Source organism: Plecotus auritus (genome assembly GCF_963455305.1).
Source record: "Plecotus auritus genome assembly, chromosome: 4".
NCBI classification, from domain to species: Eukaryota; Metazoa; Chordata; class Mammalia; order Chiroptera; family Vespertilionidae; genus Plecotus; species Plecotus auritus.
The window spans coordinates 103,684,304-103,828,482 of NC_137775.1; the positions used below are offsets into that span (position 1 = coordinate 103,684,304).

The window sequence follows — 144,179 nt, forward strand, 5'->3', positions numbered from 1 at the left end:
GTGCATGTAATTGAGTAGATTAGAAACCCATGAGAACCTTGTATCCACACCCTTACTTTGTCTCATGGAATTTGGCTATAAAATAGACTCGGCTTGCAGGGCGTGGTGCTGTCTCTCCATCAGAGAAGCAGCGTCCCACCTAGCCCCAGCTTTATTCCCTTGTCTGTCTTCTCCATCCTTCACCACCCCCATCAGGTTCACCCATGGCTGTGCCAGTTCAACACATATGGCACCCAATGTAGGGCAGGGAATAGGGACCTGGGCTTGGCACACATTGGTGATAGACTAGAGAGGTGGGACAAAGCAAAGGTGGAGGGGAGGGGAGGAAACCCCTGAGATTGGATAAAAAGCAAAATGATAGACACATACTTAGGTGGGTGCAGGAACAATTAACATAATAACAGTGAAGGAATTTGTGGTAAATTCCTGGTGCCCAGGCACATTAGGTTGTGCCCCAAGGGGTCCAGAAAAAGAGAAGTTACAAGTTACCCAGACATTTCAAGGGTATGTTATCATAGCTGCAAAAAGACAGATAGGCTCAGTTAAGGTAAAGGTTGACCTTGTCAGTGAAGATATCGACCTAGGATGTAACTGCCCACCATAACAGCTTTTAGTTAAAATTTAATTTCAGACCATCCTTTGTGGTGACTTTAGGTCTCTGAGTTTGCAAGACTGCCATGCAGGCCTCCCCTGAGCTTGTCAGGTCAGTATGTGGCCCCTTTCATCCACAGTTGGAGGAGGCAACCACTCAATGTGTTTCTCTCACATTGATTTTTCTCTCTGTCTTTCCCTCCATCTTCCACTCTCTCTAAAAACAAAATCAATGGAAAAATATCCTCTGCTGAGGATTAAAAAATAATAATTATTGCCCTGGCCGGTTTGGGTCAGTGGATAGAGTGTCGGCCTGCGAACTGAAGGGTCCCAGGTTCAATTCTAGTCAGGGGCACATGCCTGGATTGTGGGCTCGATCCCCAGTGGGGGACTTGTAGGAGGCAGCTGATTAATGATTCTCTCTCATCATGGATGTTTCTATCTCTCCCTCTCCCTTCCTCTCTGGAATCAATAAAAATATATTTTAAAAAGTTATTATTATTAATTGGGAAACTGAAGGAGAGAAAATTGAAAAGATAAAAAGAAAAAGACTCAAAACTACAGCAGCCATTGGCTATCTCATCAGAGAGACCTCTGCTGACCACCCAATATAAAAACACTAGAGGCCCGGTGCACAAAATTTGTGCATGGGGGGGCCCCCTCAGCCCAGCCTACACCCTCTCCAATCCAGGACCTCTCAGAGGATTTTCGACTGCCACTCACAATCCGGGACCACTGACTTTTAACGGCTCACCTGCCTGCCTGCCTGATCACACCCTAACCCCTCTGCCTGCCTGCCTCGCCCCTAACCACCTCTGCCTGCCTGCCTGATTGCCCCTAACTGCTCTCCTGCTGGCCTGATCACCCCTAACTACTCCCCTGCTGGCCTGATCACCCCTAACCGCCTGCCTCAGCCCCCACACCTGGGACCCAGGCTTCCCTCCTCTGGCCTGCTACAGACACCTGGGACCTGAGCCAGCTTCTCCCAGGCTGGCCACAGCCGCAGGTGCCCAGGACTGCTGCCAGCTTTGCCTGGGCCAGCCACAGGCTCCTGGGACTGTGGGTGGCTTTGCCTGGGCTGGCTGCGGGCTCCTGGGAACCCAGGTGGCTTTGTCAGGCCCAGCTTGGTCAGGAAGGCTGTCTGGAAGGTCATCTGGAAGATGTCCAGTCTAATTAGCATATTACCCTTTTATTAGTATAGATACCCCAATTACTCTCCATCAATAACCGGATAATCAATGGATCCAGGCTGCCTGTCTCTACTTGAGCCAATTCAGCAGAGCAGTGTGGAAGAGCAGGGCATCCACTAAAATCTGCCTGCAGCCCCCGATAAGAGCCCCCCCATAAGCCATCCGGCTTATATAGGGTAGGACAAGGATTACATGGGGAATAGGAAGTTGGGGTGGGACCCCATTGTTTGGGCAACAAGGTTGTTAATCTTTCCATGTTAATAGGCAGTTCTTGAATGAGAATGGACCATATTCCAAGATTGACTCCCAGGTTCCAGGGATGTACAACTCCCAGCCAGGTTACAATATCCTTTCTTTAACCAACACAAGGCAATCATAGTTAACAGAGCATGATTAATATTTTCCATAACCATAACTAGTCCCCGATAGTCTATTTTTCCCCCTAACACATCCTCCATATTTTGATTCATTTTTTTTCATGGCATCTTTCATATTATGTATTTACTAAAGGCCTAGTGCACAAAATTCGTGCATGGGTAGGGTTCCTAGGCCTGGCCAGTGATCAGGGCCAATCAAGGCCTTCCTGCTGCCAGGTGGGGCCTTCCTTCGTTCCACACTTCCCCCTGGTGGTCAGCACACGTCATAGCAAGCAGTTGAATTCCCAGTCAGTTGAACTCTGGATCAGTCGAACTCCCAAGGGGACAATTTGCATATTAGCCTTTTACTATATAGGATTTCTTGGTTTGCTTATTGTCCATCTTCCCCTTTAGAAAGCAACTTTTTTAGCCCAGGAACTTTTTTGTTCTAAAGCCTAAAGAGAGCCTGGCACATAGTGGACACTCAACAAACACATGTTCAATGAATGAATGAATCCCACACATCTTTCAATATTAGTACACATGGACCTACTTCCTTCTTTTTGGTACCTGCAAAGTATTCCACCTTATGCCCACATAGCATTTTCATTAACATGTCCCCTATAGAAGCATATTTATGTTAGTTTCAGTACTTTACAAATCTAAACAATGCTATAATGACATGCCTTATATAATCAACTAGGAGCCCAGTGCACAAATTCCCACACCTTGAAAGGAACTGTGGGCTGCGAGGCTGTGATGGGCACAGGGACAGGTCTCGGCCCATCCTCCACACCCCTGCCCGGCCCCTCCCATTGCGGCCCCCAGTCCCCTGTCTGCCAGCAGCCCTGCTCCCACCACCGCCACTCCCATATGCCGATGGCACCGGCCCCTCTCACACTTGATGACGCCATGGAGTGATTGGGGCCAGCGCCAGCAGCAGATGCAAGCAGGGTCAGCACCGTCAGTGGGTGCAAGTGGCAGCTGCTGCCCTGATTGCCCCTCAGAAGCAGGGGGAGGTGGAGAAGCCCTCAGGGGTGATCAGGCATGGCAGCCACCACTTGCACCCACTGACGGCGCCAAGCAATTGGGACTGGCGCCAGGCACCGACAGCGGGTGTGGCGCTGGGTGGGACTGCAGTGCACGGGAGCAAAGAATTTTCAGTAACCACCAGAGGCTCGCCCCAATGACAATGACTGGTGCTCCACCTTGGTCTGGTGCCCCCACTTACGTGCTCCACCATCCTGCTGCAGCCAATGCCCACCATGTTCTGCACTCACCTCCTGGTGGTCAGTGAACGTCATAGTGACTGGTTGTTCAGTTGTTCCGCTGTTCAGTCTATTTGCATATTAGGGTTTTATATATATAGATTATCTTTGTGCAGATGGAAGAGAAGTGGAGTAAATGGTTTAAAGAGTTTGTGCATTTTTAAAAAATTAGCTATTGCCATATTGCTCTTAATAATGCTCTCCCAATTTACATTTCTACACTGTACTGAAATACCTATTTTCTCACATTCTCACCAATACTATTCTTAAGCTTTTTACTCTTTATTGATCTCATAAATTAAAAGCAACATCACATTATTTTATTTTATTAATAGTGAATTGAAGCCCTGGCCAGGTAGCTCCGTTGGTTAGAGTACTGTCTAAATATACCAAGGTTGTGGGTTCAATCTATGGTCAGGGCACATACAAGAAGCAACCAATGAATCCATAAATAAGTGGACCAACAAATTGATGGTTCTCTCTCTCTCTCTCTCTCTCTCTCTCTCTCTCTCTCTCTCTTCAATAAATCAATAAAAGATAGTGAGTTGAACCTCTTTTCATATGTCTATGAACCACTTGTTCTTTTCCCGTTTTTTGTTCAAATTTTTTGCACTCTTTCTCTTTGTTTGCTTTTTACTTAGATTTGTGAAAGAATTTTGTCTAAGAAATTCATCCTTTGTCTTATTTGCTAAAAATAACTTTTTTTATTTTTCCTTTATTACTTAGAAGTCATTTAATTTTTAATTTTATGTAATCGAATTTATCTATTTGTGGCTTCAGGGTTTGGGGTCACATTTAGAAAGAATTTCCAAACAAGATTTTAAAAAATAAATCAGATTTTTAAAAGAGCTTTTATGGATTCATTTTTTAAAATTTAAATCTTTCATTGATGTAGACTATATTTTGGTGTAAGAAGTGAATAGGGGATCTTTTTATCTTTCCCCCGCGCAGCTAGCCTGTTGTAGCATCATTTAGGCCATCAACCTGCAATTTCTCCTTCATCTTGTATTAAATTCTTACATTTGGGCCTCCTTCTCAGTTGATCTATCAGCTTATTCTTACTAGTGGCTTTGTGACTACTCTTAATTTTTATTTTTCCAGACTAACTTTAGTATCACTTGGTGAAGGCAGAGAAGAGGGGATAGAGGAAGCAGAGATCCATTAGGTCTAATCAGGGCCTCTCAGCTTAGTGCCTGGAAGTGAAACAATCTGAGGAGGTAGGGTCAACGGTGTCAAATGCCTTGGAAACATTAAGAGGAAGATGGAAAAGTATCCTCTGGACTTAGTCAACACTATTAGAAACCACTGGTACTCTTCGGGTACACAGGTTGTGTAGAGACAGTAGGTAGGAATTTATTTTAAAATAAAAAATGTTAATAAAATTGTATTTTATCAGATAGGTTTGGCTTCTATTACATATGGAGACAATCCAAATAAGTGCTTACACAAGACAGCGGCTTTCATCTCCCTCATATCGATGAAGTTGGGATGCAGTCATTCTGCAGCGAATAAGGACCCAGAATTATTACCTTTCACACACATCTTAGTGCTGGTTCCATGTTCAAAATTGTCTCATGGTAAAGGACAGCTGCTTGAGGTCCTGCCATCACGTGCATATTCCAGGCTGGAATAATCAAGAAGGGGAAGGTGCAAAGGGCATACATCCCAGCTGAGTAGGCTTTTAGAAGCTTTCTCAGAATTCCCATCCCAAAAAGTTCCACAGAGATATCATTGGCCATCCACAAGCTCAGGACAGTGTTGAGGTGAAAGAAGTGCTAGGTGAGTTGAGGGTGTTCCTGGGAACACCCATAACCAGCTGGACAAGCTTTCATATTGTAGCATTGCCTTCATGAGTTTACTATAACACTGGCAGCAGACAGGCCTTTAAGGTACCTTGTAGTTGGATATATCACTATCTGGAATAAAATTTTAAGGAAGGAGTAGAGATTGGCTATAAAATAGTAAACAACAGTCCATATATAAGCATATAAGCATATCCTATATAATAAAGAGGTAATATGAAAATTGACCATCACGCTCTCACAAGATGGCTGCATATGACCAGCTGGCAGGGGGGTTACTGAGGGATGACCAAACGACTGAACAAGCAGGCTGCATGGGGTGACCAGGGCAGTGGGGGAGTTAGTGAGGGACAACCAAACGACTGAACAAGCAGGCTGCATGGGGCGACTAGGCCGGCGGAGGGGCCATGAGGGATAACCAGGCTGGCATGGGGGACATTCAGGGGCAACCAGGCCAGCAAAGGGGGCAGTGAGGGGCAATCAGGCTGGCAGGGGGGGCAGTGAGGGGCAACTAGGCTGGCAGGGGGGGCAGTTGGGGGCGACCAAGCAGACAGGCAGTGATTAGGAGCCAGCAGTCCAGGATTGTGAGAGGGATGTCCAACTGCTGGTTTAGGCCCGATCCTGGGATCCCAGATTGGAGAGGGTGCAGGCTGGGCTGAGGGAACCCTCCCCCCCCTGCCCCGGTGCATGAATTTCATGCACCAGGCCTCTAGTATTAAAATAAACAGCTGTACCAGAAGTCTCAAACTGGAGGTCAGGAGGCCAATTTCATTTTGAAGAGATAATTTTACAATTTTTAGTTAGTTTTTAATAGTTAAAAGTTAATATATTTCTCAATGCCTGAGCTGGTTTGGCTCAGTGGATAGAGCATTGGCCTGTGGACTGAATGGTCCAGGGTCTGATTCTGGTCAAGGGAATATGTCCAGGTTGCGGGCTCGATCCCCAGGGAGGGGCATGCAGGAGGCAGCTGATCAAAGATTCTCTCTCATCATTGATGTTTCTCTCCTTTCCTCTCTGAAATCAAAAAAAATATATTAATATATATATATATATATATATATATATATATATATATATATTTCTCATAAAACTCCAGATTTTTTGCCTTCTCTTGAAAAATCGAACAATTTGGCTATATTCTGGGGCCACATTCTCAATGGTCATCTTCAGCTAAAGATGAGAAATAGCTGCCTCCCCGCTTCCAGGAGGGACACCATCCCCCAGTCACTGTCCCCATCGTTTCTTCCTGGCCTGGCCCGCTCACTCAGGTTACCTTCTTATCTCCAACAGGCATTTGTTGCTGGAGGCTAAAGCAAACAGCAATTAGCATAAAAGTGCAAAAGAGACATTGGAAGGCCAATGGACTTTGATATTCAGCACGACTGCCCTGCTGTGATTGCAATGGCTCGAGGCAGTTTCCTGACCTGATAATCTTTACATTGTTTACCAAACTTTACCTTTGATCTGCCTGTATGCATTGCTAAAGGGCAGATGTGTATTCAAAGTGAAAAAAAAGGAGACAGACTGGTCTCAGTGTGCCTCTTCACAAGAGGTTTCCACTGGCCCCCCAATGCCTTCCAAATTCACATTTCTTGTATTTTCCTTTGTGTGTTGGCCCCTCCTGCAGATCCTGAACCCCACAGCAATTTGTGTCTGCACCTGTCAAATATAAAACTGAATAAATGATAATGGTTATAAAGAATACTAGAGGCCCAGTGCATGAAAATTCATGCACTGGAGGGGCAGTCCCTCAGCCCAGCCTGCCCCCGCTCACAGTCCAGGAGCCCTCAGGGGTGGGAGGTGACCCAGCAATCAGAGGAAGGCAATGCCTCCATCACACCTCTGCTGCTGCCACTGCTGGCAGTGCAAGCCTTGACCAGCTCTGGTTACCTGAGCCTCAGGTGGCCCTGGGAGGCTGTGCAGCTGCCATCTGAGGCTTTCCTGTGCATCGGGCCAGCCCTGGGCGGCTGGGAGGCTGAGGGGGCTGGGGGACTCCAGAGGCAGGCTCGCGGTGGAGCTGAGGGGACTGGGCGCCGCCTTCTTGTGGCTGTGGGTGTCGCCATCTTTGAGGGCATGGCAGTCAATTAACATATTCCCTCCTTATTGGCTGTGGGCACTGCCATCTTTGAGGTTGGGGCAGTCAATTAGCATATTCTCTCCTTATTGGCTGTGGGCACCACCATCTTTGCGACGGTGTGAGGGTCAATTAGCATATTCCCTCTTTATTAGATAGGATATTATTTATTTATATATATACATATATATACTGTATATGATGTGACAGTGAAATCACTAAGTTAATTAGATATTAGTCTAATAATTCAACAAGTATTTAATTCCCACCACTATGATCAGAGCTATGTGAAAGGCATAATGGAGAACATAGGTTTGCAGAGGAGCTCCTGTCCTCACAGAGTTACTTAAGGCCCTGACCTCAGGTAAGAGTTCCACACAGAGCCAAGTCAAAGAAAGTCTTAAGACAGAAAATAACCAGAATATGGAACCGGATAATCAATGGGTCCGGCTGCCTGTCACTACTTGAACCAATTAAGCAGAGACAGGGTTGAATATATATATGAGCATTTATTCCAATCCTGCTGGCAGCAGGTCAACCACAGAAATCTGCTCTGTCCCCACCACAAACCAGCTGCTGATAAAGGGTGGGAGGGAGATTACATGGGGAAGTAGGGGTTACAGGCATGGGCTATGCAGGTTGGGGTGGGACTCCATTGTTTGGGTAACAAGGTTGTTCATCTTTCCATGTTAATAGGCAGTTCTTGAATGAGAATGGACCACATTCAAAGGTTGGCTCCTAGGTCCTGGGGGCGTACAACTCCCAGCCAGGTTAGAATGTCCTTTCTTTAGCCAACACAAGGCAATCATGGTTAACAGAGCACAGTTAATATTACCCTTAACCATAGCTAGTCCCCAGTATTCTATTTCTGCCTCTAACAGTATCAAAATCAGATTGATGTGGCCTGCTTGTTGAGGTTCAGAGCCAGGAAGGGACAGGCTTGGTGAGCAGGCCCAGAGGATTGTGTGTGGGGAGCCATGAGCAGGCCCTGTAGAGTAAGCATGTCAAACTCGCGGCCCGTGGGCTGCATGTGGCCCACAACGAATATTTTTGTGGCCTAGCCAATATAAGGTATGTAAGAAATGTTTTAATAAAAATTTCATAACTTAAATTTTATAATATCCTGTTATACATCATTATTAATAACAAACTACAATGTTCACTAATGACTGAATACTATAATCGTGTTGCATTCATTTCCCTTACGTGCCTTACACACAGGTACACCATTTCTCTCCACTAATACTAGCAGCAAATATTTTAGCAGCCAATGGCCACAACATTAGTCTTGGACTGACTTGTTTGGTGTGTGCAATAGGAAATATTTCACTTTCGGAGAACAAGAAAAATAGGTTTACTTGCGTTATGCTTATTAATTTGTGCAGTTTTTCAGTGTCTGGTAAGTTAATGTTCAAGAAAAATATTTTTATTAAAATGTTCTATTATTTTATGTTAACGATTATTCATTTATTTCAACCCTTTGTATTCAGCATGTCTCTATCAAAATAAACTGACATTTCTATGAAAATTAAAGCTTTTGTTTTTGCGGCCCACATAAACTTATACCTTGTTTATTTGGCCCGTGTTAGCCTTTCAGTTTGACATGCTTGCTGTGTGGAGGACTGTGTGTGGGGCTTGGTGAGCAGGCCCTGTGGAGGACTGTGTGTGGGGAGCACAGCCGAGCCACCCTGGCTGGCAGTGGTGTGAGAAGACGGTGAGGATGGCAACTGATGTTGGAGGCCAGAGCTCAGACTGAACCCCTTGCTCAAGGGTAGGGACAGTGTTCTGGAAGAAAAAAAAAAAAAGGAAGCTTTGAAGATTTCTGAGTGAAAAGTGACAGGATGAAAGAAGCATTTTAGGGGGATTTTAGGATGATTCTCTCCCTTGAGGTTATGTATATAAATAGGTTATGGGGAAAGACTAGAAATAGGGAATCTAGCAGAACTGGTTGTATTGATCCATTTACTAATTTACTTTAAAAACTAGAGGCCCGGTACATGACATTTGTGTACTGGGCAGGGGGCGGGGGGGCCTCCCTCAGCCAGGCCTGCAGCCTGTGCCCTCTTGCAGTCCGGGACAGGGAGCGGGCCTAAGCCGACAGGTGGGCATTCCCCCAAGGGGTCCTTAGCGCTGCAACGGAGGCGGGAGAGGCCCCTACCACTGCCACTGTGCTCACCAGCCATGAGCACAGCTTCTGGCTGAGTGGCACTTCCCCTGTGGGCACGCACTGACCACCAGGGGGCAGCTCCTGCATTGAGCGTCTGCCCCCTGGTGGTCAGTGTGCATCATAGTGCGTGGTAGTTCTGCCTAGGTTGATTTGTATATGTATTAGGGTTTTATTATCCTATCTAATAAAGAGGGGAATATGCTAATTGACCATCACAAAGATGGCGGTGCCCAAGCCAATAAGGAGGGAATATGCTAATTGACTGCCACACCCTCAAAGATGGTGGCGCCCACAGGCACAAGATGGTGGCACCCAGTCCCCTCAGCCTCACCGGGGCGGCAGGCACCCAGCATGGCCGGGCCTGCCCTCAGGCAGGTCTGGCTGCTCCGTGCGCCTGCCTCCAGAGTCCCCCAGTCCCCTCTGCCCCCCAGCCGACAGGGCCGGCCCTAGGCACAGGCAAGCCTCTGATGTCGGCTGCCCAGACACCCAGGGCCGCCTAAGGCTTGTGCTGCTGGCAGTGGCAGCAGCAGAGGTGTGATGGGGGTGTCACCTTCCCCTGATCACCAGGTCACCTCCCGCCCCTGAGGGCTCCAGGACTGTGAGAGGAGGCAGGCCGGGCTGAGGGACCCCCCGCCTCCAGTGCATGAATTTTCATGCACCGGGCCTCTAGTAAACTGCGGCCCGCAAGCCACATGCGGCTCTTAGGCCCCTTGAGTTTTTAGCAAAGGCCAGCTTAGGAGTACCCTAATCTATATAAATAAAATGTAAATGTTCGTTTGTTCAAAATCTTAAATCTCCGAAAGTTCTTCACTGATTGCTTTGAAATTTTGACACAATGTTGCATTCGAATACACGCGTGTTTCTGTGTACCTTATACCTACTATTATATAGATGTCACACCTGTGACAGGTAAAAACATGCTTTTTTTGAAAAACAGCGCCATCTGTTGGACGTAAAAGCAACACACGCTATACTAAATATTTTACGATTCCATTTCAATGTTTCCGATTGCACTGTTAAATTGAATTTTCATAGATTTCGATTTATTTTCATTTAGATTTAATTATTTGGTGTGACATTGCGTTGGAATTGAGCTATGTCGTTCACCATAGTGTTCATTTCGTGAGTATCCAAATAATGCCTCGCAGAAGATCAAACCTAGGTTGTCGTACTCGTGGAGTGGAAGCAGTGCGACGAGTAATTGCAAATCAAACTGAGGAAGAACGGGCATCAGCGAACGAGCGAAACAGACAAAGAATGGCTCAAATACGTGCCGAGGAAGCAGCAGAGCAATGTGCAGCCGGACTTGAGGATGCACGGTTGCGAGCACGGCGATCGAGTTCTGCAGCTTCAGATCTGCTTCGTTCTCAACAGAATGAACGCGACAGGCTGAGAGTGGCTGAAAGACGTCAACGAGAAACAGCAGATCAGCGTCAAACACGACTCCGTGCTCAGTACCATCACGTGATTACAGTCGCCTTGCATTCCGGTACAACCCAGCTGATGATTATAGTTTGAGCTGGCATGTTCTCATCGGCACTATGACTGAAGTGTGTCCTTATTGCAAGGCTCTGAAATTTAATGGAGAAACGAAAGGAATGTGTTGCGTCTCAGGAAAAATTAAACTCTCAACTTGGAGAACCGCCAGAGCCATTAAAAACTTTGCTTGCAGGATATACCGCCGAATCAAAGTATTTCCTATTTAACATCAGGAAATACACATCAATTGCTGGAAATTGGGAACGGAAAGGTGCTGGTTGATCTGACCTCAGGACGAATTTCATTGCCTCATAACTTCTGCAATTTAGTGACGTCAAAAGAAGAATTGGTTGAAAAAGTATTTCCCAATATTCAAACCAATTATAAGAATCACGATTGGCTGAGTGAACGAGCTATTCTTGCGGCCAAGAACAAAGATGTCTACGAACTTAACAATATTATTCAGTCTAACATTCAAAGCGAGGCAGTCACATACAAGTCCGTCGACACTGTGGTGGAAGCAGATGACGCGGTTAATTATCCAACAGAATTTTTGAATTCACTTGATCTGCCAGGGATGCCACCGCACGTACTGCAATTGAAAATCGGCGTGCCAATTATCATGTTGTGAAATATCAACCAGCCAAAGCTTTGCAACGGCACACCGCTTGCAGTAAAAAAATTAATAAGCAACATCGTAGAAGCAACAATCTTGATAAGACCTTTCAAAGGTGAAGATGTCCTCATTCCTCGCATTCCTATGATTCCAACGGATATGCCATTTCAATTTAAGAGACTGCAATTCCCAGTTCGATTGGCATTTGCAATCACCATCAACAAAGCTCAGGGCCAATCTTTAGAATTGTGCGGTTCAGATCTAGACACAGATTGCTTCTCACATGGACAATTATATGTTGCGTGTTCTAGAGTCAGCAAACCAGACAATCTCTATATCTGCACAGACAATGGAACAACAAAAAATATTGTATACCCACAAGCATTGTGAAATTAAACATACTAGAAACGTGCGCTTTCTCTTTTCTTTCTTTTCCATTTAACCAGACTGAGCCACAGCAACTCGTGGCCGGGTACAGCTAGTTAAGTTAGTAACAATGTACCTACCTATATAGTTTAAGTTTAAAAAATTTGGCTCTCAAAAGAAATTTTAATCGTTGTACTGTTGATATTTGGCTCTGTTGACTAATTAGTTTGCCGACCACTGGAATAGGACATTTGCAAACTGACAGTGTTGAGATAATTTAGGTTGGCCTAGCCCCGTGGTCGGCAAATTGCGGCTCGCGAGCCACATGCAGCTCTTTGGCCCCTTCAGTGTGGCTCTTCCACAAAATACCACGACCTGGGCGAGTCTATTTTGAAGAAGTGGCATTAGAAGAAGTTTAAGTTTAAAAAATTGGGCTCTCAAAAGAAATTTCAATCGTTGTACTGTTGATATTTGGCTCTGTTGACTAATGAGTTTGCCAACCACTGGCCTAGCCAGTTTGTCTCAGTGGATAGAGTGTGGGCCTGCAGACTAAAAGGTCCCAGGTTTGATCATGGCCAAGGGCACATGCCCAGTTGGGGGCGTGCCAGAGGCAGCTGATGAATGATCTCTCTCATCATTGATGTTTCTATCTCTCTATCTCTCTCCCTTCCTCTTTGAAATCAATTTTTTAAAATTTAGGTCTAAGTGTAGTAATGGAAATTAAAATGAACAGAGGCAAGTTGAGGGATAAGCAAGGCAAGGCTGCCCCAGATTAAATCTAAAGGATAAAGGACAATACTGAGAAAATAGCAAAGGAAACTAAGAAACGGTAGGGATGAGGGAGCACCCCAAAAGATAAAAAGATTTGTAAATCTACTGGATAATGGAAAGAACCCAAAACCCAAGTCAGTACTTCCGGAAGGAGCAAGCACGAGCAGGCCCTATTCAGCATAACTCTATGTAGCTGTTTTTTTTTTTTTTTTTTTAATTGATTTTAGAAAGGGGGAGAAATCATTGCCCATCGGGAGGACGCTTTTTTTTTTTTTTTTTTTTTTAAATAAATACCCTTATGGTTAAAGAATGTAATGAGGTTTCCTTATTAACCGCGTCTCACTGTTCCCGTTTGGCCAGATAGGAGACGGAGGCTCAGGAGGTCAAGTCTGCGCCGGCACCGCGGGAACGGCCGGCCGGTCTCGGTCCCATAGGTAAGCCTTTCTTTTTTTGAAACAAAATGGCAAGTGCCTGTGAATGGCGTTTAATAAAGCGCCGCACGGGCCCGGTGGGCTGGGTCTCCCCGTCCCCCACGGGGAGCCAGAGCCCACCCTTCCCACCCTGGCGCGGAGCCGGCATCCTCTCAGCCGAGTCCCGGGCGCACAGGACCCGACCGAGCCAGCGCCAGGCCTGAGGCCGCGCGCCCCGCAGGCAGCGCTCAGGTCCCGCGGCCACGAAACCCCGCGGCGGCGGGAGGCCCGGCCCCTTCCCGCTCCCGGAGCCGCCCCTTCCGCTCTCGCCGGGTGGGGCCCTCGCCGCCCGGACCGCTCCGTCGCGGCCACGTCGCCCTGCGATCTCCGCCGCGTGAGGCCCACGGGAGCGCCCCCCTGGCGTGGCCGCGGGCTCGGTGGGCCACGCTGTTCCCGAGCCCGCTCAGCGCGGCGCCACGGCGCGGGCAGCGGCCCGGCCTCCCCGCGGGCCTAGGGCGCGGGCGCGGCTGGGACCTGGGCCCGCTCGGCGCCGCTCGGCGCGGGCCATGGCCTCGGGGGGCGCGGCCGAGCGCCTGCAGCAGGAGACCACCTGCCCCGCGTGCCTGCAGTACTTCGTGGAGCCCGTGATGCTCGACTGCGGCCACAACTTCTGCGGCGCCTGCCTCGCCCGCTGCTGGGGCGCCGCGGAGGCCGGCGTGTCGTGCCCGCAGTGCCGGGAGCCCTTCCCGCGGCCGCACCTGCGGCCCAACCGGCACCTGGCCCACGTGACCCAGCTGGTGCGGCAGCTGCGTGCGGAGCGGCCGCCGGCGCCCGGGGCCGAGGTGGGCGTGTGCGAGCGGCACCGGGAGCCCCTGAAGCTGTACTGCGAGGAGGACAGGACGCCCATCTGCGTGGTGTGCGACCGCTCCCGCGAGCACCGCGGCCACGGCGTGCTGCCGCTGGAGGAGGCGGTGCAGGGCTTCCAGGTGAGGGGGGCGGGGCGCGCGGCGAGGCGGGCAGAGGGCGGAGAGCCTCCGAGGTCTCCCTTTTTCCTCCTGGAAAATGGCTGAACGGAGCAGATTGGGGTAAACCTGTGGATGGTGAGGGAGCCGCAAGTCCCCCGCCCCCTCTCTCCTTTCTTAGCGCCTCTGTGTTCACCGCCCACGGGCACCCCCTGACATACACGATTTCCATAAAAAGGTCTCCACACCTGTTGGCTCCCAGCGGATCCCAGATCCCACGCGGTGACGGGCATGTGCACACCAGCAGACACCCGCCAGGCCTGCAAGCGCCTCCCAGGGCTTTCTTCTGTTCTAGAAGCGCAAGGAAAAGAACACAACTATTTACCGCTTAAGTTATTTAACCACTTAGACTTGTAGGAGGTAACAGTTACTATGAAGATGAAGTGAAATGCAGTGATGTGGGGAGCGCTTTGTGACCTGTGGGTCCTGCAGACAGACAGCTTGGGAGCTGTCACTTCCTCATGGGGGAGGGGCCGCTGCAGCGGAGCTCAGGCCTGGGCCAGGCGGCCCCACTAGCAAGCAACTGTCAACCCTGCGCTGCGCACAAGAAGTTTTAAAACTTGCAGTACCTGACTATTTAGTCAGAGGCACTGACCTCTTTCCCCGCAGGTTGTCAAATTGAAAAATGACAGCAGCCAACACAGCAATAGCCATCAGATGTGACAAATCAAAATCATACCTATTCTTTCTGTCAGATAGACAAAAAATACAATATATTTTTTGGGGTTTCGTAGAATGTTAGTATTTAGTTTATGCGTGCCAGGAGACGGAAAAGGTTGAAAATGGCTGCCCCGGGCCATGCAGAATCCCCAGGGGCAGGTGGCTGCCTCCTGTGAGTCACACTGGCTGCCCCAGGAGAGGCGTGGCCACCCCTGAGCCTGGAGGGCAGAGTGGCCGAGGACAGGTCTAACCCTGGCTTTGGCATCAGAGATTTGGAATCAGAGACAGTTGCATGTGTGATGAGCAGAATAGCCATGCTGACATTAAGATCTGCCGAATCTTGGAAGGCCCAACTGATTCTGCTTTTCTTAGGAGCAAATCCAGAACCAGCTGGACCACCTAAAACGAGTGAAAGACTTAAAGAAGAGGCGTCGGGCACAGGGGGAGCAGGCGCGAGCTGAACTCTTGGTAAGGCTCTTTGGAGTTCACAGAGACTATTGTTACCAGATGGGGACCTGGCCCTGAGCAGGTCTGCCTAAGGCCAGCTGGTAGCATGTCAGTTCTTGACTTCATGCAGGAAGGATTTCACATGAGTCCAGGTGATTTTGAGGGTACGTTTATTAAAGATGGGGACAGCCCAACAGCTGTGCCCAGTGGTTGAGCGTTGACCTATGAACCAGGAGTTCACAGTTCAATTCCAGTCAGGGCACATGCCTGGGTTGCTGGCTCGGTCCATCAATTCTCTCATCACTGATGTTTCTATCTCTCCCTTCCTCTCTGAAATAAATAAAAATATTTTTAAAAAACAAACCTAGGGACAGTGGAGTAAGGAAGGGTTTAGCATAGCAGAAGCAACAGGAGAGCCCAGGTGGGGCTGCTCTGGCTCACTGGGACGTCAGAGAAAAAGGGGCCTTCGGGACAAGGTCAGGGGGTTAGCCACTGCCCATTGCTTCCCTGATTGCCTGTGGATGAAGGAGGGGAAGGTAAGGTGAGGTTGTGTTCTCCAGAGGGAGAGCATGTGCTGGGCCCTTTGCCTTGAGGGTTTTTAATTATCATATTACACTTTTATTATTATAGACTAGAAGGCCAGTGCACAAAATTCGCTCATGGAAGGGGGGGTCCCCTCACCCCGGCCTGCACCCTCTCACAATGTGGGACTGCTGGTTCCTAACCGCTGGCCTGCGTGCCTGTCTGAACTCCCCTAACCACTCTGCCTGCCTTCCTGATTGCCCCTAACCGCCTCTGCCTGCCTGCCTGATCCCCCTAACCACTCTGCCTGCCTGCCTGATGGCCCCTAAACGCCTCTGCCTGCCTGCCTGATCACCCCTAACCACCTCTGCCTGCCTGCCTGATCACCCCTAACCACCTCGGCCTCAGCCTCTGCACCTGGGACCCAGGCTTTCCTCCACCTTCTGGCCGCAGGCAAATGGGACCCTGGCTTCCCTCCCTCTGGCCAGCCACAGGCACCAGGGACGCAGGCTTCCCCTCCCTCTGGCTGGCCGCAGGCACCCAGGACCGCGACCTCAGGCTGCTTCCCCCAGGGCAGGCCCTGGCTTTAGGCCCTGGCTTTATCTGGAAGGACATAGGACATCTGGCGATCCGGTCTAATTAGCATATTACCCTTTTATTATTATAGATACTTACAAATCCACCATCTAGGTTTTTAAGCATTTTTTTAACAATAAATGTTAAAAATTCCCACCCATTACAGGTATTTGCATGTGAGAAGCAAACTGTTACTAATTAGTGTCTAACGCCATCTTGTGAGAAATGTTGTCAGTCCTGGCCAGGGTGTAGTGAGAACTTTTGGACAGGGAACTGATTCCCATGTGCCCTTAGATGCCACCACACAATCCTCTGAGACCTCAGCTCCCTTTGCTTGAAAATAGGTCTGATGGATGGAGAATGTTCTAGTGAGCCTGAGTGGAGTCAGATTACACACATCTTGTCCTCTGTGGGAGGGTTGTCAGAGGGGAGACAGCCCTTCTCTGATAGGGTATCTGGGACTTGCTTCTTGGTTCTGACACTAGCCAATTGGCTAGTTGGAGAGAGTAATACAATTTCTTGAGGCCTCGGTTTTCTCATATGTGAAATGGGTAGGCTAGGCTAGACTTGTTCTTCAGCAATGCCCCCCTCTCTTTCCTCCCAAGGTGTGTTTCTTTGGTTGTCACTGCCTTTGTGATTGGGAGGGTGGGGCAGGGACGCGGAGTGTCCTGCAACGTAGAAACAGTTCCAGGCCAAGCAGAATTGCCCCCCACACACCAGAGCGCCAAACGCATCCCCTTTGAGAAGCACCAAGTTAGCTGATCTTTAAGGTCTCTTAATTTCCCATTTCTAAGGTTATGTTATTTTGTTTGTCTTGGGAAGATTTATCTAGCTGAGGAGAATTCTGAGCTTAAAATGGACTTACAAACCAGGGTGTTGGTGCATCACGGTGTTGCTTAGTGAGTGCTTAGGCAGGGTGGTCGTGGGATGGTTAGGGAGGGAGGGTTCTCAGGAGTTGGGTTTAAATGGTCAACAAGCTTTCTGTAAGGACCGGGCAGTAAACAGTTCTGGCTTTGTGGGCCATGTCATCTGGTACAAGTATTCGATTCTGCAGCTGTAGCTCAAAAGCTGCTAAAGATAATATGTAAGTGATGGGTGTGGCTATGTCCCAATAAAACTTTACTGCACTGGAGTAAACAAAGGGAGTTTGCTCCCACCCTTTGTTTGGGTGGGAGGTGGGGTACAGAGGAAGGGCAGGGGAACTTGGGCAGACAAACAGGCACCAGTGACCTCGAAGCTCAGATAGAGGGTGCAGATGACAGTGGAGGGCCTCCGGAGCCTGACAGTTGATGTGAGGGTTGCTGCAGAAATAGGGTTTTGCATGTTCCAGACCATCCTCCACAGGGCACACATCTGCCCGAGTCGCTTCCTGCAACCCCTCGGCCCGTTGCAGCATAGTCCTTGCCCTTAGCCCTCCAGGAAGGGGGGGCTGGCCTCCACCTGCAATGCACAGGTTGCTGCATCCACACAGACCAGTAGCTCTCTCTCCACTCCTACGCCTGTGCCATGTCTTCTGCCTAGAAAGCTCCCTGGTCTTTGACCACATGGTGAGCTCCCATTCACCCTGCAGGAAGCTGTGAGCACTGCTTTTGTGGCGAGTATACAACTTCTCCCGCCACGGCTCTCACCCAGAGTTATGGATCATCCATGACTGGTACATCACATGAACCCCACTCTCTTCTGACTGAGTTCCCTGAGGGCAGTGACTGTCTTATTGTCACTGTGGTAATTCAGTCCGTAGAGATTGGGGAAAAAACTGAGTGAACAAGATACTTGTTTTATTTTATGTATTTATTTTTTAAACCATTTTATTTAATAATTTTTAGAGAGAAAGACGCGCATTTGTTGTTCCACTTGTTGATGCACTCATTGCTTGAATCTTGTATGTGCCCTGACCAGAGATCAAACCCACAACCTTGGCTATCGGGGTCAAGGCTCTCACCCACTGAGCTACTCGGCCAGGCCAAGCTGCTTGTTCCGGCAACGATGAGGCCTCGGAGTGGGGAAGGCGGGGGGACGGGGACGGGAGGGTTGTGGAAATGAACCTTCCCGCCTCACCACCCCTCCCTGTGTGTGCAGAGCCTGACCCAGATGGAGCGGGAGAAGATCATTTGGGAGTTTGAGCAGCTGTATCACTCCTTGAAGGAGCAGGAGTACCGCCTGTTGGCCCGCCTGGAGGAGCTGGACTTGGCCATCTATAACAGCATCAATGGTGCCATCACCCAGTTCTCCTGCAACATCTCTCAGCTCAGCAGCCTGATTGCCCAGCTGGAGGAGAAGCAGCAGCAGCCCACCCGCGAGCTCTTGCAGGTACACTAGGCAGCGCCAGGGCACCCGCGGAGCAGTCACAGGGCAGCAGGAAGTGGTGGGCCTACCCCGCATGACCAGGGCCGGCGTGGTGCCTGTCTCATCTGCAGGCAGCATGCGGTGGTCTGCTCGGTGTCAGGCCCTGCTCTGGGCTCTGGGATTTTGTGGGGAACAGGCTCTCCTGGGATTTATGTTCTGATGTTGAAATCAGACCATAAAAGAGCGAGTGAACACGCATCATAGGTGTTGACAAATGCCATTAAAAGCGGTGTCCCACCACCTGTTTCTGTATGTCCTGTGAGGTAGGTAGGGTTTTACATCTTAAAGTGGTAGGGGAAATCAGAACAACGTTATTTCACGTACGTGAAATTATATAAAATTCAAATTTCATCCATATGTTATATCAGAACATACCCATGTGCATCTATTTAGTATCTATTGTTACTTTTCTATAACCACAGAGTTGAGTAGTTGGGACAGACTGGCCTTTAAACAAAAAAATAGTTTACCAACACCCACTCTAGGATACCAGGAGGGGCTCCCCGAGACTCTGGGCATGTGTTTCCTCGCGGGGAGCAGGTGGCCAGAGGCAAGGTGTCAGAAGGAGGGCATGGGCAGCGGAGTTGAGGGGAGATAGTAGGAGGGTGAAAGCCCAGAGTGTGATGACCACTGTGGAGCCACTGCAGGGATAGTTGGGCAGGGGGTGGGGAATGGCACGGCGAGGAGACGGCAAAAAGAGGTGACTGTTTCAAGAAGCCAGACCTGAGGAGACCCTGGGAGACGAGGTGGGCTGGGGCTTAAGGAAGCTACATGCTTTAAAGGCACGTGCCTGCTGGCAAGTGGGTGAGGAACAGATGAGGATGAGGAGCAGGAGAAGGGTGCCTGGGCTGTCACGTGAGGGACTAATCACCATCACTGGGTGGTTCCTGGGAAGGCAGCAGGGTGGGGAGGAATGTGTGTGGGAGTTGGTTTGGGGAAGAAAGGAGGGTCGGTGGGAGGTAGTGCAGGCTGGTGTGAGGTTTCATAAAACCTGGTGGCCTTCGTTCTCTGTTGAGGTTGGAAAGAAGGGTCATCTCTGAGCAGGAGTTAGGAAACACGAGCTTTGAAGAATGTGGGAAAGTTCTGAAATTACCATTTCAAACTAAAGCCTGCTGGTTTCTGAAACACATTACCTGTCAGTGGCTGTGGGCAGAGGGAACGCAGGCCTGGGCTCCCCCAGGATTAGGCTTTGAAAGGTGGGATAAAATACACTTAATATACATTCACTGTTTCAGCCAGTTCAAAGTGCACAGCTCAGTAGCATTTAGTCAATTCCCAGTGTGGTGCAGTCATCACAGCTCTAGTTCCAGAGCACCCACGCTCAGCACCTCCAAAGGCCACCCCGCAGCCTCTGGGCTGCCAGGTGCTGGTGGGTGGCCTGCTCTGGATACTTGATGTGAGTGGTTGCCTGTGCAGTGGGATGTAAGGAGCTGAGAAGAAGAGTGAGGACGGCACCTGTGAAACAATCACTTGCAGGATGTAGTCCTAAGTGAAGAAAGCAAGTGGAAAATGCAGAGTATGTTACTCTTTGTGTAACAAACGAGATTGTTGGAAAATACGTGTATTGGCATCTATTTGCAAAGGAAATACTAAGGCTAAAGCAGAAAATATGGGGATAGAGAGAATGGGATGGGAGAAAGGTGATTCAGACTTTTTGAGCACCAAATAATTAAGAACAATGATGGATTATAACTCATTGAATAATGTAATAATCTATCAGTCCACACTAATCCTAATATATAAAAACCCTGGGTCCGTCACATCTGCAACGACCAGGAGGCTTGACCAACCGGAAGTCAGTCCTGCAGTCAGCACTGGGTTGCCGTGGCAACCCAGCACTGAACTTGCTACAGCTGCAGGCACAGTGACCCAGCACTGACTGTTGAGGGGGCTGCGAATCAGGCCCACAGAGAAGCCTGAAGAGAGAAGCAGGGTCTGATCCGTAGCCTCTGTGGCAGCTGTTGATCAGCACTTGCCTCTCTCTTTCTGGGCCTGGTCAGCAGCCGCGCCTCCATTTCTCTCCAGGCCTTCACCAGGGCTGCTGATCAGCCCCACCTTTCTGATCAGGCCCAGTTGATAGGCCCAGAGATGCTGACTGGCATAGAAACTAACCAATCAGAACCAAATCTGGGTCAACTGTGAGGAGCCAATGGCTGCCTAGGAGGCGGAACTTTTGATGCTGACTGGCATAGAAACCGACCAATCAGAACCAAATTGGCTGGCAGAGGAGGGCAGTTGGGGGTGAAATCAGGCCAGCAAGGGAGGGCAATTGGGGGTGAGATCAGGCTGGCAGGGAAGGGCAGTTGGGGGCGATCAGGCCAGCAGGGGAGCAGTTAGGGGTTGATCAGGCTGGCAGACAGAAGCAGTTAGGGGCAATCAGGCAGGCAGGCAGGAGAGCGGTTAGGAGCCAGCAGTCCTGGATTGTGAGAGGGATGTCCGAATGCCGTTTTAGGGATAGGTCCTAAACCGGCAGTCGGACATCCCCCCGAGAGGTCCCAGATTGGAGAGGATGCAGGCTGGGCTGAGGGATACCACCCCCCCCCCCCCGCCCCAGTGCACAAATTTCATTCACTGGGCCTCTAGTAATAAATAAGAAGGGAAAATTCTTCTTTCCAGAAGAATGACTAAGTAATATAGAAGGAATTTTGAAGTTATAAAATGACCAATTGCAACCATTATAATAAAAGTTAATTCAGACTGTTATCCTATATAATAAAAGTCTAATATGCTAAGTGTACGATCAACCATTTGACTATTTGAACAGTTGCTAGGATGCACACTGACTACCAGGGGGCAGACACTCGACCGGTAGCTTAGTTTGCTGCTGGGGTCCGGCCGATCAGGACTGGGTGAGAGGGCCGGACATGACTTGGAACCCTCCCACGGTCCCTCCCTGGCCCCGATCGTGCACCTGTGGGGTCCTTTGGCCTGGCCTGTGGGAATCGGGCTGAAACCAGCTCTCCGACATCTGCCAAGGGGTCCCGGATTGCAAGAGGGTGCAGGCTAGGCCGAGGGACCCCACCAGTGCACAAATCCATGCACCAGGCCTCTAGTTATTATTATAATTATTTTGATTTTTTTTAAAGAATCGTTATTGTTGGAAGTATTACATGTCACCTTTTCCCCCCATTGACTTCTTCTAGTTCTGCCTCACCCCCTGCCCCAGGCCTTCACTACCCTATTGTCTGTGTCCATGGGATGTGTTCCTTGGTTGGTCACTTCCCACCCAGCGACCCTCCCCCGCTGTCCCTGTGAGATTCCACAGTCTGTTCCATGCTTCTGTCTCTGGATCTATTTTGTTCATCATTTTATTTTGTGACTTAGATTCCACATATGAGTGAGATCATGTGATACTTGTCTTTCTCTGACTGACTTATTTCACTTAGCATGATACTCCCCAGGTCCCTCCATGCTGTCTCAAAGGGTAAAAAATTCTTTTTTACTGCTGCATAGTATTCCATTGTGTACATGTACCACAGCTTTTTATCCACTCATCTACTGATGGTCACTTGGGCTGTTTCCAGATCTTAGCTATTGTAAACTGTGCTGCTATGAACATAAGGGTGCATTCTTTCTGATTGGTATTTAGGGTTTCTTAGGGTATATTGCTAGAAGTGGGGTCACTGGGTCAAATGGCAGTTCCATATTTAACTTTTTAAGGAACTTCCATACTGTTTTCCATAATGGCTGCCAGTCCTACCAGCAGTGCACTAGGGTTCCCTTTTCCCACGTCCTCACCAGCACTTGTCATTTGTTGATTTGTTGATGAGAGCCATTCTGACAGATGTGAGGTGATACCTCATTTTTGTTTTAATTTGCATCTTTCTGATGATCAGTGACTTTGAGCATCCTATATAATAAAGAGCTAATATGCAAATGGTCATCACACCCTCACGCCATCACGGCTCAGACTCTCAACACGTGGGAGAGAGGAATGCAGACCAGCCAGCCTGCAGCCCGAGAGAGGGACAAGCTGTCCTCCCTGTGGTCCCAGGCACCAGCGGCTGTGTCTTCACCTGCGTCCCGGGAGAGGGACAAGCCGCCTGCCCCGCGGTCCTGGGCGCCTGTGGCTGCAGCCTGAGCAAAGCCGGCCCGGGTCCTGGGTGCCTGAGGCTGGTCAGAGGGAGGGAAGCCTGGGTCCCAGGTGCCTGTAACTGGCTGGAGGAGAGAATCCTGGGTCCCAGGTGCGGGTGAGGCAGAGGCGGTTTAGGGTGATCAGGCCAGCAGGGGAGCAGTTAGGAGCCAGCAGTCCTGGATAGCAAGAGGCAGTCGGATATCCCCTGAGGGGTTTCGGATTGGAGAGGGTGCAGGCCGGGCTGAGGGACCCACCCCTACCCCCCACCCCATGCATGAATTTCGTGCACCAGGCCTCTAGTTTTTTCATATGTCTCTTGGCCTTCTGTATGTCCACTTTAGAGAAGTATCTATTTAGGTCCTTGCACATTTTTTAATTGGATTGTTTGTCTTCCTTTTGTTAAGTTGTATGAATTCCTTATGTATTTTGGATATTAGCCCTTTATTAGATGTGTCATTGCAGATATGTTCTCCCATACATTTTGTTGATGGTTTCTTTTGCTGTGTAGAAGCTTTTTTATTTTGATGTAATCCCATTTGTTTATTTTATCCTTAGTTTTCTTTGCCCTAGGAGATGTATCCATAAAGATATTGCTATGAGAAATGTCTCAGATGTTGTTGCCTGTGGTTTCTTTTAGATTTTTATGGTTTCCCGACTTAATTTAAGTCTTTTATCCATTTTGAGTTTATTTTTGTGTATGGTGTAAGTTGGTGGTCTAGTTTCATTTTTTTGCATGTATCTGTCCAGTTTTCCCAGCATCATTTATTGAAGAGACTGTCCTGACTCCATTATGTTCTTGCCTCCTTTGTCAAATATTAATTGAGTGTGGCTTGGGTTGATTTTGGGGGTCTGTGTTCTGTCCAATTGATCTATATGCCTGTCCTTGTGCCAGTACCAGGCTGTTTTGATTACGGGGCTTTGTAGTATAATTTGATATCTGGTATTGTGATTTCTCCAACTTTGTTTTTCTTTCTCAAGACTGCCGTGGCTATTGGGGGTCTTTTTTTTTTAGTTCCATATAAGGTTTTGGAATGTTTGTTCTAGCACTGTGAAATATGCTGTTGGAGCCGAAACCGGTTTGGCTCAGTGGATAGAGCGTCAGCCTGTGGACTGAAGGGTCCCGGGCTCGATTCCGGTCAAGGGCATGTACCTTGGTTGCGGGCACATCCCCAGTGGGAGGTGTGCAGGAGGCAGCTGATCGATGTTTCTCTCTCATCGATGTTTCTAGCTCTCTATCCCTCTCCCTTCCTCTCTGTAAAAAATCAATAAAATATATTTAAAAAAAAAAAAAAGAAATATGCTGTTGGTATTTTAATATGATTGCATTGAATCTATAGATTGCTTTAGGTAGTATGGACATTTTTTAAAAAAAATATTTTAATATTTTATTGATTTTTTACAGAGAGGAAGGGAGAGGAATAGAGAGTTAGAAACATCGATGAGAAAGAGAGAGAAACATCGATGAGAAAGAGAGAGAAACATCGATCAGCTGCCTCCTGCACACCCCCTACTGGGGATGTACCTGCAACCAAGGTACATGCCCTTGACCGGAATCGAACCTGGGGCCTTTCAGTCCGCAGACCAATGCTCTATCCACTGAGCCAAACCAGTCAGGGTGGTAGTATGGACATTTTAATGATGTCAATTCTACCAATCCATGAAGATGGTATTTCTTCCACTTGTTTATATCTTCCTCTATCTCTTTTTTGAACATCCTGTAGTTTTCTGAGCATAAGACATTTAACTCCTTGGTTAAGTTTATTCTTAAGCATCTTAATTTTTTTGTTGCAGTGGTAAATGGGATTGTTTAATTTCTCTTTCTGAGAATTCATTATTGGTGTATAAAAACTGCCATCAAGCCCCAGCTGGTTTGGCTCAGTGAATAGAGCGTCAGTCTGCGGACTGAAGGGTACCAGGTTCGATTCTGGTCAAGGGTACATGCACACGTTGTGGGCTTGATCCCAGTAGAGGGCATGCAGGAGGCAGCCGATCAATGATTCTCTCTCATCATTGATTTTTTCTATCTTTGTCTCCCTCTTCCTACCTCTCTGAAATCAACAAAAATAAAATATCTTTTTTTTTAAAAAGCCATCAATATCTGGGTGTTAATTTTGTATCCTGCTACAAAATTCATTGATTAAATCTAGTAGTTTCCTGGTGGAGTTTTTAGGGTTTTTTATGTACAGTATCTTGTCATCTGCGAATAAGGACAGTTTTTATTTCCTCCTTTCCAATATGGATGCCTTTTATTTCTTCTTATTTGATCTTTGTGTCTAGGACTCTATATCAAATAAGAGTGGTGAAAGCAGATATCCCTGTCTTGTTCCTATTAGGGGAAATGGTTTTAGTTTTTGCCTAATGAGTATGATGTTTGGTGTAGGCTTATCATTTATGGTCTTTATCATGTTGAGATATGTTCTCTCTATTACACTTTTTGAGAGTTTTTGCAAAAAAATGGGTGTTGGATTTTTTTTATTGCTTTTTCTACATCTATTGATATGATCATTGATTTTTGTCTTTCAGTTTCATTATGTGGTGTATCATGTTTATTGATTTGCAAATATTGTACCAACCTTGTATCCCTTGAATAAATCCCACTTGGTCATGGTGTATGATCTTTTTAAGATATTACTGGATTGATTTGCTAATATTGTGCTGAGAATTGTAGCATCTATGTTAATCAGGGATATTGGCTTATAATTCACTTTCTTTGTAGTGTCTTTACTTGGTTTTGGAATTAGGATAATGATGGCCTCATAAAAAGAGCTCACAAGTGTTCCTTCCTCTTGGATTTTATGGAATAATCTGAGGAGTATAGGTGTTAGTTTTTCACTGAAGGTTTGGTAAAATTCCCCTGTGAAGCTGTCCAGGCCTGGGCTTTTGTTTGCTGGGAGTTTTTTTTTTATTTATTAGAGGCTCGATGCATGAAAATTCATGCACTAAACGGGGGTCTCTCAGCCCGGCCTGCTCCCTCTCACAGTCCGGGAGCCCTCCGAGGAGGGAGGTGACACGGCAGTCAGGGGAAGGCGACAGCCCATCACACCTCTGCTGCTGCCATTGCCGGTAGCGCAAGCCTCGGCTGACCCTGGTTACCTGAGCCTCAGGCTGCCCTGGGCGGCTGGGCAGCCACCATCCAAGGCTTTTCTGCGCCTCGGGCTGGCTCTGGGCGGCTGGGCAGCCGCCATCTGAGGCTTGCCTGTGCCTTGGGCTGGCCCTGGGCAGCTGGGCAGCCGCCATCTGAGGCTTGCCTTCACCTTGGGCCGGCCCTGTGTGGCTGGGGGGCTGAGAGGACTGGACGCCGCCATCTTGTGTCTGTGGGCGCTGACATTTGAGGGCGTGTCAGTCAATTAGCATATTCCCTCCTTATTGCCTGTGGGTGCCACCATCTTTGTGACGGCGTGAGGGTCAATTAGCGTATTCCCTCTTTATTAGCTAGGATTACTGTTTCAATTTCCTCAATTGTTATTGGCCTATTCAGGTTTTCTGATTTTTCCTGATTCAGTTTGGGAAGATTGTATTTTTCTAGGAATTTGTCCATTTCATCCACATTGTCCAGCTTGCTGGCATATAGTTGTTCATAGTATTTTCTTACAATCCTTTTTATTTCTTTGCTGTCAGTTGTTACTTCACCGCTTTCCTTTCTGATTTTAATTATTTGGGTCCTCTCTCTTTGTTTCTTAATGAATGTTGCTTAAAGGTTCATCAATCTTGTTTATCTTTTCAAAGAAGCAGCTCTTGGTTCATTGATTTTTCTTGTGTCTCTATGTCATTTATTTATTACTAGAGGCCTGGTGCATGGATTTGTGCACATTGAAAGGAAGTTAATTGGAAGAAATATTTTAATATCACTACTCGCCCTTTCTCTAAAATAGAAGTGTCAACCAAATTCATAATCAACAATGACAGATGGAAACACACGGGTGCGATTGGTGCCAGAGAGAGCTTTATATATATAGATAAACTTGCTTAATTAGACCTGCTTTCTGATTTAGCTAAACTTTTTACAGCCCAGTGAAGCACCCCAACTTCTCTTTCAGGTAATTGTCAGCAACATAGCAGTAAATATCAACACAAAACAGATTATTATTGTAGATCACGCAGGGAGAACAAAGGGTAAAATATTGAACTGCAGCAGTGTTTGATTATATTCTGTGCAGTGAGAAAACCTGAAGTCATTTTCAAGGTCCACCATTTCTTCTTTTCAGTTGGGTCAAGTTTCTAAGCTTTCTAAATCTCTGTTTTCTGGCTAACAAAAAGAAAATAGGATTCTACCGAGTTTCCTATCTACCTACTCCAGGACTTCTGTGAGGATCAAATGAGATGAGGCACGGGAAAAAGATTCACAGACATTTAGTTAATGTGTAAAATGTTTACACCTGGCTATAAAGCAAGTCGTGTTCCTGGGCTGAAGAAACTCCAAGGAGGCTAGTTGCTAGGGAGAGGAAGCCAGGCGTTGCTATGTGATGTCATTACCCACAGCCACTGTTTCTGGGTGGGGCTGGACTGTGGGCTGCATTTTGTGCCATCGGATCTTGGCAGCGTTGGCTGCAATTTGGTGGGCTGTCACTCTGGGGTAGTGGCAGGGCCTGTGTCCCACTTGGGAGAAGCCGATTGTTTGTTGGTGCCAGATCCACAGTGCCATTTCTTTGTAAATGGCCAGTGCACGTCATGGCAGCTCCTGCGTTGAGCGTCTGTTCCTGGGTGGTCAATGTGCACCATAGCTACCAGTCATATGGTTGAACAGACACTTAGGCTTTTATATATACTAGAGGCCTGGTGCACGAAATTTGTGCATGAATAGGGTCCCTAGGCCTGGCCGGTGATCAGGACCAATCAGGTTCGCTGCCTCCCAGCCTCGCTGCCTCCTCCTTCCCTCACCCCCTCAGTGTCCCGCTGCTGCCGCTAGTTGCCCGCCATGTTCCACGCTGCCCCCTGGTTGTCAGTGCACCTCATAGCGAGCAAACTCCCAGCCTCTGGGTCGAACTCCTGAGGGAACAATTTACATATTAGCCTTTTATTTTATAGGATAGAAACTAGAGGTCCGTTGTACAAACTCATGCACAGCTGGGGTCACTTGGCCTGGCTGGAGCCGATCAGAATATCTGTCCTCTGGTTGGCTGGCCATGGGATGTTGGCTGTGGGAGCACACTGACTACCAGGGGGCAGCTCCTGTGTTGAGCGTCTGCTCCCTGGTGGTTAGTGTGTGTCTAGCTACTGGCCGGTCGTCCGGTCGTAATGGTCACTTAGAGTTTAATATATATAGACTTAGAGGTCCGGTGTATGAAAATTCTTGCACTTGGAGGGGTGTCCCTCAGCCAGGCCTGCACCCTCTCGCAGTCCAGGACACCCCAGGGGATGTCCACCTACTGGCTTAGGCCTGCTCCCCAGTGGATCGGGCCTAAGCTGGCAGTGAGACATCCCTCTGGGAGCCCTTGGGGGATGTCCAACTAAAGGCTTAGGCTCACTCTATGGGGAGCGGGCCTAAGCCTTTAGTTGGACATCCTTAGTGCTGCCGCAGAGGTGGGAGAGGCTCCTGCCACCGCCACTGCGCTAGCCAGCCATGAGCTGGCTTCTGGCTGAGCAGCACTCACCCTGTGGAAGTGCACTGACCACCAGGAGGCAGTTCCTGCATTGAGCATCTGACCCCTGGTGGTCAGTGTGCATCATAGCAACCAGTCATTCCCAGTTGTTCCATCGTTAGGGTCAAATTGCTTATTACCCTTTTATTATATAGGATAAATAGATTTCCCTCCTCCTACTTACTTTGGGCTTTTCTTGTTGCTTTCTTTCTAATTCTTTAAGTTGTAGTGTTAAATAGTTTATTATTAATTTTTCTTGTTTTTGAAGGTAGGCCTGTAGTGTTATGAACTTCTCTCTCAGGACTGTTTTTGCTGTGTTCCAGAGATTTTAGGATGTTGTGTTCAATTTCATTTATTTACAGGGAGTTTTTGATTCTTTCTTGAGCTCATTGTTAACCCACTCATTGTTTAATAACATGCTACTTAACACGACTTGCTTTATAGCCAGGTGTAAACATTTTACACATTAACTAAATGTTTAAATAGTTTTTAGTACTTTTACTGCAGTTGATTTTCAGTTTCATGCCATTGTGATCTGAGAAGATGCTTGATATGATTTCAGTCTTCTTTCTTTTTTTTTTTTTTTTTAATATATTTTATTGATTTTTACAGAGAGGAAGGGAGAGGGATAGAGAGCCAGAAACATCAATGAGAGAGAAACATCGATCAGCTGCCTCCTGCACACCCCCCACTGGAGATGTGCCCGCAACCAAGGTACATGCCCTTGACCGGAATCGAACCCGGGACCCCTTAGTCCGCAGGCCGACGCTCTATCCACTGAGCCAAACTGGTTAGGGCAAATGATTTCAGTCTTCTTGAACTAGTAGAGAATTAGTTTGTTTCCTAACCTCTGGTCTGTCTTTGAGAATGACCCATGTGCACTTGAGAAGAATGTATATTCTGTAGCTTTGGGGTGAAATGTTCTTTAAATGTCAATTAAATCCATCTGATCCAGTGTGTCCTTTAGAGTCACTGTTTCTGTGGTAATTTTTTTTGTCTGAAATATCTATCCAGTGTAGTCAGCAGGGTGTAAAGTCCCCTACTAAGACTGTATTGTTGTCCGTCTCTCTCTTAAAGTCCTCTAGAAGCTTTTTTTATATATTTAGGTGTTCCTATATTGGATGCATATATGTTTGCAAGTGTTAGAAACTCTTGTTGGATCAATCCCTTTAGTATTATGTAGTGACCTTTGTTTTCTCTTGTGATGGCCTTTATTTATTTACTAGAGGCCCAGTGCACAAATTCGTGCACCAGTGGGGTCCCTCTGCCTGGCCTGCAGGATTGGGCTGAAACTAGCCCTCCGACATCCCCTGAAGGGTCCCGGATTGCGAGAGGGCACAGGCCAGGCTGAGGGACCCCGCTGGTGCCCGATCAGAGGCGGGGAGGGATGTGGGAAGTTGGCCAGCTGCAGAGGGACTGTGGGAGGGCTCTAGGGCATGTCCGGCCCATCTCGCTCAGTCCCTATCGGCCGGACTCCAGCAGCAAGCTAACCTACCAGTCAGAGCGTCTGCCCCCTGGTGGTCAGTGCACATCATAGTGACTAGTCGACCAGTCGACTATCTGCCCCCTGGTGTTCAGTACACATCATAGAGAGCGGTTGAGCGGCCTTAGCATATCATTCGCATATTACACTTTGATTGGTTGAATGGCCGACAGGTCGACTGGACACTTAGCATATTAGGCTTTTATTATATAGGATTTTTAAAAGTTATATTTTTATTGATTTCAGAGAGGAAGAGAAAGGGAGAGAGAGGTAGAAACATCAATGATGAGAGTGAATCATTGATTGGCTGCCTTCTGTATGCCCCATACTGAGGATCCAGCTCGTAACCCAGGCATGTGCCCCTGACCAGAATCGAACCTGGGACCCTTCATCCACAGGCTGATGCTCTATCCACTGAGCCAGACCAGCTAGGGCAATGGCCTTTATTTTGAAGTCTAATTTGTCAGATATCAGTATTGCTGCCCAGCTTTCTTACTTTCATTTCCATTTTCATGGAAAATTTTTTTCTATCACTTCATGCATCCGGTGTGAATCCTTTGTTCTGAGGTGGGTCTCTTGTAGACAGTATACAGTATAGTTGGGTCATGTTTTATATCTATTCAGCTACCCTATATCTTTTGATTGGAGCATTTAATCCATTTACATTTAAGATTATTATTGATAGGTCCTTATTTATTGCCATTTTAATTCTGTATGCCTATGTTTCTCTATTTCTTCTCTTTATAGCAGTTTCTTTAGCATTTCTTATATTGCTGATTTGGTGGTGATAACCTATTTTAGCCTTTTTTTTTTTTTTTTTTTTTTTTGTCTGTGAAGCTCCTTATTTCACTTGCAATTTTGATTGATAGCTGTGCTAGAAAGAGTAATCTTGGTTTCAGGTCTTTGCTTTCCATTACCTTGAGTATTTTGTGCCATTCCTTTCTAGCCTGTAGAGTTTCTAATGAGAAATCAGGTGTCAGCCTTATGGGAGCTCCTTTATAGGTAACAGTTTGCTTTACTCTTACTGCCTTTAAGATTCTCTCTTTTAGCCCAACCGGCAGGCTCAGTGGTTGAGCGTAGACCTATATGAACTAGGAGGTCACGGTTCAATTCCCGGTCAGGGCACATGCCTGGGTTGTGGGCTTGATCCCCAGTGTGGGGCATGCAGAAGGCAGCCAATCAGTGATTCTCTCTCATCATTGATGTTTCTGATCACTCTCTCCCTTCCTCTCTGAAATCAATAAAAAAATATTAAAAAAGAAAAATATTCTTTTTGTCTTTAATTTTTGGCATTTTATTTATGATGTGTGTGGGCATCATCCTGTTTGGGTTCTTTATGCTTGGGGTTCTCTGTGCCTCCTGGACTTGTGTGACATTTTCCTTTACTAGGTTAGGGAAGTTTTCTGTGATTGGTTCTCCCTTCCTTGCTCATTTTCTTCACCGTCTGGTTTGCCTACAATGCAAATATTGTTACATTTCATGTTGTCACACAGCTCCCTTAGTTTGTCCTCCTGGTTTGTTTGTTTTTAATATATTTTTATTGCTTTCAGAGAGGAAGAGAGAGGGAGAGAGAGATAGAAACATCAATGATGAGAGAGAACTATCGATTGGCTGCCTCCTGCACGCCCCCCACTGGGGATCAAGCCCACAACCCGGGCATGTGCCCTGGACCAGAATCGAACCTGGGACCTTTCAGTCTACAGGCCAACGCTCTATCCACTGAGCCAAACCGGCCAGGGCTGTCCTTCTGTTTTTTAACTTTTTTCTTTTTGGTTCTCTGATTGCATGATTTTTTTCTGTCCTATCTTCTAATTCGCTGGTCTGATGTTTGGCTTCTCCTAATCTGTGTTCCTTCCACTGTGTTCTTTTTTAGTGCTATGTCATTCTTTATCATTACTGTTTCTTTTCTCATGCTGTTGAGCATCCTTGCCATCATTATTCTGAACTCTGTTTGATAAGTTTCTTACCTCCATTTCATTTTCTCTTCTGGAGAATTCTCTTATTCTTTCGTTTGGTGCTTGTTTTTTTTGTCTCCCCGTTTTGGCTGCCTGTTTGGGTTTGTGACGGTGTATTAGGTAGATCTGCTACGCCTTTCAATTTCTAGTGCAGGACAGTGTCAAACACTGTTTCTAATTAAGTTGGGCAAAGACTCAAAGCCTCCAGAGACACACCTCTGCCTGCAGACTGATTAGATTCAGTCTTTTTTTTTTAAAAAAAATACATTTTATTGATATTTTACAAAGAGGAAGGGAGAGGGATAGAGAGCTAGAAACATTGATGAGAGAGAAACATCGATCAGCTGCCTCCTGCACACCTCCCACTGGGGATGTGCCTGCAACCAAGGTACATGCCCTTGACCGGAATCGAACCCGGAACCCTTCAGTCCGCAGGCTGACGCTCTATCCACTGAGCCAAACCGGTTTTGGCTAGATTCAGTCTTGAATCTAATTGTCCACAGTTGGGGTGAGAGGTGGGGCAATGGCTTCTGCCTGGAGGCTATTTGTTATTTTCAGTGTCTTTTAAAATATATTTTGTTGATTTTTTTACAGAGAGGAAGGGAGAGGGATAGAGAGTTAGAAACTGATGAGAAAGAAACATCGATGAACTGCCTCCTGCACACCCCCCACAGGGGACCAAGCCCACAACCAAGCTACATGCCATTGACTGGAATCGAACCTGGGATCCTTCAGTCCGCAGGCTGACGCTCTATCCATGGAGCCAAACCAGTTAGGGCTATTCTCCGTGTCTTAATGTGCCTCAGAAACTCCACACCATGGGGGCAAGGTATTTTCCAATGGGAGGGGTCAGCTGTCTTCCTCCCTAGCAATCCTTGCCTGGAAAGCAATGTCTTTGTGAAAAAGATGACCTCCACAATGTGAGGGAATAACTCAGCACAGGAAAACCAGGTGTCTTGCAAGCTCTAACCCCAGAGCCCCAACCCTGGCTTCTGCTCACACAGCTCCAGTCCACTCTGCCCTCCCTCTGCCGGAGCACAAGGTGGGTGGCTCCACGGGGAATTGTGTGCCTTGGCTCTTTAAGGGAATTGTGTACCTGCATTTCCAGCAGTCTCTCCCTGTCAGACAGCACCCCACTGCTTTTCACAGCCAGATGGGCATCTTTCTCAGTTCTGGTGCTCTGGGCTGGGGGCTCCTGTTTGGAGTTTAGACCCCAGAATTCTCAGTGGGAACCCCCAAAGATAACTTTCTGGAACTTCACTTGCCGTCTGTGGGAGTCCGGCCAGCCCTTTCACGCTTCGCCCCTCCTACGAGTCTCTATGCCATCTCCACTCTCCTTCCTTCGTCAGTTGATTTTTCAGGATGGTGTTTTTTTGTATTTCAGTTGTAATTTCAGTTTGGTCCTCGGAGCATGTCTGTGTAGCATCCTTGTACTCCACAACAATTTAATCTCAGACCATAATGATTGATGGATGCTAAATCAAAGGAGGGAACGTTTAATAAGAACCAAATTATTAACATAATTTCAAAGTACATTTATTTATTATTTTCTTAAATTCTCGCCAGAGGATATTTCTTTCCATTGAGTTTTTTTCAGAGTGGAAGAGAGGGAGCAGGGGGAGACAGCCAGAGAGAAATGTCGCTGTGAGAGAAACACATTGGTTGCCTTGCATGTGCACACCCACTGGGTTTGGGGATCAAACCTGTAACTGAAATAGGTGCCTTTGACCAGGAATCAGTCCATGGCCTGGTGCTCTAACCACTGTGCAGTCAGCCAGGGCTTTTTGATTACTTATTAATTACACCAGGGAAAAATAGTAGCTATATAGTGATGAAAATATCACTAGTGAGGAGAAACCAAGATGGCGGCATAGGTAAGCACCTAAACTGCTGCCTCGCACAACAATTTCAAAACTACAACTAAAAGACAGAACGGACACCATCCAGAACCACAGGAAAGCTGGCTGAGTGAAAATTTTACAACTAGAAGGAAAGAGAAAAGCTCACAGAGAATTGGAGGTACGGCAAAGGGTCTTTGTGCGCGCAGAGAGGAAGGGCGTCTGAGAGCCTGGCTGACTTTCTGTGGCGGAACGGGGAAGGAAGCCCCCGACCGCACTGAACCCCAGTTCTGACTGCACTGAACCCCAGTTCCGGGCGAGCCCCTGGGGACCCACGCTCTTGTGGGGGGAGTCTGGACTCTCGGGCGGAGACTCGGGAGCCAGGGAAGGTGGAGGTCTGAAGGCGCGCACGTGCGCGCAAGCGTAAGGCTGATAGGAAGCCAAGACTGAGACTCCACCCCATCCAAGCTGAGCACAGAGGCTATTGCAATTTGGCAAGTCTAATCCTATAAGGCTGTCTCCAGCACCGAACTTCCCCCAGCATAGACACAGCTGATCCTTACAGCCAACTGGCCTGGAGGTCAATTCTTCCCAGTGATACCAACAACAATAAAGACTTAATTACAAAAAGGCTGTACACACAGTCCACAAAGGGGTGCACCAAGGGTGTCCACCTCAGGTTAACTGGGGAGGCAGACCCACTGGGCCATATTGGAAACCTAGCACACAAATCTACCTTACCAACTCAGGGAAACAGTGAAAATGCGGCATCAAAGAATCAGATCACAAACGAAAGAAATGGAGGAAAACAAACGACTGGATATAGAATTCAAAACCACGGTTATAAGGCTTTTTAAGAATATCCTAGAAAAGGCCGATAAATATAACGAGACCCTCGAAGATATGAAAAAGGACCAACTAGAAATTAAACATACACTGACTGAAATAAAAATATTATACAGCGACCCAAAAACAGACAAGAGAAATACAAAAATCAAGTCAAAGAATTGAAATACAAAGAAGCAAAAAACACTCAACCGAAAAAGCAAAAAGCAAAAAAAAAAAAAATCCAAAAAGTTGAAGATAGTGTAAAAAGACTCTGGGACAACTTCAAGCATACCAACATCAGAATTATGAGGGTGCCAGAAGAAGAGAGAGAGCAAGATACTGAAAACCTATTTGAAGGAATAATGACCGAAAACTTCCCCCACCTGGTGAAAGAAATAGACTTACAAGTCCAGAAAGTGCACAGAACCCCAAACAAAAGGAATCCAAAGAGGACCACACCAAGACACATCATAATTAAAATGCCAAGAGCAAAAGACAAAGAGAGAATATTAAAAGCAGCAAGAGAAAAACAGTTAATTACCTACAAGGGAGCACCCATACGACTGTCAGCTGATTTCTCAACAGAAACTATGCAGGCCAGATGGGAGTGGCAAGAAATTTTCAATGTGATGAATAGCAAGAACCTACAACCAAGATTACTCTACCCAGCAAAGCTATCATTCAGAATTGAAGGGCAGATAAAGAGCTTCACAGATAAGAAAAAGCTGAAGGAGTTCATCACCACCAAACCAGTATTATATGAAATGCTGAAAGGTATTCTTAAAGAAGAAGAAGAAGAAAAAAGTAAAGAGAAAAATTATGAACAACAAATACATATCTATCAACAAGTGAACCTAAAAATCAAGTGAATTAAAAACCTGAGGAACAGAATAATCTGGTGAATATAATAGAATTAGGGGCATAGAAAGGGAGTGGACTGATAATTCTCAGGGGGAAAGGGGTATGGGGGGGTTCATGAAGGGACTGGACAAAAATCATACACCTATGGATGAGGACAGTGGGGGGGAGGTAAGGGCAGAAGGTGGGGTGGGAACTGGGTGGAGGGGAGCTATGGGGGGAAAAAGGAGAAATAATTGTAGTAATCTGAATAAATATTTATTTAAAAAAAAAAAAAGAAAATATCACTAGTGAGGGACAATCAAAGATTGTGCACCTTTAGTACACAATATACAGCCAAGGTTATACAGCCTGAATTTAATCGTGGGAATATCTGACAAACCCAAAAGGAAGGACATTACTAGGTGTACTGGTTAATAATGTGGATTTTTTTCAATAGATAGATTTGCACATATGTTGATATATATGCGATTTAATATGTATGCTATTTTGTTGTATTGACAGCAAGCTTCAAAACTTTATATGTCAAATTTTCTGAAGGTGTTAACATCATAGATATTTTTACACTTAAAAATGTTGAATTTTGTGCCAAAAGAAGAGCATTTGCGGGAAGTGTTAATTCATTATTTTGAAGAAAAAGTTATCGTATACTTTGGGAAGCTTATGGTGAACATGCTCCATCTTAAGATACTTGTGAACGCTGGTTTAAAAGTGATTTCAATGTGAAAGACAGAATGTCCAGGTCAACTGAAAAAGTTTGAAAACCAACAATTACAAGCATTATTGGATGAAGATGCGTGTCAAACTCAAAAACAACTTGCAGAAAGTTTAAACATTGCTCAGCAAACAGTTTTCGATCATTTTACAAGCAATGGGAAAGATTTTAAAGGAAGGAAAGTGGGTGCCACATCAACTGAACGAAAGACAAATGGAAACCGAAAAGTCTTCAGTAAAATGTTGCTTCAACGGCACGAAAGAAAGTCTTTTTTGCATCAAATTGTGACTGGCGATGAAAAGTGGATTTGTTTTGAGAATCCCAAATGCACAAAATCATGGGTTGATCCAGGTCAGCCATCAACATCGACTGCAAGGCCATATCGCTTCGGAAAGAAGACAATGCTCTGTGTTTGGTGGGATCAGGAAGGTGTTGTGTATTATGAGCTTCTAAAACCAGGTGAAACCGTTAATATTGATCACTACCAACAACATGGTTATGCATTTTTGAAGGACATAGATCGTGAAAAGACGAGAATGGGCCAGAAGACATGGCAAAGTAATTTTGCTTCATGATGACGCACCATCACACACTTCAAAACCAGTTAAAGACACATTAAAAGATCTTGCCTGGGAAGTATTAACCCACCCGCCATATTCACCAGACCTTGCTCCTTCAGATGACCACTTGTTCTGATCGATGGCACACGCACTTTCTGAGCAGCACTTCGAAACATATGAAGAAGTGGAAAATTTGGTCTCTGAATGGTTTGCCTCAAAACAAGAAAAGTTCTATTGTGACAGTATCCACAAATTACCTGAAAGATGGGGAAATATGTAGCTAGCGATGGACATTACTTTGAATAAAACACTTTTGATGTTTCTCTTGAAATTATCGTGTTTTCTTTGATTACAAAATTCACATTATTTTTTTTTAATTAAAAAAAAATTTTATTGTCTGAAGTTTTACATGTCTCCTTTTTCCCCACTTGATACCGCCCCCACCCCCACACCCAACCATTCCCACCCTGGGCAAGCCCCCACCGCCCCAGTGTCTGTGTCCATTGGTTATGCTAACATGCATGCATACAAGTCCTTTGGTTGCTCCCCAACCGCCCTCCTCCCCTACCATTTGTCTCTAGATTGATCTATTCTTGTTCATTAAATTATGTTGATCATTATATCCCACATATGAGTGAGATCGTGTGATATTTATCTTTGTCTGACTGGCTTATTTCCCTTAGCATAATGCTCTCCAGTTCCATCCATGTTGTTGCAAATGTTAAAAGTTCCTTCTTTTTTATAGTGGCATAGTATTCCATTGTGTAGATGTACACCAGTTTTTTAATCCATTCATCTGCTGATGGGCACTTAGGCTGTTTCCAAATCTTAGCTATGGTAAATTGTGTTGCTGTGAACATAGGGGTGCATATACCCTTTCTGATAGGCGTTTCTGGTTTCTTGGGATATAGTCCTAGGAGTGGGATTACTGGGTCAAATGGGAGTTCCATTTTTAACTTTTTGAGGAAACTCCGCACCATACTGTTTTCCACAGTGCTGGAGGGTTCCTTTTTCTCCACACCCTTGCCAGCATTGGCGTTTATTGATTTGTTGATGATAGCCATTCTGACAGGTGTGAGATGGTATCTCATTGTTGTTTTGATTTGCATCTCTCAGATGATTAGTGACTTTGAGCATGTTTTCATACGTCTCTCGGCTTTCCGTATGTCCTCTTTCGAAAAGTGTCTATATATATTCTTTGTCCATTTTTTGATTGGATCGTTTATCTTCCTTTTGTTAAGTTGTATGAGTTCTCTGTAAATTTTGGAGGTTAAGCCCTTAGTGGAAATGTCATTGGCAAATATGTTCTCCCATGCAGTGGGCTTTCTTGTTGTTTTGTTGATGGTTTCTTTTGCTGTGCAGAAGCTTTTTATTTTGATGTGGTCCCATTTGTTTATTTTCTCCTTAGTCTCCATTGCCCTAGGACAGCCGTGGGCAAACTACGGCCCGCGGGCCAGATCCGGCCCGTTCGGCTGTTCAGTCTGGCCCGCGGAGCCGAAAGAGCGGAGGGTTCTCTTGCTCTCCCCTCCGCTCCTTTATTTTGAATTTATATTAGTTCACACAAACACTCCATCCATGCTTTTGTTCCGGCCCTCCGGTCCAGTTTAAGAACCCGTTGTGGCCCTTGAGTCAGAAAGTTTGCCCACCCCTGCCCTAGGATCTGTGTCTGTAAAGATATTGCTATGACATATGTCTGCTATTTTGCTGCCTATGGAGTCTTGTGGGATCTTTCTCGTCTTACATTCAAGTCCTCTATCCATTTTGAGTTTGTTTTTATGTATGGTGTAAGTTGGTGATCTAGTTTCATTTTTTTTTGCATGTATCTGTCCAATTTTCCCAGCACAACTTATTAAAGAAACTGTTTTGACTCCTGTGTATGCTCTTGCCTCCTTTGTCAAATATTAATTGAGCATAATGGCGTGGGTCGATTTCTGGGTTCTCTGTTCTGTTCCATTGATCTATATGTCTGTTCTTGTGCATGGCTTGGTAATATAGCTTTACATCTGGTAATGTGATCCCTCCAACTTTGTTCTTCTTTCTCAGGATTGCTGTGGCTATTCGGGGTGTTTTTTGATTCCAGATAAATTTTTGGAGAGTTTGTTCTAGATCTTTGAAACATGCCATTGGTATTTTAATGGGGATGGCATTGAATCTGTAGATTGCTTTGGGTAGTATGGACATTTTAATGATGTGGATTCTACCAATCCATGAACATGGTATGTTCTTTCATTTGTTTATTTCTCCCTCTATCTCTTTTTTCAATGTCTTGTAGTTTTCCGAGTACAGGTCTTTTATGTCCTTAGATAAGTTTATTCCTATGTATCTTAAATTTTTTGGTGCAGTGGTAAATGGGATTGGGTTTTTGTTGTTGTTGTTGTTGTTTCTCTTTTTGTGAGTTCATTATTGGTGTATAAAAAGGCCATAGATTTCTGGGTGTTAATTTTGTATCCTGCTACATTGCCAAATTCATTTATTAGGTCTAGTAGTTTTTTGATGGAGTCTTTGGAGTTTTCTATGTATAGAATCATGTCATCTGCGAACGAGGGGAGTTTTACTTCTTTTCCAATTTGGATGCCTTTTATTTCTTCATATTGTCTGATCGCTATGGCTAGTACTTCCAGTACTATATTGAACAGGAGTGGTGAAAGTGGGCATCCCTGTCTTGTTCCTGTTCTTAGGGGAAATGAGTTTAGTTTTTGCCCACTGAGTATTATGTTGGCTGTATGTTTGTCATATAAGGCTTTTATTATGTTGAGGTATGATCCATCTATTCCCCCTTTGCTAAGAGTTTTTATTGAGAAAGGATGTTGGATACAAAATTCTTATTATTAACCAGTACACCTAGTATATAAAATAAACCTGTGTCAGTGTCATGGGAGGTAAATCAATGCTAAGTAACTTCGATATTGAAGACACATGTCATTATAAATGAATGCAGTGGGGGACCCTGAATTACTTAGGGGGAGGAGTAGCTCTAAAAATATCATTAAGACAGTTGGTTGCAGTAGATGTGGACTATGGGTTAGACCAGGGGTGGGCAAACTTTTTGACTCGAGGGCCACAATGGGTTCTTAAACTGGACCGGAGGGCCAGAACAAAAGCATGGATGGAGTGTTTGTGTGAACTAATATAAATTAAAAGTAAAGGAGCGGAGGGGAGAGCAAGAGAACCCTCCGCTCTTCGGCTCCGCGGGCCGGATAGAATAGCCGAACGGGCCGGATCCGGCCCGCGGGCCGTAGTTTGCCCACGGCTGGGTTAGACAAACCTCACTGTTCAGTTTTCTGCATGTGATAACTATCCTGGACATATATAAGAACACTAGAGGCCCGGTGAACTAAATTTGTGCACTGGCAGGGGTCCCTTAGCCCAGCCTGCACCCTCTCCAATCTGGGACCCCTCGGGGGTGTTTAGGTGGGATCGGGCCTAAACTGGCAGTTGGACATCCCTTTCACAATCCTGGACTGCTGGCTTCCAACCGCTTGCCTGCCTGCCTGCCAACCTGATCACACCCTAACCCAGGGGTGGGCAAACTTTTTGACTCAAGGGCCACAATGGGTTCTTAAACTGTACTGGAGGGCCGGAACAAAAGCATGGATGGAGTGTTTGTGTGAACTAATATAAATTCAAAGTAAAGGAGCAGAGGGGAGAGCAAGAGCACCCTCCGCTCTTTCGGCTCCGCGGGCCGGTTAGAACAGCTGAACGGGCCGGATCTGGCCCGCGGGCTGTAGTTTGCCCACGGCTGCCCTAACCACTCCCCTGCCAGCCTGATCGATGCCTAACTGCTCCCCTGCCAGCCTGATTGCCCCCAACTGCCCTCCCCTGCAGGCCTGGTCTCCCCCCCCCCCCGCCCTCCCCTGCTGGCCCAGTCCCCCCTAACTGCCCTCCCCTGCTGGCCCGGTTGCCCCTAACAGCCCTCCCCTTCCGGCCCGGTCGCCCCCAACTGCCCTCCCCTGCTGACCTGATTGCCCCCAACTGCCTTCCCCTGCCAGCCCTGTTCCCCCTAACGGCCCTCCCCTGCCAGCCTGGTTGACCCCAACTGCCCTTCCCTTCAGGCCTGGTCCCCTTGAACTGCCCTCCCCTACAGGCCTGGTTCTCCCCCCACCAACTGCCCTCCCCTGCAGGCCTGGTCACCCCCAACTGCCCTCCCTTCCCTGCAGGCCTGGTCACCCCCAACTGCCCTCCCTCCCCTGCAGGCCTGGTCACCCCCAACTGCCTTCCCTGCCGGCCTGGTCCCCCCCAACTGCACTCCCTTGTAGGCCTGGTCACCTCCAACTGCACTCCCCTGCAGGCCTGGTCCTCCCAACTGCCTTCCCTGCCAGCCTGGTCGCCCCCAACTGCCCTCCCCTGTTAGCCATCTTATGGCGGCCATCTTTGACCACATGGGGGCAGCCATCTTGTGAGAGGGTGTGAGGGTCAATTTGCATATTACATCTTTATTATATAGGATGCACTTAGGAAATGCACACAGAAAGGATAAAGGGTCAAAGGGTATAATGTACTCAGTGGCCTCTCAAATGGTCCAAAGGATAAATATGTTTGTAATAATCTGGTAAGTCTGGGTAAAGAGTATACAGGAGCTTTTTGTACTCAGCTTTTCTGAGTATTTTAAATTATTTCACAATAGAAAGTAAAGGAAGCAAGCTTCACGTTTGTGGTGAAGGGTGGGGAGTGTGGGTTAGCACGTGTGGTGCCGAGGTCTGTGGGCAGTGCTGCCGCCGGGGGAAGCTGTGTGGCCAGTGGTGTATTCCCAGCTCCTCTGGCCGCCCGGCCCCTGGCTGAGCACATGCCTGTCTCCCGGATTCTCCAGGCGGGCTGGCCTCCGGTTGGGTTTTCAGGAACATCTGTGAGAGAACAGTGGGATCTGAGTGACTTCATGGCTGTCCTTTTCCTTTCTCTTACAGGACGTCGGGGACACACTGAGCAGGTACGCCTCTCCTCAGTGCTAAGTCCACAGGGAGACTGTCTCCTTCCTGCTTAGAATCTCTGGAAGGAGCCGATGCCGGAGGTGGCACCTTCCCAGGGGTCCCCTGCGCTGCCATCCCTGAAAGTGGGTGACCACAGCTCTTCTTTAAAACTCAGAAATTAGTGACGGATTGTGGGGGTGAGGGGTGAACTTGGGGCTCCATTGGGCGGGCGCTAGTGGTTTTTTAGGACATTTCCATGGAGAGGGTGGAGTTGGACCTCGACTTGGGCAAAGTGCAAGGGGAGTTTATGATTGTTGCTCCCTAAACATTTCAGAATCCTCTCTCTCATTCTTTCTTCTCCCTTTTCCTGTAATGGGGGGAATATGGCCCAAGGAAGTGACCAGCTTAGTTCTAGAAATAGTGACAAGACACCTGGACTCTGGCTCTGGCTCTGATTCTGTCTGTATTCTAGCATCAGATGGACAGGTGAGTGAGAAGGAGCTCCCTGGTGTGAGAATATGACCGACAGGGAGAGCTGGGGGCCTTGTTCGCGGCAGATGGTGAGCGCAAGCCCCCTAGGCCAAGGCCTGTGGTCGGCAAACTGCGGCTTGCGAGCCACATGCGGCTCTTTGGCCCCTTGAGTGTGGCTCTTCCACAAAATACCACGGCCTGGGCGAGTCCATTTTGAAGAAGTGGCGTTAGAAGAAGTTTAAGTTTAAAAAATTTGGCTCTCAAAAGAAATTTCAATTGTTGTACTGTTGATATTTGGCTTTGCTGACTAATGAGTTTGCCGACCACTGCCCTACGCGCATCAGGTCTGGTGGGTGCTCTCAGGGTGGAAACTGCCTGAGGGAGCTGAGGTTTGAAGCTGATGAAAACCCTGAACAGAGAGCACCTCCTAGAGGAAATGCCGCTGATTCCGTGGGAACATTGAGGAGATGGTGGAGGGCCTCACAGACGCAGTGGTGGGCGGGCTCTGTGTGTGGACTGGATCATGGTGGGCTTGGTCTTTCTTTTCTTTTTTTTAAATTTGACATGTTACATTTTTTTTATTTTAGGAAAAAATTGGCGTATTCTACATAATTTTAAAGTTACATTTCACACTATATAGCTGACTTAATGAACTTTTTTTTCTAATTTGAGAGAGAGAGAGAATCACCAATTTGTTGTTCCACTTCTTAATGCATCATTGGTTGCCTCTTGTACGTATCCTTACCGGGGATCAAACCCACATCCCTGGTGTGTCGGGACGATGCTCTAACCAACCGAGCCACCATCCAGGGTGACAGACTTGCTTCTTGAGGGCCCTGGAGGGAGATGAATTGGTGCTTGTAACTGTCCCAGCCAGCTGACCCCTGCAAATACTATCTTCTTTTTTTTTTTTTTTTTAATATATTTTTATTGATTTCAGAGAGAAAGGGAGAGGGAGAGATAGAAACTCAATGATGAGAGAGAATCATTGATCAGTTGCCTTCTGCAAGCCCCTCTTGGGGATCGAGCCCGCAGCTTGCAACCTGGGCATATGCCCTTAACCATAATCGAACCCAGGACCCTTCAGTCTGCAGGCCGATGCGCTATTCACTGAGCAACACTGACTAGGGCCAGGTTACCGTCATGCTGCTTGGATGCCATTCTAGCTCTGACCCAGCATACGACCCTCCTGTCTGTGCCATTAGGTTTGGATTTGGCTGTATGGGATAGGAAAACCAATTTTTTTTGTTTGTTTTGTGAATAAAAACATTTATTTTGCATTTTATACCAAACAACCTGAAGTCTGCATCACTTCTGGACAAGTTACCCAGGAGTTTATAGACAGTGTGTCCATCTGAACAGCATGGTTCTGGGGATGAGGGACCCACACAAACACGGGCAGGAGTTGTGAGGGAGAAAGGAGGCCCGCAGGAGTGTGTTTCAGCCCTTTCTTAAAGAAAAGGCAGTAGAGCATCTGAGTCCCTGGAAACCTGTGCAGATGGGGCTTCTGAAGCCAGCACTATCCCCTGAGCTCGTAGGGAGGGGCAGGCAAGATGAGGGCCTTGACAAGTAAAGGGATGCTTTCCTGTGGCAGGGGATGAGGAGGGAGGCTTACCGTTCCTAATGCCCTCAGCCCTCGGACTGAAATTCAAAGGAGACATGTCCAAACTTAAGTCATTTTCCTGCTCAGGACCATGAGGGTGTCATGCTGGTCACGCCTATGTCCCTATGCTGTGGCCCACGGCATATGAAAACAAAGGGGCAAAGGTCAGAGGGTGATGGCCAAAAACTTAGCTCATTTCAAGCATTGACTGGGCAATACCCTAAGCCTGTGGTTTCTACAACCCTCAGAAAGGTCTCTAGTAGGGAGTAGGGGGGTCCAGAGCATCCTCCGCTGGAGGTGCAGCACATACAGAACATCTCAGGACGTATTCGAGTAGTGGAGGACAGAACACTCCCAGATCTTCATTTTTATGGGATAATTTTAGAAAGAAATATCAAACACTGGGTACCAGTAACAACAAATGCCTTGGGCTTTATGGCCCTGGCCTTTATGGTCACCTGGTAGCGTGAAAAAAAAAAAAATTACCCAGAGCCTGTCCAGCTAGCCAGTCAGTTTTGTTAGGAAGCGTCTAGTGCAGCTGATAGTCTATCGCGGTTCCTGTGGAGACAGAAGGGGCAGGGGCCAGTTGCTGGCCTACTGAGGACTGGACACAGTACACAACAGCAGGTTTTCTGCAGTCCGCTTTGGCCAGGGAAAGAGGAGCCAGATTCTCACTCCAGAGATGGCGTGGGGGCCAGACCTCACTCACACCACATGCATTAGTCCTGGTCATCCTGCAGCTGATGGGCAACTCCTGCCAGTCAGGGGAAAGGAGCTGGTTAGGGAAAAGGGTCCACTTTTCATTTTTTAAAGTCTTAATTTATATTTTAACCTCAAACTTATTATCAGTGTCTCAGATACAACTTAATCTTAAGTCTTTAACAGCCCCCTGAAACAAAACAAAAGTATACTTTTTTTTAAAGCGCCCTCACTTCTGGTAGTCAGTCCCCCGCAGCCCACCCTCACCCCCAGTCTCCAGTTTTACCCTTAGAGTCCACAATCTTCATCAGACCACCCATGCTCATGGACTTGGCCTCTCCAGAGGGAAGCCTAGGGCTCGGCTCCAGATGAGCTGTGCCAGTACATCCAATGCCTGTGCCACCCCAAACAGCACTGTGGAGGCATTCTTCCCTGACATGCCACAGCACTGGAGCAGTACCCACTGTGAGCATCCACATTGGGCCAAGGATTCTTGGCCTTGCCCTGCTCTAAGAGGACATTGGGCACAATCTTGTACAATTGAGCAACTCGCTTAAACATGGGGTCATGAGGCAGATGTTTCAGAACAAACTCTTGCTGACACATATACCGTGGATCAGTCCTCAGCACTGCGTGGCCACAACCTGGGACACCCGCCCTGAGCGGAGTGTGTTCCAGATGTAGTCTCGTAACCTCTCATCTGACACACCTTTGCCAACTTCCTTCTGAGGATGTGTCAGCCAGACAAGCACTGTCTGATTTGCCAGTCCATGTAGGGGCCCTGCCAGCCTGTTTGTAGCTGCTGCCAAGGACAAGCAGGGTTCAGAAAGGGCACTGCTGACCAAGCGGCTGGTATGGGCACTGACATTGCCACCTTCCTGGTCTCTGTGAATAGTGACGTACAAGTGCATAAGCTGAGTAAACTGAGCATCAGTATAGCCTAACATGTTGGTGAAATTGTGGGACCAGTCCAGCTTAGAGTCAGTAATCCAATACTGGCTGCACTGAGTTGAGACATGGGTGTAGATGGTGGGAAAGTTGTCCAGCGGGTGACCACCTGGGAAGGTAAAGGCCACTCCTGTGAGAGCCAAGATACCTGTTCCTCTTTTGGGATTTTATCAGTTACCAGCAGCCAAAATAAGCCCTCCGGCAGGGGTTCTTCCCCACCCTTAGCCTTGGGCAGCAGTTTCTGACATTCAGGGATACCATAGCCATGGAAACAGGTGCTCTTGAAGGAGAAGAGTAAGAATGTTGTACAACTCATCAGGATCAAGAACTGATGTTTCGTGTACCAATGCCTCTCATGCCACCATACATCCTGTCCGCAGTGATGTGGCCCACCACTGTCTTTCCATGCTGCTGCCTGAAGTCTTAACCCTGGTCTGCTCCTTAGGCATCAGGTCAGCCAACACGTCTTTCAAATTCGCAGAGGAAGCACTAGCTTGCCCGGCAGCAAGCACAAGACAGGATGCATTCAGATAAGCTGCAGGGTAATCAGGCAGGTGCTAGCCGTGCGGAAAGGCTTAGTATCCTGGTCTTTCTGCTTAGATATCAGGAAATTTTCAGTTCTGAGTCGTTAAGTTTTGCTAGTTTTAAGGGTCAAAAGCCTTCTAATGGCTTCCTATTTACACGTTTCTGGGATCCTCAAGTCCATCTTGGCTCCGATGAGCTGGTGGCGCAATGAGTAAAGCCACTGGCGGGAGAACTCTGGGATCTGATGAGGAGGCAGAGAGGGGAGCGAGCTGCTGCAGGAACGAGAGCCTCCACCACTGCACCAGATGCCGCGCTGACAGGTGAACAAGGTTGAAAGGGGAAACCCAAAATTTCATTGGCTTCAGGCTTAAACATAATTAAAAATTTCCACCTTATGAGAAATGTGCCCAGGACCGGTGTGGTGGCTCCAGTGTGCATCAGATTCTCGAGTTGCTTTCTGTTCGCCTTTGTGCCATCTCGAAGGTGTGGTCCTGAGTCTCCTAGTCCAGGAAAGCTGGAATGCCAGCCATCAGGAAGAAGAGTTGCATCATATTTCTTCTTCAGCAGACTTAATTATGTTAACACAAGATACTTCTTAACCTCTCGGCTGGAACTCTGTCTCAGGGTCACATCCAGACTGGGCAGCCAGGAACCCAGCAGCATCTGGGAGATGGAGGCGAAGGGGTAGCTGTGGTAGGCAGTCAGCAGTCAGCTTGGCCACAGACCCTGGAAGGTGTGCTAATTGGGCAGAGAGCCCCATCTGTCCGAGTGTCATTCTCACCGTATTTGGGAACCTGAGATTCTGGGTCATTGCTACGGTGAATGTCTAGGTCTTGGTCATGGACTCCAGTGATTTCTGGCCTTCAGTCTTATCCAATAACCCTTTTGAAAAGCCCTGGGCTTTATGCTTTGGGGCAGTGGTTGGCAAACTCATTAGTCAACAGAGCCAAATATCAACAGTACAATGATTGAAATTTCTTTTGAGAGCCAAATTTTTTAAACTTAAACTATATACGTAGGTACATTATTATTAACTTAATTAGGGTACTCCTAAGCTGGCCTTTGCTAAAAACTCAAGGGGCCAAAGAGCCGCATGTGGCTCTCGAGCCGCAGTTTGCTGACCACTACTTTGGGGGATAAAAAATGAATAAGGCATCTCCCTTCTCTGGTCCCGCAGTCGTCATCCTGGAGGGACTACGAAAGGCAGCTGTGGACCCCTGTGAGCCAGTCCAGCCCAGGCCCTGTCCTGTCCCTAGAAGGCCATGGAGTTGGGAAAGGGATTCACTCTTTTTTTTTTTTAACAGGGCTGAAAGAATTAGGATCCCTGAACCTTGGATCACACCTCCAGATCTGCAAGAGAAAATCGATATTTTTGCCCAAAAATGTCTGTTCCTGATGGAGAGTCTGAAGCAGTTCACAGGTGATGTGCAGTGGCCTGCGAGGGGAGGGTGCTGTGGTCTGGGTATCTGTTCCCTGGCAGGTCCCTTTTCCAGCCCGATAGTGGGATGCAAACTGATTATCTTCTTTTTTCCCCTTAGAAAAAATGCAGTCAGACATGGAGAAGATCCAAGGTAAATTTTACACCTACTGGCATTGATGAGAAGTTTCCTGGGAAAATGAACACCTGCATTGAAAGTGTGGGGAAATGGGGTAGGGGCCATAGATACTCACTGGCCAGCCAGCTGGCCTGATATTTTGTACCTTCCTTTTTGCTGTGTTAATTTTTTTCAGTTACTATCCTCTTGTTTCACTTTGAAGTCTTTTAACAATATTCACTTGGTTCCCAATCTATACAGATGGAGGAGAAAAATAGGCAATCCAAAATTAATCCAGAATTAGTGTGATTGGTTTAGAGTGAACAGAAACTATCCTCGTTGACATTTCACCTGGCCTGGTAGTTGTAATTACAGAGCCTATTGTGCCAGGGTTCTTGTTCTGGCATTAAGAAGGGTTCAGCAATCTGGAGAAAGGCTGTGTGTATATTAAATAGGAGTACAGAGACAAAAGATAATTTTGAAAGGCATTGGGGGTCAGAGGAGCTTTAGCTAAAGGGGCTAAGTTCTCCTTGTCTCAGGACCCCTTGCTTTTTATTAACACAAATTGTCCTAAGGCAAGATATATATACACTTCAAAGGTCAGGGTTTGCTACACAGAATCCATTGTCAGATTGGTGAATTACCTCCGGCTGTTCAGGTGTTTGGCCAGTAGGAGGCAATTGTTGTAGTGTAACCCCCATCTTACAAAGGACGCCTCAAAAAAAAGGTCGAATTATGGAGTCATTTATTAAAAGCCGGCGGCATACGAGGGAGCAAAAGGGCTCCAAACCTCGCAGCCCCGAACAGCTTGCCACATCTGGCTTATATTGACAGAATATCACAAAGGTATTGATTACATCGTTGGGTCTGGAATGAGGAACCTGTTTCGCGAAAAAGCATTTTTACAGAAGAGCAACTTAGTTATCTAAAGTATCTACGAATCACTGAGTCAACAGAAACGCATTATCTGGGACCACCTGGACGATTTAGAATAATTGTGCTGTCCAGATTCCGGGACCACTGAGTCAACCGGAATTCAGTTATCTGTAGCTACTGAGACAATTTAGGATCACTATCTGTCCTGGGTCCCAGAGGAATGTGCTTTGATGACCAGTGAGATCACAATCAATGGGATATTCAAACCGCCATCAAGGGAGTATTCAATCATACATAAGTTCAGAAAATCAAAATAACTTTTAAATGAGTACAGAACCCAAAACAGCAAGGTTAAAATATTAAACAGCAGTTTTTACCCAAGTATGGTTGCTACCATACTTCATTCCCCACTGGTTTTATGCGCATGAGTCAAATCTTGGACTCATCCTTATTAGTTAGGGGATTGTACTGCCCCCTGACTTCAAGTAGTTTGACTGCATTAATTTTTCTAAACTGCCTGCTTGGCACAATTAGTTTTCTATTTACTCACCCCACCTCCTTTAAGGGCATTCTCTGTTCTGTTCCTGCTCTCCTGTCCCCTAGCACATCTAGCCCTACTTGGCCCTGGACTTTTTCACTGGCTAGCAAAAATGTTCTTACAGTTACCAAGGCCCCTAGTACCACGGTCAGTACTGTCCTCACTGAAGTCCAGTTCCCCTCCTGCAGGCGTCGAGTCTCCTCCTGGCCTTCGTGGAGCCCAGGCTAGGGATCTCACAGGTGAGGCTGCTGGTTGCCAGGATCCAGGCTGTTTCCTGGTGCAGGAGCTGGGAGTGGTGTAGCCAGGTTTGGACGCCATCTACTTCAACAGCTGTGGGTGTGCTCAGGATAACAGTGTAGCGTCCCTTTCAGGTTGGGGTGAGTCCTTGGGCGGTGAACTTCTTTACCCACACCAAGTCCCCGGGCTGGAAGGGATATACAGGGTTCGCGCTGGGCACTGGCAGTGCGTTTCAAACAAGCTTATGGGTGGCTCTCTGGGTATACTGCAGAGCCTGTAAGGACTTGAGCAAGGAATGGTTATGAATTCCAGCTTTCAGTTTCTCCCTGACCCTGGGAAGGATGGGGGAGGTCTACCATACATGATCTCAAAAAGGGGGGGGGAATCCCCTCCCAGTAGGGGGTACACCTGGCCCATAACAGGGCGAAGGGCAGGAGGTTGGTCCAGTTTTCACCGGTTTCTAGGACAAATTTAATTAAACTCCTTTTTAGAGTCCTGCTCATGCCTGTCCTGAACTTTGTGGCTGGTATGCACAATGGAGTTTCTAATTTATGCCTAAGGCTTGAGCTATGCTTTGAGATACCTTGGCTACAAAGGCGGGGCCATTATCTGATCCTATGACTACTGGCAGCCCGAATCCAGGTATAACCTCCTGGAGTAATTTCTTGACTACTATAGAGGCAGTTTCTGTCCTAGTGGGGTATGCTTCAACCCAACCCGAGAAGATGTCTGTAAGAACTAGTAGGTACTTGTACCCTGACGCTGGTGGCTTGATCTCTGTGAAATCCACCTCCCAATGCTCTCCTAGGGAATTTCCACGGGGCCCGAATTCCCAGGGGGCCCCTCTTACCTTGCTTAGCATTTACCTGTGCACAGACAGCACCTTTAGTGACTATGTTTTTAATTATCTTATCTAAGCTTGGTATATAGTACCTGCCTCGCAGAAGTCCAGAAGTCTTGGCAACGCCTAGGTGGGTAGCCTGGTGTAACTGGGCAACTAATGTCTGACCTAGAGCCGCTGGGACCAACAGTCTGTCACCTGGTAGGGTCCACCAACCATGTGGTCCTTTGATGGCTTGCTTCTGTTCTGTCAATTCCTCCTCTTGTTTGGTGTAGGAGGGGTCTGCCGTAGGTCGGGGTCTGGCAGGGTTACTAAGACTTGTAAAGGCCCCACTGGTTTTTGGGTGGCTTCCTTGGCAGTTCGGTCTGCGGCTCTATTTCCTCCGGCTTCAGTTGTCTCCCCTTTCTGATGTCCTGTGCAGTGCACTATTGCAACTGCCCTTGGGAGCCAGATGGCCTCTAATAAGGCTAAAACCTCTTCCCTATTTTTAATGTCCTTTCCGGCTGAAGTTGGTAACCCTCTTTCCCGGGGGATGGCACTGTGTCCCCATCGAAGGGCCTGGATCAAGGCCAAAAGTTTAGCTTTTTGTGCTGATGTCCCCCTGTTCAGGGACTGTGCCCAAATGGTGTGGTCCAGGGTGACTACCGCTGCCCCTGCATATCGGATCCCATCCTGAACATAACTGCTCCCATCCATGAACAGTACCTTGTCTGGTGATGATAGTGGGACATCTGTCAGGTCTGGGCGAGCTGTTTGTACTGCGTCTGTTACCTCTATGCAGTCATGAATGGGTTCCTCCGGATCATCATCTGGGAGCAGGCTGGCAGGGCTGATGTCCAGTGTCTTATGGAACCGGATACGGGGCTGGTCCAGAAGAAGAGCTTGGCACTGGGTGATCCTGGTGTTTGACATCCATCTCTCCGGAGCAGCTCGAAGGAGGGCCTCCACAGCATGGGGTGTCTTCAGGGCTAGTTCCTGGCCCAGAGTCAGCTTATCTGCCTCCTTTACCAGCAATGCTGTGGCGGCCACTGCCCGGAGGCACGCTGGCCACCCTGCTGCCACGGGGTCTAGTCTCTTAGACAGATAGGCTATAGGTCTCTTCCAGGGACCTAGAGTCTGAGTGAGAACCCCTTTGGCAATGCCCCTTACCTCACTCACGGAGAGGTGGAAGGGCTTCATGACGTCTGGCAAGGCTAGGGCAGGTGCTGAGACAAGAGCCTTCTTTAGCTCCTCAAAGGCCTGTTGTTCCACTTCGGTCTAGTTCAGTGGCTGAGCTGGAGTGGCGGTGGCTTGCAATTGGACTACTACAGGAGCTTGATGACTTGCCAACCCTGGGGGGTGTTTTCTGCCCAGACCATGGGATAGAGACACTGTAACTCCCCCAAGTAGGTGGAAGGCTTATGCTCTTCCCCTGGCACCGCTTTTTCCATTTCCTGCAAGAGATATTCCTCTGAGAGAGGACAGGTTAAAAGAATACACGCGGGGGAGGATGTAACCGAACCTGGCTTCCTTGGATCCACGGTGAGGTGTGCTCCGTCCCCCTCAGAGGATATGGTGGCTTGTAGCTTCTGTAGGAGGTCACGTCCAAGCAGGGTATGGGCATTCTGGCATGACCAGAAATGAATGCGTTACCGTGTTCCTTCCGATGTCCACAGTCCTTTTTGATGTCCAAGGAAAACAGGCAGTTTGTCCAGTGGCTCCCTGGACTGGTGTCTTAGAGGTTACCGGTCCCATCGGCTCTGTCAAGTCTGAATAGACTGCCCCAGTGTCCACCAGGAAACTAACAGGTTTGCCCCCCACTTGTAATGTTACCCTGGGCTCCTGGGGGCTTAATGGAAAGGTGCCCCGGGCCCGTCAGTCCTCTTCCTCTAAGTTAAAGACCCTTGGAGTCTGAGTCTCCCCTTTTGCTTCCCTGGCTAACCTGCCAGGACATTCTCTCTTTCAGTGCCCCTGCTTCCTGCAATAGGCATACTAATTCCTTCCTATTTGCTACTGTCCTTTTCTTTCTTTCTACGTTCTCTTTTCCTTCTCCTCACATACACAAACCTTCACAGATGTCACAATTTCAAATTAGCCTTCAAACCTTCTTTCTATGTCCTTCAAAAATGCATAACCATGCCTCAAACCTTCCATTAAGTATTTCTAAACATGTCTAGCAAAGAAAAGGCAGGGGGGAGGAGGGAGCAGGCCCAGCAGCATGTTCTCAGGCCTCTAGCCGCTAGAATTTTTCCTAGAGATAAAGATCTCAGTTTCTGATAAGCCTGAAAAGGGGAATGGGGGAATTTCTAGCTGCCGCCTTTAAGCCCCCTAACAGAACACGGTGAAAAGTGTCCAAGGAGTCGCCGGGGGTTCTTGGGTCTCATTGGGGAGCAGGGAGTCACAAGGGAATTTCCCTCCTCGCCACTGCCTCCAGCTACTCAAAACAACCCCTGGAGGGGATGGGTGCCCGGTGGGCAGAGGCAGGGAGCACTGCGCAGATCCCAGGTGGCGAATAGAGGTGCTCCCACTGAGGCGTTTTCATCTGGCAGACCTCTCTCTGTTCCCACTGGGAAAAGCGCTTGCCTCCTGCCAACGAAGGTGGCATGGGGGAACCGGTGACCCCTACACTGCAATCAGATTCCCTGACCTCTCTGAAAAGCCCCTCTGCTTGAGTGTGTTTCCATTAAAAGGTACTGATTTTAAAAACTAATAACTTAAGAGCTGCCACACACTCACACAAAGGACAAGTGGCCCACAAAATATTTCCCTTTTCTTCTAAAGGTTTTACAATGTATTGTAATCATTAACCATATTAAACTCAAATGGCCAATTGCGACAAACAGTTCTGAGACCGTTCCTCCACCACTGATTTAAGACTGGGTGGCGACAGGTGTCAGAAATAAGATTCATTTAGTTTTTGAGCTTTCTGGGCAGACTTGGTGACTTTGCCAGCTCCGGCTTCCTTCTTATAAATAGTTAACTTTAGAATTTGGTCCCTGCTTTAAACCTCTTCGGACCACAACTGTTACAACTTCATACCTTCAGATTAATAAACATAGACAGAAATGTTATTAGTTAGGTGGGCCGATTCCCCCTCTGACAGAGAGCAAGCACCCCTGGGAAAAAGGAATCCCAGTGGCCACTCGGGGCGGTTTGCTATGTGTCAGAGCACTCAGCCTTAAATAAATTAAATGTTCTTTCTTTTTTTTCTCACAGACTTCCACACTTACATGAACAAATAATTATACCCAGGCAGACAAACAAAATATCAAACAAACATCTGTACTTACACCCTATCAGTGAACAAGTACTCTTACAGTCTTGGGATCTGAACAGATAACAGGAACACTGCCCAAGTCCCCTGATGGGGGCCTAACAAGAACAGTTGTGGGGCCTCCCTTTCCCACATCCCAGGACAGGATTCTCCACCCATGTTTCAGCAAAACAGAAATGGCACTCATGTTGGACAAAGGAAACAAGACTAATAGACGCAACAAGCAGATAAATGCCCCATCCTGCAACCTAGGGAGTTTCTCAGGAGCTCTTTCTGTCTCCCATAATGAGGGTGGGACCAGGAGGGAGGGGCGGCACAGGGAGACCGAGGGCTCAGGAAGCGAACACCCTGAAGGGGGGGAGGGTGTGCAAATGCCGCTGCCGCTTTTTCTGGCTCCACTGCCACCGCCTCAGGCCAGTGGGTGGGACCAGTGTGTGTGGAGGGAAAAAAGAGGTTAAAACCACTCCTGTAGTCTGCCAGGGACTGTGAGGGGAAAGTCATCCTGCACTCCGGCGTTGACCTGGGAAAAAGAGTGCTTATTCGGGCAGGGGCAGGTTACACAGAAGGTTAAAAAGATCAGTAATCCAGTCACACAGTCAAAGGTTAAACAGGAAGGGAAGAATCACTCAATGTCCTCCAAGAAGATTTCAACAACCTGACAAAACCTTTACAAATCAAAACTCAACAAATTCTACACATAGGGCCCAAGTACGTCAAACACGAGACAAAAAGACAAAAAACAACAATCCAGAAACCAGGAGTGACCACTGACGTCTCAGGGCACTTCTGGGATGGGGAAGTCCCGGCTGCGTCCAGCCCTTCCCGCCATCCCCAGATGACCGGTCCACCAGTAAACCAGGACTCACCTCCAGGAGGGTTTCCAGGACTCCGAGACAAATTTTTTAGGGATGTGCCAATGTTCCCTGTCCGCTCGCTGGATCCGAAGGGAAGTTCTCCGGGGCCCTGGGACGTCTCAGGTTGCGAATCCCCTAGAGAACCCTCAGTCTCCACGACCGGCCCAGGGGAGATTGGCCTCCCTTGGCGTCCAGACCAGCGCCCCCTAGTGGCGGATCTCGCTGGGGCCTCCAAATGTTGTAGTGTACCCCCATCTTACAAAGGACGCCTCAAAAAAAGGTTGAATTATGGAGTCATTTATTAAAAGCTGGCGGCATACAAGGGAGCAAAAGGGCTCCAGACCTCGCAGCCCCGAACAGCTTGCCACATCTGGCTTATATTGACAGAATATCACAAAGGTATTGATTACATTGTTGGGTCTGGATTGAGGAACCTGTTTCGCGAAAAAGCATTTTTACAGAAGAGCAACTTAGTTATCTAAAGTATCTATGAACCACTGAGTCAACAGAAATGCATTATCTGGGACCACCTGGACGATTTAGAATAATTGTGCTGTCCAGATTCCGGGACCACTGAGTCAACCGGAATTCAGTTATCTGTAGCTACTGAGACAATTTAGGATCACTATCTGTCCTGGGTCCCAGAGGAATGTGCTTTGATGACCAGTGAGATCACAATCAATGGGATATTCAAACCGCCATCAAGGGAGTATTCAATCATACATAAGTTCAGAAAATCAAAATAACTTTTAAATGAGTACAGAACCCAAAACAGCAAGGTTAAAATATTAAACAGCAATTTTTACCCAAGTATGGTTGCTACCGTACTTCACAATAACATGTAGATTAAGATGCCCTGAGCTGTCTGGCAGCAAAAATCAATTTAATGCATCCCTTTCAAGTTTGGGGAAAAGCATTTAGCCATTCCCAACAGGTGATAACATATGTGACTCAGCCCTTGTTGAGTCTCCAAGTTCCATCAACCTTTTGATGAAACTCTTGCAATTATGACATGCTGGAATTGGCTTCCGGCACTACTGCTGTGGGCCTAGCTGTGGACCATTGTGTTGCAGGGACAGCACCTTAAGGGAAGTGGTGAGGAGTGAGTCAGAGGTGGTGGTACCTGGGCCCTGGCCCCACGCGCCTTTAGGATCTGCACTCACCATATGGGCATAGCTCAGAGGTATTGCAGATTCCAGTCCACCACAAAAAAGTTAGGCACACGAGGATTTTGGTTTCCCAGTGCATATGAAAGTTATTTTACATGATACTGTCTATGAAGTGTATAATTGCATTATGTCTAAAAAACAAAGCAAAACCAAAAAAGCCAGTTCATATACCTTACTTAATTTAAAAATACTTTATTGTTAAAAAATGCTCACCATCATCCAGCTGGTGTGGATCAGTGGTTGAGCATCGACCTATGAACCAGGGAGTCACAGTTCAAATCTCGGTCAGGGTATATGCCCAGGTTGGGGCTCAACCCCCAATAGGGGGCGTGCAGGAGGCAGCTGATCAGTGATTCTCTCTCATCTTTGATGTTTCTATCTCCCTCTCCCTTCCTCTATGAAATCAATAAAAATATATATGTATTTTTAAAAATACCATCATCTGAGCCCTCAGGCAGTCGTAATCCTTTTGCTGGTGGAGGGTCTTACCTTCAGTTCGTAGAGAAGCCACAATATCTGCAAAGCGCGGTAAATCATGGTGTATTTGTAATCTCCTCATCTGTAAGGAAAACAATAGTTCTTGCCTCACAAGGTTGTAAAGATTAGATCGCCATTTGTAAAGCCTTTAGAATGAAGCCTGACGCATAATAAACCCTATATTTATGTTTATTAGATAAAATAAAGTGTTCTAGATATTCAAGGAAAACTTTCAAGTATAAAATTTTTCCTCACATTCAGGAGCTGGCTATATATACAGGGTGTCCCCCAAAAAATGTATATACACTTTAATAGCTGATAGTTCAATTTTGAAAATGAACTGTATTTTAATAAACACTGCCTTGATAATTATTCAAAGTGTGTATATATATTTTGGGGACACCCTATATTAAATGGCAGAATTCCTAGGCAATCTGGTGAAATCTGAAATCCTTATATACAGGTAAACTTTTTATTTATTGCAAATTACAATCCCCCATAATCTCTAATAATTTCCTGTTATGTATGTTGACTATTCATTTGCATTGTATCTTTTCAGATACATACTCTTGGTATCTGCCAACAGAGATTTGGGGGAAAGTTACATGTTCAAAGCAAAACAAATGGAGAGGAATTTCACTTAACGCAGTGGACACCACCAGAGCCATCAGTTCAGACATGACCTTCCTCTCTGGCTTTCATTTACTTCTCTTGCCACTTGAAAAGCTTCGTGTGCACATAACTGTGTAAACACTTTGTCAACTCTAAAGTGCCTTTATTTTCTTTTTTTAGATATATTTTTTTGACTTCAGAGAGAGGGGGAGAGACAGAAACATCAACGAAGAGAGAGTCATTGATCAGCTGCCTCCTGCACACCCTACACTGGGAATCAAGCCTGAAACCTGGGCATGTGCCCTGACCGGGAATTGAACCATGACCTCCTGGTTCATAGGTCGATGCTCAACCTCTGAGCCATGCTGGTTGGGCTGAAGTGCCTTTTAAGTGAATGGTCTCATTTGTCCCAGTGTGGTCCTAGGTGTCTCAGGCCACCAGCCCCTAGAATAGCTGTGGCTCCGGGAAGCCCCAGTGTGTATGCTGTGGGCTCCGCTGTACCCCCTTGCAAGCCAAGCTGCACGCTGTGGTGGGATCTATGATTGGATCGTGGCTCGGTTTGACCCAGTAGGCTACCATTGCCTGGCACGTGGGCATCCGGTCCCTCTCCCCTGAACGCTGGATGGCAGAATCATGTATGGAAAAATCAGTGCATGACCGACAACAGCGTTTCTTGGGGAAACGCTGCTTTCCGCAGCTCTAACCAAAGTCCCGTCAGTGTGGGTGTTTCCTGGAAATACTCCTATGACTCCCATAACTTCTTTTCTCTTGTTTTTTCAGAATTAAGAGAGGCTCAATTATACTCAGGTAGGTGATGGAAGAAACATGAGGGGCGGAGTATGAACTCTTAGGAAGGGGACCATGATTGAATTTTAGAAATTGCCTAATTTGGGTTCCTTGAGGTTACATGTGTAAAAATGATCAACAACAACCCTTTGAAAAATCATGGCTTGTGTCTGTGTGTTTGCAATGCTTTTGCCTCCTGCAGTGACTCAGCTGAAGCAACGGGCCTTTGGGATGGAGGAAGTCAGGCTCAGGTGCTGTGAAGGGTCATAGAGCGAAACTGCCATTCCCCACAAAAGAGGGCCGCAGGCACTTGCCGTTTGTAAAAAGCAACCATCCTTCCTAAAAGAGTGATTTGAGTCAAACTCTCAGAGTGCTGGGGAGCTTAGAGACCGAGTCACCCCATCTCTGGGCCGCACCGTCACCTCATGTCCCGGGGACTGAGTGGATCTGTGTCGGACAGAGGCACCGGGTCTGCCCCGTGCCTTCCACGGTCGCAGGCCTGGCTGTTGCGGGGGAGCCTCTATGTGGGGAGAGGACTCCACGTGAACAGGCCCGTGTCACTGCCGTGCGCCAGCGCCCGGGTCCATGAGTAGCTCTCTCGGCTGCTCATTGCATGCCTGTGCGCCCGCTCTGCTAGCTGGAGAGGACAGGAGCGCGGCGCTGTCCTGGCCTCGGTTGAGTGGCCAGTTGAGTGTGGCTGGCGGGATGGGGTATGTTCAGGCACAGAAAGAAGTGGCTGTGGACCGGTGGTCGCGCCAAGAGCTGACCATCTGGAGTCGTGGCCACCTCTGCCAAGTCCCTGCCACGAACCCGTGGGCTCCGTGGCGCCCGCCTGTGCTGTGGTTTGGAAGGATGGGCTTTCGGAGTCTTCTGAACAAGACGTGAAGGCCAGCCAGTGAGAGAAGCTGCACAGCGCTTGTGGAACAGGGCCGTCCCGCGACGCACGGTGCCACGGTGTCGCACCCGCCCCAGCGTGCGGGATGGTCGAGGCAGCCTTCATGGGGAAGCGGGGAGTTGAGAGCGGCTCGGCTGGCTAGAAACAACGGGGGAAGAGGGGGTGGTGTATCGGACACGAGGCGGAGAGGAATAGGGCCGGCTGTGCTAAGTAAAGATCCCATGGGACGGAGGCCATGATTGAAAGATGGGCAAATGGTTACAGGTTCCCAGTCCTTCCACAGTTCTAAGACCGAGTGTACGTGGGAATTCCGTGAATAATGGACATTGTGGCTTAAGATATAAAAGAAAGGGAGTAGAGGTAAAAATTTCAATATTTTCAGTATTTTCTAGCTCACAAAGGTAACCAGCTAATTCAAACAATTTTTTTGAATGTTAAAAATTCAAGATGTATTTCACCATGCACGAGCGCAGCCTGTAGTGGGCGCTCTTCCTCTGTCGGGCAGGTGGGAGGGAAGGCGGGTGCTCATCTGGAGGGAGCCTCCTGGCCCTCCGCTGACTGCCCTTCCCGCTGTCTCTGCAGTGGACGTGACTCTGGACCCGGACACCGCCTACCCCAGCCTGGTCCTCTCGGACAACCTGCGGCAGGTGCGGCCCAGCTGCCTCCAGCAGGACCTGCCCGACAACCCCGAGCGCTTCAGCCTGTGTCCCTGCGTCCTGGGCTCTCCGTGCTTCGTGGCGGGGAGGCATTACTGGGAGGTGGAGGTGGGAGATAAGGCCAAATGGACCATCGGTGTCTGTGAGGACTCAGTGTGCAGGAAAGGCGGGGTGACCTCTGCCCCCCAGAATGGATTCTGGGCAGTGTCCTTGTGGTATGGGAAGGAGTACTGGGCGCTCACCTCCCCGATGACTGCCCTTCCCCTGCGGACCCCTCTCCAGCGGGTGGGGGTTTTCTTGGACTACGACGCTGGTGAGGTCTCCTTCTACAACGTGACGGAGAGGTGTCACACCTTCACTTTCTCTCACGCTGCTTTCTGCGGGCCTGTCCGGCCCTACTTTAGTCTGAGTTACTCCGGAGGCAAGAGCGCAGCTCCTCTGATCATCTGCCCCCGGAGTGGGATCCATGGGTTCTCGGGCCACGTCGGGAGTCATGGGCATTCCATGGAGGCCTCCCCATGAGGAAGGGCGCAGGCCAGAGGGCTGTTGGCCATGCCCCTCCCCAGCCATAAGGGATCTCGTTGCCTTGCTGCTTCCTGTCCTTCGCTCCCAGCGGACTCCTCACCCCTGCTCAGCCCGGCAGTGGGCAACAGGAGGTCCATGTTCTCCCTTCCCATGAGCAGTATGAGATGCAATGAGAAGCATCAAGATTGTTCAGAAATAAAAGCCAGCTGTCTGCCTCTAGTGTGTCACACTGTTCGGTTTTGTGTGTTGCCGTTGCTGGCGGGGCTAAGCAATAGGGGCAGCCTTTTGTCCAGTCCCACTCGATGGCTTTGGGGTTGCTGTCATTTCGGCGCGGGACCTCCTCGCAGAGCCTCATGGGGAACCAGCAGGCCTGTCTGTGTGGTCCCTTTGTTCCAGTTTCCTTTTGGCAAAGGCTCCTCTCCCTGGCGCCCACTCTGCCATACTTTCATTAACTCGTTAAACAGGCTGCATGTGTCCTGATGAGATAGTTTACAGTAATGTGGGAACAGCCCCACCTGTTTCGAGGTCATGTCCCTCAGTGCTCTTTGCTGCTGTCCTTTCTGAGGGCTGTGCCTGCCCGCATCATTCTAAGAAGTGTGTCCTGGTGCTGGATGCCCTTCACTGAGCGTAGTTTTCTGCTCAACACCACCCATTGCTCCCACCCTCCCAGGAATCAAACACGGGACTCTTCAGTCTGCAGGCCGACACTCTATCCAGAGTCAAACCGGCCAGGACAAGGCAATTCTGATGGGATACACATGGCCATTGCATCAGAAGGCACAGGGGTCAGAGAGCTAAGGTTATTACACTAAACAGGCCCCACGGTGGCTCTCACTTGTACTTGAAGCACATGCTGCTCCTTCTGAAATAAAGTGAGTAGGGGTGCTGTTTGCATTGTTTTCCAGGTCTTGGTGAGACTGTGCTCACAGATATTGGGGGAGGGGAATAGTTAATAGTTCTGGCCAATATTTTCCAACTGCGTGAAAAAATCCTTCCTCAGTGCCACGCTACTATGTTGTTGTTAGCCCCCACCCGAGGATAGTTTCTCATTGATTTTTAGAGAGTGGGAGGGAGACAGAGACAGAGAAAATCAACGTGAGAGGGATACATTGATTGGTTGCCTCCTCCAGCCAGAGCTCTAACCTCAGCTGAGGTGCCTGCCCCTGACCAGAATGGAACCCGTGACCCTGCATCCGAGGGCCGATGCTCTGCCCACGCAACTCGATTTGCTGGAGCAGCGCCACTCCTTCCTCACGTGCCTGCGCTCTGTATCAGGCTGCCTGTCACTTCACCACAAACGTGTCTTCTCTGGGTCATGCAGCCACGCTTGGCATGCATCCCAGCGTCCGGAGCTTGATTTCCAACCTAGAGCACCACGCAGGCTGTTGGGCAGAGAGGGCCGGGCTGAGAGGTCTCCAGCCTGGGGGGTTGGATCTTTTTGCCTTTGGATGTGGCCTCATGAGACAAGTTCCTGTGGTCACACGGAGTCCTGTGCCAGGCATGGGGCTCCCTGTCTGGAGACCATGAGTTGGTGATGTCCTCATTCATTCATCTGCCAGATTTTAAGGGAAATAATATAATCAGGCACAATAGAGAGGGGCTTCCACGAGGCCAGGTGAGCTTTGCGGAATGCTCTACATAATATCCTATATAATAAAAGTCTGATATGCAAATTGTCCCCTCGGGCAGTCATGAGCCGGGAGATTCGACCCCTCGCTATGACGTGTGCGGACTACCAGTGGACTACCAGGCTGGCAGCAGGCAGCAGTGGAGGCATGCTGGCCCTGATGGGCCCCGATGAGAGTGGGACCGTGGTGGGGATGGTGGACCAGGTGAGTGGGCGATGCCAGGCCAAGGCGAGTGTGAGTGGGGCCTGATCACCCAGTGGCAGCAGCAAGGGCAAGGGAGCTGGGCATGGAGGCCCCCCTCCCCACGACCAATCACCCTGCTGGCAGGATGGTGGAGCAGGTGAGGGGGCAGAGCCAGGCCAAGGCAGGGTGCCAGGCGAGGCTGGGGGTGTGAGCTGGGGCCCAATCTCCGCAGGCCACCCTGAGGGACCCCACCCGTGCATGAATTCGTGCACCAGGCCTCTAGTAAATACATATGTGATATCATAAATATATTACATACATGCCTTTCATGTATGTATGTATGTGTGTATATGTATGTACACAGTATGAAGTGCTTTATGCATAATACTTATTTAATGTCCATAACAACCCTACAAAGTGGGTATTATTACTATTTTACAGATGAGGAAACAGGTATAGAGAAGGAAAGGGACTTATGCAAGATACATAAGGAAGCAGCAGAGCCAGGATGCACCTTGCACTGGAACACATTGGTCACATATCTTGCCCCACCATATGTATATGTGTGTGTGTGTATGTATATGTATGTATGTGTATGTAATGCTTTTCTGCATGGGAAGGAGAGACGAGGGTTTTTAACAGTAACTGTCCTTGACTCAGGGACCTGCAGCTGGAACACTGGGTGGAGAGTGCCAATCGGAACTGCAGTCCCTGGCCGCAGGGCACCTTGCTTGTAGCAGTCCAAGAAAACTTGCCCCTGGAATGGACTCCTGATCCTGGGCGTGACGGAGCGAGCACCTCGGCCCCACGCTCAGGAGCAGCACCTGCAGCAGCAGCTGCTGTTTAACAATGCTTTCCACGAGGATGGGGATGTATTACACATGATTTGTACTAAGAAGACAGTGAAAAATGTCTGAAGTGTATATACCTTAAGATACCCTTTTATAATATGGACAAAAGGATTGTGGTTGCCAGTGAGGTGTGTGGAAGGAAGGGGAGGGGGCATAGGTTATTGTGTGTTGGTGTTGGGCCTCAGTTCCCCTGCGAGGGACTGGACCCCTGTGGACGCCGGGCAGTGGGTGAAGACGAGTAGCCCCGGCATAGAGGAGAGACTTCACTGCAGACCAAGTAGCCATTGCGGACAGCAGCCCCACAAAGCAGTCCTTGCTGACACCACGGTAGCAAACAGGAGCCGCCAGACAAAGCAGTTCGTCAAAATAGCCCCACAAAGCAGCCACCCCCCGCTGCTCAGCAACACATTTTATGCTAACTCGGACAACAGGGGCTTCTTGCCAAACAGTGACGCAGAACCTGGGTTATAGGAAGGCACGCCTGCGCAGTGCACGCAGTCAAACTGCTGTGTCATCGCCTGTGCACATGTTCAAGGCACATCGGCGTAGTCTGGTCAGGCTCCCACAGTTATCCTCCGGTTCTTGTGATGGGTTCATAAGTATTTAAATTTTTAATATTCTAAAACTCTGCCATTTGGGATGAATCTAAATGAACATGTAAATGATTATAAAGTGTACTCACCTGCAGAATTCATTGAATTGGGATTTGGCCTCCTTAAGGCAGTAGCATTTTTTTCTTTTCTTTTTTTTTTTTTTTTTTTTGGCTCCTCTCTGGTTCTTTCTTCAGGTTAATTACACATTAGGGCTTCGAAACCTCCTATTTTTTCTTTTTTCCCTTCATTTTATTTTATTTTTCCCATCACCATTTATTCCCCCTATACCCTCTTCCCTCTGCCTCTTCAGCTGCTCTTGTGTTTTCTAACACTGGCCTAGCGGCCAAGAAAGGCTCCCTCCCCCGCCACCCCCCAGGCCCAGGAGCAGGGTCAGAGAGTGAAAGCCAGCCCTGCCCTCCATCTTGAGGATTGCAATGAGAACACAGCATGCACGTGGTGCTGCCTAACACTTAGAGCAAATAGCTGCCCGGTGGTAAATGAGCCACTTCTACTGCCTGCAGGTACCCATCCCAGCCAGAGTGCAGATCCCAGCAAAGGACACAGCTCACAAGGTCCTTGGTGTGCAGTGGGGGATGGGGTGGGCTGCTCTTCCAAAAAGAAAGATGGTGATTCTTTGACTCAGATATACAATTAACCAGTGTTGGGTGCCCCTAGCTGAACTTGGCTCCTGAGCATAGGAGTGGCTTATGTTCCTGAAAAAGTTAAAGTGAATTAAGAGGAGAAAAAAATAACATGAAAGGTGAACAACAGAAGATGATGGAGGTAAGTGAAACTGCACTGGAGACGCCTGGATCCAGTAGAAACCCCAGACCTACACTGTGTCCTTTGTCTTGAGGCTGAGGCCAGTGTTGGTCCTGCAGAAAACCTTACTTGTTTATGTATTTAAATCACTAAACTCCTGCCCCTCCTTTAACTCAGACATTCTTCCCAAGTGAAGTCTGAGGAATAACGAGGAGGCCCAAGCAAACCAGTGTAGATTGTTGTAAGGGAATTGGCTTTGCTGGGATGTTAATGAAGGAGCTTAAATTTCAAACTGCAAACAATACAATAAGTCCTAACGTGGTCAACTTTAAGTGAAACATGACATCTCATCAACGTTATAATAAAACTAGAGGCCCGGTGCACAAAATTCATGCACTGCAGGGGGTTGTCCCTCAGCCCAGCCTACACCCTCTTCAATCTGGGACATCCCTCTCACAATCCAGGACTGCTGGCTCCCAGTCGCCTGCCTGCCTGCCTGCCTGATTGCCCCTAACTGCTTCTGCCTGCCAGTCTGATCACCCCCTAACCACTCCCCTGCCGGCCTGATTGATGCCTAACTACTCCCCCTGCCAGCCTGATTGCCCCCAACTGCCCTTTTCTGCCAGCCTGATCTCGCCCCCAATGGCCCTCCCCTGCTGGCCTGATCTCACCCCTAACTGCCCTCCCCTGCCGGCCTGATCCTCCCTAACTGCCTCTGCCTACCTCATTACCCCTAACTGCCCTCCCCTGCCAGCCTGATTGCCCCTAACTGCCTCTGCCTCGGCCCCCACCAAGATGGCTTTGTCTGGAAGGAAGTCGGATGTCCAGAAGATGGCCGGTCAACCTGGTCTAATTAGCATATTACCCTTTTATTAGTATAGGTAGATTATATAGGATAGGATTGCTTAAAGGGGCGGGGGAGGGGGAGCCTTTTTCATCAGGAGGAGATGCTCTTGGCAGATGAAACATAATCCCTATATCCAGACTGATTGCCAACCATATGCACTGTACTGCCAAAGCAGTCATTAAAAAATTGAACTTTCTTACACCTTACACCAAACAGCTGTTGCCCTTAAAACCCCTCCTCAGCCCCCACCTTAGGTTCTGCCTTCGTAGTTCACCCAGATTAGCTTCTGATTGGTCAATTTTGATGCCAGTCAGTGTCAAAAGCTCTGCCTCCTAGGCAGCCATTGGCTCCTGGCACTTCACCCAGATTAGGTTCTGATTGGTCGGTTTCTATGCCAGTCAGCATCTCCGGGCCTATCTCTGGGCCTGATCAAAGAGGCGGGCCTGATTAGCAGCCCCCTTGAGGCCTGGAGAGAAACAGAGGCTATCTGCTGGTGAAGCCTGAAGAGAAAGAGAGAGGCAACAGCTGATCAATAGCTTCCACAGAGGCTGTGGATCAGACCCTGCCTCTCTCTCTGCAGGCCTCTCTCTGGGCCGAATCTGCAGCCCTCTCGGCCGTCAGTGCTGACTTCTGGTGTTAGGTCGAGCCTTCAGTCCTTACGGACCCTGGCTCTTTATTATATATAGATTATATATAGATGTTACTTGAGGATCTGCTGTACTTGAACTTGACAGTAATGCTGCAGTTACATTTCCTTTTTCTGTTTGGAGAATGAAAAAACAAACAATAAAATGAGCCAGAGCTCTCATTCCAGAACTACCTGTGGTTCTTATGCCTCACACCTTTGAAATGTTAAAAAAGCAAAGTCCCCTTTGGACTGGTCCTAGAGCAACCCGGTGTCCCAGGGAGCTGTGTGCAGCATAACAAGAAGTGGTCTGGCCCTAGCTGGTTTGGCTCAGTGGATAGAGTGTTGGCCTTCAAACTGAAAGATCCCAGGTTCGATTCTGGTCAAGGGCATGTGCCGGGTTGCAGGCTCCATCCCCAATAGGGGATTTGCAGGAGGCAGCCGATCCATGATTCTCTCTCATCATGGATGTTTCTCTCTTGTCCTCTCCCTTCCTCTCTGAAATCAATAAAAATATTTTTTTTAAAGCAGTCTGACTACTGCACGGAACATTAGAAATATTGTTTAGGGTAACATGACAGAGGTAGCCGGCTTTTCTGCACAATAGCAATGCCTTCTGTGATGCCATGGCTCTCCCTCCCTTCTCACGAATACCCATGGCCTTTGTCTCCTTATCTGGGCTACTGCCTGAACTAGTGCTTCCTGAAGGCTATTTTTTATATCAGAAATGCTGTTGCCTCACTTTGAAAAGCCTTTTATTTTTAGCTCAATTACAAATTTCTCAGATCTGGTTTGTTGGCTTCATTTTGCATTTGAAGTTTGAAATGTAAGCAGGGCATTTGAGGGTAACCTTTTGAGGTACACTCATCTCACCCAGATTCCTCACCCAGAGCACACACAGATGTATTTGGATAATAGTATGGGATGTAAATGCCAAACCCATTTTGGGGTTTGTGATACACAGAATAATAGAAAAAGAAAAGAGCCCTAGCCAGTTTGGTTCAGTGGATAGAGCGTCGGCCTGCGGACTGAAGGGTCCAGGAGCTCGACTGTGGGTCAAGGGCACATGCCCGGGTTGTGGGCTCGGTCTCCAGTAGGGTGGTGTGCGGGAGGCAGCCGATCAGTGATTCTCTCTCATTGATTTTTCTTTCTCTCCCTCTCCCTCTCTGAAATCAATTAAAAAAAATATTTTTTAAAATAAAATTTATTTTAGTGTAGTGAGGTTTCATATTTTTCAACCAACACATTAAAAAAAACTAAAGAAGTATATAAAAAACTAGTGGCCCGGTGCACGAAATTCATGCATGGGGGTGTGTGTCCCTCAGCCTGGCCTGCACCCTATCCAATCTGGGACCCCTCGGGGGATGTCCAACTGCCGGTTTAGGCCCGATCCCAGGGATTGAGCCTAAACCGGCAGTCGGACATCCCTCTCACAATCCGGGACTGCTGGCTCCTAACCTTTCACCTGCCTGCCTGCCTGATCGCCTCTAACCACTCTGCCTGCTGGCCTGCTCACCTCCAACTGCCCTACGCCCTGCCGGCCTGCTCACCCCCAACTACCCCCTTGCCGGCCTGCTCGCCCCCAACTGCCCTCCCCTCCTGGCCTGATCACCCCTAACTGCCTCTGCCGCTGCCCTGCCACCATGGCTTTGCCTGGAAGGATGTCCGGAAGGTCTCCCAGTCTAATTAGCATATTACCCTTTTTAAAAAATATATATATATTTTATTGATTTTCCACAGAGAGGAAGGGAGAGGGATAGAGAACCAGAAACATCGATGAGAGAGAAACATCGATCAGCTGCCTCCTGCCCACCCCCCACTGGGGATGTGCCTGCAACCAAGGTACATGCCCTTGACCGGAATCGAACCTGGGACCCTTCAGTCTGCAGGCCAATGCTCTATCCACTGAGCCAAACCGGTCAGGGCACATATTACCCTTTTTTTATTAGTATAGATAGAGGCCTGGTGCACAGGTGGGAGTCAGCTGGTCTGCCCTAAAGGGGGTCCCAGATCAGGGAGGGGGTCCCCTAAGGGGAGCAGGACTGGCCTGAGCAAGGAGCCTGGGGTGATTTTCAGGCCGGCCATGCCCCCATCAGGGTGGGGGTCCCCACTGGGAGGGTGTGGCCAGCCTGGGTGAGGGGCTGAGGGCCGTTTTCAGGCTGGCCACACACCCTTCGGGGTTGGGGGGTTCCCACTGGTGGGCATGGCCAGCCTGGGCGAGGGGCTGAGGGCCATTTGGGGGTGGTTTGCAGACCGGCCAAGCCCCTGGAAGGTCTCCCAGTCTAATTAGCATATTACTCTTTTATTAGTATAGATAGTAACAGATGCTTTTGATGAGGTTATGGATGACCCCCCACACCACCTTGTATTGCAGCTGCACTTTGGAAATCTTGAAGTACACACAAAAATGAAGAAAATATTCAGTACCATGTCTCATCTTCAACAACAATATATGCCAATCCCATTTTGACTACAGCTTCACCTCAATTTTCACCCCAGCCCTGTTATTGAAAACTAGAGGCCTGGTGCATGAATTCGTGCACCAGTGGGGTCCCTCGGCCTGACTTGCAGGATTGGGCCGAAACTGGCTCTCCGACATCCCCCGAGGGGTCCCAGATTGCAAAAGGGAGCAGGCCAGGCTGAGGGACCCCACCAGTGCATGATCACGGCTGGGGAGGGACTGCAGGAGGGCTCCAGGGCCAGTCTCACTCAGTCCCAATCGGCCAAACGCCAGCAGCAAGTGAACCTACTGGTTGGAGTGTCTGCCCCCTGGTGGTCAGTCCATGTCATAATGAGTAGTTGAACAGCCTTAGCATATCATTAGCATATTACGCTTTGATTGAACGGATGACCACATAACCAGACACTTAGCATATTAGGCTTTTATTATATAGGATAATTTAGGGGGCTTTTCAAAGTTTCTCTTGTAAATGTTTTCATGAAAAGGATGACCTCTGGTGAGTCCTATTGCACAGTAAATATTGTTAGTAAATAGTAAAATATTTGCATGTTTAATTACATCTGACCTTATCCCAGAAAGAACTTCAAGCTGTTTATAACATAAAGTGAAATAAGGTAACAGGAGTTTAATATGCATAAAGGAACAGAGAAATAAGTGTGGGACAAAAAATGACCAGTAATAAAAGTGAATGTATCACATGATAACATTATAAGGGCAGTAAATGTGGGCCACAATTTGGTTTTTAAAGATTGACATTCGACCCTTGTTAATTTTATAGCTCATAGTTTTTATGAGATGGTTAAGGGACTTAATAGGATTCTTATTAGTAAAAGGAACTTCTGTCTGGATTTTTGGTAAATGGAAACTACCGCAAAAGTTTATCTTTCATATAATGAGCTTAACAGATCAATAAGGGAAGATGAACACCTCATAACAAATTAGGTAACAAAAATCCTTTAAACAGGAATGTTGAACCTATTTAATAAAGGCGAATAACAATGCCTCACCATTTCACCCGTTTTACTGTTTTGCTGTTGTTTATAGTATTCTGTGCCGATCAAGTTTGGGGTACCTAAATAGCTTCAAATTTTTTGGTAAGTAATTGGACTGTATTTATTAAAAGCATTTAAAACTAGATAAACTTTGATGTAGTGATTCCACTTCTAGAAATTTGAGGAAATAATTGTTGGTATTTGAAAATATTTATCCAAGCGAGGATGCTCTTTAGAGTATTGCTCATGAAAATGAAAAATTAGAAATAACCCAGTTTCAATACCATTTCAATATGGGAAATCTGCAGCACTTTGCAATTAGGAAAAAAATGCCACTAATTATAAATTTGAAGAGGTTACTCTGGCAATGTCAGGAGTAACTTAAAGAAAATAGAGTACATTTGAAGCATAATAACCTCTATTTTGTAAAAAGTGCTGTTTGAAATTTCCACTAGACATAGATAGTTCTTTGTTCTGTGAATTAATTCTGCTGTTATTGGCTTCTGTAAAATTCGCTTGCTCTAATGATAGGGACCCAACTGTCTGACCTTGTCAGCCGCTCGCTGCCATCCCTGGCTGCCCCACACCGGGTGCCTTTTGTTATCTGCACTCAAGGCTACAGGCTTCCTGCGAGACACCTGCTAAGCACACACAGGGCTCTTTTGAAAACTGGCAAAAGGGACCAGAAGCCCCATATTTAGGAGATAAAGACATTAGAAAAATATAAAAAGGGAAAGCTTCCTCCATGTTTTTGCTCAGACTCTGGAAGCAATATTCCTCTGAGCCCGCTAGCGTAATAAAAGACTCCAAATTAATTTGGCTTGTTCAGTCGTCTTCTGTTCAGCTCGCTGATTTACAATATAACACATTAATTATTTCTTTTCCATTCAGAAAAGAGCCCTAACCTTTAACTGACTGAAAGAGAAGGGAACACCTTTGTGTCCATAAATACAGAAAATAACCCATTGGGACAAAATCTACTTAAAACTCCCAAATCGGTGTTTCTATTCCCGAACTCACGACCCAAATACAGCAGCAGAAGCCCGGGCCAGGCGTGTTGGGGCGCCGTCAGCTCGCCGTTCAGTTCCCAGTTCCGGCTGTGCGAGGGGCGGGTCTCTGGGAGGGGCCGGTGGGGGGGTCTCTGCGAGGGGCGGGTCTCGCTGCGAGGGGCCGGTGAAGGGATCTCCGCGAGGGACGGTGCTGCGCTCAAGCCTCGCCCGCGCCCTGAGAAGCCGTGATTGTCCCCGGCCCGTGCCCTGGCCGCTTTCCGAGCACGAGAAACTTCTAGAGCCGCGAAGCAGTTCTGGACACAAAAGAAACGTAAACAAACGAGAAAAACGGGGTGTAGACAAGGGGTCACGTGTTTTCATTGTAGTTGCTCCTCACTGTGTTCAGATAAAGAACCCCCGGGAGGCTCAGCGCGCCCAGGCTTTCCTCCCTTCCCGCCGGGCACTGGGCGGTCACCACTCTCGTGGGGGGCGGTTGTAAAGCCCTGAAGACGTCCGCGCTGCCCGCGCTCACTTCCATGCGGTCACCCGCCTTCTGCTCCCGCCAAGCCTCCTCTTCCCCCTACAGGCGGCTTTGTGACTGTGGGTACCGCCCTCCTGCCCCGGGGCGCCAGCGCTGTGGTGCCCGGCAGCCAGTCCCGCCTTTACTTTAGTAAGAAGTTCAGGTACTGCTAGCAGTGTCAGGATGGCCGAGTGGTCTAAGGCGCCAGACTCAAGTTCTACTTCCCTGTTGGGGTTTCTGGTCTCCGAATGGAGGCGTGGGTTCGAATCCCACTTCTGACACATCCCTTTTTTCACCCCCTTATTTCCTAGTAATATCTGAGCATAATGCATAAACAACTTACCAACGCTTAATGTTAAAAAGTGCTTTTAGAAGTTTTCTCAGGAACTGTCAACACCGAGACCACTAAAAGCGGAACCACCGAGTATTACTGGTATTTGGAAGCCGCGAGGGGCGGGGCAAAGGCGCTTAATAAACAGAGGGTCCTAGCGAGTGACTTCTCTGAGGCACCGCGTCGTCAGCTGGAACCCGCAGGAGCGAGGCGACGGGCTGGGGGCGGGGGCTGGGGGCGGGGGCTGGGGGCGGGGGCTGGGGGCGGGGGCTGGGGGCGGGGGCGGGGGCGGGGGCGGGGGCGGGGGCGGGGGCGGGGGCGGGGGCGGGGGCGGGGGCGAGCCTGTGCTGTCGCTCTTGCTCCGCTTTGGCTGTCCCAGGCCCCCTGAACCCCTCCTCCAGGAGTTTACCGCCAGCCGCACCCTCTCTGTCCCTGGCAGTGCCATCCCGAAAGGAGCCCCACACAGGTCCACTGCTTCTGCGCTTTCAAAAGACATGAAACTAGTTCTCAAACATTTCCTTTTTGATTTATGCACATTCACATTCTATTGACATCTGAAATTATTGCTTTGTCTCCGCAGTCAAAATTCAGTACCATTTTAACTTCTGTATAAAATTTGAAAGCTATACCTTCCTCCAAATGTAACCACTATCCATATTTTAGTGTATATCTTACTGTTCTATTTTCTCTGCATTTGTATGTATTAAAAAATATTTTGTTTTTTACAGAATTGCAGTCATACCAAACATATGGTTCTCTGACAAAGTTTTCACTTAATATATCCTAGGCTCTTTCCATGGGAACACATTCTTTATCCTTATGTTGTAGGCAGTGGGAAGGGCACCTGGTGTCTGACTGGTGGAGTCAGACCAAACCTGGATTCAGCAACTTCAGTACTTGAGTTCTGGCTAGGAAAGAATTCTGAGCCAAAACCCAAACTGTAAGAGGACATTTATTTGGTAAATCCCAGGGGTAGAAAAATAATTCCTAGAAGAAATGGGCTTAGGAAACCAGATATAGAGGAAGGACCCTTGGAGCTTGCGAGTGAAGAAGCTAATGGTAACCCGCTAATGGTAACCCGCAACGGTGTAGGAAGGAGGGAAAGGGAAAGGCATAGTGTGCTCCCTGGAGGGAGAGCTCGCTGGGTCCTCTGTCCTAAGGGTTTTAAGGGGGGAGATTTAGGGGTGGTCCCAGGGGAAGAGCGCAATAGAATACTTAGCAGTTTTCTAGGTGTGTCCTCTCAGAGTTGTGGTCAACACTGATTGGCCAGCACCAGTGGCTGGCTTTGTTGCTCTCCTGGAACTGAAATACAACCACAGGCTAGATGTTATCTCTAGGGAGGAAAGGTCAGGGGGTCCAAACTGCATGACCAGTGATATGCTGTGGGGGTAAGGTTCCACCCTCTATTTGTCCGTTGCTAGGCACCTGGGGCTTTCCACCCTGTTGACCTTCTGTACCTGGCCCATCATTCTTGCTCTGCTCATGTCTGTCTAATTGCCTTCTAGACTCCCCCCCTCAAAGATCTTGGCTCTGGATTCTTTCAGAGAAAGGGGATGCAGGGTCTTTTCTATAGCTGCCTCTTGCTGAAGAGGGACGAAGTTTTCCTTCGTATCCAAGAGATCTCTGCTCTCTGTCAGAGAGGCAATAAGGCCTGAGCACAGAAGGAGATGGTGATGGTGTCTAGAGGTCATATTCCCTGAGTGTGAGTAGGGCTTGTAACCTGGTGGAGACAAACTGTATTATAAATTTTAGTATTATTGGGGCAAAAGCTAGAATGACAAGAATTATGACAAATGGTCCAGTGGAAGGGGAAAAAAATGTTAGTTCTCACTAATTGCAATCAAAGGATGGGAGAAAAAAGAAACATGAGTTTGGAGTGTTGTAGTAAAATATTTAAGAAAATTAGAAAAAATCAGGATCCAGTTCAATCCATAGGTGAAAAATAAAAGTTTGAAGACAATTACTTGAATCAGAGACTAATATTAACAACTATGTATTATAGTCTGTTGAAATACATCCCCCCCCCCTTAAAATCATCCTCATTTTTATTAAGGAGCTAAATTAAGACCAGTTTATTTACTGTATTAAGTCCAGTTTCAATTTGGCCTGATTGTTTGCATGAACACAAAAAGAATAGTAGTTGACTATTTAGGCTCTTCAAAATATACTTTGTTGGAATCTCATGATTGAGCCTTAACTAGCCCCCCAGGACAAAGAAGCTGAGCCAGGCCCTGGCTGGTTTGGCTCAGTGGATAGAGCGTCGGCCTGCGAACTGAAGGGTCCCAGGTTCGATTCCAGTCAAGGGCATGTACCTTGGTTGCGGGCACATCCCCAGTAGGGGGTGTGCAAGAGGCAGCTGATCGATGTTTCTCTCTCATCGATGTTTCTAGCTCTCTATCCCTCTCCCTTCCTCTCTGTAAAAAATCAATAAAATATATTTTAAAAAAAAAAGAAGCTGAGCCACCACCTGCCGTCGGGTTTCCTGCGATGCCTGTAGGCTTGGGTATTTCTCATTCTTTTTTTTTTTTAATATATTTTACTGATATTTCACAGAGAGGAAGGGAGAGGGATAGAGAGCTAGAAACATCGATGTGAGAGAAATATCAATCAGCTGCCTCCTGCACACCTCCCACTGAGGATGTGCCCGCAACCAAGGTACATGCCCTTGACCGGAATCGAACCCGGGACCTCTCAGTCCGCAGGCCGATGCTCTATCCACTGAGCCAAACCGGTTTCAGCTATTTCTCATTCTTGAGGCTCCTTCCTTGCCACCTCTCAGGGAAGCAACCTTTGTTCCTCACCTGGAGAGACTGCCGTGAACCACATGACCAAGCAAGGTACCAGGCTTTCTCCAAGGGGCTCTTATTGGCTTCAAAGTTAGTCTTCATTTTTTAAGGCTTCTGGAGACATCCATAATCTAGACATGTCTCTCTCAGACATGACAGTCCAGCCAAAGTCTTGGTTAATAAAACCACAATTGGAAACTGGTCTTATTGAATCAATGCAAAGAAACGTATTGCCATGACTCACTCATTAAGAATTGCCAAGCTCTAGCTGGTTTGGCTTTGTGGGTAGAGCATTGGCCTGTGGACTGAGGGTCCCAGGTTTGATTCCAGTCAAGGGCACATGCCTGGGTTGTGGGCTCAATCCCCAGTGTGGGGCATGCAGGAAGCAGCCAATCAATGATTCTCTCTCGTTATTGATGTTTCTGTCTCTCTCTCCCTCTTTCTTCCTCTCTGAAATCAATAAAAATATATTTAAAAAAAAGAATTGCCAAATTCTGGAGGGACAAGGTAGGGGAAAAAACATATACTTCACCAAATTGCTTGAAGAATAAACAAGTCTCCTTATATCAGAAAAGCAAGAGGAAAGTCCTTGTCCTTTTAACAAAGTAGAAAAGAACTGAATTCTAACTCTGTAGTAGTTTACTCTTGATCTTTAAAGTTATTTACTTAAATTCATTATTCAGAAGAGCACATTCTGGGCCTTTTAAAAAATTATTATTGATATTAGAGAGAGAGGAAAGGAGAAGGAGAGAGAGATAGAAATAGAAACATCAATGATGAGAGAGAAATGCCAATTGGCTGCCTCCTGCATGCCCCCTACTGGGGTTCAAATCTGCAACCTGGGCATATGTCCTGACCAGGAATCAAACCAGTAACCTCTTGGTTCACGGGCTGATACTCAACCACTGAGCAACTCTGGCCAGGCTGGGCCTTTGTTTTGAGGGGTTTTATTTATTTTTTAAATATATTTTTATTGATTTCAGAGAGGAAGGGAGAGGGAGAGAGAGATAAAAACATCAATGATGAGAGAGAATCATTGATTGGTTGCCTCCTGCAAGCTGGGGATCGAGCCCACAACCCAGGCATGTGGCCTGATCAGGAGTTGAACTGTGACCTCCTAATTCATAGATTCAATGCTCAACCACTGAGCCACGCCTTTCGGGCTGTTTTGAGGAATTTTAAAGGCTGGGCGTTTAGGGGAGGTCTTAGGGAAGGATTTCAATAGAATATTCATCAGCTTTATGCTGACATACCAAAATGAGGTTTATTCTCTCTCTCTCTCTCTCTCTCTTTTTTTTTTTTTTTAAAAGTTAATTCTCTATTGTTGAAAGTATTACATACTAGTATATTCCCCTTCTCCCCCATTAACCCCTTCTAGCCCGCCCCACCCCCACCCCAGGCCTTCCCACCCTATTGTCTGTGTCCATGGGTGATGCTTATATGCGTACAAGTTCTTTGGTTGATCTCTTCCCACCCACACACTCTCCCCCGCCTTCCCTCTGAGATTCCACAGTCTGTTCTATGCTTCTATGTCTCTGGATCTATTTTGTTCACCAATTTATTTTGGCTAACATCAACAACTCAACAATTAACTTCTTTCAACTGTTCAACAACCACTGCGCCATGCCGGCTGGGCAACAAGGGACGTGTCTCTGCTTATCTGCCTTCAGACTTAGCCAGCCTTACTGGAGGCCCCTCTGATAACTGGAACGGTGAGCCCAGATGTTTCCCAGGATCGTGTCTTCAGACACTGAAGAATGAGCTCCATGGACCAGAAAATTTAAGCAAAAGTGTGGAAAATTTATCGCAAGCAGATTCAGATTTCCCTCATGGGGAGAGGGGCCCTTTAATGGGCTGCCCGTGAAGCCTTGTAGTCCAGGGGTGTATCTGTGCGACAAGCCTGCTCTGTGCCTACCTGTGTCGCCACCTGATTGATTTCCTCATTGTTCTTGCCCAGCAGCGGACCTGAACTTGCCCTGTTTCTGCGTTCTTTCTCTGTTCCTATCTGAACTTTCTCTGTTTCTAGGCGTCAGTTCACCTTGTTGTTGCAGGCCCTCCCTGTTTTCCCATGCCTCCCGCTCTGAGTCCAGAAACATTTTATGATTTCTGAGTGGCTGTTTCCTGTGGTTAGGCTGCTCAAACTGCTGCATCTGCCCTGCCTGTGTTCCACCTGCCCTTTTTTCCCCTGTACCCCTGCCCTGTCTGCGTGTCAAGCTAACTCCTCTCACCTCCTACTGTTAGGGGCAGAAATAGAATATTGGGGACCAGCTATAGTTATAAGAAATATTAATCCTGCCGAAACCGGTTTGGCTCAGTGGATAGAGCGTTGGCCTGCGGTCTGAAGGGTCTCAGGTTCGATTCCGGTCAAGGGCATGTACCTTGGTTGCGGGCACATCCCCAGTGGGAGGTGTGCAGGAGGCAGCTGATCGATGTTTCTCTCTCATCGATGTTTCTAACTCTCTATCCCTCTCCCTTCCTCTCTGTAAAATATCAATTAAAAAAAAAAAAAAAGAAATATTAATCCTGCTCTGTTAACCGTGATTGCCTTGTGTTGGTTAAAAAAAGCACATTCTGACCTGGCTGGGAGTTGTACACCCCAGGGACCTGGCAGTCAACCTTGGAATGCAGTCCATTCTCATTTAAGAACTGCCTATTAACATGGAAAGATTAACAATCATCTTACTCTGGCTGGTTTGACTCAGTGGATAGAGTGTCCGCCTTCGGACCAAAGGGACCCAGGGTTCCATTCCAGTCAGGGCAACATGCCCGGGTTGCAGACTCGATCTTCAGTAGGGGGCGTGCAGGAAGCAGCTGATGCATAGTTCCCATCACTGATATTTCTATCTCTCCACTCTTCCTCTCTGAAATCAATAAAAAAATAAAACAAAAAACAAACAAACAAAAAATCATCTTTCCCCAAACAATGGTGTCCTATCCCAGTTCTCATTGCCTACTTTCCCACGTGATCTTTGTCCTTCTACCCAATATTAGCAGCTGGCTTATGGGAGGGCAGAGCAGATGACCTGCTGCTCTCCCACACTGCCAGCAGGATTGGAATCAACGCTCATATATGATTCTATCTGTCTCTGCTTAATTGGCTCAAGTAGAGACAGGCAGCCTGGACCCACTGGTTGTCCAGTTACACTATTGTTAGGTCTGATCACATAATTGAATCAATACCCCCTTCCCTGGGAACTGACCTTTAGACACTTCACAGTCGAAATTCCCTTTCACTTAGACCACATTCAATTTGCTAAGACCATTACCTTTCCCCTCCAGACTTGTCCAGGATCCGGACCGCCCAGAGAATTCCTGGCCGAAAAAGCCTATTTGGAGTCCTTTAAAATCTCTGACTCCCTGCCCGGTTGGCAGGGCTCAGTGGTTGAGCGTTGACCTATGGGAGGTCACGGTTCAATTCCTGGTCAGGGCACATGCCCAGGTTGCAGGCTCAATCCCCAGTAGGAGTGTGCAGGAGGCAGCCGATCAATGATTCTCTCTCATCATTCTCTCTCTCTCCCCCTCTCCCTTTCTCTCTGAAATCAATAAAAATATATTTAAAAAAAATCTCTAACTCCCCATCCTTGGGTGCTGGTGCCATTTTTGGGATCAGTCCATCTGGTATCCAGATGACCTAACAAATTCGTTATTCTTTACTACTTTGGTTTTGTGCGTTCCTCTTTCAGTGACCCTAACATTTGGGCCAAAACCTGGGAGGGTTCCATGAGGAAGGGGAGCCATTGCCCTGGCTTTGGCCACCCCAAGTTTGCTACTCAGAGAGCAGCAGGCAGCAGCAGCTCAACCTGGACTTACCTCCCAATCCTACTCGGCGACTCAATTGCTGGCTTCCATTAGGCCTCCCTCTTACTGGCCCTCCCGAGCCAGCCAAGGAAGCCGCCAGATCAGGGATCTCTCCTTCTGCATTGCTGACCTACACTCAACACCAGCTCATTTCATCACTACAAAACAATAGGATAATCCTTCCAGATTTCTGATTTGCCATTTTCCATCTCAGACAAAGACCTAGTGCTCGGCCAGAAATCCTCTCCAGTCCGGCCTTGGCGCTGGGACCAGGTCCCACATTATTCCTCATCTTGGCGAAGCCCAATACGTGGATCAGACTGTTTTTCTCCCCCCAGAGCCTGACTAGATGGCTGGGACACCCTCCCTCAGTCTAGCTTTGTTGCTTACCTCCTCTTCCTAATTTACACCATGAGGAATTCTTTTTCTCTCCCCCCCCCAAAAAAAACACTCCTCTGGGATGTCTCCTCGATGTTCTAGAAATTTCAGTCTGCTCCAAAAAGGAACTTACAAAGATTCAGGGCCAAGTTCAAACAGGAAACTCTCAGGGGTAGCATGTGTCCATTCAGGGACACCAGGCAAGCCAAGCGTGATGGTTCCCTGTGGCCGGCTGGCAGTGATACTCTGGATATTTGTGCTCCACATATTGGGGGTTTATGAATTATTTTCAATGCTTAATGCACACTTCTAATAAGCCATGTGCAACATTTAAAATCTTACATGTTATTTGTTCTTTATATGCTGAAATTATATATTGAATCTAAATATATATAGACTTTATATTATTCTCTATATCATTTTACAGTAATTATTATTTACCAAGAAATTATTGTGTTGGAATGTTATATCTTATAGAAAAACTAAGTTTTTTTTATCAATTAAATTATGATCAAATCTATAACCAGGCCACTTTAAGTTTTGTCATTCATAGATAGTCATTGTTTTATTTTGATGTATTTGCAGGTGTGTTATATTTTAAGAAAAATCCATGAAAAGGACTCTGACTTACTCTAAATTGCAGGCTTCTAAACAGGTCAGATCTTTGAACTGGATGAGGATTTATAGAAATTCAAGGAATAACTGAATTCATAAAAAAATACTGACAAATAATCAGGATAAACAAAAATGGTTATGGGACTAAATTAACTGAGAATAATTATTATTCTTATGACTCTGTTTAAAATATTGTTGATTTTTTAATCTTTTGTTTCCTGAATATAAGGAAAACTAAAAAGCAGACATTCTGTATTATAGAAACTAATAAATTAGTAACATTCATTTCATAGTATTCTCAGGAGGCAAAGATTCAAAGACCATGACTTATAACCTGGAGATTTTTGTCCATTGGGAAATGCATTAATTAAACACGCTCTCCAACAGTGTTAAAGGGACCTCACCTTATCAGGTACCTAACCACGAATGGACATCTGCCCCTGTCTCTGACAATTGCCTTCAGCTCAAGGATGAGAAGCCGCCAACCAGGGAGGAGGCAAGATGTCAACAAGGCCTTTATGCTCGCAAATTGATGCTGCTCAAACCTTGTTCTTATATCACCTAATTATTATTGATTGAATGTATATAAAATGATTTTTATATTGTTATTATCCTCCTTATGGTTTTCTAGTGGAACAATATTTGCCTTCCTGTACCTCCTCCCCTTATTAGAGATGAAAAATATATAACTTGGGTCTGCTAATCTTTCCCACCTACTAGACAATGATATTCTGATTATCAGCTATGATATTGAAGTTTAATGTTTTATTGGCCACACACTGGTCTTCTACTATCAATATAAGCTTTGGTACGTTTTTTCAGGCTGTATCTATTATAAAGGACCCATCTTGGGCAAACCCCACCAAGAACACTCCCTAATAATTCCCCTGGTAGAATTATATACAGTTCTAATCTAAATGAATATTTTAGATGAGTATTGTTTAACTATAGGAATGGATGAAACTAACTGCCCAGAAGAAAAATTAGAGCTTCTGCATAATAAAATAGTAGAAAGTCTTAATTTATCTGGCCAAGCATATCATAAGGTACAAGTGACAGTGGATGAAGGAGGAAAACATATAATTAGCTTAATAAAAAATTATGATAATACATGTAAAGGGTTTTTTGGTTGGCTGGGATGCTTATTCCCCTCAGGCCCTTCCTTGTCTAGTATTAGACATTTTCTGTTTCTAATCATTGTTACTGGTTTATTGTTACTTTTGTTCCTGGTATGTAAATGTTATACTAGATGCAGAAAAACAAAACTTAAGATAAGCAGCAAAAAGACTGGGATCATGGTGGCTCAAAAATTAGAAATGATCCAGAATACGTTTTAACAAGGACATATAGGCTCTGACTGCCTCCCATTTACCTGCATTTTATTTTGAACAATAATAATTCTACCTTAAATGCCATCTAAGGTTAGGGTCTTGCCCCATCCCCATTGGTCCACCTGCTCAGCAAGACATGCTGACACTGAGACATCCTGGGAATGAGCCTTCCTAGCTCCATGGGACTCCATTACCCAGCCAAAAGGTTGGTCATCAATACATTCTTTGGATTGATTTATGACCAAAAGGGGGATGTGTGGACGAAAGGGGCCACATGCTGACCTAACGAGCTCAGGGGACGGCCTGCGTGGAGTCCTTGTAAACTCAGAGACCTAAAGTAACCACAAAGGATGGTCTGAAATTAAAAACGTTTAATTAAAAAAGCAGTTTTTAGTGGGTAGTCATGTCCTAGGCCAGCATCTTCCCTGACAAAGGTCAGCTTCGATCTTTCCTGAGCCCTTTCTCTTTTGGCATCTAAGATCACACCTGTGAGCCGTCAGGGTACCGGGCCCCTCAGTGGCAACAAATGGTGCCAGGGTGCAGGTCAGACTCCTTCGGTGTGTTGTTGTCTGTTCTGTTGACTGTAAACTGTCCCGCACCCGCCTGTGTAAAAGCAGCATTGTCTATCATTTCACTCCTTATCCAATCCCAGAGGTTCCCCGCTTTGCTTTCTCCCGCCTCCCTCACCTAGCACCAGTGGATTTCATGTCACCCTCTTACACCTCCTCCTTGGATGGTAATGTATAAAACCAGGTGAAAAACCACCATTCTCCGGAGCATTATCTCATTGTGTTGAGAGTCTGCTTCCCGACAATTGTCGACAGTTTGGCTCTGTTAATGTAAAAAACATTCAAACTTGCAAAGAATTTTTTGTGAGTTTATTTGAGCCAAACTGGCTAGGGCCACCAATTGTTAATATTTAGCCAAATTTGGTTTCTTTCTTTTTTTAAAAACAACAACAACAACAGTGTTTCTTTGGAACCATTCAGGAACAAGTCCCAGCCATTATGCCCCTTTACCCTAATACTTCAGTGTGTGCCTCCTAAGAACAAAGGGTGCTTCTTGCCTAACTGCAGAGTCATCAAATCCAGGGGACTGAACATTTATTAGACACCATCACTGACACTCAGCCCGGGAGCTTGCTCTGGGCCCTCAGGGCGCGGCCCCTTGAACCAAGGTCAGGGTCAGCGACATGCCTGTGACCTGGGGCACCAGACCAGGAGTTCTAGGCTGGGCCCTTGCTCTTGACTTTGAAAAGTCTGTAGGGGATTATAAATTTATAAATTTATTAAGTCATCTGGATACCAGATGGGCTGAGCCCTAAGATGGCACCAGCCTAAAAGGTATGTTTAGATGCTTTCTTCCTCCAGTCAGGTCTAACTGGTGTATTTGCACCCCCCCCTTTTTAGATTAGGTTGGCTAGAAGTTTGTCTATTTTGTTGACCTTTCAAAATCCAGATTTTTAAAATTAGTTCTTTTAAAAACGCATTATTTCCTGAGTTTGCCTCAATCAAACCTTGTTTTTACATTCTTTTGGCTTATTTTGCAACATCTTGAGCTATGAATTGGATTCATTTATTTTTCACTGTTATATTAAACTTTTAACCTGATTGGAGGTCGTATTTACATTGCTTTATTATGGCTTTTGTTCTTATATAAGCGACCCCCCAATGTGAGCTGCGGCTCTGCTTGTTGGGCTGGAAGGGAGAGGCTCAGAGCTTCGGAGAAGGCGGTCGGTGAGCCGCGCCGGGCGGACCCCGCCTGGACCTGACCCTGACCTCGCTCGGGGGCCTTGCAGGCCAGAGGTTTTCGCCCCGCGGGGTGTCTCCCGCGAGGGGCGCGCCCCCTCTTCTCCGCGACCCGCAGCCACAGCCCTGCTTCTGTCCCTCATCTCCCCGCGCTGCTTTGGGAGCCGCAGGCCCTGGTTTTGTACCCCGCATCACACTGCGTGACTTCCTCGCAGCCCCTGCGAGCAGTCGGGGAGCGCCCGCAGGACCCCTGTGGGGGCCGCAGGGCCGGGGGCAGGATGTCTGGTGGGTTCGGATTGCAGACAGCGGACTCCGAGTGCACTTGGGCTTGGTTCCTGGGCTTAAATGGCTGTTTCAGGCCTGAGTATATTTGCGAGAGCGGCCAGTTTCAGCACGAGGGGGTGTAGCTCAGTGGTAGAGCGCGTGCTTAGCATGCACGAGGCCCCGGGTTCAATCCCCGGCACCTCCACGTTAGGTGTGCTCTTTTTAAAATATTTCAGAGCTTTTCCTATAAAAGAAACCCTCGGGCTTAGCCACACCTCGTGTGTCTGCGGGTGTCTGCGGAAGCGAAAGTATAAGCGAATGAAGACTAGGCTCGAGATTCCGAAACACAATCTTATCACCAATCTGACTTTTGGTTCCATTTTCCGTTATTTTAAAAAATCAGGAAAGAAAAGATAAGGATAGAAAGATTTAACAAAATAAAAACTTTTCAAAATCCAGATTTTTAAATTAGTTCTACTTTTGAAAAACGCATTATTTCCTGAGTCTGCCTCAATTAACTCTTGTTTTTACAGGCATACAGTACAGAGGATGTATCATAGAACCGTACACTTAAAACCTATATAATCTTATTAACCAATGTCAAGCCAATAAATTCAATAACAAAGCCCATAGATTCTCAGTGTGTCTCAGTTGCTTGTTGTTGTTTTCGAGCCCCGTTGATGGTGATCACAGCAGGTTGAACAAGAAGAAAAACTGAACCTTCCAAATTGGGAAACAGAAATTTACTTTCATTAATGAATGTGCAGAAGCCACACTTCAACCGAAATTGAGAAGTATATTTGGTTGAAGATCTCTAAGATTAATTTCTGGTGTTGTTTTTACTCTAACTAGAGAATTGGTTTAACTAGAAGACTTAAACAGAAATAATTTTACCCAGGACAGATATGCCATCTGTCAGAGTGGAATTTCCGACACCTCTGGTTAGTGTGGACCTGGGACCCAGAGTGGGTAGCACAGGAGAATTTGTGAGCAATGCAGAATATCAGCTCCACTCCAGACCTACTAAACTAGAGCCAGCATTTCGGCAGGATCTCAAAGTGATTTCTTTGCATATTAATGTTTGAGAAACATTGGTCTGAATGCTGTGTACTGAATCAAGAAGCTATATATATAATACAGTTATAAAAATATCACTGCATTTTAATTTTATTCCAATTTCTTATTCCAACTTAGAAAAAATTAGCAAAAGTCTATTTCTATTTTTGAACCATGAGTGTGTTCTAATCATTGACTCTGTTCTCTCCTCAATGGTAATATGACATTTATTAATATTTTTGTATCAATGCACATAATTGAATTTGATGTAAAGTTTCCTTTTCTTTTTAATAAAACACTTGCAATGTTTGCAATCAAGATTGTGCTAACTTCCAATATGAACTGGGAAGTTAGCATCTTTGTTTCTGCTTGCCAGCATTTTAATCGGAATAAGATCTTGTAATCATTTCGAAACTCAAAGTTGCCTATTCTTAACCAAATCCTCAGCAACTTTTGTACTAACCCTCCATTTGTATACTAAGCTGTGTGATAGATTTTGAAAGTTCAAAGCCATTTCCTGCTACAAAGTGTAGGCTGAAGAACTGGACAGGGGTTGGCAAATCCATAGCTTCCTGAATACAGAAAAAGATCACCTCTTTCCATGTGAAGTGATTGGGTAATTTTTAAAAAATAAATCTTTATTGTTCAGATTATTGCAATTGTTCCTCTTTTTTCCCCCCATAGCTCCCCTCCACCTGCTTCCCACCCCACCCTCTGCCCTTACCTACCCCCCACTGTCCTCATCCATAGGTGTATGATTTTTGTCCAGTCATTCCCGCACCCCCAACACCCCTTTCCCCCCGAGAATTGTCAGTCCACTCCCTTTCTATGCTCCTGATTCTATTAAATTCACCAGTTTATTCTGTTCATCAGATTTTTTATTCACTTGATTTTTAGATTCACTTGTTGATAGATATGTATTTGTTGTCACTTTGTTGTTCACAATTTTTATCTTTACCTTTTTCTTCTTCTTCCTCTTCTTAAAGAATACCTTTCAGCATTTCATATAATACTGGTTTTGGTGGTGATGAACTCCTTTAGCTTTTTCTTATCTGTGAAGCTCTTTATCTGACTTTCAATTCTGAATGATAGCTTTGCTGGGTAAAGTAATCTTGGTTGTAGGTTCTTGCTATTCATCACTTTGAATATTTCTTGCCACTCCCTTCTGGCCTGCATAGTTTCTGTTGAGAAATCAGCTGACAATCCTATGGGTGCTCCCTTGTAGGTAACTAACTGCTTTTCTCTTGCTGCTTTTAATATTCTCTCTTTGTCTTTTGCTCTTGGCATTTTAATTATGATGTGTCTTGGTGTGGTCCTCTTTGGATTCCTCTTGTTTGGGGTTCTGTGCGCTTCCTGGACTTGTAAGTCTATTTCTTTCACCAGGTGGGGGAAGTTTTCTGTCATTATTTCTTCAAATAGGTTTTCAGTATCTTGCTCTCTCTCTTCTTCTGGCACCCCCATAATTCGGATGTTGGTATGCTTGAAGTTGTCCCAGAGGCTCCTTACACCATCTTCATGTTTTTGGATTCTTTTTCCTTTTTGCTTTTCCGGTTGGGTGTTTTTTGCTTCTTTGTATTTCAAATCTTTGACTTGATTCTTGCGATCCTCTAGTCTGCTATTGGATCTCTGTATATTATTTTTTATTTCAGTCAGTGTATGCTTAATTTTAGTTGGTCCTTTTTCATATCCTCAAGGGTCTCACGAAATTTATCTGCCTTTTCTAGAAAATTCTTGAAAAACCTTATAACCATGGTTTTGAACTCTATATCCAGTCATTTGTTTTCCTCCATTTCTTTCATTTGTGACCTGTTACTTTGCCTCTGCATTTTGGCTGCTTCCCTGAGTTGATAGAGTGGCTTTGTGTGCTAGGTGTCCTATAGGGCCCAGTGGCTCAGCCTCCCCAGTTACCTGAGGTGGACACTCTTGGTGCACCCCTTTGTGGGCTGTGTGCACAGCCTTGTTGTAGTTAAGTCTGGATTGTTGTTGGTATCACTGGGAGGAATTGACCTCCAGGCCAATTGGCTGTGAGGATCAGCTGTGTCTACGCTGGGAGAACTTCTGTGCTGGAGACACCCTTATAAGACAAGACTTGAAAAAGCCTCTGTGCTCAGCTTGGATGGGGTGGAGTCTCAGGGCAGAGCAGACAGCAGTTGCTTCCCATCTGCCCTGCCCTAAGAGGCCCCTGGGTCTCAGTGTCCCGTGGTAATCGCTGCAAGCACCTCTGAGAGAAAGCTGCCCTCAAGTTTCACCCACTGCCAGACAGTCCAGTTTCTCCCCGTATGAGTCTGGGTCCCCAGGGTCTCGCCCAGAACTGGAGTTCAGAGCAGTTGGGAGCTTGTGTCTCCCTCCTGATTGAGAAATCCAGCTGCATACTCAGTTGCCAGCCCTCTTCGCGCGCTCGCCTCTGTACCTCTGTCTTCTGTAGTTCCTCTGAGTCTCAGTGTGCTTTTCTCTTTCCTTCTAGTTGTAGAATTTCCACTCAGCCAGCCTTCCTGTGGTTCTGGATGATGTCCATTTTGTCTTTTAGTTGTAGTTTTGAAATTGTTGTGTGAGGCAGCAGTTTAGGTGTTTACCTATGCTGCCATCTTGGTTTCTCTGGTAATTTTTAAATAAGAAATTAAGTTTCAAAAGACATACTCTTTATTTTTTATTTTTATTGTCTAAAGTTTTACATATGTCTTCTTTTTCCCCAATTGCTCCTGAACCCCCAGCCATTCCAACCCCAGGCATGCCTCCACTGCCCCAGTGTCTGTGTCCATTGGTTGTGCTAATATGCATGCATACAAGTCCTTTGGTTGCTCTCTAACCATCCCCCGCCCTTACCATTTGTATCTATTCTTGTTCATCAAATTATGTTGATCATTATATCCCACATATAAGTGAGATCATGTGATATTTATCTTTCTCCGAGTGGCTTATTTCGCTTAGCATAATGCTCTCCAGTTCCATCCATGCTGTTGCAAATGGTAAAAGTTCCTTCTTTTTTATAGCAGCATAGTATTCCATTGTGTAGATATACCCCAGTTTTTTATTTTTATTTTATTTTTTTAATATATATTTTATTGATTTTTCTACAGAGAAGAAGGGAGAGGGATAGAGAGTTAGAGACATTGATGAGAGAGAAACATCAATCAGCTGCCTCCTGCACACCCCCTACTGGGGGATTTGCCCCCAACCAAGGTACATGCCCTTGACTGGAATCAAACCTGGGACCCTTCAGTCCACAGGCCTACGCTCTATCCACTGAGCCAAACCGATTGGGCTACCCCAGTTTCTTAATCCACTCATCTGCTGATGGGCACTTAGGCTGTTTCAAAATCTTAGCTATTGTAATTTGGGCTGCTATGAACATAGGGTTGCATATACTGTTATCCTTTCTGATGGGTGTTTCTGGTTTCATGGGATATAGTCCTAGAAGTGGGATTCCTGGGTCAAATGGGAGTTCCATTTTTAACTTTTTGAGGAAACTCCATATTGTTCTCCACAGTGGCTGCACCAGTCTGCATTCCCACCAGCAGAGCAGGAGGGTTCCTTTTTCTCCATATCCTCACCAGCATTGGCATTTGTTGATTTGTTGAGGATAGCCAGCCATTCTGACAGGTGTGAGATGGTATCTCATTGTTGTTATGATTTGCATCTCTCTGATGATTAGTGACTTTGACCATGTTTTCATATGTCTCTTGGCCTTCTGTATGTCTGCTTTGGAGAAGTGTCTATTTAGGTCCGTTGCCTATTTTTTTATTGGATTCTTTATCTTCCTTTTGTTAAGTTGTATGACTTTCGTATAAATTGTGGAGACTAAACCCTTATCAGAAATATCATTGGCAAATATGTTCTCCCATGCAGTGGGCTTTCTTCTTGTTTTGTTGATGGTTTCTTTGCTGTGCAGAAGGTTTTTATTTTGATGTAGTCCCATTTGTTTATTTTCTCCTTAGTCTCCAATGCCCTAGGAGTTGTGTCTGTAAAGATATTGCTATGACTTATGTCTGCTATTTTGCTGCCTATGGAGTCTTGTAGGATTTTTATGGTTTCCCATCTTACATTTAAGTCCTTTAGCCATTTTGAGTTTGTTTTTGTGAGGTGTAAGTTGGTGGTCTAGTTTCATTTTTTTGCATGTATCTGTCCAATTTTCCCAACACCATTTATTGAAGAGACTGTCTTGACTCCATTGTCTGCTCTTGCCTCCTTTGTCAAATATTAATTGAGCATAATGGCTTGGGTCGATTTCTGGGTTCTCTGTTCTGTTCCATTAGTCTATATGTCTGTTCTTGTGCCAGTACCCGGCAGTTTTGAGAACCGTGGCTTGGTCATATAGCTTGACATCTGGTAATGTGATCCCTCCAACTTTGTTCTTTCTCAGGATTGCTGTGGCTATTCGGGGTCTTTTTTTTTTTATTCCAGATAAATTTTTGGAAAGTTCATTCTAGGTCTGTGAAATATGTCGTTGGTATTTAAATGTATTTTTTAATTAATTTCAGAGAGGAAGGAAGAGGGAGAGAGAAATAGAAATATCAATGATGAGAGAAAATCATTGATTGGCTGCCCCATGCATGCTCCCCACTAAGGATTGAGTTGACAACTTGAACATATGCCCTTGACCGGAATCGAACCTGGGACCCTTTAGTCTGCAGGTCGATGCTCTATCTCCACTGAGCCAAACCATCTAGGCATGCTGTTGGTATTTTAATGGGGATTGCATTGAATCTGTAGATTGCTTTGGGTAGTATGGACATTTTAATGATGTTGATTCTAACAATCCATGAACATGATATGTTCTTCCATTTGTTTATGTCTTCCTCCATCTTTTTTTTTCAATGTCCTATAATTTTTGCAGTACAGGTCTTTTACTTCCTTAGTTAAGTTTATTCATAGGTATCTTAATTTTTTTTGGTGCAATGGTAAATGGGATTTTTTTTCCCCACTTATCTTTCTGTGAGTTCATTATTGGTGTATAAAAAGGCCATAGATGAGAAATCAAGATGGCGGCATAGGTAAACACCTGAAAATGCTGCCTTGCACAACCACTTCAAAACTACAACTAAAAGACAAAATGGACATCATCCAGAACCACAGGAAGGCTGGCTGAGTGGAAATTCTACAACTAGAAGGAAAGAGAAAAGCACACTGAGACTCAGAGGAGGTGCGGAAGTAAAGTGCAGAGGTACGGAGGCACAGGCGCGTGCGGAAAGGGCTGGCAACTGAGGATGCGGATGTCTTTTTCAATTGGGATGCAGAAACAAGTGCCTGACTGCTCTGAACTCCAGTTCCGGGCGAGACACTGGGGACCCAAACTCATACGGGGAGAAACTGGACTGTCTGGCATCGGGCGGAACTCGAGGGCAGCTTTCTCTCAGAGATGCTTGCAGCGATTACCGAGAGACACTGAGACCCAGGGGCCTCTTAAGGCAGGGCTGAGGATCAGCCATAGCTGTTTGCTCTGCCCTGTTTCCCTGAGAACCCGCCTCACCCAAGCTGTGCGCAGAGGCTTTTGCATATGAATGGCCTGGCCCTTAGCAATCTAAAATTACCTAACACACTGCAGCTAGGTCAGAGAGACCCAGAACATCCAAAAGAACCCAAGGCCCCATAGCAGCTTGCATTGATTCAAAGCTGGGCTTTATCTGGGCACCTAAAAACCTCAAACAAAGAAAAGGAATCTGCAGATCTCTCCATAGCTCCTGCTGTGTGGCCTCAGGCAGAGGTTAAATTAGCACCTCCTTAGAGATCTAAGAGCCAGTGTACTCAGTGGTCAGAGAGGGACTATTCAGATTACAACACCTCAGATCCATAAGGAACACACTCATGGGGCAGACTCAGTGAGCACCAAAGCCCCACTGAAGCAAGTCTTGCCTCATAAGGGTGTCTCCAGCACAGAAGTTCTCCCAGCGTAGACACAGCTGATCCTCACAGCCAATTGGCCTGGAGGTCAATTCCTCCCAGTGATACCAACAACAATCCAGACTTAACTACAACAAGACTGTGCACACAGCCCACAAAGGGGTGCACCAAGAGTGTCCACCTCAGGTAACTGGGGAGGCTGAGCCACTGGGCCCTATTGGACACCTAGCACACAAAGCCACTCTATCAACTCAGGGAAGCAGCCAAAATGCAGAGACAAAGAAACAGGTCACAAATGAAAGAAATGGGGGAAAGCAAATGACTGTATACAGAGTTCAAAACCATGGTTATAAGGTTTTTCAAGAATTTTCTAGAAAAGGCAGATAAATTTCGTGAGACCCTTGAGGATATGAAAAAGGACCAACTAAAATTAAGCATACACTGACAGAAATAAAGAATAATATACAGAGATCCAATAGCAGACTAGAGGATCGCAAGAATCAAGTCAAAGATTTGAAATACAAAGAAGCAAAAAACACCCAACCCGAAAAGCAAAAAGGAAAAAGAATCCAAAAAGTTGAAGATAGTGTAAGGAGCCTCTGGGACAACTTCAAGCATACCAACATCCGAATTATGGGGGTGCCAGAAGAAGAGAGAGAGCAAGATACTGAAAACCTATTTGAAGAAATAATGACAGAAAACTTCCCCCACCTGGTGAAAGAAATAGACTTACAAGTCCAGGAAGTGCACAGAACCCCAAACAAAAGGAATCCAAAGAGGACCACACCAAGACACATCATAATTAAAATGCCAAGAGCAAAAGACAAAGAGGGAATATTAAAAGCAGCAAGAGAAAAACAGTTAGTTACCTACAAGGGAGCACCCATAGGATCGTCAGCTGATTTCTCAACAGAAACTATGCAGGCCAGAAGGGAGTGGCAAGAAATATTCAAAGTGATGAATAGCAAGAACCTACAACCAAGATTACTTTACCCAGCAAAGCTCTGTCATTCAGAATGGAAGGTCAGATAAAGAGCTTCACAGATAAGAAAAAGCTAAAGGAGTTCATCACCACCAAAACCAGTATTATATGAAATGTTGAAAGTTATTCTTTAAGAAGAGGAAGAAGAAGAAAAAGGTAAAGATAAAAATTATGAACAACAAATACATATCTATCAACAAGTGAATCTAAAAATCAAGTGAATAAAAAATCTGATGAACAGAATAAACTGGTGAATTTAATAGAATCAGGAGCATAGAAAGGGAGTGGACTGACAATTCTCGGGGGGAAAGGGGTGTGGGGGATGTGGGAAGGAACTGGACAAAAATCGTACACCTATGCATGAGGACAGTGGGGAGGGGGGTAAGGGCAGAGGGTGGGGTGGGAACTGGGTGGAGGGGAGCTATTGGGGAAAAAAGAGGAACAATTGCAATAATCTGAACAATAAAGATTTATTAAATAAATAAATAAACAAACAAATAAATAAATAAATATAAAAATAAAAAATAAAAAAAGGCCATAGATTTCTCAGTGTTAATTTTGTATTCTGCTACATTGCCAAATTCATTTATTAGGTCTAGTAGTTTTTTGATGGAGTCATTGGGGTTTTCTATGCATAGTATCATGTCATCTGTGAATAATGACAGTTTTACTTGTTCTTTTCTAATTTGGATGTCTTTTATTTCTTCATATTGTCTGATCGCTATGGCTAGTACTTCCAGTACTATATTGAACAGGAGTGGTGAAAGTGGGTATTCCTGTCTTGTTCTTGTTCTTAGGGGGAAATGAGTTTATTTTTTGCCCATTGAGTATGATGTTGGCTGTAGGTTTGTCATATAAGGCTTTTTATTATGTTGAGGTATTGCCCCTTTGCTGAGAGTTTTTATCAAGAATGGGTGTTGGATTTTGTCAAATGCTTTTTCTGCATTGATTGATATGATTATGTGATTTTTGTCTCTCAGTTTGTTTATGTCATGTATCACATTTATTGATTTACAGATATTGTACCATCCTTGCATCGCTGGAATAAATCCCACTTGGTCATGGTGTATGATCTTTCTAATGTAATGCTGAATCTGGTTTTCTAGAATTTTGTTTAGGATTTTAGCATCTGTGTTCATCAAAGTTATTGGCCTGTAGTTCTCTTTTTGTGTGGTGTCTTTATCTGGTTTTGGGATTAGGATAATGCTGGCTTCATAGAAAGAGCTTGGAAGTGTGCCTTCCTCTTGAATTTTTTGGAATAGTCTGAGGAGGATAGGTTTTAGTTCTTCTTTGAATGCTTGGTAGAACTCCCCTGTAAAGCCATCCAGACTTGGGATTTTTTTTTTTCTGGAAGATTTTTGATTGATGTTTCAATTTCTTCAGTAGTTATCGGCGTATTCAGGTTTTTAAATTCTTCTTGATTGAGTTTTGGGAGCTTGTATTTTTCTAAGAATATGTCTATTTAATCTAGGTTGTCCATTTGGAATAGAGTTGTTCATAGTATTTTTTCATAATTGTTTGCATTTCTGTGGGATCAGTTGTTACTTCACCTCTTTCATTTCTGATTTTGTTTATTTGGGTTATCTCTCTTTGCTTCTTGGTGAGCTTGGCTAGAGGTTCATCAATCTTGCTTATCCTTTCAAAGAAAGAGCTCTTGGTTTTGTTGATCTTTTGTATTGTTTTTTTGGTCTCTATGTTGTTTATCTCCACTCTGATCTTTATTATTTCCTTCCTTCTGCTTACTCTGGGCTTTTCTTGTTGCTCTCTTTCTAACTCTTTGAGTTGTAGGGTTAGGTAATTTATTACCATAGTTTCTTGTTTTTTTGCAGTAGGCTTGTAGAGCTATGAATTTCCCTCTCAAGACTGCTTTCACTGTGTCCAGTGGATTGTTGTGTTTTCATTGTCATTTGTTGCCATGATTATTTTTATTTCTTCTTTGATCTCTTTGGTAACCCAGTCATTGTTTAATAGCATGCTATTTAGCCTCCAAGTGTTTGATTTTTTGTTGTTTTTATTGTAGTTGATTTCTAGTTTTCTGCCATTTTGATCTGAGAAGATGCTTGATATGATTTCTATCTTCTTGAATTTGAAGAGACTTTGCCTGTGTACCAGTATGTGGTCTATCTTTGAAAATGAGCCATTTGCACTTGAGAAGAATGTATATTCTGTATCTTTGGGGTGAAATGTTCTGAACGTGTCAATTAATTCCATCTGATTTAGGATTGATGTTTCTTTGCTGATTTTTTGTTTAAAGGATTTGTCTAGTGGTGTTAGTGATGTTTTAAAGTCCCCTACTATGAATGTATTGCTGTCATTCTCTCCCTTTATATCCTCCAGAAGTTTTTTTTTTTATGTATTTGGGTGCTCCTGTATTGGGTACATATATGTTTATCAGAGTTATAACTTCTTGTTGAATTGCTCCCTTTAGTATTATGGCCTTCCTTATCACTTGTTATGACCTTCACTTTGAGGTCTAATTAGTCAGATATAAGTATTGCTACCCCAGCTTTTTTTTTTTCATTTCCATTTGCCTGAAAAACCTTTTTCCATCCCTTCACCCTCAGTGTGTGTGAGTCCTTTGTTCTGAGGTGGGTTTCCTGTAGACATGAGATATATGGGTCATGTTTTCTTATCCACTCAGCTACCCTATATCTTTTGATTGGGACATTTAATCTATTTACATTTGAAGTTATTATTGATAGGTACTTGTTTGTCGCCATTTTTATTCTTTATGCCTGTGTTCCTTCTTCCCTTAATATTTCTTCTTTTTACAGCAGACCCTTTAGTATTTCTTGCATTGCTGTTTTGGTGGTAATAAATTCCCTTAGTCCTTTTTTGTCTGTGAAGCGCCTGATTCCACCTTCAATTTTGATTGATAGCTTTGCTGGGTATATTATTCTTGGATTCAGACGCTTCCTTTGCATGACTTTGTATATTTAATTCAATTCCCTTCTGGCCTGATGTATTTCTGTTGAGAAATCAGTTGATAGTCTGTTGGGAGATCCTTTGTAGGTAACTTTCTGTCTCTCTATGGCAGCCTTTAAGATTCTTACTTTTTCGTTGGTGTTTGCCAATTTAATTATAATGTGTCTTGGTGTTGATCTTTTGGGGCTCATCTTGTTTGGGACTCTGTGAGCTTCTTGGACTTGTGTGAGTTTTTTCTTCCCAATATCAGGGAAGTTTTCTGTCATTATTTCTTCAAACAGGGTTTCTATTCCTTGCTCAGTTTCCTCTCCTTCTGGCACCCCTATTATATGGATGTTGTTTCGTTTCGTGTTGTCCCATAGTTCCCTTAGGCTCTCCTCCTGTTTTTAAGTTTTTTTTTCTAGATGCTGCTCTGCTTGGGTATTTTTTCCTACCTTGTCTTCTAGTTCACTGATGCAGTCCTCCCCTTCTTCTAGTCTACTGTTGATGCTTTCTATTGAGTTCTTTATTGCAGCAATGTAATTTTTTCATTTCTTTTTGGTTGTTATTCATTTCCTCTTGGTTGTTTCACATATTGTTGAATTTGTCTTTCATCCTTTTCAGCGACCTTATGATCGTTGCTCTGAATTCTTCCTCTGTCATATTGCTTGCCTGCATTTCATTTACTTCCTTTTCTGGTTATTCCTCCTTTTCTTTCGTATGCAGGCTGTTTCTTTGTCTCCCAATGATTGCTCCTCTTAGGGTGTCTGGTTACGTAGCTCTCTCTCTCCTGCATTGACTTTCTCTAGGCCAGTGGTTGGCAAACTCATTAGTCAACAGAGCCAAATATTAACAGTACAATGATTGAAATTTCTTTTGAGAGCCAAATTTTCTAAACCTATATAGGTAGGTACATTGTTATTAACTTAATTAGGGTACTCCTCTGCTGGCCTTTGCTAAAAACTCAAGGGGCCAAAGAGCCGCATGTGGCTTAAGAGCCGAAGTTTGACGACCACAGCTCTAGGCGATGTTTGACCTTTCCATCTGCGGATTGCCTCACCAGCTGTGTTTAATTCACCAGTTCCAGGTGGATGTTGTTCAATTCATCTGTTCCTTCTTCAAAAGACATACTTTTTAAAGTTAAGAGGCCTTAGCTTAGAAAATACTGGCCTGAAATATTCAAGGTGATGAAAAGCAAGGACCTACAATGAAGACTAGTCTACCCAGCAAGGCTATCATTTGACATTGAAGGAGAAATAATGAGCTCCACAGACAAGAAACAGCTTATGAAGTTTATTACACCAAACCACTATTAAAAGAAATGTTAAAGGGACTTTAAAAAGAAGAACATAATTAAATAATAAAATGGAAGTGAATACATACCTATCAATAATAACTTCAAATGGATTAAATGCTCTGATAAAAAGACATAAATAAATGGATAAGAAAATATGATCTAGGCCCTAGCCGGTTTGGCTCAGTTGATAGAGCATCAGCCTGTTGACCAAATGGTCCTGGGTTTGATTCCAGTCAAGGGCACGTAACATAGGTTGCAGGCTCCTCCCCTGTGGGTCAGGGGAAGCAACCAATGAATGTGTTTCTCTCACATCAATATTTCTTAGTTTTTCCCTCTCCCTTCAGTCTCTCTAAAAATCAATGGAAAAATATCCTGGAGTAAGGATTAAAAAAAGAAAGAAAGAAAGAAAGAAAATAGGACCCATATATACTGTCTACAAAAGACCCACCTTAGAACCAAAAAACCACATAGATTAAAAGTAAAGGGATGGAATTAACACCCAGAAATTTATGGCTTCTTTATACACCAATAATGAACTCACAGAAAGAGAAACAAACAACCAAAAACAATCCCATTTACAATTGCAACAAAAATATTAAGATACCTAGGAATAAACTTAACTAAGGACGTAAAAGATCTGTATTAGGAAAACTACAGGACATTGAAAAAAGAGATAGAGGAAGACATAAACAAATAGAAAAATATACCATGTTCATGGATTGGTAGGATCAATATCATTAAAATGACCATACTATCCAAAGCAATCTATAGATTCAGTGCAATCCCCATTAAAAAACCAATGGCATATTTCACAGACCTAGAACAAACTCTCCAAAAATTTATATGGAATAAAAGGAGACCCAGAATAGCTGCAGCAATCCTGAGAAAAGAAGAACAAAATTGGAGGGATCACAATACCATATATCAAGATATATTACAAAGCCACTCTTGTCAAAACTGCCTGGTACTGTCACAAGAACAGACATGTAGACCAATGGAACAGAACAGAAAACCCAGAAACCACCCCAAGCCATTATGCTCAATTAATATTTGACAAAGGAGGCAAGAGCATACAATGGAGTCAAGACAGTCTTTTCATTAAATGGTGTTGGGAAAATTGGACAGAATCATGCAAAAAAAAAAAAAAATGAAACTAGACCACCAACTTACACCATACACAAAAACAAACTCAAAATGGATAAAGGACTTAAACGCAAGATGGGTAACCATAAAAATCTTAGAAGAATTCATAGGCAGCAAAATATTAAATATATGTCTTAACAATATCTTTGTGGATACAGCTCCTAGGGCAATTGAAACTAAGGAGAAAATAAACAAATGGGACTACATCAAAATGAAAAGCTTCTGTATGGCAAAAGAAACCATCAACAAAACAACAAGAAAGCCCACTGCATGGGAGAACATATTTGCCAATGATATTTCTGATAAGGGTTTAGTCTCCAAAATTTATACGAAAGTCATACAACTTAACAAAAGGAAGATAAAGAATCCAATAAAAAAATAGGCAACGGACCTAAATAGACACTTCTCCAAAGCAGACATACAGAAGGCCAAGAGACATATGAAAACATGGTCAAAGTCACTAATCATCAGAGAGATGCAAATCAAAACAACAATGTGGTACCATCTTATACCTGTCAGAATGGCTATCATCAACAAACGACAAGTGTTGGCGAGGATGCGGAGAAAAAGGAACTCTTTTGCACTGCTGGTGGGAATGCAGACTGGTGCAGGCACTGTGGAGAACAGTATGGAGTTTCCTCAAAAAACTAAAAAGGGAACTCCCATTTGACCCAGTGATCCCACTCCTAGGACTATATCCCAAGAAACTAGAAACACCAATCAGAAAGGATATATGCACCCCTATGTTCATAGCAGCATAATTCACCATAGCTAAGATTTGGAAACAGCCTAAATGCCCATCCTCAGATGAGTGGATTAAAAAACAGTGGTACGTGTACAAAATGGAATACCACGCTGCTGTAAAAAAAAAAGAACTCTTATCATTCACAACAGCATGGATGGACCTAGAGAGCATTATGCTAAGCGAAATAAGCCAGTCGGCGAAAGATAAATATCACATGATCTCACTCATTTGTGGAATATAATGAACAACATAAACCGATGAACAAAAATAGATCCAGAGATAGAGAAGCATCGAACAGATGGTCAAACTTCAGAGGGAAGGCAGGGGATGGGGCGGGGGCGGCGGGGAGGGGGGTAAGAGATCGACCAAAGGACTTGTATGCATGCATATAAGCATAACCAGTGTACACAGACACAGGGTGGTGAGGGCGTGTGCTGGGGACTGGGGTGGCTGGGAAAGCTCAATGGGGATAAAAGAAGGCATATGTAATGCTATATGTAATACTTTAAATAATAGAGAATATTTTTTTAAAAAGTAAAGTGGTGGAAAAAGATACTTTATGCAAATGGAACATCAACAAAAAAACTGGGGTAGCAATACTCATATCTGACAAAATAGACTTCAAAATAAAGGCCATCCTAAGAGAGAAGGATGTTATACCATAATAGAGGGATCAATCCAACAAGAGGATATAACCCTTGGAAACATTTATACCCTCAACATAGGAAAACCTAAATATATAAAGCAAATATTGATGGCCATAAAGGGGGAGATCGAAGGTAATACAGTCATAGTAGGGATCTTTAACATGCCATTGGCATCAATGGATAATCTTCCAGACAGAAAATCAACAAGGAAACAGTAGTCTTAAATGACACACTGGAACAGAGGGATTTAATGGGACTTCAGAGCATTTCAACCTCAAGCAGAAAAATATGTATTCTTTTCAAGTGCCCAGGGAACACATTCCAGATAGTCCACATGCTAGGACACATTGTTCTCTGCTCCTCAACACCAGCTGGGATTATTGGCTGCTCTGCCTTTAGCTGGTAGAGGGCTCAAAGGTCTAAGAAGACTTCCTTCTGGTGGACCCCGCTATGGCTTTCTGTTGACCATCCTCTCCATGGTTCTAGCTTGGGCCTTCTCACAGCATGGCGATTCATTCTATAGTAGTCAGACTTCTCACATGGCAGCTTCCAGATGGTATATTCCAAAAGGAACAAAACCAGAAACTGAAGATGTCTTAAGACTTCTGTAAAGGACACAGCATCAACCCCACCAGTCTTCCAAGACCAACTTTGAGCAGAAATACTGTCCAGAGGGGCTGGTTTACTGAAAGAGAATGTCTTCTGACTCCACCACAGACATCTGGTGCTGAGCATCTCTTTCTCAACTTTTTGAGATACAAGGGAAGAGAAGGGGAGGGGAGGGGAGGAAAGGGAAGGGGAGGAAAGAAGGAGCCGGTTGACTTCTTAGAAACCAAGACCTCTGCACTACCATAATTTATGTCTTCTCTATTGCAGGGGATGGACATCACTTTGCCTCCAAAATTAAAGTAGGCTGGTGGTAGGGCTTCCTTTTCTTCATTTTTTTCAGGCTCATACTGGAGAAACAAAAATCCTTGTTTAGATTCACATGTACCATTTCCGGTACCTAATAACAGTTCATGAGTAGTTGCTGGTACAAGGCATTCCGATTGCAGTTTAAAGTGTTTTCCCAGGGACAGTGGAGTCTTGTTCACAAAGCACTTCTTTTTCCCATGGTTAGTGTCCTCAGGATCATCTATCTGTTCTGGCTAAAGGAATTGTACATGAGTTTCTTTTTCTTTATTTTTTGCCCCCTTACTTTGGATTTTCCTTTTAAGAGAAAGGGAGCTGTATTGTAAAATGGTAGTCCAGGTGAAAAAGCTGGTTAAGTCGGTGACCTTGGAAACGATAAATAATCCTGTTCTTTTTGTCTTCTCTTGTTTCTTCTCCTTGCTGTTGCGGAAATCATGCTTACATTTTAGGTGAGCAGGAAAATAAGTAATGGGAGCTGGAAGGAGGCGCGCAGACTCTGTCGCTGCAGGGGTGCCCTTGTGGAGCAGCTGGACACCAAAGAATGGTCCCGGAGGTGCTGGGTAATGAGCCACAGAGCTCTGCTTCCAAGTGGTCACCATATTATCTACACTAATAAAAGAGAAACATTCAAATTAACCATCACTCCACTACACCCACAAGCCATGCCCACCAGCCAATCAGGAGCGAGTATGCAAATTAACCCAACCAAGATGGCGGCCGGCCACAGAGCTGGAACTGAGCAGGAGGCTTGGGTTGCCCCCGTCGATGGAGGAAGCCAAGCTTCTCACCCACCCTGGCCGGCCCTGGCCTCCGCTCAAGGCTACAAAGTTTCAATTGTAGAAGATAAATAAATCCTAGATACTTGCTTCCAGCTGGCCCTGGACTCCACTCAAGGAGGCGCTGAAAAAAAAAAAAAAGAATGAAAAAAGGGAGGGGATGGGACCTTGGGTCGCCAGGGGGTGGGGTGTGATCAGACCAGGATGGGACAGCAGGGGCCGTTGGGGGTAAGCAAACTAGCAGGGGGGCCAGTTGGGTGTGAGCAGGACAGCAGGAGGGGGGCAGTATGGAGTGAGCAGGCCAGCCGGGGGGCAGTTGGGAGTGATCAGGCTGGCGGGGGGTATTTGGGGGCAAGCAGGCTGGCAGGCAGAGTGGTTAGGGGCAATCAGGCAGGCAGGCAGGGAGGTGAGCGACTGGAGCCAGCAGTCCCAGATTGTGAGAGGGATGTCCAACTGCTGGTTTAGGCCCGATCCCTGTAAACCGGCAGTAGGACATCCTTCGAGGGGTCCCAGATTGGAGAGGGTGCAGGCTGGGCTGAGGAACACCCCCTCCCCCAGGCACGAATTTCTTGCACTGGGCCACTAGTTGTAATATATTAGAAAATATAGACAAAGGCTATTTTTTTGTCAGAAAAGAAAGAGCATACATGCTCAAAGTCACTAATCATCCGAGAGATGCAAATCAGAACAACAATGAGGTACCATCACACACCTGTCAGAATGGCTATTATCAACAAATCAACAAATGACAAGTGCTGGTGAGGATGCGGAGAAAAAGTAACCCTTGTGCACTGCTGGTGGGAATGCAGACTTGTGCAGCCACGGTGGAAAACAGTATAGAGTTTCCTTAAAAAGTTAAAAATAGGACTCCCATTTGACCCAGTAAACTCACTTCTAGGACTATATCACAAGAATTCAGAAACACCCATCAGAAAGGATATATGCACCCCTATGTTCATAGCAGCACAATTTACAATAGCTAAGATTTGGAAACAGCCTAAGTGCCCATCAACAGATGACTGGATTAAAAAACTGTGGTACATCTACACAATGGAATACTAGGCTGCTGTAAACAAGAAGAAACTCTTACCATTTGCAACAGCATGAATGGACCTGGAGAGCATTATGCTAAGGGAAATAAGCCAGTCAGAGAAAGATAAATATCACATGATCTCACTTATATGTGGAATATAATGAACAACATAAACTGATGAACAAAAATAGATCCAGAGACATAGAAACATCGAACAGACCGTCAAACCTGAGAGAGAAGGCTAGGGCGTGGGGGTGGGGTTGGGTTTGGTTAAAGATCAATCAAAGGACTTGTATGCATGCATATTAGCCAAACCAATGGATGCAGACACTGGGCGGTGGGGGCTTGTCCTAGGGAGTGTAAGTGGAGGGGCGGGTCAATCGGGAAAAAGGAGGCATAAGTAATACTTTAAACAATAAAAAAAAAAAGGAAGAAGCCACAGAATATGACAAACTTTTGGCCAAAAAATGAAGGAGAACAAAGAAAAATGCCAGGAGAAGATTGCCAAGAGACATAGGTTACCTTCTCTGAGAGCTTCTACTTTTAAGGCTGAGTCTGGTCAAAAAAGAGATTTTCCAAGAATAAGAAATACCAGTAAGTAACAGATATCAATAAAAATATATTTTTGTTGAATCTTTATGGTGCTACTTGAAGTACTGTGTTAACCACTATAGAGTGTATCTTAGTCTAAGAAAAAGAATGACTTTTTCTCTAATTTCAAGGTTAATCGTGCTGTCATTGGCCAACACTGTACTTGGAAGAGAAATCTCTTCTGAGGGTGAATCCTCAGCAGAAACAGGAAGAAGAACCTCCATGATGGAAACAAAATACCTCTCTGCACAATGCTTTTGTTTTTGAAAACTTTATATGTAAGTGTAAAAAACACACAAAAGAAGGTTACAAATCATCTTGTGATTCTTCGTAAAGTGAATCCATCCATGCCAACAACACCTGGACGAAGAGAATGAGCCACAAGTGGCTCCTGTCCCATGCTCCTCTGCCCACACCAGGGTCACTTACTTGACTATACCATACATGAGTTTGGACAATTTTTAAATTTCATACAAATATGATTATACAGAATGTTGGTCTCTTTCACTCGACATTATGAAAGATGTTTGTGATTTTCCCCTCACCCTATCTGTTTTGTATGGAGGGAAGGGGGAACCAGTTGGGAAGAAACTCCCCAGCACAAGTTCTCATCCTGATCATCAGCTTTCTAATCCAATTCTGATGGCAAGAGCCCCTGGGCTGGGTGTTTATTACTGGACATGAGGACAGACTCAGACTAGGAGACTGGGAACAAAAGAGTAGCTGAGAAGGTAAAAAATTATGGGAATGTTGAAAACAGACATACAAGCCAGTTTGAAAAAGTTTCCACTGGACGAATCTGGGACTATTAATTATTTTAATCAATTATTAACGTAGGAATCCATACAAATAATAAATTGGTAAACAAAGAGAATGATGGGGGAAAGCAGTACTCCTGCCCACAGCATGGGGCACTGGCTGTGCTGTGGGGCGGCTTGTGCCAACTTGTCTTGCACCTGTCATGAGACTGGGCCAGGCAGCGATGTTAACTCCTGGGGAACATCTGAGGAGGAGCATGATATTTGCAGTCTTAAATTGTTGCCCCACAAACCAGGTGATGCAAATGAACCACACCAACAACAGCAGTTCATCCTCCCCTATCTCCAGGTATGATGCTTTGAGGAGCATACATCACCTGTGAAGTTTCCTATGAGGAATGCATAACTTGAATCGAATAATGAGAAAACATCAGTCAAACCCAAGAGAATGACATCCTATTAAAAAGAGAGAGAGAGCCCTAACCAGTTTGGCTCAGTGGATAGAGCGTCGGCCTGTGGACTGAAAGGTCCCAGGTTCGATTCCGGTCAAGGGCATGTACCTTGGTTGCGGGCACATACCCAGTAGGGAGTGTGCAGGAGGCAGCTAATCGATGTTTCTCTCTCATCGATGTTTCTAACTCTCGATCCCTCTCCCTTCCTCTCTGTAAAAAATCAATAAAATATATTAAAAAGAGAGAGAGAGAGAGTTAGAGAGAGAGAGAGAGAGGGGGAAAGCAGTATTGTTCAAATAGCATGTCAATGTTATCAAAGACAAAGAAGGGCTGTAGATGTATTCCAGATCAAAGAAACTAAAAAGACATGCCAGCTAAATGACCCCAGCTGAGATCCTGTACTCAAGGGGGAAATTGCTCATGTTGTAGTGCAGACCATAGATTAAATCAATGTTAAATGCACTCAAGTTTTGTAGTAAAGTACTTAGGTAAATGAACATGATGTATTTTGAAACTTACTCTCAAATGGGAGAGAGAAGAAGCAAATGACAAAGCAAATGGGGTAATACATTAACAACAGCTCAATCTGGGCAAAATGTATATGGGTATTTTTGGTACTACTTTTATTTTCCAGCATTTATTAAGTTTAAAATTGTTTCAAGGGAGAGAAAGCACTGGAGACTCCTGAGAAATCAATGGCTGTGAGTTTGAACCAGGCTAGGCCAGCTCTTTAAAATATAAGAAGCTTTTCCCCCAAAACCACTTATATGTGGAATCTAATGAACAAAATAAACCAACAACCAAAACGCAGATAGATTCATGGATACAGAGAACAGATTGATAGCTGTCAGAGGGGAGGGATTTGTGGGCTGGGTGAGAAGATTAGGGGTGGGGGAGCGGGGAAAAGAAAGACTCATGGACACAGACAAGTGTGGTGATTGCCAGAGGGAAGAGCAGTAGGGGAGATAGAAGAGGGTAAAGGAGGGATAAGTGGTGATGGAAGGAGACTTGACTTGGGATGGTGAACACACAATACAATATAAAGATGATGTAGTATAGAATTGTATACCTGAGCCCTAACTGGTTTAAATTAGTAAAATATATATGAAAATCTTCCTCCTGTCAGAGTCTGGGGCGTGCTGCAGGACTCAGAGTCAAGTCCCCGCCCACCCGCGCATGCCATGAAATTGTGCGGGACTGAGACCCGGCCGGCCCCACCCCCATTGGGTGAGATCCAGACCTGGCCAGCCCCACCCCTGTCAAGCCCCACCAGGCAGGGGGCACAGCCTCAGGTCCTCTGGCCCAGTGCCGGGCGGGGGTTGCAGCCTCAGGTCCCCCAGTGCACACTGGGTAGGGAGTCACAGCCTCAAGTCCCCAGTGCACCTTTAGGTCCCCCTGCCCGGTGCTGGGCCAGGCGGTGTGACCTGAGGTCCCCTGGGCCTGGGTGGGGGGCATGCCTTGAGGTCCCCCGTCAATCCCCACTGGGTGGCGGGGTGCAGCCTCAGGCCCCTCGGTGCACATCGGGCGGGGGGCACAGCCTCAGGTCTTTCAGGGCGGCACCGGGGTGGGGGGCGTGGCCTGAGGTCCCCTGTCAAGCCCTGCTGGGCGGAGGGGTGGCCTGAGGTCCCCCAGCCTGGCACCAGGGTGGGCGGCACAACATGAGGTCCCCCAGCCCGGGCTGGGGTGGGGGTCGTGCCTTGAGGTCCCCTGTCAAGCCCCACCGGGCGGGGGGCTCAGCCTCAGGTCCCCCGACCCAGCGCTGAGTGAGGGGTACAACCTCAGGTCCCTGGTGCACACTGGGTGGGGGGCACAGCCTCAGGTCTCCTGATGCACCCTCAGGTCCCCTGGCCAGGTGCTGGGGCAGGGGTGCGGACTGAGGTCTCCCGGCCAGGTGCCAGGGTGGGCGTCACAGCCTGAGGTCCCCGTCAAGCCCCGCTGGGCAGGGGGCATGGCCTGAGGTCCCCTGCCCCGGCCTGGTGCCATGCAGCCTCAGGTCCCTGCTGATTGCTCCTTAAGGCTCATTATGGGAACCCTGCCTCCACTGTGGGCACCACCATCTTGTGTTACGAAAACCCCACCTCTGCTATGAGGGTCACCATCTTGTGACGGTGTAATGGTCAATTTTCATATTTCCTCTTTATTAGCTTACCTCTCCCCCCAAAGCATACAAGGAACCTCTAATTCTTCATAGCTTACCAGTTCCCTAGAGATTGGTCATGGAGAGACAGAAGCCAGTCTTGCCTTACTTGATCAGCACATTCCCACCATACCACACTCTGGACCAACTCTGCATAGCAGGGGACCACCAGCATTTTGTGGAAGGTAAATGCTGCTCAGGTTGCAGATCTGACCAGCTACCTGATGCCTGCCACCAGGCTTGTGTTTCCAATTTGTCCTAATGATGAATGCAGGAAATTATGAACTCACAGTGAAGCAGGATAGCAAATTCCTTGACAAGTGGAATAAGGGAAACTGAGACAAAACAATTAGACAAGGCCAAACAATGCGAGCAATTTACAGCCAACTAATAAAACACGAGGTTTTTATTTCCAATAACATTCTTTAAAAACAAAACTAACCAAGGACACTTAGGAGCAAATAGTTTACACATTCCAGATTGTCATGGGGTAGAGCAGCCTCGGTCTAGTCCCTCTTCAATAATGTTCTTTAAAAATAAAACTAACCAGAAAATACCCTTGGCTCTGTTATATACATTTTGATGAATCAGCATATTGAAGGACACACCTGAAAAGCTAATGAATATTAGCTTTCCTGCCAGCCAACGAAAAACAAAAAGCCTTAAGACAAAAGATCCACGGTGCCCTTTCACTGGAGCATGCCCGTGTCTTGTATCTTTGCTATTTTCCTCCTAAACTCTATGGGTCCCCAGGAGACCTGCAACCAGCGGAGCAATGGGCAGCAGCAGCTCATCCCAGACTCACCACTGACCTGACTCCAAGGTCCCCTTTTCTCTGACTTTCTCTCTCCTGTTGCTTCTCCTACTTTAAGCTCTTCATTGTTTCACTGTCCCAGCTTTAATAAACATACCCTCAAAAATCACCTAGATTCGTTTTGTAAAATCTTTTTTTTTAAATTTAATAAATCTTTATTGTTCATATTATTAGATTATTACAATTGTTCCTCTTCCCCCCCCCCATAGCTCCGCTCCCCCCTGTTCCCACCCCACCCTCTGCCCTTACACGCCCCCAATGTCCTCATCCATAGGTGTATGATTTTTGTTCAGTCTCTTCCTGCACCCCCCACACCCCTTTCCCCCCGAGAATCAGTCCACTCCCTTTCTATGCCCCTGATTCTATTATATGCACCAGTTTATTCTGTTCATCAGATTTTTTATTCACTTGATTTTTATTTTTTATTTTTTTAAAAATATATTTTATTGATTTTTTTACAGAGAGGAAGGGAGAGGGATAGAGAGTTAGAAACATCGATGAGAGAGAAACATCGATCAGCTGCCTCCTGCACACCTCCCACTGGAGACGTGCCCACAACCAAGGTACGTGCCCCTGACCGGAATCGAACCTTGGACCCTTCAGTCCACAGGCCGACGCTCTATCCACCGAGCCAAACCAGTTTCGGCTGATTTTTAGATTCACTTGTTGATAGATATGTATTTGTTGTTCATAATTTTTATCTTTACCTTTTTCTCCTTCTTCCTCTTCTTAAAGAATAACTTTCAGCATTTCATATAATACTGGTTTTGGTGGTGATGAACTCCTTTAGCTTTTTCTTATCTGTGAAGCTCTTTATCTGACCTTCCATTCTGAATGATAGCTTTGCTGGGTAGAGTAATCTTGGTTGTAGGTTCTTGCTATTCATCACTTTGAATATTTCTTGCCACTCCCATCTGGCCTGTATAGTTTATGTTGAGAAATCAGCTGACAATCCTATGGGTGCTCCCTTGTAGGTAACTAACTGTTTTTCTCTTGCTGCTTTTAATATTCTCTCCTTGTCTTTTGCTCTTGGCATTTTAATTATGATGTGTCTTGGTGTGGTCCTCTTTGGATTCCTTTTGTTTGGGGTTCTGTGCACTTCCTGGACTTGTAAGTCTATTTCTTTTACCAGGTGGGGAAAGTTTTCAGTCATTATTTATTCAAATAGGTTTTCAGTATCTTGCTCTCTCTCTTCTTCTGGCACCCCCATAATTTGGATGTTGGTATGCTTGAAGTTGTCCCAGAGGCTCCTTTCACTATCTTCATATTTTTGGATTCCTTTTCCTTTTTGCTTTTCTGGTTGGGTGTTTTTTTGCTTCTTTGTATTTCAAGTCTTTGACTTGATTCTTGTGGTCCTCTAGTCTGCTGTTAGATCTCTGTGTAATATTTTTTATTTCAGTTAGTGTATGCTTAATTTCTATTTGGTCCTTTTACATATCCTTGAGGGTCTTGCTAAATATATTGGCCTTTTCTCGGAAATCCTTGAAAAACCTTATAACCATGGTTTTGAACTCTATATCCAGTTGTTTGCTCTCCTCCATTTCTTTCATTTGTGATCTGTTTCTTTGTCTCTGCATTTTGGCTGCTTCCCTGAGTTGATAGAGTGGCTTTGTGTGCTAGGTGTCCAATAGGGCCCAGTGGCTCAGCCTCCCCAGTTTCCTGAGGTGGACACTCTTGGTGCACCCCTTTGTGGGCTGTGTGCACAGTCTTGTTGTAGTTAAGCCTTGATTGTTGTTAGTATCACTGGGAGGAATTGACCTCCAGGCCAATTGGCTGTGAGGATCAGCTGTGTCTACGCTGGGAAAACTTCTGTGCTGGAGACACCCTTATGAGGCAAGACTTGCAAAAGCCTCTGTTCTCAGCTTGGATGGGGCGGAATCTCAGGGCAGAGCAGACAGCCTTGGTTTCCCGTCAGCCCTGCCCTATGAGGCCCCTGGGTCTCAGTGTCCCTTGGCAATCACTGCAAGCACCCTGAGAGAAAGCCGCCCTCGAATTTCGCCCGCTGCCAGACAGTCCAGTTTCTCCCTGAATGAGTCTGGGTCCCCAAAGTCTCACCTGGAACTGGAGTTCAGCGCAGTCAGGAGCTTCCATCTCCCTCCTGATTGAGAAAGCCAGCCGCGCACTCAGCCGCACTCAGCCGCCAGTCCTCTCTGTGTAAGCGCACCTCTGGATCTCTGCCTTCTGCAGCTCCCCCGAGTCCCAGCGTGCCTCTTTCTTTCCTGACAATCCAGATTCACCCCGTATGCATCTGGGTCCCCCGAGTCTCGTCCGGAACTGGAGTTCAGCACAGTTGGAAGCCCCCGTATTCCTCCTGCTTGAGAAAGCCAGCCGCCAGCCACCAGTCCTCTCCGCACGTGCCCGTCTCCCTACCTCAGCCTTTTGCAGCTCCTCTGAGTCTCAATGTGCTTTTCTCTTTCCTTCTAGTTGTAGAATTTCCACTCAGCCAGCTTTTCTGTGATTTTGGATGATGTCCATTTTGTCTTTTAGTTGTAGTTTTGAAATTGTTGTGTGAGGCAACAGTTAGGTGTTTACCTATGCCGCCATCTTGGTTTCTCTCCCGTTTTGTGAAATCTTTTCTGCATGAAGTCAAGAATCCACACACTACTGGCAGGCTCGAGGCAGACCTGTCCAGGCCCAGACCCCATTGGTAACACTCTTGCACCCAATGTGGAACTTGAGAATTGATTTCTCTTCTTTACTCTCTCTCAAATTCATCTTTCTTGTCACTTCTCATGATCAGTGTGAGGCAACCTACCTGTCAGCATTGGAGTAAATCCTTTGTCAGAACGTGCCTTGTAATCAGAAGTGTAAGCAAGGCTAAGGTAATTGAAGAAAAATTTTTTGTTTTTTGTTTGCTTTAATATATTTTAATTGATTTCAGATAGGAAGAAATAGGGGGAGAGGAGGGAGGGAGGGGAAAGAGAGAGAGAGAGAGAGAGAGAGAGAGAGAGAGAGAGAGAGAGAGAGAAAGAAACATCAATGATGAGAGAGAATCATTGATTGGCTGCCTCCTGCATGTCCCTGACTGGGGATCGAGCCTGCAACTCAGGCATGTGTCCTGACCAGGAATCAAACCATGACTTCCTGGTTCATAGGTCGATGCTCAACCACTGGGCACACCAGCCAGGCTTTATTGTTGACTCTATTACAGATGTTCCCCATTTCCCCTTCTTTGCCCCACCTCCACCTTGTCCCTTTCTCTCCTAGGCCTTCACCATACCATTGCCTGTGTCCATGGGCTATGCACATATGCATATATTCATTGGTTGTCAGTTTATCCATGCTTCTGCTCCTATTTTTTAAAAGATAAGTTTTTTTAAACACTCTAAATCTTTCTTTTGGAAGTCCAGGAGCTGCTGCAGTCCCATGAAAAGTAGGGGAATGCCACCCCAAACCCCGTTACAGGCTGTGGATGGAACAATAGGAGCGCCCACCTCAGTGTGAGGGGGGAAATGGTACTTTTAAACTCAAGCCACTGGAGTGCATAAGCCAAATAGTCAAACCCGCCCCCCCTTCTCCAACCTTTTAGACCTGGCCAAGGACACTAAAGCTCACTTTTAAGCACATTAAAGGAACGATTCATGTTATCTCTATGATGTCTCTTGAAAACATAAGTGTATTTGCCAAAGAAAATGAGCCTCTTTCTGAAAGTTATAAAATGTGTTCATAAATTTTCCAATCTAAAGAATGCTCATTGAGGAGAAACCAAGATGGCAGCATAGGTAAACACCTAAACTGCTGCCTCGCACAACAATTTCAAAACTACAACTAAAAGACAGAACAGACACCATCCAGAACCACAGGAAAGCTGGCTGAGTGAAATTCTACAACTAGAAGGAAAGAGAAAAGCTCACAGAGAATTGGAGGTACGGCAAAGGGTCTTTGTGCGCGCAGAGACGAAGGGCGGCTGAGAGCCTGGCTGACTTTCTCTGGTGGAAGGGGGAAGGAAGCCCCCGACCACACTGAACCCCAGCTCTGACTGCACTGAACCCCAGTTCTGGGCGAGCCCTTGGGGACCCACGCTCTTACGGGGGGAGTCTGGACTCTCGGGCGGAGACTCGGGAGCCGGGGAAGGCGGAGGACTGAAAGCGCGCACGCGCCAGTGTGCACAAAGGCTGCAGAGGTTGCCACAGGCTTTCCCTAGTGGAAGGGAGTCAGAGGCTCCTGACTGCACTGAGCCCCAGTTCTGACTGCAGTGAACCCCAGTTCCAGGCGAGCCCCTGGGGACCCACGCTCTTGTGGGGGGAGTCTGGACTCTCGGGCGGAGACTCGGGAGCCGGGAAGGCAGAGGTCTGAAGGCACGCACGTGCGTGCAAGGGCAAGGCTGACGGGAAGCCAAGACTGAGACTCCACCCCATCCAAGCTGAGCACAGAGGCTATTGCAATTTGCCAAGTCTAATCTTATAAGGCTGTCTCCAGCACCGAACTTCTCCCAGCATAGACACAGCTGATCCTTACAGCCAACTGGCCTGGAGGTCAATTCTTCCTAGTGATACCAACAACAATAAAGACTTAATTACAACAAGGCTGTACACACAGTCCACAAAGGGGTGCACCAAGAGTGTCCACCTCAGGTTAACTGGGGAGGCAGACCCACTGGGCCATCTTGGAAACCTAGCACAAATATCTACCTTACCAACTCAGGGAAGCAGTGAAAATGCGGCATCAAAGAATCAGATCACAAACGAAAGAAATGGAGGAAAACAAACGACTGGATATAGAATTCAAAACCACAGTTATAAGGCTTTTTAAGAATATCCTAGAAAAGGCCGATAAATATAACGAGACCCTCGAAGATATGAAAAAGGACCAACTAGAAATTAAATATACACTGACTGAAATAAAAAATATTATACAGAGACCCAAAAACAGACAAGAGGAACACAAAAATCAAGCCAAAGAATTGAAATACAAAGAAGCAAAAAACACTCAACCGAAAAAGCAAAAAGCAAAAAAAAAAAATCCAAAAAGTTGAAGATAATGTAAGAAGACTCTGGGACAACTTCAAGCGTACCAACATCAGAATTATGGGGGTGCCAGAAGAAGAGAGAGAGCAAGATACTGAAAACCTATTTGAAGAAATAATGACTGAAAACTTCCCCCACCTGGTGAAAGAAATAGACTTACAAGTCCAGGAAGCCCGCAGAACCCCAAACAAAAGGAATCCAAAGAGGACCACACCAAGACACATCATAATTAAAATGCCAAGAGCAAAAGACAAAGAGAGAATATTAAAAGCAGCAAGAGAAAAACAGTTAGTTACCTACAAGGGAGCACCTATACGACTGTCAGCTGACTTTTCAACAGAAACTATGCAGGCCAGACGGGAGTGGCAAGAAATTTTCAATGTGATGAATAGCAAGAACCTACAACCAAGATTACTCTACCCAGCAAAGCTATCATTCAGAATTGAAGGGCAGATAAAGAGTTTCACAGACAAGAAAAAGCTAAAGGAGTTCATCACCACCAAACCAGTATTATATGAAATGCTGAAAGGTATTCTTAAAGAAGAGGAAGAAGAAAAAAGTAAAGATAAAAATTATGAACAACAAATACATATCTATCAACAAGTGAACCTAAAAATCAAGTGAATTAAAAACCTGAGGGACAGAATAATCTGGTGAATATAATAGAATCAGGGGCATAGAAAGGGAGTGGACTGATAATTCTCAGGGGGAAAGGGGTATGGGGGGTTCATGAAGAGACTGGACAAAAATCATACATCTATGGATGAGGACAGTGTGGGGGAGGTAAGGGCAGAAGGTAGGGTGGGAAATGGGTGGAGGGGAGCTATGGGGGGGGGGGAAAAGGAGAAATAATTGTAATAATCTGAATAAAGATTTATTTAAAAAATAAAGAATGCTCATTATTTGCTTTTAGTTGTCACAAAAAATTAAGGTTTCTAATTAAGTTTGGAAAAAGTATAAGGTTTTGGTATTAAAAGACTTAAATTATTATGGAAGAAAATAGGGAAAAAGCAGGTTGTTCTAAAGATGGCTATTTCTGAATGAGTTAAAAAGAAAAAGTGAAAGGGTCTAAGAAAGCCCCACAAAGAATGCCGGCCACAGAGGGCCTGTGCAAGTGGGGGAAGGAACAAAAAGAGGAAGAATTCAGGCAGTGAAAAAGGATGAAAAAAAGGGACATACATATTACAGGAAGAAAGGACACTGGAGGAGGAATACTCAAGAAGGGAAATGGAAACAGGAAAACAAAAATAAGAAAGAAAAAAAGGCACATAGATAAATAGTAAAGCAAAGTGGTAATTTTAGTAACAAATGGAAAGGCTGGAAGTGTTAGGGTCTCTGAAGGAGGAACGCATGAGGCCAAAGTGATGAGGGATTATAAATTGATTAGTTCATCTGGATATCAGATGAGCTGAGCCCCAAATGGCACCAGCACCCAGGGACAGGGAGTCAGAGGTTTTAAAGGACTCTGGGCAGGCTTTTTCTGGGCGGAGAATTCTCTGTGCAGGTCCAGATCCTAGGAAGGTCCAGAGGGGAATAATAATGGTCTTAGCAAGTGGAATGTGGTCTAAGCGAAAGGGAATGCCATTGTGAAGTGGCCTAAAGGTCAGTCCCCAGGGGAGGGGCATCGATTCAATTCTTTGATCAGACCTAACATCCAGCCTTTTTTGTTGTATGGAATAGGGACGAAGGTCATAGCTTCCATAGTTACTTCCTGCTGAGAGGGACGTCGAGATCACAGGAGGATGGACTTTGATAGTAGCTGGAACACTGTATAGATTCCTCCTGGTGAGGGTGAGCGGTGCAGCAGCATGATTTCCCTGAGAGACCAGTTGGTGAAGGCTCAAACCAGTTCTGCAGGAAAGATGAAAAATGGCACAGAATACACGGGCCAAAAACAAGGATGAGGAATAGGAATGTTAATGGTCCTATGAAGGGAAGTAGCCAGGTATACCAGTTTATACTTTTTAGCCAGTAGTCCCATGAATTTGATTGATGTGTTCTAATCTTGGCAGCCCTTTCTGTTAATTTTTGAGTGGCATTCCTGATTGACATAAAAACGTTTGTCTTCCAAAAAGAGGCATAGACCCCCTTTCTCTGCTGTTAGGAGGTCTAGTCCTCTCTGATTTTGGAGGATGACAGCTGCTAGTGATTCTATCTGATCCTGAATTTGAACTAAACTTTTGGCAATGTCATATAGGCTTTCTTGTAGGTCCTGAGACAGGATTTCAAAATATGATAAAGCAGCCCTAGCCGGCTTGGCTCAGTGGATAGAGCATCAGCCTGCGGACTGAAGGGTTCCAGGTTCAATTCTGGCCAAAGGCACATACCTGGTTTGTGGGCTCAATCCCTAGTAGGGGGTGTGCAGGAGGCAGCTGATCAATGATTCTCTCTCATCATTGATGTTTCTATCTCTCTCTCCTTCTCCCTTCCTCTCTGAAATCAATAAAGAAATATATTTTTCTTTTTTTTTAATTATTGTTTGAAGTATTACAAATAGTAGTACATATGACTCCTTTTTTTCCCCCCATTGACCTCCCTCCGGCCTCCCCTTCCCCCCAGTACATGCCTTTACCTGCCCCCTCCCCCAGTGTCTTGTATCCATTGGTTATGCTTATATGCATGCGTACAAGTCCTTCAGCTGGTCTCTTACAGCCACCCCCCCCCCCACCTCCCTGCCTTCCCGCTGTAGTTTGACAGTCTGTTCAATGCTTCCTTGCCTCTGTATCTATTTTTCCCGCATTTCTTTCCTTTAAAAAATCTTGCCTCAGCAGACTAGAAATAAACATATAATAACAAAAAATGTTTGACTCCCAATTTCAATGTCCAACAGTTCTGAGTTCCCGTTTCAATGTCAAACAGTTCCTTATGGGTACATGTCAGCAATGATATCTGGATGGTGGGCACATGGTGGCAATGCAGGTCCGACCCTCTCTGGTTTGGTCCTAGGCAACCTGCTGCGATGCACAGCTGCTGACTGCTAGCGTGGCAAGGCGTTGTCAGCATCTCCCATCTCTGGACTGTTTCTCCTCTTGTCTTCGTGGTTGGAGCAGATCTGTCAATTCCTCTCTGTTGCAGGAATCCACATGGTCTTGGAGTTGTTTTCTGAAAATATACAAACATATTCTCGACCAAAAGTTAATACAGGAATCTTTTCTATATAATTGATTTGGGATCCTTTTTATTTTTGCCCAAACGATTTTCCTTTGTCTTATTTAGAAACCATGTGTGTTTTTCATGGGTGTCTTGCTGTTAGCATTACAAATGAAAATTAATTTTGTAAAGTAAAAATTTTCTAGATGTAATTTACTTATAGGATATTTTTCCTTACATGATATTACCCTACTATCCCTCCTTTTTTTGATTAATGGAGGCTTTTGTAAATGTTATAATGCAGTCTTGATAACTTTAAATTTTAATTTTTTGCACAAAAATATGACTGCTTTAGTTTCATTGCATGTTCAGGAATTTTACCATGAGATGAACTACCAATAGAAATTTTAGTTACCACTTTAAGAACAGCTTTTTGTCCAGTACAATTATATTTTCTTGAATATTCACTTATTTCAATTAGCCTATTTAAATTAATCTGGAAACTTGATTATTATTTTACTGTCAAATTTAGTACTCTACCAACAATCTTAGTTTACCCTGTAAATATTAATGGAAAGGATTATTTGCATTCTTGAGTAGGCCCTGAGCATTCCTGGTGCTAGGCTGGATTTAGATATAGGGCAGCTGCTGTCGGCCAAGTCTCTGTCTGTTACCTGGGTCCCAATCTGAGCTGGGCGTGGGAAGCAAAGCAGCCATGGGGGCAGGACACCTCGCTTAGATGGGGTGAGGGTTCAGGCTCATGCAAGGTTGGGGGGGTGAGGGTCTGTGCCCCACCTCTGTTGACCTCCAAGTCCCCAAGTTCTCTCCTGATGGCCCCTCTGCGACTGTGCCTGTCTTAGGTTGTTCCTTCCCTGAGGAATTTTACCCGTCTCTGGCTAACCAGTCATCCTCCGGGGCCAAGCAGGGTGATGTGAGGTTCAGTTCTGTCTCCTTGGTAGCCTATGCCCCCGTGGCCTCCATGCCCAGCACCTGCCTTGGGATCCCCTGGCCTGCTGGCGGGGCCCCAGCACTGATCACATATCTCAGGGAACTCAGGTTTCTTCTCCAGGAAGGGCCCAGCTCCCACGATTGGGCTAGAGACAGATCCATGGTACCAGCCACCACGAGGCTTCAAGCTCAGCATGAACAGAAAGCTCAGGCAACAGCTGAGGGCAATTGGATTGTGAGAAGAGGGTCCCTCTTGGCACAAAAGGCAAGAGGGGCCAATATAGAATGCTCGAGTGCCTTCCCAGCGCCTTAATTCCTTCTGAAAGGGATTAAATCCTATCCTTTCGTGTCCTTTTTTTTTTTAATTGCTGCCAAACATTCAAATAATTAGTTTGTGAGTTTTTTTGGAATAATTGTACAATATGCTGTTGTAAAATATCTAAAATTATAATGACATTATAGAATAATATCATGTAAGGATATTCTTTGCTTTAGGCCATGGCAATTCAATTTCAAACTGGCTGTCAATTTCTTTTTGTAACTTTATATAAACTTTGTCAGGGAGGCAAAAACACAAATTACTTACTTTAGTTCAAGAGGCCAAATATATTGACTTTCAATTACAATCCTTATGACTTTTGAAGGAAACTTCTCTTTGTTTCCTTCAAAAATAATTTTCGGGCTACAGAGTTTCATTTAAAAAATCTTCGTCACATGAAACAATTTCTCTTAAGGTTATGGTGACCACTAGTATGGATTAGATTTAATATTTAATTTTTATTTTTTTATAATTAAAAAAATTTTTTTTATATATGTGGCCTTATGCCCCCTTAACCCCCCACCCCCCACTTATGCCCCACCCCCTTGTTGTCTGTATCCATTGATTAGGCTCATATGCATGCACACAAGTCTCTTCGTTGGTCTCTCCACCTTAACCCCACCCTCCCCTACCTTCCCTGAGGTATGCTGATCAGTCTATGCCGTTCATTATATTCCACAAATGAATGAGATCTTTCTCTGCCTGGCTTATTTCACTTAACATAATACTCTCCATCTCCATCCATGTTGTTGCAAATGATAGGAACTCATTCTTTTTTACCACAGCGTAGTATTCCATTGTGTAGATATACCACAGTTTTTTAATCCACTAATATGCTGATGGGCATTTAGGCTGTTTCCAAATCTTAGCTATGGTGAATTGTGCTGCTATGAACATAGGGGTGCATATATCCTTTCTAATTGATGTTTCTGGTTTCTTGGGATATATTCTTAGAAGTGGGATCACTGGGTCAAATGGGAGTTCCATTTTTAGTTTTTTGAGGAAACTCTATACTGTTCTCCACAGTGGCTGCACCAGTCTGCATTCCCACCAGCAGTGCAAAAGAGTTCCTTTTTCTCCACATCCTCGCCAACACTTGTCGTTTGTTGATGATAGCCATTCTGACAGGTATAAGATGGTACCACATTGTTGTTGATTTGCATCTCTCTGATGATTAGTGACTTTGAGCAGGTTTTCATATGTCTCTTGGCCTTCCTTCTGTCTTCTTTCGAAAAGTGTCTGTTGAGATCAGTTGCCCATTTTTTGATTGGGTTGTTTTATCTTTTTTTTGTTAAGTTGTATGAGTTCTCTGTAAATGTTGGAGATTAAACCCTTATCGTTGATATCATTGGCAAATATGTTCTCCCATGCAGTGGGCTTTCTTGCTGTTTTATTGATGGTTTCCTTTGCTGTGCCAAAGCTTTTTATTTTGATGTAGTCCCATTTGTTTATTTTCTCTTTAGTTTCCATTGCCCTAGGGGCAGTATCAGTGAAGAAGTTCCTTCGGCATATGTCTGAGATTTTTCTGTCTGTGGATTCCTCTAGTATTTTTATAGTTTCCCGTCTTATGTTTAAGTCCTTTATCCATTTTGAGTTTATTTTTGTGTATGGTATTAAGTTGGTGATCTAGCTTCATTTTTTTGCATGTATCTGTCCAATTTTCCCAACACCATTTATTGAAGAGACTGTCTTGACTCCATTGTATGTTCATGCCTCCTTTGTCAAATATTAATTGATCATAGTGGTTTGGGTCAATTTCTGGGTTCTCTATTCTATTCCATTGATCTATATGTCTGTTCTTGTGCCAGTACCAGGCTGTTTTAAGAACAGTGGCTTTGTAATACAGCTTGATATCTGGTATTGAGATCCCATCTACTTTGTTCTTCTTTCTCAGGATTGCTGCAGCTATTCTGGGTCTTTTTTTATTCCAGATAAATTTTTAGAAAGTTCATTCTAGGTCTGTGAAATATGTCGTTGGTATTTTAATGGGAAGTTCATTGAATTTATAGATTGCTTTGGGTAGTATGGACATTTTGATGATGTTGATTCTACCAATCCATGAACATGGTATGTTCTTCCATCTGTTTATGTCTTCCTCTATCTCTTTTTTCAGTGTCGTGTAATTTTCCACATATAGGTCTTTTACTTCCTTAGTTAAATTTATTCCTAGGTATCTTAATTTTTTTGGTGCGATGGTAAATGGGATTGCTTTTTTAGTCTCTCTTTCTGTAAGTTCATTATTGGTGTATGGAAATGCCATAGATTTCTTGGCGTTAATTTTGTATCCTGCTACATTGCCGAATTCATTTATTAAGTCTAGTAATTTTTTGATGGAGTCTTTAGGGTTTTCTATGTACAGTATCATGTCATCTGCGAATAAGGACAGTTTTACTTATTCTTTTCCAATTTGAATGCCTTTTATTTCTTCTTCTTGTCTGATCGCAATGGCTAGTACTTCCAGCACTATACTGAACAGGAGTGGTGAGAGTGGGCATCCCTGTCTTGTTTCTGTTCTTAGGGGAAATGGTTTTAGTTTTTGCCCATTGAGTATGATGTTGGCTGTGGGTTTGTCATATATGTCTTTTATTATGTTGAGGTATGATCCTTCTATTCCCACCTTGCTGAGAGTTTTTATCAAGAAAGGGTGTTGGATTTTGTCAAATGCTTTTTCTGCATCAATTGATATGAGTATGTGATTTTTATCTCTCAATTTGTTTATGTGATGTATCACGTTTATTGATTTACGAATATTGTACCATCCTTGCATCCCTGGGACAAATCCCACTTGGTCATGGTGTATGATCTTTCTGATGTACTGCTGGATTCGATTTGCTAGAATTTTGTTGAGGATTTTGGCATCTATATTCATGAGGGATATTGGCCTGTAATTCTCTTTCATTGTGTTATCTTTATCTGGTTTTGTTATTAGAGTGATGCTGGCTTCATAGAAGGAGCTTGGAAGTGTTCCTTCCTCTTGAATTTTCTGGAATAGTCTGAGTAGGATAGGTTTTAGTTCTTCCTTGAATGTTTGGTAAAACTCCCCTGTGAAGCCGTCTGGCCTGGGCTTGTGTCTGCTGGAAGCCTTTTAATGACTGCTTCAATTTCTTCCATAGTTATCAGCCTATTGAGATTTTTAGCATCTTCCTGTGTGAGTTTTGGAAGGTTATATTTTTCTAGGAATGTGTCCATTTCCTCCAGGTTGTGTAGTTTGTTAGAATAGAGTTGTTCATAGTATTTTTTAACAATCCTTTGTATTTCTGTGGGGTCTGTTGTTATTTTGCCTCTTTCATTTCTGATTTTGTTTATTTGGGTCCTCTCTCTTTGCTTCTTGGTGAGCCTGGCTAGAGGTTCATCAATCTTGTTTATGCTTTCGAAGAACCAGCTCTTGGTTTCATTGATCTTTTGTATTGTTTTTTTGGTCTCTATGTCATTCATTTCTGTTCTGATCTTTATTATGTCCTTCCTTCTGCCCACTGTGGGTTTTTCTTATTGCTCTCTAATTCTTTGAGTTGTTGAGTTAGATGATTTATTACCATTTTTTCTTGTTTTTTGAGGTAGGCCTGTATAGCTATAAACTTCCCTCTCAGGACTGCTTTCATTGTGTCCCATAGCATTTGCATTGTTGTGTTTTTATTGTCATTAGTCTCCAGGATGTTTTTAATTTATTCTTTGATCTCGTTGATCACCCAATCATTGTTTAATAGCATGCTTTTCAGCTTCCAAGTGTTTGAATTTTTTGGAATGTTTTTATTATAGTTTATTTCTAATATTATGCCATTGTGGTCTGAGAAAATGCTTGATATGGTTTCAATCTTTTTGAATTTGGGAAGACTTTGCTTGTGACCCAATATGTGGTCTATTTTTGAAAATGTCCCATGTGCACTTGAGAAGAACGTATATTCCGTGGCTTTGGGATGAAATGCTCTGAAGATGTCAATTAGGTCCATCTGATCTAGTGTGTCATTTAGAATTGCTGTTTCTTTGCTGATTTTTTTGTCTAGAGGATTTATCCAGTGATGTCAGTGGTGTATTAAAGTCCCCTACTATGATTGTATTGTTGTCGATCTCTCCCTTGATATCTTCCAGGAGTTTTTTTATGTATTTGGGTGCTCCTGCATTGGGTGCATATATGTTTACCAGAGTTATATCTTCTTGTTGAGTTGCTCCCTTTAGAATTATGTAGTGGCTTTCCTTATCTCTTGTTATGGCCTTTACTTTGAGGTCTATTTTATCAGATATAAGTATCGCAACCCCAGCTTTTTTCTCATTTCCATTTGCCTGAAAAATGTTTTCCCATCCCTTTTCTCTCAGTCTGTGTGAGTCCTTTGCTCTGAGGTGGGTCTCTTGTATACAGCAAATACATGGGTCATGTTTGTTATCCATTCAGCTACCCTATGTCTTTTGATTGGTGCATTTAATCCATTTACGTTTAATGTTATTATTGACAAGTACATGTTTGTTGTCATATTTTTCCTTAGTGTTTGTGTTTCTTTTTGCCTTTCTCTTTCTTCTCTTTATAGCAGTCCCTTTAGCATTTCTTGCATTGCTGGCTTGGTAGTGATAAACTCTCTTAGCCCTTTTTTTTGTCTGTGAAGCTCCTGATTCCACCTTCAATTTTGAATGATAGCCTTGCTGGGTATAGTATTCTTGGATTCAGACCCTTGCTTTGCATCACTTTGTATATTTCATTCCATTCCCTTCTGGCCTGGTGTATTTCTGTTGAGAAATCCGTTGATATTCTAATAGGAGATCCCTTGTAGGTAACTTTCTGTCTCTCTCTGGCAGCCTTTAAGATTCTTACTTTGTCGTTAGTGTTTGCCAATTTAATTATGATGTGTCTTGGTGTCGGTCTTTTGGGGTTCAACTTGTTTGGGACTCAATGTGCTGCTTGGACTTGCACAGGTTTTTTTCTTGCCAATATCAGGGATGTTTTCTGTCATTATTTCTTCAAACAGGTTTTCTATTCCTTGCTTTTCTTCCTCTCCTTCTGGGATCCCTATTATTCGAATATTGTTTTGTTTTGTGTTGTCCCTGAGCTCCCTTAGGCTCTCCTCTTGCATTTTAAGTCTTCTTTCCAGTTGCTGCTATGTTTGTGTGTTTTTTCCTACCTTGTCTTCTAATTCGCTGATGCGGTCCTCAGCCTCTTCTAGTCTACTATTTAAGCCTTCCATTGTGTCCTTTATTGCAGCTGTCATTCTTTATCTCCTCTTGGTTCCTTTTCATGTTGGTGACATTCTCATTCAGCTCCTTATAGTTCTCATTGAGTTGTGTGTATTTGTCATCCAGCCGTTTAAACATTCTTATAACCATTACTCTGAATTCTTTCTCTGTTAAGCTGCTAGCCTCAATTTCATTTAACTCCCTTTCTGGTGATTCCTCTTTTTCTTTCCTTTGGGGATTGCTTTTTTGTCTCCCCATATTTTCCTGTAATGTTTTAATTGTAGATCCAATTGCTTTGCTACCCAGGTTCTTTTGGTGATGGTGCTACTGGTGTAATCTCTCAGTTCTCCTGGGCTTGGTAATCTAGTGTAGCTCCCTACTTGAGCTATTTGGGTTCTCTTGATTTAGGCCTGTGAGCTTGAGAGGCACAACTGTGGTGTCTAGAAGTCAGCAGCCGTGGAGGGGAGCAACCCAATTTTTGCTGTCTTGCACCCTTAATTGAAATCACTCGTGCCCAGTGGGGACTCACAGTGGCACCAAGGAACTGTCTGTCAGGGTGATGTGGCTCAGGTGGGGCCTGCATTCTGGAAAGGTGTGACTGTGGTGCCCAGAGTTCTGCAGTTATGGGGTGGGCAGACTCAGCTTTCACTGTGCACCTGTGGTGGATAGGCGCCTACTCCCAGTGGTGGCTCACAGGAGCACCCGTGGTAAGTTTGCCAGCGAGGCACACTGAAGTACTCTGAAGGGCCCTGGCAGTGTAGCCGTGTAATTGAGGTGCCTAGCTTCTAAAGATTTCTCTTTAGGGCAGATCCTATGGCCTCATGGAGTATTCAGATTCCATGGTGTTATTCAGGGTGGGATCTGGGTGTGGCTATATTGGTTTCCTGGAGACTGGAGGGAGGGGCTATCTCTCAGGAGAAAATGGAGACCGGGACTTAGATATGACTCAGCATCAGACTCTCTACCACCTCTCCTGGACCATCTGCTGCCTACTCTCCCCAGATTACACAACTCCACCCCTTCTCCTGCACCTCAGCCACAGGTAAATGTCTATATCCGAAAGGTCCTACGCACTAGGTTCAGTGGAGAAAGGGGCAGGCCCCAGCATGAGGAGGGACCGCATCTCTGCAAGTTCCTCTCTTGCCGGCACTGGGCAGTCCGGCAGCTCTTCAGGGCTGCCTTAGAGCTCAGATCCCAAATCCAGACTCCAAGGTCTACAATCCCCTACCTCCCGCAGTCCCGTGGACCCCCCCACCCTTTTTTTTTTTCAGTCAGACGCTTTGCCTGTCCTCAGAGACACGGCTTGGCGCTGTGTAGTTTCTCCCTGACCTTCTGGGCACAGAGGTCCGGCAGATTCTATTGCCTAGATCTTTGATTTTACCTTTATTGGGGGATCTCTGCCCTTCCCGGCTGCAAACTGTCTCACCAGCTGCACCTCCTTTGCCAATTTGGGCTGGATTCCACTCGTTTCAGCTGCTCCCTCTATTTTCTCTGGGACAAGGCTCAGGACATGTCCATCTATTCCACCGCCATTTTGTCTCCCACAAGAAATATATTTTTTTTAAAAAAAGAAAAAATATGAGAGCGCAGTGGTTAAGCCTCCTATGCCAGTCCCGACACTTGTTGAGATACTGAGGGTTATGAGGAGAGGGATTATCTGGACTGCCCTTTTGTGTCGGATATGATAGGTTACAGGGACAGGTAAGGACTGATTATTGGGGGCCACGTCTACATTGGGTGAGAGAGAGATGAGAGTACAGGTTCCTGTCCAGTTGACTGGGAGGCAGATGTATGTATTTTCCCCAGAGAAGAAGAAAAATACCTGATCATGGAGACAAGCTGAAAGGTGTAGAGAGAAGAGGTGAGAGAAGGGTATGAGGCTCCTTTTCTTGGTTCCGTGCTCCAAGCAGAGAGGGGAGCCACCATGGCATTGCTCATAAGGGGTGACAGATGAATGGGTTGAGCTTCTATTGCAGTGAAAGTGGGCAGGAACGCTAGGATGGGCTGTTATCCAAGGGAAAAGTGAAAGGGAAGGAAAAGAGCAGTTGCAGCCTTGGGCCTGCATGGTTGGATAAGAAGTAAAATGGATTGGCTGTAGGAAATAACCTTTGGCTTCTGGGAAGACCTTGTAATCAACCCATTGGGACCAATGGCTATTCGGTAGTTCTAGGTTGCAAGCTGATAATGGTATATGGCCCTGTGACCTTATAAAGCATAAAGGGGCTTGAGATTAGAGGGGTGTATAGAGTGATAGGATTTGTGATCATGATGGAGTAAGGAGCTACCTTAGTAAGAGATAGAATGTAGGTAAGGAAAAGAAGGGAGGCTTGATATGCCTGGATATAGGATAATTACCAATAAGGGTGGAACCATGGGTTATGCTATGATAGTTTAGCTGCAGTTGGGGTAGTTAGGAGTACCTGATAAGGGCCTTGTCATTGGGGCTATAAATTATTGATGGATGGATTTCCTTTAGGAGGACCCAGTCCCCTGGCTATAGAGGAGTAGGGGGTATCTGCCGTAAAAGGTCGAGGGAGGACCTGATCAGCATGTTCTCTCAGTATTGTCGGACAAGGTTTAAGATGGGGACATAGTGCGCTAGAGGGGTCCCTATGGAAGGGAAGTTTGCTAATAAGAAGAGTCTTCCATACCTGAGTTCAAAGAGACTAAGGAAGGAGGGTGCATGGGAGTTGCCCTGATGCACATAAGGGCTAGAGGTAGGAGAGTAGTCCAGGGTTCTTCAGTTTCAAGAGTTCATTTAGAATCAGAGAAATCAAGATGGCAGCATAGGTAAAACCTAAACTGCTGCCTCACACAACAACTTCAAAACTACAACTAAAAGACAAAATGGACACCATTCAGAACCACCGGAAAGCTGGCTGAGTGGAAATTCTACAACTAGAAGGAAAGAGAAAAGCACATTGAGACTCAGAGGAGCTGCAAAAGGCTGAAGTACAGAGACGTGCGCACGGAGAGGACTGGTGGCAGAGTGCATGGCTGGCTTTCTCAAGTGGGAAGGAGATGGAAGCTCCTGACTGCGCTGAACTCCAGTTCCGGGTAAGACTCTGGGAACCAAGACTCATTTGGGGAGAAACTGGACTGTCTGGCAGCTGGCAAAACTCAAGGGCGGCTTTCTCTCAGATGTGCTTGCAGAGATTACCGAGGGACACTGAGACTCAGGGGCCTCATAGGGCAGGGCTGATGGGAAGCAATTGTTGTCTGCTCCGCCCTGGGACTCCGCCCCATAAAAGCTGAGCACAGAGGCATTTGCAATTTTGCAAGTCTTGTCTCATGAGGGTGTCTCCAGCACAGAAGTTCTCCCAGCGTAGACACAGCTGATCCTCACAGCCAATTGGCCTGGAGGTCAATTCCTCCCAGTGATACCAACAACAATCAAGATTTAACTACAATAAAGCTGTGCATATAGCCCACAAAGGGGTGCACCAAGAGTGTCCACCTCAGGAAACTGGGGAGGCTGAGCCACTGGGCCCTATAGGACACCTAGCACACAAAGCTACTCTACCAACTCAGGGAAGCAGCCAAAATGCAAAGACAAAGAAACATCACAAATGAAAGAAATGGAGGAAAGCAAATGACTGGATATAGAGTTTAAAACCATGGTTATAAGGTTTTTCAAGAATTTCCTAGAAAAAGCTGATAAATTTAGTGAGACCCTCAAGGATATGATAAAGGTCCAAATAGAAATAAAACATACACTGACTGAAATAAGAAATATTATACAGAGACCTAACAGCAGACTAGAGGACCGCAAGAATTAAGTCAAAGATTTGAAAAACAAAGAAGCAAAAAACACTCAACCGGAAAAGCAAAAAGAAAAAAAAATCCAAAAATTTGAAGATAGTGTAAGGAGCCTCTGGGACAACCTCAAGCATACCAAGTTCCGAATTATGGGGGTGCCAGAAGAAGAGAGAGAGCAAGATACTGAAAACCTACTTGAAGAAATAATGACATAAAAGTTCCCCACCTGGTGAAAGAAATAGACTTACAAGTCCAGAAAGTGCACAGAACCCCAAACAAAAGGAATCCAAAGAGGACCACACCAAGACACATCATAATTAAAATGCCAAGAGCAAAAGACAAAGGGAGAATATTAAAAGCAGCAAGAGAAAAGCAGTTAGTTACCTACAAGGGAGCACCCATAGGATTGTCAGCTGATTTCTCAACAGAAACTATGCAGGCCAGACGGGAGTGGCAAGAAATATTCAAAGTGATGAATAGCAAGAACCTACAACCAAGATTACTCTACCCAGCAAAGCTATTATTCAGAATGGAAGGTCAGATAAAGAGCTTCACAGATAAGAAAAAGCTAAAGGAGTTCATCAACACCAAACAAGTATTATATGAAATGCTGAAAGGTATTCTTTAAGAAGAGGAAGAAGAAGAAAAAGGTAAAGATAAAAATTATGAACAATAAATACATATCTATCAACAAATGACTCTAGAAATCAAGTGAATAAAAAATCTGATGAACAGAATAAACTGGTGAATATAATAGAATCAGGGGCATAGAAGGGGAGTGGACTGACAATTCTTGGGGGGAAAGGGGTGTAGGGGGTACGGGAAGAGACTGGACAAAAATCGTACACCTAATAGATGAGGACAGTGGCGGGGGGAGGTAAGGGCAGAGGGTAGGGTGGGAAATGGGTGGAGGAGAGCCATGGGGGGAAAAATGTAATAATCTGAGCAATAAATATTTATTAATTTTTTTTAAATAATTCATTTAGTTAGCTGAGACTTAATTAAGGAATTCACTTTTTCTACCTTGCCTGAATAATAGGGCCAGTAAGGGGCATGTAAGTTTCACTGGATGTTTAGAGTGGAGGAGACCTGTTGAGTCATTTGAGATGTGAAAGCAGGTCCATTATCTGCAGTGAGGTGGGGAGGCCAAATCTGGGGATGATATGCCAAATGGGAGCTTGTATGACCTCGGAGGACTTTCAGACGCAGTGAGGAATGCTTCTGCCCAGCCTGAGAAGGTGTCTACGGGGGTTAAGAGATACTTGGTCCTTCTAATAGAGGACAAGTAAGTGAAGTCAATCTGCCAGTCTTGTCCAGGGACTTGGCCCCTTACTGATGAGTGGGGAAAGAAGGAGGTCTAACCTGTGCTTGGGGAGATACTGAGTAACAAGTAGAACAGGTTTGGGGGATATCTTGCAGTAGGGAGGCCTGGCTTGGATATGTGATGAGAGGGTTTAGGAGTTGTAGAAGCGGTCTGTACCCTATATGTAGGGAATTGTGAACAGCCCATAAGATATGGCAGGCCTGTCCCTGGGTAAGTATATACTTTCTCTGAAATTTTCACCATGGATCTTCCTGAGTGGCCCCACTAGTTAATAGGACTGAAGTTCCTCTGGAGTGTATCTGGGTGTTATATGGGGTTTAGCTGAGAGCTGGGGAGATGGGGGCTTCCTCTGAGCTGCTGTCTTGGCCTCCTGGTCTGCTTTGTTATCTCCCTATGTTACGGGATCATTCCTGACTCAGTGTCCTTTTCAGTGTGTGTCCTCTAAGAAGACTAGAAAATGGGAAAGAGGTTCCTAAATACCAAGCAGGAAGACCTGTGAGGCTTTCAATGATAGTGTCAAGGACTGGGAATGAGCAGTGATAATAAATAAAGTCTAGGCTTCAACTTAAGGATGAAAGCAACAGGAGAGCCTGGGTGGGGCTGCTTTACCTCACTAGGAGAGAAGGGGTCCCTTCAGACATCAGGGTGATCAGGACCTGACTCACTGGACAACACAAACCTTCTACCCACTCACAAATAACCAGCTTCAGCCAAAAAGTAAACATTCAGCATTTCTTAGATTGACATTTATGAACACACTTTAAACACACTCCTACTTTCAAGAAAATATACCTTCAACAAAGTACAAGAGATCTTCTGTAATAAAATCTAAGAGCAGGCAAATTAAAACTTGTCTAGCAATCAATGTTTCAGTATTTTATGTTATTTTAAAATATTTAGATGTTTACCATTTAACCCAGCAATGCTCCAAAGCCTTTAAGTTGCCAATTATGCATATGAGGCTGAATAAAAGGCAGGGGAGGCGGGAGCAGGCCCCACAGCCCGTTCTAGGACTGTAGTTCCCAGGCCTCCTGCCACTTGGATTTAAAACTGCCACATTTTTCCTTAGAGATAACATGCTAAGGTTTGGGTGATAATGAGTTCATCTTCTGATAGTAGCAGGACTGGTAAGTAAGAGTTTGCAATTTTATAGCAAAGAAAATTGTTCTTTGGGAAGGGGAAAGGATGAGAAAGTGCTGATGTGAGAGCAGTTTTCAGAGCACTAAAGGCTCAGTGAGGGGTCCCTTCACCTCGTCATAGAGGGGCTTTGCAAGGAGACTAAAGTTGGGAACCCAGAGGCAAAAGTACCCAGTGAGCCCGAGAAAGGAGAGTATTTCTTGTCTAGAGGAAGGGACAGTCATGGAGGAGATAAGGCATTTAGGATCCACGGTAATGGCTCGACCTTGTGGGGTGAGAGTGAAACTGAGGCAGGTGACTGTGGTTTGGGACAACTGGGCTTTATGAGGGATATATGGTAGCCCCGGCCAGGCACCGAGGTAGAAGGAGAAAAGAGTGGTTAGAAGGGGTGTCTAGTAAGGTGCAGGGTAAAGGTGAGGTGGCTAATGGCTGTGAGATGAATCCATCAACCCCCATAATAGAGTTGAGGTGGGGACAAGGGTCCCAGTGAAATCAGGGAGGGCAGAATAAGTGGTCTCAGTGTCAATTAAAAAGAAGATCAGGCCTTAGCCAGTTTGGCTCAGTAGATAGAGAGTTGGCCTGTGGACCAAAGGGCCCGGGTTTGATTCTGGTCAAGGACACATACCTTGGTTGCAGGCTCCTCTCAGGCCCGGGCTCTGGTCGGGCTCATGCAGGAGACAACCGATCGATGTGTTTCTCTCACACATCGATGTTTCTCTCCATATTTCCCTCTCTCTCCCACTCTCTCTAAAAATCAATGGAAAAATATCCTCCTGTGAGGATTAACAACAACAAAACAACAGACAAAAAAAGGAGATGGGCTCACCTGCCACCACAGTCATTCCCCAAGGCTCTGAACTGGTGATGTACTAGTTAGTCTGTGGGGCCGTGTCAGGGCCTGGGCAGCTTCAGTCTTCAGTGGCCAGGAAAGACAGGAGATTAGCTTTCTTTTCTTCCTACATACCAGACATATTTTATTTCAAACTAGAGGCCCGGTGCATGAAATTCGTGCACGGGGGGGGAGGTGTCCTTCAGCCCAGCCTGCACCCTCTCCAATCTGGAATCCCTCTCACAATCGAGAACTGCTGGCTCCCAACTGCTCGCCTGCCTGCCTTTCTGATTGCCCCTAACCGCTTCTGCCTGCCAGCCTGATCACCCCCTAATCACTCCCATGCCAGCCTGATTGATGCCTAACTGCTCCCTTGCCAGCCTGTTTTCCCCTAACTGCCCTCCCCTGCTGGCCTGATTGCCCACAACTGCCCTCCCTTGCAGGCCTGGTCCCTCCCAACTGTCCTCCCTTGCTGGCCATCTTGTGGTGGCCATCTTGTGTCCACATGGGGGCATCCATCTTGTGTGTTGGAGTGATGGTCAATCTGCATATTACTCTTTTATTAGATAGAATAGAGGCCTGCTGCACGGGTGGGGGCCAGCTGGTTTGCCCTGAAGGGTGTCCCGGATCAGGGTGGGGGTTCCCCTGGGGCATGAGGTGGCCTGGGTGAGGGGCCTGTGGCGGTTTGCAGGCAGGCCATGCCCCCCAGTGACCCAATCGGAGGCCCTGGTATCTGGGGCTTATTTATCTTCTGCAATTGAAACTTTGTAGCCTGGAGCGGAGCCAATTCTGCTTGCTCCGTGGCAGCAGCCATTTCTTTTGGGATTTATGTATCTTCTATAATTGAAACTTTGTAGCCTTAAGCGGAGGCCTGGGCCAGCCATGGTGTGCGGAAAGCTTGGCTTCCTCCATCGCCCGGGGCAACCCTAGCCTCCTGCTCTTTCCAGCTCCCTGGCTGCCGCCATTTCTGTTTGGGTTTATGTATCTTCTATCATTGAAACTTTGTAGCCTTGAGTGGAGGCCTAGGCCAGCAAGGGCAGGCGGAAATTTTGGCTTCCTCCATTGCTGGGGAAACCCAAGCCTCCCTTCTGTTCTCTGTGGCCGTAGCCATCTTGGTTGGGTTTATTTGCATATTCGCTCCTGATTGGCTGGTAGGCATGGCTGGTGGGCATGGCTTGTGGGTGTAGTGGAGTGATGACTAATTTGCATATTACTCTTTTATTAGATAGGATTACCAAGAGGTCACTGGTAACAGTTTAAGATTAAACTGAGCAACGATTGTTGGCACTGGTATTTCACAAGTGCTGGCCTTAACTTCACTGAATGAAGTTAAACTCGGGTGAGCTCAGTGGCGTTTAATTGCTGGTAAATAAAAGGAATCTCTTTAATACCTTTGTTCAATACTAAAGAATAAAGTTTAGCAAATAAAAGAATTTTCCTCAGCTTTCAGCTCTCTGCTTATTTCTATGTCTACAGAAGCTGGCCTCTTTTCTTTCTACCTTTGTTCCTCTTAATATTCTTTGGGTAGAAAAACTACAGAAAATAGATCTGGATTTACCTGATTAAAATAGTCATCTCTTAAAATGTTAAAAACATTATTCTTTTCCTATCAGGGATCAGAGTCATGATAAATGAAAATGAGCCTTAGCCCTAACTTATCAGTATTGACTCTCCTTTTCCATGACATAATTTATTTCAGAAAAAAATTATAGTTTTTCCTTGCTTTAACTCTGGGTCAGAGCCCCTCAGGTGACAGACATAACCTCCGAATTTAAAGTTTAAGGAGCAGGGCTTAGGGAAGATTCTCCTACCCCAAAGGCTAATGCTGGTAGTCTTGATTCAGCATCTTGAAGGGTTCAGGAATCTGGAGAAGCGCTGTGTGTAAATTAAATAAGAGTCCAGAGATGAAACATAATTTTGGAAGGCATTATGGGGAGCCAGAGAAGACTTAGCTAAAGGAACTAAGTTCTCCCTTGTCTCAGGACCCCTTGCTTTTTATTAGCACAAATTGTCCTAAGGCAAGATATATATACACTTCAAAGGCCAGGGTTTGGTACACAGAATCCATTGTCAGATTGGTGAATTACCTCTGGCTGTTCAGATGTTTGGCCAGTAGGAGGCAATAACACGTAGATTAAGATGCCATTAGCTGTCTGGCAGCAAGCAATCAATTTATGCATCCTTTTCAGGTTTGGGTAAATGCCCTCAGCCATCTCTGGATGATTCAGCCCTGCTGACATGCTGGAATTGGCTTCCAGCATCTCATCGTTTTTGATTTTATAAATTTAACAAGAATGTATGTTTTAAGATTTTTAAATTCAATGCAAAGGATAGAGTTCTATCAAGTCCCTTTAAATTGCTGTCAGGCATTAAATGAACCAGTCTGTAGTCAGTTTCTTTCTGGGCCAACAGTTCTTTGAGTCCCAATTTCAATGTCCAACAGTTTTTTTATGGATAGATGCCAGCAATGATATTCTAGTTCTGGATGGTGGACAAATGGTGGCAATGCAGGTCTGACTTTCTCTGGTTTGGTCCTGGGCAACCTGAAGTGACGCACAGCTGCTGACTGCTAGTATGGCAAGGCGTCTTCACTATCTCCATCACTGGACTGTTTCTCCTCTTGTCTTGGGCATGTTGTTTGGGGGCCACTGCTATTCTGTGGCTGGAGCAATCTGGTCAGTTCCTTTCTCGGATTCATTGTTGCAGGAATCCACAGGGAATTGGATCAGTTTTCTGGAAATATACAAACATATTCTCTACCAAAGGTTGATAAAGGAATTTTTTTCTATAAATTAGACTTGGGATCCTTTCATTTTTGCCCAAATGATTTTCCTTTGGCTTATTTTGACACCATGTGTGTCTTCATGGGTGTCTTGCTATCAGCATTACAAGTGAAAATTAATTTTCAAAGTAAAAAAAATTCTTGATGTAATTTACTTATAGGGGATTATCTACTATCCCCCCCTTTTTATTTAAATATTAGAAGGCTTTTGGAAATTTTACAATGCAGTCTTGATGAATTTTAATTTTTCTGTACAGAAATATGACTGCTCTGAATTAATTGCATGTTAAGCAATGTTTGAACCATTAGTAAAATTTAGTTAATGTTCCATGAACAGTTTCCTGCCCAGTACAATTAAGTTTTCTAGAATATTCACTTATATCAATTAGCCAATTTAAGTCAATCTGAAATAAGGTTTATTTTTTTTAACTTTACTTGTCCATGGTTATGGACAGTAAATGACATTAGTTAAATGTCTGCTATTAGTCTTTCAGTAACTTTACATAAGCTTTGTCAGGGAGGCAAAAATACAAATTATTGGAAAACCAAGATGGCGGCATAAGGTATATATCTGTACGTGCTGCCTCTCACAACCACACCAAAACTACAACTAAAAGACAAAACATCTATCACCCAGAACCACGGGAAAGCTGGCTGAGTAGAAGTTCTACAACTAGAAGGAAGAGAAACGAGCATTGAGACCAGGTAGGATGTGCACAGGCACAGAAAAGCAGAGGTACGGAGGCACGTGAATCGGGCTGGCAACTGGGTGCACTGTTTTTTTCAATCCGAAGGGAGACACAAGCTCCCAATTGCTCTGAACTCCAGTTTCTGGTGAGACTTGGGGACCCAGACTCCTACGGGGAGAAGTGGGACTGTCTGCCATCAGGTCAGAAAGTGAGGGTGGCTCTCTTGCAGAGGTGTGCACAGGAATCATTGTTTACTGCGCTGGGGTGTGGGACTCTGGGACACGGAAACGCAGAGACACAGAGACGACTGACTGGCAGCCATCGCTGTTTGCCATGCCCTAGTGATTCCCTGAGACCCCGCCCTGTAGAAGGCACCTGGGCAGGCACATGGGCATTTCTTTAAATTATTGTCAGCTGAGTCCAAGGCAACAGGCAGAGCCGAGTCTTGGATACACATTCCCCAAGAAGGCGGAAGTGTTATCAGTACTGACTTTTACCTTTGCCCAGGTGTCAGGTAGTGTGACTTTGATATGTAAATCCAGTCAAGCACCAGGAATGTTCGGGCCTACTCAAGAATGCAAATAATCTCCTTTGATCCTAAGTTCTGGTGAAACCCCCTGGTATTTGGGGGTATAAAATAAACTTGCTGTGTCGGCTCTGGGTCCCTGTCCCTCCACTAGAGAGGACGGTGGTCCCACCTGGTCCCAGCTTTTTCCTTCTATCTTTGTGTCTGGTCTCTTTCTTTCTTTTATTTCTCAATCCCCAGCCGCCTCCACTCAGAACCGGTTCATCTCTCTGGGAGATCCCCGCCATATCTGGCCCCCCACTGTACCGTCCCGCCCAATTTACAAACCCACCAAAACTGTGTGCAGCAGCTTTTGCATATGAATGGCCTGCCCTATTGCAGCTTAACCTAACAAACTGCAGCTGGGTCAGCTCCAAAACTTCCTACCCCCAAGCAAAGAGGAGAAATCTGCAGATCTTGCTGTAGCTCCTGCTGGGTGGCCTCAGACAGTAGCTGACCTGCACTTCATTGGAGATCCAGGAGCCAGTGTACCTAGTGATCAATGTGAGATGACACAAGATTTCAACTCCTCACATCCATAAGTGACACATTCAAGAGGCAGACTCAGTGAGCACCAAAGCCCCACTGAAGCAAGTCCTGCCCCATAAGGGTGTCTCTAGCACAGCAGTTCTTCCATTATAGATACAGCGGGATCTCACAGCCAATTGGCCTGGAGGTCAGTTCCTCCCAGTGTACCAATAGCAATCATGGCTTAACTACATCAAGACTGTGCACTCAGCCCACAAAGGGGTGCACCAAGAGTGTCCACCTCAGGTGATTGGGGAGGATGAACCACTGGGCCCTACAGGTCATCTACCACACAAAGCCACTCCATCAATAGAGGGAAGCAACCAAAATGCAGAGACAAAGAAACATGTCACGAATGAAAGAAATGGAGGAAAGCAAACTACTGGATATAGAGTTCAAAACCACAGTTATAAGGTTACTCAAGAATCTTCTAGAAACCTCTGAGGAACTTAGTGAGACCTTCAAGAATCTTAATGAGAATGCAAAAAAAAAAAAAAAAAAAGAAAAGGACCAGTCAGAAATTAAGCATACACTGTCTGAAATAAAGAATAATATACAGAAACTCAACCGTAGACCAAAGGACCCCAAGGATCAAACCAAAGATTTGAAATATGAAGGAAAAAAAATACCCAACCAGAAAAACAAAAAGAAAAAAGAATCCAAAAACATGAAGATAGTGTAAGGAGCCTCTGGGACAACTTCAAGCATACCAACATCCGAATTATGGGGGTGCCAGTAGAAGAGAGAGAGCAAGATATTGAAAACCTATTAGAAGAAATAATGACAGAAAATTTCCCTACTTGGTGAAAGAAATAGACTTACAAGTCCAGGATGCGCAGAGAACCCCAAACAAAAGGAATCCAAAGAGGACCACACCAAGACACATCATAATTAAAATGCCAAGGGCAAAAGACAAAGACAGAATCTTGAAAGCAGCAAGAGAAAAACAGTTAGTTACCTACAAGGGAGTACCCATACGATTGTCAGCTGATTTCTCAACAGGAACTATGCAGGACAGAAGGGAGTGGCAAGAAATATTCACAGTGATGAACAGCAAGAACCTACAACCAAGATTACTCTACCCAGCAAAGCTATCATTTAGAATTGCAGGTCAGATAAAGAGCTTCACAGATAAGAAAAAGCTAAAGGAGTTCATCACCACCAAACCAGGATTATATGAAATGCTGAAAGGTATTCTTTAAGAAGAGGAAGAAGAAGAAAAGGTAAAGATAAAAATTATGAACAACAAAGTGACAACAAATACATATCTATCAACAAGTGAATCCAAAAATCAAGTAATTAAAAAATCTGAAGAACAGAATGAACTGGTGAATATAATAGAATCAGGGACATAGAAAGTGAGTGTATTGACAATTCTCTGGGGGAAGGGGTGTGAGGGGTGCAGAAAGAATTTGGACAAAAATCTTACACCTATGGATGAAGACAGTGTGGTGGGGAATTGGGTGGAGGGGAGCTATGGGGGGCGGGGGGAAAGGAACATCTGTAATAATCTGAACAATAAAGATTTATTTAAAAATAAAATAAATTAAAATAAAAAGCTGGTGCACTAAAAAGAAAATACAAATACTTCTCTTTTTGAGGCCTTAATGTATTGACTTTTAATTATAGTTCTTCAGACATATGATGGAAACCTCTTTTTATTTCCTTCAAGAATAATTTTCAGGCCAGCTTTTAGGGTTTCTCTTAAAAGTTTTTGTCCTTTTTTATACCAAACAACAAATGTAACAAACATGGTTGCTTTTTGGATGGTTTCCAATACTGCCAGGCCATGTAGTCACATTAAACAACTCCCCTTACATTTATGGTGACTACTATTTATTGTCAGATTAGTACTTTAACAACAATCTTTAGTTTACCCTGTAAATATTAGTGGAAGAGATTTCAAAATTTTCAAATTTCTCCTTTTTATTAAGCTTAGAATATTATTTTTAAAGATTATTCCCTTTGGCTTATTTGCATATACAGAGGGCTTATGGGAGGTTTCAGTAATTTTCTTAGAAGACTTTATTAAGATTCAATTGCTTATAAAAATATTGGCTTCTCATATAACTTATTTATATGAGACTTTGATTATATTTTAAAAAGCTAATTTATTAAGTAATTTAAGTAGGCATCTTTATTAAAAAGGCAAAGCAAGCAAATTTAGTAAACTTATACATGTGATTCACAAAGCACAAACGCTGCCTCACCCAGCCTGTTTAAAATGCAGGCAGCTAGAGGTTTTTTGTCTTTTAAATTTCTGTTGCTGAAAAATTTGGCTGTATTTAAGAAATATATTGTTACTTTATTTTGCCCTTCTAAGAGGCCAAAACCTTCATAACAATTAAAATATATGTATATAAGTAAAATATAGTTATTAATTTTTATTTGATAAAGTTTTCCATGTGATCTCAAGTATATTAGATTGGCTTAATTCAACATATTTCCTTTAAGAAGAGAGAACAACTTTTTGAAAACATTTCAGGGCCCGTGAAATGCTCCAGTTATCCCTCGGTCAAAGCCTTGAAATTTAACTTGGAAAGACCATCAAATATATATATATATGTGTCGTGTGTGTGTGTGTGTGTGTGTGTGTGTGTGTGTGTGTGTGTGTGAGAGAGAGAGAGAGAGAGAGAGAGAGAGAGATTTAAAGATTATATACTTTTTATAATTATCTTAAAAGATATCAAATAAATTTAAACTGGTTTTTGTATTAAAAATTTGGTTGAAATCACAGAATTAATCATCTTTTCAATTAGACCAATAAGCAACATATTTTGAATTCCTAATTATTTCAGAGAAAACACAAAAATTATTTTCTCAAAAATAAATTTCTATAATTTAGGCATTTAGTTACCACAACTATATAATTTCTCCCAATTTAATTTGAACCTTAAACTTTTAGAGCTGGCAAATCAAATATTTAGATTATTTATTTAATTTAGCAAACTTCCAAAGTTTTAAGTAGTAGCTTCTCTGGAAGCAAGTTTGTAGCCATTCAAATGCAGATTAGTTACATTCCTTTTGCTGGTTGCTGCCGCAGGAAATTTCAAAAGAGCCACATTTTTGCTTTAAGATGTCCCCTGGAAGCCAGCCTTCTTAATTAACAAAGGGCATAGCCAATCTTCACCTGGGCTACTTAGATTTTTATAATTAATATATTATTTATTTATGTTTCAACAATTTTTTATTCTAGAGCCAATTATAATTATTCCAAGGCATTTTCTTTGGCAAATTTTTTAACAGACACAATTTACTGATTTTCTTGGCGGCTTTAAGGTTAACTTTTGAATGTGGTACATGATTATTTAAATAAACTACCTTTTATTATGGAAATACCAATCTTGTTGCTAGAACCTAGTCCTAGCCTATACTTTTTCCTGGGTCAAATCCGCCATCTTTCTGAGGAAAAAACAATCTTTGGGGTTTTATTCTGTAGCATTCGCAAAGAGAGTTAAGCTTAGCTCAAAATCTATCTAATATCTGAAATCGGATGGTGTGCACACTTTGTTTTTAAGCCAGTTTTTCTCTTTACATGTGCACAAAAATCCCGGACACATTTCTAAATTTTGTAAAACTTGGCATGGCGAGAATGAGACTTTTTAAAATAGTGTACTCGAGGAGTGGGCATCCACACAGGAGCACTACATGTCTCCCTTCCCCGACCTCCTGCTTGTTTTGGGGGTAAATTTAGCAACTGATTTGGCCGCATTTATTTTCCCAATTAAAGACATGCTTAATGGAAAAAGATAGATTTTAAATTTTTTTCCTATTTCACTTTCCAAAGTAATGACTGGGTCTTAAGGTGATTTTAGCGAACATTTGCTTATCCCAAGGTGTTCTTTGGTAATTTTTAAACAAAGCATTAGAGAATCTCTTTGTGACAGAGCTGATAGCTCTGCCCTCTCCAGCTGCTTTTGAGATCAGAAGCGGAGGATCTGGTGGCTTTTTACATATTACAGATTTTCGATCCTCAAAACAAATTAGGTATTTTATGATTTGAACAAGAAATCACATTAAAGATGACCATGGCACTCTTTTTTCAGGCTCATTTAAAAGAGTATCTTTTAATATTACAATTTGTTTATAATTTTGCCTTTTAACCAAATTCTTCCCCATTTAGATCTGACTTAAACAAAAGGAATTGCTCACACACTTATGGATCCTCAGGCTTCCAAAGCTGACATGGGCTTTATGCACAGTTAATTTTACCACCATCACTGGTGCTGTTTTATCCACTCAGGGGAATTCTTCTTCAAATTGTTGATATTTTGAGCGCCAATTAATGGTGGGGTTCTTGATCCAGCATCTTGAAGTGTTCAGCATCTTGAAGGGTTCAGGAATCTGGAGAAGCACTGTATGTAAATTAAATAAGAGTCCAGAGATGAAACATAATTTTGGAAGGCATTATGGGGAGCCAGAGAAGACTTAGCTAAAGGAACTAAGTTCTCCCTTGTCTCAGGACCCCTTGCTTTTTATTAACACATATTGTCCTAAGGCAAGATATATATACACTTCAAAGGCCAGGGTTTGGTACACAGAATCCATTGTCAGATTGGTGAATTACCTCTGGCTGTTCAGGTGTTTGGCCAGTAGGAGGCAATAACATGTAGATTAAGATGCCCTTAGCTGTCTGGCAGCAAGCAATCAATTTATGCAACCTTTTCAGGTTTGGGTAAATGCCCTCAGCCATCTCCAGATGATTCAGCCCTGCTGACATGCTGGAACTGGCTTCCAGCAAAAGGCCCTACTTATCACAGAACCCACTTTCTTCCTGGTGACCAGCTTTGCAAACCAGGTGTTTACCTAGTGGCAGTTCCCACTCCACAGCCCTTGGACAGCTGTGGTAGGAGGGAGAGAGAGAGAGAAGAGAGAGAGAGAGAGAGAGAGAGAGAGAGAGAGAGAGAGAGAGAGAGAGGAAGCTTTTCTCTACCTAGCAGAATTGTGCATGGACTAATTAAGTTACATCCTATCGGCCTATTCTACTGCGGTGTGACTGTGGCTTCCTGGGTGGCTCTGGACAAGCTTAGGAAAATGAAGAAAGAAGGCACCAGCAGGGGCACATCTCCATGCCTCCTGCCTTTATAGATATTTGGAGCTCATTTAAATAGATATTTTCTAGGTCAGTGGTTTTCAACCTTGACTGCATATTCAAATCACCGAGGAAGCTTTTTAAAATGCCAGTGTCCATTCCACACTCCTGACCAACTAAACTAGAATCTCTGAGTGGGGTCCAGGCAACAGAAAGTTTGAGAGCTCTCTAGGTGATTCCAATGTACAGCCAAGTTGGAGAACCACTGCTTTAAATTTAAAGACATTTGAAGTCTAAGAGGAACATATTGCTTTTTCTTATCCCTTCCATTACTCACAGCACACTCGACCTACCAGATAAAATAATTTAGTTAGGGTACAGCTCTTAAACTGTACCTAAACTTATTATTGGCTAAATTAAAGGAGAGTCTTTTCATGTGATTTGGAATAGAGAAATCACAAAAAGTCTTTAACCAGGTTAATCACAACCTGGTAACCTAAAGCAATAACGAAGAACGCAAGGTGAAGAATGGAAAGGGATAAGAATACCACAGTCAGAACTGGTTGTGAGGAGAATTGGTATTTCATACATGCTGGCCTGACCGTGAGTAGCATGGCACGTTCAATATGTGAGGAAGAAGCAAGGAAAGGTCTGTGAGTGTTCCTTACGGACTGATCAGGTGGCAGGTGCTATGGCTACTATTTTAAATTTAGGTCAAAGTGTTACTGTAACCGGACAACCAAGGGGTCCGGGCTGCCTGTCACTACCCGAGCCACACTAAGCAGAGAGAGGGCTGGGTCATATATGAGCGTTCATTCCAATCCTGCGGGCAGCATGGAGAGCAGCCAGCCACCCTGGAAACTCTGCTCTGCCCCCTCACAGTGGGCTGGTTACACACACGAGGGAGCCGACAGCTACGTGCAGCTGCGAGCTGCGAGTGAACAGGGAAAGGGGAGGGGAGGGGCTGCAGTCCGGCCTGCAGGAGCTCAAAGCCGGATAACAAGGCGGCCAGTCTTCTGTGATGTTACCCACAGCTCAGCCCACACCTGGGACTGGACAATGGTCAGCGCTCCTGACGTAAACCCCCAGAGGGTCAGGGTCCGGGCACAGCCACCAAATCAGAGGGTGTCCTGTCCTTGGTCTGTTCTCAAAATGTATTTCTTTTCTGAGTCATGGACCCACGGACGCATCTTATCTTTCTACAGCCTGTTTCATCCTCCAGTGGCCCGGGGTCTGTGAGAAAACTTCTCATCTGTAGTTAGTAGGTGAACAATTGTTAGACAGCCATGGCTCTATTCCTATTGCATGCCCGGCCCCCTATCATTATAAATCATTAAAGCTCATCAAAGACACACTATTATATCCTGTAACAAACATAGGCAAGAACAATCGCTCTGTAAATGACGCACAGGCTGATGCAGCTTGGAGTTAACAGCAGCTAATACAGGGATACCGGTTAATAATGGCGGATTTTGTAATCAAAGAAAACACGATAATTTCAAGAGAAACATCAAAAGTGCTTTATTCAAAGTAACGTCCATCACTAGCTACACATTTCCCCATCTTTCAGGTAATTTGTGGATACCGTCCCAATGGAACTTTTCTTGTTTTGAGGCAAACCATTCAGAGACCCAATTTTCCACTTCTTCCTACGTTTTGAAGTGCTGCTCAGAAAGTGCGTGTGCCATTGATCGGAACAAGTGGTCATCTGAAGGAGCAAGGTCTGGTGAATATAGCCGGTGGGTTAATACTTCCCAGGAAAGATCTTTTAATGTGTCTTTAACTGGTTTTGAAGTGTGTGATGGTGCATTATCATGAAGCAAAATTACTTTGCTGTGTCTTTAGGCACATTCTAGTCCAGGGGTCCTCAAACTTTTTAAACAGGGGGCCAGTTCACTGTCCCTCAGACCGTTGGAGGGCCGGACTATAGTTTAAAAAAAAACAACTATGAACAAATTCCTATGTGCACTGTGGGCCCGGGACGAGTCGGCTGGACAGGCAGGACAGGCAGCGGCACCTGGCGGGCCGCATAAATGTCCTCGGTGGGCCGCATGTGGCCCGCGGGCTGTAGTTTGAGGACCCCTGTAAGTCGTTGCACGATCAAGTTGTAAGGTCTGGGGCTGGGAAAGCAGGAACTTTATACCAATTTCTAAAAAATAACTTTGCTTTCTAGCCTGCTTTAGCCTGCTTGAATAATGAGGAAAATAAACTTAAGCTGTCTGACCTTGTAGGCCAGAGACTAGATATGCCCATAATTTCAATGCCATGCCAGGTGCATTTTTAATTGGATAGAACTGTTGTTTTCAAGGCCAGCAGCGAGATAACCACTAAGTGCACATAGGGCTGGCTCTTTAATAAAAAGGGAAGTTCTGCTTGTAGCCTTGCTTAGAATTTGAATTCATTTTCTCTAAGCCCACCGGTGAAGCCCACCGGTGAATAAAGTGTGACTCCCCCGGCCTGTGCTCTCAGACCGCGGGACCTCACCCGAGAGCTTTCAATAAACGCGATTTTTCGCTTTTAACCTGCTTGTCTTGGTCAACTTATTGGTTTCGGTCGGGTTAAGTCTTACATCTCTGATTAAACCTTACACAAGGCGTGGTTCAAGTTGATTATTTGTTGTCGGTAGTGATCAATATTAATGATTTCACCTGGTTGTAGAAGCGCTTAATACACCACACCTTCCTGATCCCACCAAACACAGAGCATTGTCTTCTTTCCGAAGCAATTTGGCCTTGCAGTCGATGTTGATGGTTGACCTGTATCAACCCATGATTTTGTGCGTTTGGGATTCTCAAAATAAATCCACTTTTCATCGCCAGTCACAATGTGATGCAAAAAAGACTTTTGTGCCGTTGAAGCAACATTTTACTGAAGACTTTTCGGTTTTCCATTTGTCTTTCGTTCAGTTGATGTGGCACCCATTTTCCTTCCTTTAAAATCTTTCCCATTGCTTGTAAAAGATCAGAAATTGTTGCAACGTTTAATCTTTCTGCAAGTTGTTTTTGAGTTTGACACGCAACTTCATCCAATAATTTTTGTAATTGTTGGTTTTCAAACTTTTTTGGTTGACCTGGACATTCTTTGTCTTTCACGTTAAAATCATCACTTTTAAAGCATTTACACCAGCGTTCACAAGTATCTTGAGATGGAGCATGTTCACCATAAGTTTCCCGAAGTATACGATAACTTTCAGCAGCACTTTTCTTCAAAATAATGAATTAACACTTCCCGCAAATGCTCTTTTTTTGGCACGAAATTCAACATTTTTAAGTGTAAAAATATCTATGATGTTAACACCTTCAGAATATTCGACATATGAAGTTTTGAAGCTTGCTGTCAATACAAAATAGCATGCATATCAAATCACACGTATATCAACATATGTGTAACTCCATCTATTAAAAAAAATCCGCATTATTAACGCGTACAGCTTCAGACCAAAACATCAAAGACCTGACATACAGGATGGTAGCCATTCCTACTTTTTGACAAGGAGCTCTTGCGCCTGTGAGACTAGTTTCTGACTTAATCACAGCCACAAGGGCCTTGCTAAAGGTCTGGCTGAGAACAAATCCAAAACCACAGAAAACCGGCATCTAAATCTCCTTCACTTGTTAATGTGACAGGGTGTTACAAATTGGAAATTGAGGCAAAAGCACTGTGATACAAGGGATACGTCATTCGGAAAGGTAATAAACCATAATTTTTAGCCAAGAAAGTCTTGACCCACATGAATGGTCTCAAATGGTCAGGTTTAGAAAGGTAAGTGGATTTTTGTTTGTTTGAAAGAACTGAAGTGAGTTTGTGTTAGAATCAGGGAGGCAAATTTTGAGATTACAAAAATGATCAAGATAGAAGGGGTCCAGTCCTCAGAATGTGAACTCACTGGCAAAACATGTTTGTGTCCAAATGTTTCTATTTCACTCCTTGGTGTTCGGCTTCTTAGAGAATTGTCAGGGTTTCAGAAGCTAGATTGACCTAATACTTGCACAGCTCTGGCTGGGAACTGTGTGTTTTCTTTAGAGAGCTCCTGCTGAAATTGGCTTTTCTGTTACTGAGTCTCACTGACCTAAAAATAAAAGGGCTTTTCAAAGTGAGAGACTGCAAGCACTTACTGCACACGATTAACAATAGCTACTCTGGTCACACTAATTCAGGCAGAAGCCTAAATAGTTTTCCAATTAGGAGACAAAAACAAGGGGTAGTGATGAGAAAGGGAAGGCAATGATTGCATCAGTAGGCAGAAGGCATTTCTATTAGTGCTGGAAACAGCGTGATGACGCTATTCTAAACAATGTTTTTAGCTTTCAGTCTGCTAATCAGCCTAGTAGTCATAATATCCGCTTTCTTTTTATAGTTGTAAGCAGTTATTTGGTACATAACGTTGCTCTGGGCCAAGCCAAGCCATTCCCCTTGTCCGACATCTGAGGCCTGAGACTTACCAGCCCGCCCCTGTGGCCTAGCAGCTCTGGCTCCGTTTGAAGGCAGCCGATTTATTTCTGTATTTAGTTGGCACAGCCTCAAAAATGTGAGATCCGAGAAGGGGGGTCCCTATCATGCCCCCCCCTCCCGCCCCTCCCGCCCCTCCCGCCCCTCCCGCGAAAATACTGATTTGCGGGTAAATCAGATGATATTTCTGAAGTCAGGAAACAAAAACACCTGGAGATGCTGGGGATCGAACCCAGGACCTCATGCATGCTAAGCATGCGCTCTACCACTGAGCTACATCCCCACCTCCTGAGTTGGGTTATCTAAACTATCTTCTTTTAAATGAAACATAAATCTGCATTTAAAAAAGTAAATATAATTTGCTCTGTCATAACCGAGAGTTAGGATTTTTATTACAATCGCTTTCCAAGGAATTCTGACTCTTGCAGATATTCGGTGTTGACCAGAATATAATGGGATCAGAAATCTCAGTAAGAAACTTTCTCCCACTTTTTTTTCCTGAGTTTTCCTCTTTTTTTCAAAAGCTGAACAAGACAAAACAAAGATCCTTACAGGAAAACTAAAAACGCTTTGCCAATGACTGCTTAATGATGGAATCTACCAAACTAGCTCAATTTCCCTCCCCATTTCTGCACCCCGTTCCCGGACCCCAGACCCTGCTGCGCACCTTCTCTTAGAAAGCAAAGAACAATGGAGGGGTCTCTGTCGCCAAAACTAAACTCCTTCCTTCCTCTTGGAAACTAGGAGGGCTACAGGGGACAGACGCGGGGTTGCACCCTGCAGCCACAGGCCTTCTTTTAACCCAAAGAGTATAAATCACAGTCGGAGACTAGAACCGGCTGCTGAGTCCCAGACAGGAAGGAAGACGCAGCCCGAGCCCGGGTCCGGGCGCACTGCTCTCCGCGAGGGGGCGGCTCTCGGTACCCTGGGACTCATTCCTCACCGAGGGGCACAAACAAGAAGGTTTTGCTCCTGCCTGGTCCAGAGAGGTCCCGGATACGGAGATCGGTGAGCAAATCTAGAAGAATCGACAGGGATGCCCCGTGAAAATGCGGGAGCGCGAGGCGGCGGCAGGGGCGCAGGCGGAGGTGCGCGCAGTCCCCGCGTTTTGGGGGAGAAACAGTGGAGAGGAGGCCAGGAAGCGCCCCCTGATCGCGTCATCATGGCCCTCATCTCGCCTTGCTGAGGGGCTGCTCCTGTCCGTGCGGAGGACGTGGGCCGGCCGCTCGCAGAGCCCAGGAGCGGACGGAAGTATGTCCAGCCCATGGCCGTGCGTGCGGACGGTCGGTCCCGACCCTCGCGGGGAAAGACTCGCTCGGCAGCCTCCTAAGGCCAGGAGTTTTTCAAGATGAAAAGAGAAACGTGACAAAGGAGCCACACATCTTAGTTAGCCTGCTGTTTACATTTTCAAGGATGTAGTTTCAGATAACATTCTGCAATCTTGAGAGAAACAGATAACCATTGTTTTTCTTAAGAAACAATTATTCCCCTAAGAGAAATGTAAAAAACAGCTTGTTAGGGATATCGAGTGTTATCTATTGCTGACTAGTACTCTAAACTTTAGTGGATCGAAAACAATACATGTTTATATCTCACAGATGTGTGGGCTAGGCCCTCAAGGGGGCCTGGCTGCGGCCGAGCCACCCGTCCTCGCCGGCTCCTTGTGTCTGAAGGGTCTACTTCTAAGGGCTCTTTCCGCGTCAGCAGGCCTGTTACTCCTCTGCGTGTCTTTTTGTTTCTTTTCCAATTAGGTTCGTTGGGTTGGCATTGGTTAGTGAGATGACATGGGTTTCCAGTGCAATCCTGATACATCCCCTGCATGTGCACTGTGTGCCGCGCCCAGTCCCCTCTGCGCCCTGGCGACTGCGGAGAGCGAGGACTGGGCCCGAGGTTGCCAAGAGCGGTTCCCGGCCTCTCCCGGTGACTGTAACACCTGACTGAAGTACATTGGGATCATTGTTAAAATGCAAATGAGTGATGGGTGGAGAGATGGATGAATGAATAAAGAGAGGATATTTTCAGTGGCTACTTAGGAGATTTTAAATGTGAGAAATAAGGACATGTGTCTTTAATCTTCTTAATTCTATTTAAAAAATGGAAAATTTATGAAAATGTATAAATTATCCAAGCTAACCTGATTCAATATATAGCAATTTAATAAATTGAATCAGGAATTTAAACAAATTTTCATAAAACGTATTTCCAGTCTAAGAAAAGGTATGCTGTGTGAAATCTTAAGGGAAATGATAACTTCTATGCCACATAGAATATTCTAGAATACAGAAAAGCTCTATAGGTTATTTTAGATGACTATTAACAGAAAAACTCAATGGAAAAAATGTAAGAAAGGAAAATTATAGGACTGAAAGGACAGAAAAAAAAGGCCTTTCCTTTTCTTCGCTGTGGCTCCCACAATGTCTGAGAAGCAGCTGGCAACTAAGCCCCAAGATTGTTAGGTCCTCTGGTTCAAACAGCCCCTCTGTTCGAAAGGTTGAGATACTAGTAAATCACTCTCAGGCTAAGTCACTCTATATACAGTATATAAATATATATTGCGACCTATTACTTATGCATTTCAGTTCTCTATTATCTGTTTTGAAACTTTATTTGCTATTTTTTCATATCACTTCATATTATTATTTTTTTAACAATTTCTTAGTGATTTCTTCCTCTGTACTTCAGCTGTCCTTTCGTTCTTTTATTTTTCTCTTTCATGGATGCCATGTGTCTTTGGAAGCTTGTTTAGACCAAATGAATGGCCTTTTAGGATTCCTCCACGTGACTAGGAGTTCACTTTTTAAATAATAAGAATTATATGTGGGGGTGGGGGCCTCAGGATTTTAGAGACACTTAGGTGGGGCATGGCTAAGAAAAGGTTGGGATCCGCTGTTTTATAGGCTTATGAAGATGCTGGCAAAGATACCTCCTAGGACATCTGCCTGGACTGAAAAAAAAGCAAATCAAGTTTTCAAAGACACCCCCCCCATGTCTGCTCAGTTTCTGCCCCCAAATCCCCCTCCCTTCCGTGTCACCTGGCAACAGCAGCCTTTAGGCGAGAATGCCAGTCTTCCTTCTTGCCTTTGTATTGATTAGCACTGCACTGGCCCTTTCCCTTTGGGAAAAGTAAAATAAACTCTCCGTATCTGTCTCTTCTTTTAATTCTTTCTCAGACCAAGTCACCATCCAGAAACCCTCCCAAGGACCATTTCACTGGTGAACATAGAGGCACAAACAAACCTAAACACCAGCCAGCAGACTTCAGAGTCTGGTTCTATGTGCGAGGACCTTGGAAGTCACCACTTTGTCCCAACAACAAATAGTCAACTGAATAGACTGAACAATCAACAACCTCTTCTTGGATCTGTAAAAAGGCAAGGACACAGGGCAAACCACACTGCTCCCAAACTTAGAGAGACCCAGGTGAGCAAAGGGAGTGCTGCCTGGCTTACCTGGCCAGTGACTCTCAGGGCCGGGGGAGCCGGGACTGTGATACATGGCCTCCTGGGCTCTGTGCAGACAAACCTGACACTTATAACTCCAGGGAAACGGAGTCGTGCAGGGCACACTTTCGTGAGTTTTGCCTCTAGGAACTTGACCAGGCTCTCATAGTAAATATCGAAATATTTTGGAAAATGCCCTCGTGCTTCCAGCAGAGAGAACAGAGGTGAAGTCCTTTTACAACATGGCAGAGCACTCCGTTGTTCTTAAGAAGGCCCGTCCTCCAGAGAATCTACTGCAGCACAGCAAACTCGCTGGGGTTGCATCAGAGCCTACCTGAACTGGAGGAAGGGACACACCCACTGTTCTTGTGGAGGAGAAAAAGGCTGAGAAACAGTTGTAAGGTTCCCAGTCCAGAGGCATAAGGTCATTAAAGGACTGAGACCTAATCCTGGGACTGCAGAATGCTCCCCCTCGAAACTCGCCAACACCTCCTAATATCCTGCAGATGCACTTCCTCTACCCAAAACGGTCGTCCCCATCACCTTGTCCTTGTTTGCAGTTTCACTTTGCATGGTTTCAGTTACCGGTGGTCAACTACAGTTCAAAACATTAAATAGAAAAATTTCAGAAATGACAATTTCTACATTTTAAGTTGCAGGCTGTTCTGAGTAGCACGATGAAAGCTCACACCATCTTGCTCCATCCCACTGGGATGTGAATTTCCTTTGTCCAGTGTGTTCACACTGCAGGTGCTCCTCATCCACTAGTCAGTCAGTATCACATAAGCTGTCACTGTCGCAGTGCTGTGTTGAAGTAACCCTCATTTCACTTAATAATGGCTTCAGAGTGCAAGAGTGCTAATGCTGACAACTTTCAGATATGCCACCGAGAAGTCTTAAGTGTTTCCTTTAAGTAAAAAGGTGAAAGTTCTCAGCTTAATAAAGAAAAAAATAATTGTATGCTGAGATTGCTAAGATGTAAGATAAGAACAAATCTTCTATTTATGCATTGCTTAATTTATAAATTAAACTTTATCATAGATATGTATGTATAGGAAAAAACATAGTATATACATGCTTAGTACCACACAACATTTCAGGCATCCACTGGGGTACTGGAACACACACCCCACGGGTAGGGGGACTACTGTACGTTATGTTCAGCTATCAAAAACAAGGTACAGCCCTAGCCAATGTGGCTCAGCTGGTTGAGTGTTGTCTTGTGCACTGAAAGGTTGCCAGTTTGATTCTGGGTCAGGGCACATGCCTTGGTTGTGAGCTTGATCCCCGGTGGGGGGCATGCAGGCAGCAGCCAATCAATATTCCCTCTCAGATATTTCTCTCTCACATTGATGTTTCTCTCTCTCCCTCTCCCTTTCTCACTCTCAAAAAAAAAAAAATCTGTAAAAATATTTTTTAATGCACATCAAAGGGCAAAAAACAATGTGAAGAAACAGAGCAAGTACAGAACCACACATGGCAAGGGAGTTGGAATTCTCAGACTGTGAATTTAAAACAACTGTGATCAATATGCTAAAGAATATCTATACTAATAAAAGGGTAATATGATAATTAGACCAGATCAACCGGCCATCTTCTGGACGTCCAACTTCCTTCTGGACAAAGCCATGGTGGTGGAGGCTGAGGCAGAGGCAGTTAGGGGTGATCAGGCCAGCAGGGGAGAGCAGTTAGGGGTGAGATCAGGCTGGCAGGGGGTTAGGGGCTATCAGGCCAAGCAGGGGAGGGCAGTTGGGGGCATTAGGCAGGCAGGCAGGTGAGTGGTTAGAAGCCAGTGGTCCTGGATTGCGAGAGGGATGTCTGACCAGCAGTCGGACATCCCTCAAGGGGTCCCAGATTGGAGAGGGTGCAGGCTGGGCTGAGGGACACTCCCCTCTCCCCCCGTGCATGAATTTTGTGCACGGGGCCTCTAGTAAAGAATAAAATGGACAGCATGCAAGAGCAAATTAGTAACGTAAGTACAAAGATGAAAATCCTAAGAAAAACTAAAAAGAAATGCTAAAGATCAAAAGCATAGCAATGGGAAGGAATGATGACTTTGATGGGCTTAATCGTAGCCTAAACATAGTTGAGAAAACATTCTCTGAACTTAAATATATAACAATAGAACCTCCAAAAATAAAATAAAACATTGCCTAAGGACTCTGCGACAAGTACAAAATTTGTAACATACATAGCATGGGAATATCAGAAAGAAAGGAAAGAAAGAAATAGAACATTGGAAACAATAATGACTGAAAAATTCTCGAAACTAATGTCAAACACTAAACCATAGATCCAGAAAGCTCATAGAACACCAAGAAGAAGAAAACCCTACACATAAGCATATCATTTTTAAATGATAAGTTCATCTTATTTATTTGGATGTTTAAGCTCTCACACTACATTTTTACAAGTG

General features: G+C 45.3%; 1 protein-coding gene and 1 pseudogene across 3 annotated transcripts; one reads left to right on the forward strand and one right to left on the reverse strand.

The window, feature by feature from the left end:
- The first annotated feature begins 13,434 nt into the window (after window positions 1-13,434).
- On the forward strand, window positions 13,435-59,173 carry TRIM27 (tripartite motif containing 27). Of its 2 annotated transcripts, XM_080665438.1 has the most exons (8): window positions 13,435-14,076; window positions 15,145-15,240; window positions 18,397-18,627; window positions 41,456-41,478; window positions 47,009-47,124; window positions 47,243-47,275; window positions 56,877-56,903; window positions 58,360-59,173. In XM_080665438.1, exons 1-8 carry the CDS (start codon window positions 13,657-13,659, stop codon window positions 58,953-58,955), a joined length of 1,542 nt encoding a protein of 513 aa, XP_080521564.1. In that variant the 5' UTR covers window positions 13,435-13,656; the 3' UTR covers window positions 58,956-59,173. The 2 variants fall into 2 exon arrangements, with proteins under 2 accessions (XP_080521564.1, XP_080521565.1); XM_080665439.1 differs by lacking the exon at window positions 15,145-15,240 and having other exon boundaries at window positions 13,461-14,076.
- LOC308245941 (citrate synthase, mitochondrial-like) lies at window positions 44,316-45,249 on the reverse strand (annotated as a pseudogene). The gene has a single exon. The product of its transcript is annotated as a citrate synthase, mitochondrial-like (transcript).
- Window positions 59,174-144,179: the final 85,006 nt, after the last annotated feature.

What these genes read in the sequence shown, in the direction of transcription:
- TRIM27 (XM_080665438.1), top strand. Translation starts at nt 13,657, where the DNA reads ATGGCCTCGGGGGGCGCGGCCGAGCGCCTGCAGCAGGAGACCACCTGC. An exon ending in AGGCGGTGCAGGGCTTCCAG is followed by an intron (nt 14,077 to 15,144) that starts GTGAGGGGGGCG and finishes TGCTTTTCTTAG; the next exon opens with GAGCAAATCCAGAACCAGCT. An exon ending in AGAGGCTCAATTATACTCAG is followed by an intron (nt 56,904 to 58,359) that starts GTAGGTGATGGA and finishes CTGTCTCTGCAG; the next exon opens with TGGACGTGACTCTGGACCCG.